The sequence below is a fragment of the Perca fluviatilis genome, chromosome 18, assembly GCF_010015445.1.
Source record: "Perca fluviatilis chromosome 18, GENO_Pfluv_1.0, whole genome shotgun sequence".
NCBI classification, from domain to species: domain Eukaryota; kingdom Metazoa; phylum Chordata; class Actinopteri; order Perciformes; family Percidae; genus Perca; species Perca fluviatilis.
In genome coordinates, this window is record NC_053129.1 from 21,800,318 (window position 1) to 21,938,074 (window position 137,757).

At 40.8% G+C, this 137,757-nt stretch overlaps 4 protein-coding genes and 1 long non-coding RNA gene across 9 annotated transcripts; 3 read left to right on the forward strand and 2 right to left on the reverse strand.

The window, feature by feature from the left end:
* The first annotated feature begins 5,697 nt into the window (after window positions 1–5,697).
* Window positions 5,698–9,357, forward strand: LOC120547079 (cartilage intermediate layer protein 1-like). The gene is made up of 9 exons (XM_039782484.1): window positions 5,698–5,825; window positions 6,103–6,256; window positions 6,509–6,548; window positions 6,675–6,708; window positions 6,827–6,880; window positions 7,010–7,181; window positions 7,505–7,611; window positions 8,643–8,814; window positions 9,259–9,357. The coding sequence occupies exons 3-9, from the start codon at window positions 6,537–6,539 to the stop codon at window positions 9,320–9,322; spliced, it is 615 nt and encodes a 204-aa protein (XP_039638418.1). The 5' UTR covers window positions 5,698–5,825; window positions 6,103–6,256; window positions 6,509–6,536; the 3' UTR covers window positions 9,323–9,357.
* Window positions 9,358–18,049: 8,692 nt separating this feature from the next.
* On the reverse strand, window positions 18,050–26,648 carry LOC120546418. Its single transcript, XM_039781343.1, has 10 exons — window positions 26,262–26,648; window positions 23,157–23,330; window positions 22,881–22,996; window positions 22,494–22,763; window positions 21,398–22,367; window positions 19,370–19,580; window positions 19,215–19,286; window positions 19,058–19,108; window positions 18,854–18,904; window positions 18,050–18,753 (listed from the first exon to the last, which is right to left on the reverse strand). The coding sequence occupies exons 1-10, from the start codon at window positions 26,646–26,648 to the stop codon at window positions 18,329–18,331; spliced, it is 2,727 nt and encodes a 908-aa protein (XP_039637277.1). The 3' UTR covers window positions 18,050–18,328.
* Window positions 26,649–32,630: 5,982 nt separating this feature from the next.
* On the forward strand, window positions 32,631–33,465 carry LOC120547080. The gene is made up of 4 exons (XR_005637027.1): window positions 32,631–32,758; window positions 33,000–33,064; window positions 33,162–33,256; window positions 33,354–33,465. It is a non-coding gene; the product is annotated as an uncharacterized LOC120547080 (long non-coding RNA).
* A 695-nt stretch (window positions 33,466–34,160) lies between these two features.
* LOC120547078 (cartilage intermediate layer protein 2-like) lies at window positions 34,161–43,239 on the forward strand. Of its 3 annotated transcripts, none has more exons than XM_039782481.1 (8): window positions 34,161–34,171; window positions 39,725–39,735; window positions 40,013–40,166; window positions 40,414–40,453; window positions 40,905–41,076; window positions 41,402–41,508; window positions 42,520–42,691; window positions 43,078–43,239. In XM_039782481.1, the coding sequence occupies exons 2-8, from the start codon at window positions 39,728–39,730 to the stop codon at window positions 43,169–43,171; spliced, it is 747 nt and encodes a 248-aa protein (XP_039638415.1). In that variant the 5' UTR covers window positions 34,161–34,171; window positions 39,725–39,727; the 3' UTR covers window positions 43,172–43,239. The 3 variants fall into 3 exon arrangements, with proteins under 3 accessions (XP_039638415.1, XP_039638414.1, XP_039638416.1); XM_039782482.1 differs by lacking the exons at window positions 34,161–34,171; window positions 39,725–39,735 and adding exons at window positions 40,569–40,602; window positions 40,722–40,775 and having other exon boundaries at window positions 40,036–40,166; XM_039782480.1 differs by lacking the exon at window positions 34,161–34,171 and having other exon boundaries at window positions 39,626–39,735.
* A 4,906-nt stretch (window positions 43,240–48,145) lies between these two features.
* LOC120546935 (pleckstrin homology domain-containing family G member 1) lies at window positions 48,146–120,976 on the reverse strand. 3 transcript variants are annotated; one of them, XM_039782200.1, is made up of 17 exons: window positions 120,854–120,976; window positions 70,656–71,227; window positions 64,990–65,090; window positions 63,671–63,740; window positions 58,681–58,727; window positions 56,877–57,027; window positions 56,353–56,484; window positions 55,459–55,641; window positions 55,246–55,341; window positions 54,777–54,863; window positions 54,355–54,388; window positions 54,118–54,210; window positions 53,951–54,012; window positions 53,652–53,837; window positions 53,420–53,539; window positions 51,474–53,319; window positions 48,146–51,132 (listed from the first exon to the last, which is right to left on the reverse strand). In XM_039782200.1, exons 1-17 carry the CDS (start codon window positions 120,933–120,935, stop codon window positions 50,129–50,131), a joined length of 4,866 nt encoding a protein of 1,621 aa, XP_039638134.1. In that variant the 5' UTR covers window positions 120,936–120,976; the 3' UTR covers window positions 48,146–50,128. The 3 variants fall into 3 exon arrangements, with proteins under 3 accessions (XP_039638134.1, XP_039638136.1, XP_039638135.1); XM_039782202.1 differs by lacking the exon at window positions 120,854–120,976 and adding an exon at window positions 92,825–93,162; XM_039782201.1 differs by lacking the exon at window positions 120,854–120,976 and adding an exon at window positions 83,591–83,953 and having other exon boundaries at window positions 50,129–51,132.
* Window positions 120,977–137,757: the final 16,781 nt, after the last annotated feature.

Below are 137,757 nucleotides of genomic sequence, written 5' to 3' on the forward strand. Positions count from 1 at the left end.
TTCTAATGTTTAAATGTACCAATGCATTCCTGTGAGGTGATTTATGTCATTATCACATTGGTAATAATGTTCTAATGCACATGTGTCAAACTCGAGGCCCGAGTACCAAATCCAGCCCCTCGCTGGTTTTGATCCGGCCCACATTTCCATTTAGATTCACAATAAATTTAGGCCCACCTAGTTTTTGTCGCTTTTTCCAAAGTCTTTGGTGCTTCTTTTTTTATATATATATATATATATATACATACATACATACATACATATATACATACACTTTTTGTGCATTTTTATTTTTTTACATTTCTGATGCCTTTTCCAGCGGTTTATGCTTTTTTTCCAATGCTTTAGGCACTTTGTTTTAACGTTTTTGATGCTTTACTAAATGTTTTGCCACTTTTTCGGAAGTTTTTTGGCACTTTTACGATGTTTTTGGCACTATCTCAGACAATTTAAACGCTTTTTTACCCCGGCCTTTTTCCAACTTTCTTGGTGCTTTATTCAATGTATTTTTCGCTGGCTGAGGAACTTTTTTGGGGCATTATGAGGCCCAAATTGCAATAATACAGTCAAAATATTTGACTTTTTCTCTTAAATAAAAGCATATCAATAATCTCTCCATGTCTGGCCCTTGATGTGGTTCTCATTTTCCAGTGTGGCCCTCTGGGAAACTGAGTTTGACACCCCTGTTCTAATGTATCAATGAATTACAACTGCCAAAAGAAAAAGATGTTGAATTTTACTACTTATTTAACTGTACATGTTTGGTTGTATTCATTAAAAGGTTAAAATGGTATTTGCTTTGTTTTTATTGACCAGATGCAAAACATGTTGGTATAGGTCTGGTAAAATCATGTCAAATTTACAGTCTTGTTCACTGTAAATTCACAGCAAATTACTGGCTACTGAGTTGCATTAATTTTACAGTAAAAATTCAAATATACAGGATATTATTGTGATTATATACAGCAAGATAATGTAATTTCACAGCAAAATGCTGCTTTATTACAGTAAATATGTAACGGTTTTACAGTAATTCTACAGCAGCTTACTGCTAAATCACAGTAATGCGTTGGCATAATTACTGTGAAGTCACAGTATACAGCTGTCATTTCACAATTATTTACTGTAAAAATGATACAGTAACTTACTGTGAAAGTCATGCAACTAGTAACCTGTAATTTATTGTAAATTTACAGTCAAATAATTAACAGTGTAGCTTAAGCACATTGTCAACAATTCTACAACACTACACACGTTTTCTTACATTAGACACTTTGTTCAAAAACCAAATCTCCTGTTGTCATTGGGAAAACATTCTGTTCAAAATGCTAAACTCATTTGGCAATTGTAGGCACTTACATACACACCTGAGAACACCAATCGGTCACCAACGCGCGCACACACACACACACACACACACACACACACACACACAACACAAGTTTATGTTTTTTTTCCCAATAGTAATTTATCCAGTAATTGTTTTTTTTTCATTTTAACTTTTTTTAGTTGCTAAATTTGATGATTTGTGATTTTATTTTTCTTGTTTTTTTGTAAAAACTCATTTGATTACTGCAGAAATTCTACTTTTGAGTTTTACAGAAGACTGAGTCTGAGAAAATGACAATAAGAATAGAAACACAAAGACTGCAGTGTTTTATATAAAGCCCATTAGTGTGTTGCTGGTTATATGAAAGAGTAATTCAAATGGTGCTTGTGTGTATGATTTTGTTGCAAGAATTTCATTTTGTCAAGTTTTGATTTTGGCATATATGTGAGTTGTTAATCCCCAACTGCTTTGTCTGATTGGCTTGTGTGTAGAGTTTTGACATAATGAGCCAAATTCTGCAAAAAGTGTGTAAGCAATAGGTAAAAACTGTAACTAGCTACTGCAAAGTCTCCGAAAAGTCATTGTCTTCCAGGCCAAATTAAGTCTTTCTGTCGCAGGCGACGGCGCTGACCTCAGAAGATGTATTAAAAATGAAGCTGTGTTGTCTTTCTGCACCTGCTATTCCCACACAAAGTTACAAAATTGTTAAATTTCAAGCACTTTCACCTGTTCTGATTAAGTTCTAAGAAATAAGCACCAATAATGATCAAAAATCTTGTTTCTATTTTTTACCTTTTTTATAATGGAATTTCCTTGTTTTAAATGTGTTAAGTATTAAGGCTGTGTAACAAAAATATGAACACCACACAAGGGTTAAGGCTTACAAACAGGATTTTGTTTCGATGTTCTACCTCTGTTAGGAGCAAATCGATCTCACGATCACTGAATCGTGTTTTTCCCCCATTTTTCCGTTTCATGATTGGTCATCAAGGGCTTCTTTACAAGGCTGCTATATTCATTGATTGATTAACATGGACCTTATTGGGACAAATATGGACGACTTTGGGAGGAGCGTGAGGCTCGTGCACGACCGCATAAAGCCTGGTTCAGACGGCAGGATAATTAGGCCGATTTTAGCCCCGATTCACCCCTCCCGACAATCTTAAGGATGCTCCAATTATCGTAAAATAATCTTATCAGGTATTCCTGCCATGTGTGGTGTGTTAAGACTGCTCTCGTCTGCTCGGAAGGACGTCAGGACCGCTCCGATCTCAAATCGGGGATATCCATCATGTTGGATTTTTTGGGCCCGATTTCTCCTCGTGTGTGGTGTCCCCCGGGGACAAACGAGCACGCAGCCTGTGGACTGTGGCATACAATAAAGTCGATGGGCATAACTACATCCACAACTGCAGTCCACCAGAGTACATGGAAACGAATATATGAACGTGTATTTCAGCGGTAATTAATCTGTGTACTACATAACGACATTTCTATGAGAAAAAACAACAACTCACCTCCATATCATGATGTAGCTGAGTACAGTCCATGCTCGCGTTGTCTCCACGTCTTTGACAATCGCCTTTTCTTTTGATAACGTTTTTTTTCGGTTAAAAACAAACTACAAACTATCGCCACTGCATCCGCCATGATTGTTTACTCTGAAGTCGCGTTTGATCTCGAGGGATTTTGCAAGATTTCCCGTCTGACCTGGGAATGCTCGGCAGTCAAATCGGTTCGTGTGTGATGTGTTGATTTTGCCGTGTGCTGCGCACCACACACTGTACGACCAAAACTGTTGGACCCATGATTTCTTATCGCCGTGTGTGGGGTCTCTCAGGATTGGAAAATCGGCCGACAATTTTAAAATCCTCCCGTGTGAACCAGGCTTAAGGTAACGCACGTCCGTATTACTAACGAGAAGAGTGCGTAGTGTGCAGCGCCACGCAAGGTGTTTTAAATTGGAATTTTGTTTTGCGCGCCGCAAAAATTTTGACTTTGGGGGCGACGAAATCTTTCAGAATAGAATCTATACGCACAGTTTTATAAATGAGGCCCCAGGGGTCCGTTTCAGAAAGCAGGTTTAGTGAAAACTTTCAGTTTGCCAACCCTGAGATGAGGGAAAGTCTGGGGTTTTCCGTTTCAGAAAGGGAGGCTGATCAAACCTGAGAGAGAGATTGATAACTCCAGCCCATTTCAGAGTCAGTTACTATGGTAACTGAGCCTGTGAACCTCACCTGGTCGGGAGCAGGTTTTCTTTAATAAACCGTCTTCTCCCTCTGACAGCGCTCTTTCATTTCCTCATTCATTCAGTCTGTATCAGGCACATTTTAGCGCAGTTTGTTATCTGCATGAATAAAAAAAACAGTGTTGGTTTCATAATTGCAGAGATAGCATGACAGCTGCCTTTAACTGCAAGAGGCAGCCACATTTCTGTCTGGATTATGGCATTTTCTGCAGCAGCTGTGCAGTTTCAGCTGTCATCCGTCCACCGCTCCAGTTCTAAATGTTCATTAACATCATAAGTTTCAGCTAAACAGTCTTAAGCCCTTATATCCATCCATCCATCCATGAGAATGTGGTCCTCCACAACATGTTTAAGCCGTATTGGGGATATGATTTATTGAAGAAGAAGCTGAAATGCTGCAAACAGAGAATTTTGAAACAGGATATGTTTTTAAACATATTGTTTACCACATGCATCTTTTTATGCATCCCCTTGTATTTGCATGCAATACAGTTATTGGGAGGTAAATTGATCTTTGATCTTTGAGTAGTATTTCTTTTTAAAGCTGCACTTATCAATATCCTTATATAAACAGTGGCTCAAATTACCACATTTAGTGCAAAAGGAGTCACTGTGATAATCCACCAGTGAGTTATCACCTGACTGCGGTTTCCCTCAGCTTTAAGTAGCTTTTTAGCATATTTTAGCTTCATTGATTTGGTTTTGCAGCTAGCAACTTTTAGTTCATTCTCACACGCCCTCAAGTTGCCCCATTACATACTCTGGCTAATCTACAGACCTTTCTTTAAACCTTTCATTGAAACTTCTAAATACCAAAGAAGTTGAAAACTATATGTTGCCCGCCCGACTGAAAAATCCAACACTGTGACAAAGTTTATACAAGTTTGTATAAGATGCGATTTGATGCAAGACTTTGTTATTTCAAAGTGAGTGGCAGCTGACAGAGTAAGCAGAGTGTAACATAACATTAGGCACTAATGCAGAGATACATTGCACAAATAAAAAAAACATAAATTCAAACTATGTCTACTGTGTATCGTGTACCTACATACACGCATTCCCTTTAATTTGCATGTGTCTGTTTGAAAAAACGTATCTAAAGGTATAAAATGAAGACTGGGGGAGATGCACACCTTATATCCAAATATGAGAAAGTCTGACCGGAGTAGTCAACGAAGTAGGAGGCAGACTCGAGAAACTGTGTCCATTTCATCCCCAATGTGGTTTATTGACGATGTAACCAAGAGCAATGTACAAAAATCAAAAGAACTAAATAAACTAAATAACTTGGCCTTAATTCAACTCATAACAACGGAAAATTAGATAAACTTAGGCAAAACAAAAAGTGACACCCTCAAACACCCTCAAGCCATCTTAACCCCAGAGTTGCTCGAGGCCAACTGCTTAAATAGGCCTTCTCATCATCTACAGGTAAGTATGAAATCCTTTCCCCACCAACGTGAGTAAACATTCTCGCATTCTAATCACAAGTGTAGAAACACATTTATCTTTGTCTCTTTAGGACTTAACCATTTTGAAAAAAAAAAAAAAAAAAAAAAAAAAAAATAAAAAAACATACTTTCTTCGTGCGTTCATTGGACATCAGAAAAACATTTTTTCCAGTGAAAACGTCACCATTCACGTCACTTCCTGTGGGAATCAGAGGTGGGAAACTCGGGCTAGATTTTGCTAACAGAGTTTCCCAGTTGGTGACGCGTTGTTGACAACTGCCATTTGATGTAGGCGACTTTGGTTCACGGAAAATATTTCAATGACAATAAACTGTTTATTGTGGACAAACGCCTCTGCCAAGAAACATACATATACATAACATGTTTCAAATTATTCATAAATAGGCCTATGTATAAATTGTATAGGCCTATGTATTCGTTGTCCTGCAGATAACACAAACAAACACCTTTCCATGTGCTGTTTGTATGATCGCATAAGAAAAACAGCAGAAAATCTTTTGTTATTGTGGCCTCCGTGTTTTCACACACCTGATGCTCTAGGCTACGCCCAACAGTTGGTGGCAGCAATGCAACAAGTTGTTATGCCAAACGGCAATATAACAGAAGAAGAAGAACACGCATCCCGACCATGTGAAAGCTGGCAGTTGGAAAAACAACGTAATCATGGGGGCGGTCCCTGTTATTCCCAGGTGGCACCGATGACATCACATCCAGTATAAATAGATGAAGTGAATCAGCATTTCCTCCTTTCCTTTTGTCTGGAGCACATGGTGTGGTAAGTAAACAGAATAACTAACAGACATTTACCAATACACTAACTTAACACTTCTGTTGTGTTTTGTTTTAACCCAATAATGAATCTAAATTGTAACTGAATATAATGCTAAACACAAACAAATCTGGTATAGTCAATGTCCGTAAGAAGTGGTATGACCTCAGCCGCTCCATCACACCAAACATAGTTTTTCAACCATTTTGAATGTGAGAAATATTGTCTTAAATATTTGGTTTAGTTTTTTGAATGAGGCATTGTTTCCTTTGGATGGTTCCAGTTTCAGTGTTGTGACTGTGACCGCCTGTGTCAGTAAGTCATTATCTTCAAGAACTGTATTTAGAGGGACAGGAGACGGGCTCAATCCGCCACACAGAAGTTCACACAAACATTCAACTGAGAAGTCCCGTGGGTGTCTCTCTATTTTTGCAGAGGTAACCCAATTTCTCATCTGAGCTTAATATTTTGAATGTCATTTCAGGGATATTTATTTAACAATGTATGTTATTATAAACTGTAATTTTGGTAAATGTAATTTCTTTTTTTTTTTATAAAGATGTATTTGAAATTGAGATGTGTTAAATATTATACATGCACTTCAATGCATGTTTAGATCACTTGATGCAACTCTTGAACTTTCTTTGATCATGCACACATGTATTCCTAAATGCAACCATCTCCTACAGGTTTAAAGATCCCTCTTTATCTGCAATCATGATCCAATTGGTAATGTATCACTTTGTGTTTATATTTTTTTTTCTCTGTGGATATACATGTTCTTTATAAGCACTGTGCCATAGTCTGCCATAGTCTGTGATTGTAACCTATTTTATTTTCTTTTGTCCTTAATAGCTGAGCGTAGCCATTGTTGCAGGATTGTTCTTTGGTAGGTTCAACTCCATAACTGCAATCCAGTGTCACGATCACATTTACAATTTTGACTCTATAATGACAAATGTACTCAGTCACAATAGTCAAAAGCTTTTCTGATTACCTTTTACCAGAAAGCAACCAGCAGACAGCCAGAGTGTCTGACTTAGTTTTACTCCCTAAACCAGGTTAGAAATTCTTTTCACTGGCAATTCTCACATTTACTGACAAGTACAGACTTAACCAGTCAGTGGTTCACTTTGTATAGAAAAGTTGTCTTGTTGCTAATTTATCTCAACTTAAATGCCTTTGTCCAGGATGCTGGACACGCTGGTTTGACAGAGATGACCCCTCTGGAAGTGGAGACTGGGAAACCCTCTCTGATCTTCGCAATGAGTACCCAGGAAAGATCTGCTCTAAACCATTAGCTATTGAGGCGAGAACTCTATCTGGACTCACTGTGGCTGCAGCAGGTGATGTGATTTATCTGTAAGTACTGAAAGAGTATGAATAATTTGAATGTGTTTCATGCGAAGATTCATATTGTATTCTGATTGTTTTGCATTGATATTGCTACTACGTGTTTGAGTACCTGTTGAGTTCAAGCATATTTTCATTGCTAACATGCTCACAATGACAGTGCTATCAGTGCCCATCCTCTAGGCACCAGGAGTGTCCATTAATGGTAATCCAGCCAATCATTATGAAGATAATAAAGTCTGGACCAAATGACCAACAGAAAGATTGACAGACTTGACATTTTCTTTCTTAGATCCATGCCACTAGCATGCTACGTTTCTTTTTTTTTCCAGAAGGGACACCACTAAAGGATTTGTCTGCAGGAACCAGGACCAACCCAAGCCTAAGATGTGTAAGGATTATCGTGTTCGTTTCAGCTGCCCTCGCTCTTTCTGTAAAGGTACGGTCTGAACACATTCATGTGCGGTGTTAAGCTTGATTTAGGGTTCGGCGTTCAACTGAAGCCGTAGGTCCGCGCACATTGGTGTGCTAGCTACGCATACTCTACCCGGTATCCTGGTGTGCGCGCTCCCCCTTAAAATGTAACGGTGCGTTGTGGCACCGCAGACAGCAACCACTGAATTGTCCACTTGGCTGTGGCTTGGTAGCGTCGCATTTTCCTCTACTTGTATTCGGGTTCTCCCTCTCCATGAAAGTCATGAAAGGAAGAGGGTTAACTTTTCCTGAGTCAGTACATCCTCCAAAGCTAATCTCTCACACTCAGCTTTGCTATTCTCAGGTCCCATGACATGGTGCTCTTTGGATGCTTTTATATAGACTTTAGTGGTCCCCCTAATACTGTATCTGAAGTCTCTTTCCTGAAATTCAGTCTTGGTGCAGAATTACAGCCACTAGAGCCATTCCCACAATGAGCTTTCCTTAGTGTGCCATTTCTGTGTCTGTAGCTATTGAGGAGGGGGGCGGCAAGGTGAAGGGTGGGGGTGTGGCCTTGGCCAACTGCCACTTTGGTTGTTTGAAAGCCATGCTCTCACTCTCTCTCTCTCATGGGTGAGAAAGGGGAGGTAACCTTGCTCCTTATGAGCCAATAAGGAGCAAGATTCCAGATCGGCCCATCTGAGCTTTAATTTTCTCAAAGGCAGAGCAGGATACCCAGGGCTCGGTTTACACCTATTGCCATTTATAGCCACTGGGGGACCATAGGCAGGCTGGGAACGCAGATTAATGTTAAAAGACCTCAAAGTGAAATTTTCATGCTATGGGACCTTTTTTAAAAAGGGCAGTAGAACAACACAGACATACTAGCACACGTAGAAATCCTCACAACGGCAAGGCCACTTGAGAAGGCTACATCGTAGGCTATGCGTACTTCCCCTTCTCTTACATTATTTATGTGCCCACGTATTTATTTAGAATGGTGTTTTGGCTCTGCAGTTTCCCTCCAGCAGATCTCTCTTTTATTGTTCCTTGCAGTGTGCTGGACCCAGTGGTATAACCGCGACGCTCCCAGTGGAACAGGGGACTGGGAGAGTTTGACTAACCTGAGGACAGAAAACCCGGGACAAATCTGTGACAGCCCAATGTCCATTGAGGCTGTTACCTCTGACACATTGACCCCAGCCCTCTCCACAGGGCAGACCTTTATGTAAGTAGCTTTATAGGAAAATAATTTTGAAACGTTAAATATACTATCTGCTACACACTACAACATTAGATCAATACTTCTCAACCTCTTTCCCAATGATTCCAAATCATTAAAATGTAGCGGAGCTTTACTTTATTCTTGGGCTATCCGCTTTTAATGGTCCGAGTAAGAAAAAGGAATAACCCAATTTCTTGGTATTCGTAGTTTCTATTCATTGGATATCTGCATCATTTGAAAAGGTACAACTGACATCAAAAACAAAAACAAATGGGGGGAGAATTGGGTTTAATTGTTACTTTAATAAACTAGAGCATGTTTTTAACAGTTAACCAATAATTTATGGTTTTCCCAGTGTACCCGGTTAAGTTCTTGTTTGCTTTCAATGGTCTCCTTGCTCTAAATATCATCATACTGATCAATTAACTGTTTGCAATCCTTTTTCAGTTACAATCAAAATGAGGGATTGGTTTGCCACAATACACGACCAGGAATCTGGCTTGTGACTTGACTACAAAGTTCGGTTTGGGTGCCCATGCTAAGTCCTGACTCCACAGCAAACACTGCGGATAAGGAGACTCATTTAATAAAATTTCTCAATTTTCTCAGATTTTTGTTGCTTTTTACTTCTTGCGCTTGGTCTGATAGAAGAATCATAATAGGCCATTTTCACAGAAGAAATTTTAATGTAGGAAAGAAGTGTAACATTAACGGTGGCTCTGTTCTATTTTAAAGTATCCCAGTGAGCCAGCATGTGTGATGCCAGGACCCTGAAGACTATGCATTTAAATGGAACTCCGCCATAGGTTATTGTATTACTTTTACCATATTGTAAGTGTCTTTACTGATAAAAGGCTGATTATGTGCTTTATCAGTCCTTACTTTCCAGTGATATGTGAAATCTTATCTAGTAATGTAAAAAATGAATTAATATGGTAATATGCTTGCATGGAGTTATGATTATGTGTGAGCGCGCAGACGTATGTTTTCAACAGATGCTGGGAACTGATTTCATTTAGTGTCAAATCACAACAGGATAAGCATATCAGGCAGGATTAGCCTCACAATTTAACTTTTTTGGTTTTCGGTTTTCCGTAATTAGTTAATATAAGTTTGGGACCTCTGGAGATTTCCACCCATAGTTTACTGCTTGTTCCGCTGCCCCTAGGTTGGGTGGTTCCAGTTTGCATGACTCTTTACCTGTGTCAATATCTTCTAGAACTGTATTTAAGGAGAGAGATGTTTACATAAGCCACACAGATTAAAAACAACTAAGAAGTCCTGCAGGCAAGTCTTGTTTTTGTAGAGAGGTAACATGATGTCTCTTCTGAACTTAATGTTTTTAATTTCATAGATATTTAACAGTCTATAAAGTGCTATTTCTGTGAATTTGTTTAACCCTCTGAGGTCTAAACCATTTTTTTCCCGTCTTTGGTTTGCCGTGGCCGGTCATACCCTCAACCCTGTGATGCACAAAGTAATATACGGTTATTTCAGGAGAACCTGGCCTCTCAGGATATGTATGCGCGCAGGGATGCCACATGAATGTTTACATTGTTATAGGACTACACAGACAAAAGAAAAGACTAAATGGAAATTGTCACAGAAATGTATTGAAATCCTTTTGGGCTTATGAAGTGTTCTAGGTGTTCTCTGACTAAATGCCACATTCAGCTGGAAAACCTGTTAGTGTCTGTGTTGTCGATGCCTCGAGAGAGGAAAACGTCATTGACAGCTTACAGTTTTACACACAAATACTGGTACTTGAGACACAATTACCACAACATGTAACTCATGCACCAACCCCCTGAACCAATTCTGCTAAACTACAAGCACAATTCCTGTTTACACTCAAATTGCAGTTCTAAAACAGTTTTTTTCAAAACACTACGCACAATTCTCTGCATTTGGCACAATTTTCATGAAGAAAATCTATTGTTTTCACAAGGAACACACTGCCATTCAAATATGCACACTGATTCATCACATGGGCATACACCTGTCACACAGTTTTACAATGAGCAATCAGAGCTTTAGCATAAAAGGGCAACAGGTGAGCTGCTCTTCTGTTTTGGAGAATTTTTTGGGGGGGGAGAAAAAAAGAGAGAAAAAAAAAAAAAAAAAACTTTTAAGGAAAGAGGAGATCTAGCAGTTGATGCTTTTCATGGCTGGATTCGCTATGCTAGGCGATATTTCCCCCGCTGCTTGGCCAGGGAAAACCATAGACTGTTAATATTAATGGACAGAGCATGTGTGACATCACCCATTGGTTTGTGGAGAGCTGATATGAGTCGTCGAGTTTGCGTTTATGGGCGCAGCCATCGTGGTTGCGGATGTGACGTTTTTAGATGAGAAGGAGGAGTGAGGGAGGAGCCGTAGACAGTTGAGCGGTATCTAACTATTATTTTTTTTTTTCTTTTGAGTTAGCAACGCTGCTTACACCCTTCGTTACGTTACACACGTTCACTGGCAATCTGGATGCAACTTCTGCTGAAAGCCTGCATACATAATTCAAGGTAAGATTTAGCTTTGCTAGGTTTTAAATATATCTTTGTCCCATAGTTATATTACATATAAGAGGAGTCACATTGTAAAGTAAATGTATCTGATGTTACCATGTAAATTGTCTGTACCATTAGCTAGCCACTTATGGTAAAACATGCTAATGTTAATTTTCTGCAAATTGAAGTTTAGCTACGTTTTCCTAATTTAAACGTAGTGTCAGCGAAATGCAAAACGGTGATTGTCAATGCTTATCATTATCTAACGCTAACTATTAGCAAATGTTTAACCAAGTTTCTTAGAACGTTTGGTTAACTGTAATAACCATAAAGCACCGATAAAGTCTTGCTACTGTTAGCAAGTATCATCAGTCTATGGTTGGCGCAATTAGCCTTTACATGCTTTTAAGAGCTAACGTTAGTAGAAATAAGATCTTTTAACTGAGTTAAAGTTACACTAAAGAACAATACACTGTTGTTAATTCATCTGTATTCTCCTAGATAATTAATGAAGTACAGTTACATGCTAGTGTGCATATATATTTAACTATGAGGGGCTCAAATGGAAATTGATGACTCTTTTTTTCTTTCTTTCAGAAATAGGAGGTGGAGAGCCACGATGGCATGTGCACCCAACCCAATGCCTCAGAATGAAGTAATAGTTACTTTTCTTTTTCCACTGTGCATTACAGACAACCAACAGACTGTCACACTATGCTCACTGTAATTGTAAAGGCAGCTTTTATTTCTTTACCCAAGTGCTTTAAGCTTTATGTTAAGCTATATTTTTATATTGTGGTTTGTAATGTCAACCATTTCTACTGTAATTAACAATGTGGCACTAGTGATTCAACTACCTCTTTTTATTATGCAGACTTCACTTGTGACAGTGAATTTTGCCTTTACAGCAGTGATTTATGTGTGGAATTTACACTGGATTGTAAAAGGTGAACTACATTATTTAATTCATCACTTTAAACATAATGTTAAAAATATTGCCAGTGTTGTTTGTGGTTTATGTAGTTTTTGAAGTTAATGCCCATTTCAATGTGAAATAAAGGTCTTTCTAAAGCTACATTTGTTGTTTTTCTGAAGTAACTATAGGAACATACAGTATTGTCATACAAGACATTGGTAATTTGATAGAATTTGTAATTGATTAAAAGTGTCTATTTGGGCTTTAATCAACATAAATGATTTCTTAAATGTTACCATACTTACTTGAATGTTGACAAAGGATCAGCAAAATGTAGTTTGTGCTTTTCTTGTGTGTCTTTATGTACTTGTCAATTTTAATCACCATGAAAACACTTCACCAAAATCCTTTTAGATTAATTTATAGGAATATATTTGAAATAACGTGAGTTAATTGAAAATGCACTAGGGTCTGTTTAATCTGTGTAGGGTTATTGTAAATCCATTATAACAAAAGTATGATCACAAATTGCAAAGAAAAAATAAACAACTTATTCAATGTAATAATTAAATCAATGTACCTTATATTTACTGCACTGACATTTTTTAAGTATGAAAACTAAAAACCATACAAGGACATGCAATGTCAATATCTAATTCTAACAGTTTAATCCTATACATAAAATATCTCAATTATATGCCTAATACATATTTCTAAAGTGCTAACTTTTAGGTTTGAATGGTGAACAGAACCCAAATGCAGACAGAACGCAGAGCCAGGAGTGTGAATTAACAGGTTTTATTTAAAGTATCCAGTCCAGGTTTCTGAAGGGGGAAAAGCACGTCAAAGTTTCCAGGATGGAGAACGGGTCGGTGCTTTCTGGGAAGGAGCGGGTCCGTCAGAGGAAGATAGTAGGCCGGCTAGTGGTGGGGTCCAGTGGTGGTGGCTGTCTGCTCCGGTGGATTCCATACTCCAGGAGTCAGGTTCCAACGGTAGCTGGGGCACAAGAGAAAGGATAAGGACAGGCAAATGTTTGTAATAGACAAACATGTAGTTAAGGCATGGTAGATCACAATGAATTATATTAATATATGCGCTTGTACATGAATCTATGCTTCAGTTGAGGACATGCAGTATTAAGTAAACATAATCCTACATGTCAAATTTATCTTAGACAATGTGTATTGTACGCAACACTTTTTTAATGATATGTACATTTTGGTAATAAACAGCACTTGTAAATATAGATTGTAACATGTATGTGACTCATCTTAAAACAGACTAATGTGCTGACAGAAGGTCTTCAAATAGATTAGCAGACACAGTAAGTGGAAGAAAGACATCAGTGTAACAGCATCAACAACAGTGGTTAATAACTACTGCAACAGCATGCTTGTTAGGTACATTAAGAGTCTGAAATAATGTATTTAGAATTTTTTGAGAAATGAACTTACATAGTGACGCTCCAATATTGAAACTGGTACTTTATACAATACATTTGGCAGCAGAACTGAAGATTTTTCAAGATAGAACACTAATGTAACTTACATTATATATATATATATATATATATATATATATATATATATATATATATATATATATATATATGATCCGCATCACCAATGTTATAAAGAAAACTGCCGTTTGCAAAAAACGTAATGCGACGCAAAGAATCTGGATGTTATGTATGTGGGAAATGAAAATACATCTAGTCGGGACTCAATATCATCTCCCGACGTAAACTCTCTGTGAAGTAATACAGCTTTTTCATCAACAGGATCGTCGACAAAAGGACATGACATGTTTGAGAAAAACAAGTTTTATAATCTGCCTAACATAAACCAATACGTTTTTTTATTCATGCAGATAACAAACTGCATTAAAATGCGCCTGATACAGACTGAATGAATGAATGAATGAATGAGGAAATGAGTGAGAAGAAACCTGAGAGTTTGTCTCAGTCTCCTCCCTCTGACAGGGAGGAGACTGAGACAAACTCGAGGTTTCCTGAAGAAAACCTGCTCCCGACCAGCTTAGGTTCACAGACTCAGTTACCATAGTAACTGATTATGAGGTTAAGATACCTCTCTTTCTGAAATGGAAAACCAAGAGTTTCCCTCATCTCAGGGTTAACAAACTCAGAGTTTTCACTAAACCTGCTCTCTGAAACGGACCTCTGAGAGTATAAGGCATGCTTTCAGAAAATGTGTGTAAACAATCGAGAAAAACTGTAAAAGGCTTTTTAGAACAAAAACGCCACTTTAAAAAAATCTAACACCCAGCAGTGTAATTTTCTTAGCCTCCCCTTTCGAATGCAACATTCAAATTACTAGAAGTGGATTTTGAGGGGAATAGCTCCATAGAGTCCCATTCATTCTGCACTGGCCTGTGAGCGCCCCCTATATGGAACTCTGGTGGAACTGCAACCAGATCAGAAGCCAGAAGTAACGAGAGAGTGGAACTTCTTCCCTTGTTAGAAATTCTTTGGTATGGTTTTGTTTTTTATATACAGAACGATGACTAAATAGCCGTTCAGATGGATTTATCGCTTACAGTTTTTGCCCATTGCATACACACTAAAAACTAATGCTTAGACCAAAGCTTTAATACCTAAACTTCTTGTAGCATACCTCAAACACAGTGTAACCATAGCTTAAGCACATTGTCAACAATTCTACAACACTACACACGTTTTCTTACATTAGACACTTTGTTCAAAAACCAAATCTCCTGTTGTCATTGGGAAAACATTCTGTTCAAAATGCTAAACTCATTTGGCAATTGTAGGCACTTACATACACACCTGAAAACACTTGCACAGAAAACAGAACACCAATCGGTCTGAGCTTTAGCACTACAAATAAGCCTCAGGTAAGCCATTTTGAGAACTTTGAAGCATGGAGGACAAAGAGAGAGAGGAGTCGGACGTGGAAGAGACATCGCCTGTGATGTTGACGAGGTCTTGTGGCCAGATCTGAACAGAAAGCGGGATCCATAAGCCCCCCACCCAGCCCCCCACCACACACACACGCACACGCACGCCACACACACACACACACACACACACACACACACACACACACACACACACACACACACACACACAACACAAGTTTATGTTTTTTTTCCCAATAGTAATTTATCCAGTAATTGTTTTTTTTTTCATTTTAACTTTTTTTAGTTGCTAAATTTGATGATTTGTGATTTTATTTTTCTTGTTTTTTTGTAAAAACTCATTTGATTACTGCAGAAATTCTACTTTTGAGTTTTACAGAAGACTGAGTCTGAGAAAATGACAATAAGAATAGAAACACAAAGACTGCAGTGTTTTATATAAAGCCCATTAGTGTGTTGCTGGTTATATGAAAGAGTAATTCAAATGGTGCTTGTGTGTATGATTTTGTTGCAAGAATTTCATTTTGTCAAGTTTTGATTTTGGCATATATGTGAGTTGTTAATCCCCAACTGCTTTGTCTGATTGGCTTGTGTGTAGAGTTTTGACATAATGAGCCAAATTCTGCAAAAAGTGTGTAAGCAATAGGTAAAAACTGTAACTAGCTACTGCAAAGTCTCCGAAAAGTCATTGTCTTCCAGGCCAAATTAAGTCTTTCTGTCGCAGGCGACGGCGCTGACCTCAGAAGATGTATTAAAAATGAAGCTGTGTTGTCTTTCTGCACCTGCTATTCCCACACAAAGTTACAAAATTGTTAAATTTCAAGCACTTTCACCTGTTCTGATTAAGTTCTAAGAAATAAGCACCAATAATGATCAAAAGTCTTGTTTCTATTTTTTACCTTTTTTTATAATGGAATTTCCTTGTTTTAAATGTGTTAAGTATTAAGGCTGTGTAAACAAAAATATGAACACCACACAAGGGTTAAGGCTTCCAAACAGGATTTTGTTTCGATGTTCTACCTCTGTTAGGAGCAAATTGATCTCACGATCACTGAATCGTGTTTTTTCCGTTTCATGATTGGTCATCAAGGGCTTCTTTACAAGGCTGCTATATTCATTGATTGATTAACATGGACCTTATTGGGACAAATATGGGACGACCTTGGGAGGAGCGTGAGGCTCGTGCACGACCGCATAAAGCCTGGTTCAGACGGCAGGATAATTAGGCCGATTTTAGCCCCGATTCACCCCTCCCGACAATCTTAAGCACTGCATGAAAAGTGGGATTTTCGTCAGTATGCGGCACTGTAGATTGTCGTGGAACTTCAGGTTTACGGCTGTACACGGCAATTTACAGGCAACACCGAAAACTGCCGTAAATTGTCGGAAATTGACGTGGGCCTTGCTTGGCAGTTGTCCCCCCATGACCCCCCCTCCCTCTAATTCTAGGGGAGGCTTTCACATGTAAATGAAAATGCTGTGAGCTATACAAATGCAAATCAGGGTAGCAGCAGGGGGAGTTTTACCCCAGGTGACATTTTTCTAAAAGGTATTAACTTAATTTTAAGAAAATCTATTAAAATAGATCAGACTCAGTATAGCCTAATTGTAGACTCTTCAATTTTAGCTTGAATTGATTTATTTAATGAAAGTATGCTAGATTAATTACTTTGTATGTCATTAGCAATGACCAATGTTATGTAAAAGATACACAAAATAATTTATTTCAACAATTAGTTTTACAGGCTTTGCCACAAAGGTAAAATGTACAACCACTGTACATAGTGACATGACTACAGTCTTTGGTCTTGCTCATCCAACATTGTCTGGTGGAATGGAGACAGAGGCTCCACTGGACAGTTTTCTAAGAGAAGTCTTTCTGCTGACACCAAAACACTGTGCTTCACATAAAGCATATCAGCTTTGTCATTGCATGACAAGGTCCCAACCATTTCTCTTCTTAAAATACTGGCAAATTCAGCACCATATTCACATGTCTATGGCATATGAAGCTGTTGGCTTTGCTGAAATTGCCTCATAATCTAGACTTCAATTGTCCTATGGTTATTAAGCTTTCCCAGTAATCTATTTAAACTCACTGTAATTCACCTCCACACCAGTGTGTGCGCTGTTCGCGCCCTGCTGGTTAATCTGCTCCTCTTTGTTTCTCTATCACTCTGCCCCGCCCGCGAAATTACGAATCCCACTATGGCCACGCCAAGACCCGCCCTATGCCTACCTCTGATTGGCTTAGCTAAATGAGGACGACGCACGCTGCCATTCCGCGTATCACGCTGCCGCTCCGCGTGCCATTCCGCTGCTGCTGCTTGGCAGTCATCCTCTGTGCAAATTTGAATCACTAAAGTAGGAATATGAAACGAAATTTAAACTACATGCTGTTTATGGCTGCCGTACGTAGGAGAACTTACGAAATGAGGCTGAGTTGCTGTTACAAAAAACAAAACTGCCAAACCTGGGGTTTTGTCGCTCTGGGATGCGACAACCTGCGATGCCTGCTTATCAGTCCATTCATCATTAAAGCTGGGCTTTTGGCTTTTCCACGTCAACTTTTCCCTTCAGCCTCTTTGACAGTGACATGTTTACCTGACAACAGCCTTTCTTTCTACAAGCATTTTCCACCAATCAGGATGCTGCATACTACAATATTGTTTCCATAATCCCAGACTTTAACCATTACTCTTCAGTGAACTGCCTCCTAGTCTGAGATATTTTTCTACTTAAAGAGCCAGTTATCATTATGGAGTTTCCATGTTTTTTTTAGCAGTTTGCTCACACTAATACATACAAAAATTAATTTAAAAAAAACATAAATTCAGCAAGAAAGTGAACATTTCACACAAGAATAGGCATATTAGGTATAAATTCATTTTATTTTCTTTATTTGAAAGTACGGCCCCCCGAGTGTTTGCTTAGAAAAATTCTGGCCCTTGGAAAAATGTAGTTGATGACCCCTGTACTACACACTTGTAGCTGAACTCACATCAAATGTAAATACAAATACTAAATACAAAAAAAATAATCATATAGCCTACAAGTATTTGTATTAGTTCAGGTTTTGTAAAAATTAACAATAGAACCATGAACTGATTGAACTGAAACAAAACAAACTGATTGAGGTGGAATTTATCAATAACTGATTAAGAGAACTGTTATGGACTTTAGGTAGGGTGCGTGTGTGCACCTAGTGGGTTTTCCCCAGGGAGGTGTTCTCCTGCACACAATGGGACAGGCTGTGTGGCACAGCTTTTGCTCTTCTGCACTTTGTGTAAGGGTGGTCTTTCCTGGAGCTCTTTGGAGGTCTGCCAGCTCCCAGAGCTCTTCTTCCCCCCAAAGCTGCCTTTCGGCGTGACACCGCCGTTGGTTGCACACCAATCTTAGTGGTCGTTTGCAGAAATCCCCTTGGTGTGGCACGGATCCTAGTAGGCACACAGCTGGTCTTTCCATAGGAGAACAAAGATGACTGGACAGCACTGTCCGTTTTCATTTTTTCAAAATTGTCCACAAATGACTGAAGAGGTGCCTTGAATGTTGTGTCCTCTACTAGTTTTCTTTTGAGGATCCCCAAAATGCCATCCAGCTCCCTCTCCAAAGACTCTGTCCCTGTGCCTGGATAGATTTAACAGCAACTGAATTGATTATTCTGTCTAGTGTTGGTGGCAAGTGAAACAATTGGATCAATCTGAAAAGTTGTGATAAGTTTACTTACTGGGCCCAGCTGATGTGTCGACAGCCTCCTCTTCACTGGACCGGTGGTCATCTGTGATAAAGAAAATAAGCAAGTTTTTCACTGTGATTGTCTTTAGGCATTCTACCGCTATACTTTGGTCTTATGGAACACAGTTTTATCATGGCCTGGACATTTTTTTTGTGGTTTATGCACCAATTTATTTTCCTTTAAAGCCAGTTTCACCTGAGATGATCTTCGGTGCTGGAGCAAGAGATTCTCCATCCATGCACTCTTCTTTTTGGGGAAAAAAAAACATAACATTATCCATCCACTACTTGGTGAAGTTTCAATATTCTCAGTCTGAAAGAACATCGTAGTGGTGGAGGGACTTTTTACTCACCCAACACTGACTTTGGCTCCACAGGCTGTTCATAAATCAAGCTTTCAAACCAGTCATCTGGAGTGGTCCCTCCTGTGTGAACACACACACACACACACACACACACCAAACTGTAGTCCACATCCCATCATGAAGAACAACCACAAGTCACTTACCTGAAGCAATTTCATAGAAGAGCTTCCTGAGATGAGGTGTGCTTGTTAGTGGGAGTGTCTCACTCACACCAAATGTTTGCACCACTGCACTCTGGTGCTTGCAAGGTGCGCCAGTCTTGCCAACAGGGCAGGTGCAGCAGCTCAGTCCTGTATTGACGTGGTACCAACCACCAGTTGATGCACTGGGCACCGTAAAATTGACTTCATCGTCCTATATTTTAATGGTAAGGACGACAAGAAATATATATTAAAATAACAATATTTAAACTGTATATAAACTGTATGATGTACATATGCAGACATACATATAGGAGCCATTAGGTTTGTTTATGGTTTATAATTTTCACCAATTACATAACGTAGGATGTCATGGGGCCGGGGGTTGGTCTCACAATAATCAGTCTATTTATACACCTGGACACTTGCATGGTGGAGGCTAGAGAGGGGGTGAGCTTGGGTTTTTGCATTTTCTGTTGACCGCAAGTTTCTCCACATCTACTTTTTGCAGTATTTTTCAGGCAACTGGATTTTTTTTTTTTTTTTTTTTTTTAAACTTTCAAATGAACAATAAATCCTTAAAAGCCTATCTCAAAGTGGATCTGAATTATTCAAACGGCGCGTCATACAGGTGATTGGGCCTCATTCACCGATATCTTCCTAAGTTTTCTCTTAAATATGTTCTTAAGAAAGTTTCTAAGAAAAGTCTACGTCAGATTCCCAATTCCCAAGTTCCAAATTAGCATATGAAAACGCCCCGCAAATTCCCATATAAGGACATTACGCTTCCTGTGCACCTCCTGGGAAGCGGGAGACTGCTTAGAGATGGTTGTCGGAGTCACGGTGGAGAAAGAACTGAATCTCAAGTAAAAGTACAAATAATAAGAGACATATTTACTTTAGTAAAAGTAGAAGGTGTCCACTACCAAACTTCTTTTAAAAGAAGTTCCTATCCTAACCTGCATAAAACGGAAATATGTTGTTAGAATCAGAATGCGGTTGGTTTTATTCATGAATGTATTTTAAGACCGTTTTATTTTCTTTAACCATGCAAATAAGCAAATAAAGTGTGTGAAGCAGCATACATAGGGAGATGTGATTTGAAGAGGTCCAGCCAAATAAAACAGATATGAACGCGTCTTACGCTGCCTGGCGGAGGAGTAAACGACGCTGTGGTGAGAAATAGATAGCAACGATGATTTAAAAACGGGAATAATAAACAACAAACGTTTTCATTTTCACTTTTACCGGGGGCTGTATTACCGAGGGTCAGCAGCGCTGCGCCCGGGCTCTGCAGCACCAGAGCCGGCTTGGATCAGCGGTGCCCCATATATACAGTATCTATGGCAACCAAACTTTACTGGTGAGACAAACGTGTGACGGTCAGGAAGACGTTTTGGCAGGGGGGAAACTGATCAGAAAATGTAACGGAACATTGTAGAAATGTAGTGAAGTAGAAAATATAGATAATTGCTGCAAAATGTAACAAAGTAAAAGTCAAAAGTATACACTATTGAGTACTTAAGTAAAGTACAGATAAATGAAAAATGTACTTAAGTACAGTAACGATGAATTTGTACTTTGTTACATTCCACCACTGCATTTTGGCCCTATAAATAGCGATCAATCACCAAATAACGCAGGATTTAATCAGTTTAATTGCTGATGTAAATTGCAGTGTTAGTGTTTTTTGCATATTATGATTTTTTTTCAACAAATGATTAGAAATACATTACAGTAAAATACTAAACGACTGTAGAATTAAATAAAATGCAGTAAGCAATCATTTGGAGCAAATTGTCATCACTCAAATGTGCGTAAGAGTGCTTTTCAGTGTTCGTAGATTTTGTTCTTAGCTAAGAACAAATCCAAGTTAAGAAAACATTAGTGAATGCCAGAATCTTCGTAAAAAGTGCTTAAGTGGGGTTTAAGAACACATTTCTTCGTAAGAACGGTTGGTGAATGAGGCCCAATGTTCCCCGACTCAGCCTCTCGACGGCTTATGGAAGTTGCAAAGAACAATACACTTACCCGGACAATTTTCTGGCAGTCCACATCATCACACTTGGGGGCTGTAAGGTTTTTCACCCGGTTGTTGGCGAAATCAGTGAGGCGGCGGATGTAGTATGCCTCAAACCGAGTGGCTATAAAGTCCACGAGCTGGGTCAGGATGTATGCCTTCAACCTGTGAAGGACCTTGTCTTTGACAATCTTCATTGCACTTTCAACATAGTTGTTGGTGTTGTTGCCACGGGTTAGCAAATGGACCCGCAAGCATAGTGCCCACTCCTGCCGCCTCCCATACACCTCCAGCAAGTGTTTCATAAAGTTCTTGTGTTTTGATGCCAGGGGATCTGCAGACAGCGTGGCATAGGCTGCAGACAGCTCTTCCGCTGTTCTGGCATACACAAGACCTCTGAATCCATTTAGCAGCTGTGGGCGTTCTTTTTTTATGCCATTATGGCTGTTCCACAGCCATCTCCACATCGCCTGGAGCAGATGAAAGGTGCACAAAAGTATGCTTGCTCCAGGGTAGACAGTGGCAAGTGCCTGTCGCAGAGCTGAACAGTCATCTGTCATGGCTGCCTGTGGACCATGGTCTTCGCGCCCAAAGAAAGCCCCAGGTGGGAGAAGCCGTTTAAGCTGGGAGATCCCAGCTGTTAGAGTGGCTGCACTCTCTGATGTGGTGATCAGCACACCAAGAGGCAGTCCCCCTGCAGCAGAGTGGGTTAGAAAGAGAAAAAGGCGGTGGTTTTGCCTGTCACAATTCCCCGAGGAATCCACAAAGATCATCTCTCCACTCTGTTGTACTCTTGTGTGGACCCGCTGCATTACAGGTGTGCAAATCGCCACAATCTGCTGGCCATCGATGGTTTGTTCTATCTGAGCACAGACACAGCCCTGTTCTTTGTTATACCTGGCAAGGCGGTCTTCGAGGTCTATGACCATCTTTTCTCCAGAAGGGGCACCATATGATTTCTGGAATATTTTGTAGTATAACCTGGTGTAACACATAGATCATTGACACAGTTAGGGATACAGCACAAACAGAAAAAGAAAGTAAGAACGTACCCCAGTAGGTTTTTTGTAGTTTCTCCTATGTGGACACCAGTTTTGATGAGCTAACCTGTAGCAGAACTGGACGTCTGGGGAGATGGCGCGGTCTGCTGCTGCATAGAGGTACTCTTCTCCCTCTTCCTCCTGCAGGTCATATTTGATGGTATCGAGAGCAGATGAGGGAGAATGACCTTTCTCAAAGAGCTCAGTCAGCCTTTCAATGGTGACGGCTGACACATCCCTTTTCCTCAGGGCATCGGCGCAAGCAAGGCGATGGTTGTGCTCATTCCTCAAGTTGACATATAGGAGGTAACCCTCTGCCATGTGTCGATCTGACGATCTGTAAACGGCAGAGGAGTGGAACATTAATGACATTGATGGATACACACATGCAATAAAATGATCGTACAGAGTGGAAATTTAGACACCGTGCACATAGCTTTATTCTGAATTGTACCTTGACCTCCTATCCTCCATGCTTCTTTTGAGGACAAGAAACAGTGTGGCAGGGCAGTTGGTGTTTCTTGAGTATTTGCCAGATGCATAGGTTTTATGCTGGCATCTGAGATCAACCTGAATAGTATATAGAAATTAGTAGACCTGCTTGTGGTACTCTTTTTTTGTTCATGTATATTCATGCTCTATTTCAGACAAAAACACATATTGAAAAACTTCTCATTATACCTCTCCCTGTACACTACCCTTCCACTTCCAAAAGCTATGCTCTACTTACTCTATACACATTGTATCGCCCTGACGCTGGATATGTTCTGGCATTCCTCCATGTTAAAGTGGAAGAATTTTGAAACTCCTCAAGCCATTTCTCCACCTCCTCTTTAGTGGAGAGCTTCACTTTTAAATGGGTGTAATTCCCTCGAAGCACTGGCAGACACAAGTGGTTTTCTTGCTACAGATTTATTTGAAGCTTCTTCTCCAAATCCACCGTGAAAACTAAACACACAGTATAACGACAAAATAAAGACCACATTAGCTTAATACAAACATACAATGACATGCACAGCATGTAAAATAACGTTCACTAAAGTAAAATAAAGACACAAAACAACATACCTCGTTGGCTGCATGCTGTACAAGGGAATAGAGGTTTCCTTTGATCGCTGACATCCGCTATAACAACCTTAAAACTTTTATCTGAGCATTAAATTGTCCGTGCCTCGCTTGCTGTTAGTTTGCCGATTCTCTCACTCACGAGCGTCCCAAGAGGCCTTGCGCGGAGACTTCAAAATAAAAGCACTTTACTCTTACCAAATAAAATCACTAAATAATACTAAATGGAATTTATATAATTCGAAATTATGACATTGGTTGAAAACAAATTATGCATTATAATAATGTAATTGCGACAATTACACTCCCACCAAATCACACAAATCTTAATGTGGATTTCTCTAAACACACAATGATTGTTGCAAGTAAACTTCTAAACACAACTTATTTAATCATTTAACATGGAGTTTCAGGAAAAATATTAAACTTCTTAGTCTGCCTCAAGCAGAGTAACAACCTTCTGTATAGGTCTTTCGAGAAACACTGTTTTGGTTGTGGGTTTCCCCCTTTTGTCGAATGTAGTGTTACTAACTAGCAACCTTAGTTTTCTCACCCTACTATCTGACCCTGGATAGACTTCTGTGACCTTTGCCAACTTCCATTCGTTGCGTGGTGCCAGATCATCTTGTAGAAGAACAATGTCGTTGACCTTCAAGTTTCTTTTGTCCATGTGCCACTTTTGTCTTGGTTGTAAGTTTAATAGATATTCTTTCTTCCATCGGGTCCAAAACTCATTGGCCAAATACTGCACTCGGCGCCACCTCTTTTGAAGATAGAGATCTTCTCCGACAAATTGTCCAGGTGGAGGCAGAATGATGGTTGACTTCATTGTAAGGATGTGGTTCGGGGTTAAAGGTTCAGGTCCAGATGGATCATTCAAATGTACAGCTGTGAGTGGTCTGCTGTTAACAATAGCCATAACCTCGTACAGAAACGTCCTTAGTGAGGTGCTGTCGAGCCTTCGTGATGACTGGTCAAGTATAGCAGTTAGAACACTCCTTACTGTTCTTATTTGTCTCTCCCAGACACCGCCCATGTGACTTGCTGCTGGAGGGTTCATAAGAAATTCACATCCTAGAGCTTTTACTCTTTCTTGATCCATTTCTTTCATGAGTTCTGCAAACTCTCGCCTCGCACCAACAAAATTGGTTCCTTGGTCACATCTTAGTTGACGCACATTTCCTCTTATGGCAATGAATGCCCTTAAAGCATTGATAAATGCGTCAGTTGTCATGTCATCAATCATCTCTATGTGTATGGCCCTTGAACATAGACAGGTAAGTAAGAGACCATATTTTTTGAGATCTTTTCTTCCTTCTTTTACATAGATTGGACCAAAGCAGTCTATGCCTGTGTAGGTGAAGGGTGGAGTTGTCTCCGTTCTGTCTTGTGGTAAGTCACCCATCATTTGCTCTTCAGTACCTCTTCTGTACTTTCTGCACTTGACACATTTGTAGATGTGTGATGAGACTGCACTGCTGCATCCCAGGATCCACCATCCATTTGCCCGCAGTTCATTTATTGTCATTCCACGTCCTTGATGTTGTACTCTTTCGTGAAAGTGCTTAATGAGTAAAACTGATATGTGGCAGTTCTTAGGGAGTATCGCTGGATGCTTCACATGTGGGTGTAACGTGGCGTGACTTAGGCGGCCTCCCACTCTTAGAATACCCTCTTCATCCAAGAATGGACTCAATTTATACAGCTTACTGTCTTTGGTCTTGGTAACTACCCTTTTCGCTTTCAAGCCCTTTATCTCATCTGAGAATGCTTCTTCTTGAACTAGCTTGATGATCGCGAGTTCTGCTTCTTTCCTTTCTTCTAGGCTTGTAGCTTCGTTGGTTCTTTGCTTCACACCTTTGTATTCTTTGACTTGACGTTTCAATCTGGCAACTGCCTTTACTGCTCTTGACCAATCAGAGAATTTCTGTAGGCGATCCAAAAAGGATCTGTCTTCCTTGGCTTTAGTGTTACACACGAGAACCTTACGAAGCTCGGGATCATCCTCCCTGATTTCTCCCACCTTGGGTTCTCTTTCAGGTAGTTTTTTACACCAAAGAAACTTTGGTCCTGTGAACCAGTTTGAGGTCTTAAGTTGCTCTGCCGTTAAACCCCGAGAAGCATGATCTGCCGGATTATCCTCAGAGGCAACATAACTCCATTGCTCAGGCTTTGTACTTGACTTGATTCTCTGTATGCGGTTGGCTACGAAAACTTGAAATCTTCTGGCGTCATTGTTTATGTAGCCCAGAACGACTGTGGAATCTGTCCAAAAGAACTCTTGCAGATCTTGGATTTCTAATTCTCTTTGGAGCATGTCACTAGTACGAACTGCAACAACTGCCGCAGAGAGTTCAAGTCTTGGAATAGTTGTGACCTTGGTTGGTGACACTCTTGACTTTCCCATTACTAGACAGCAATGAACTTCGTCGGACATGTTAATGGCTCGCAGGTAAGTACATTCACCATAGCTGGAGACACTTGCATCCGCAAAGTGGTGAAGTTCGTATCTTTTCACATTGCCGAATCTTGGAGGTAGAAAACATCTTTTGATTTGCATTTCAGCCAGATTGGGTAGGTCTCTGAGCCAGGACTCCCACTTGGGTCTTAGGTTTTCCGGAAGTTCCTCATCCCAGCCGATCTTCTCTCTGCACATTTGCTGGAGTATTTGTTTTCCCAGAAGGACAAAGGGTGCCATGAACCCCAGGGGATCATACACAGAGGCTACAGTAGAGAGCACACCTCTTCTTGTTAGTGGATTGGCTTTTACTTGAACTCTGAACTTGAATGAGTCTGATGTGATGCACCACTCTACTCCTAGAGCTCTCTCCATGTGCAGTGAACTCAAGGCCATGTCTAGATCTTTAATTGTGGCACGTTCTTCTTCTGGGATAGATGCCATCACTTTATCACTGTTGGAAACAAACTTGTGGAGTCTTAGCTTGCCAGTGGAGCAAAGGTCTCTTGATTCTTTGACAAGCTGGATGGCTTCCTTCTCAGTTTGGACACTTGTAAGACCATCATCGATGTAGAAATTTCTTTGAATGAAGCGTATTGAGTCTTCACTAAACTGACCTTGTCCTTGTCCTGCCAGATGTTTCTGGCTGAAGTTGGCACAGCCAGGAGACGAGGCTGCTCCAAATAAGTGGACCTTCATTCTGTAGATTGATGGTGTGGTTTCCAAGTTGCCATTCTCCCACCAAAGGAATCTTAAATAATCCTGATCTTCCCTTCTCACGTGAAACTGGTGGAACATTCTTTCAATGTCGCACATGACTGCAACGGAACCTCTTCTGAAGCGACATAGGACACCCACCAATGTATTTGTCAAGTCAGGACCGGTAAGCAGATGGTCGTTGAGGGATGTTTCTTTAAACTTGGCAGAACAGTCAAATACTACACGTATTTTTCCTGGTTTTCGTGGATGATAGACTCCATGATGTGGAATGTACCAGGCCGGATTGTTGTCGATTTCTTCCTCTGGGACCTTTTCCGCTTCACCACGTGAAATAATATCATCCATGAAGCTTACGTAGTCATTGTAATACTGTTGATCTTTCTTTAGTCTCCTTTCAAGACAGTGCAGTCGATGTATTGCGCATGTCTTGTTGTTAGGTAATTTGGGTCTTTCCTCTTTGAACGGTAATGGCATTTCGTAGTGACCATTCTGTTTCTGTGTGATATTTTCTCTCAACTTTGCCAGGAACTTGAGATCTTCTTGAGACACCGGATCATCTTCTCCAGCTCTTTCAGAGAAGTCTGATTCAAGAACTTTTAAGATGTCTGAGGGAGTGATCTCTTTTACTTTGGTTCGGCTTACGTAGTGTACTTCAGTTTTGAGATTGAGAGAAGGCTCCACACCTGGTGTCACTTGTCTTACTACTATGCGATGACTGATTCCGATGGCATCACCGTAGTCTACACTGGGATTCCCATGGCCAACAATACTCCATCCAAGGTCCGTACGCTGTGCATATGGCTGATGATCTTCACCAAACACAACCTCCTTTGGAAGTAGAGCTTGTGAGCAGTTATACCCAATAAGCAGACCTACCTCACAGTCCTGCAGAGGTGCAAGCTCTTCTTGGAGGTGCTCTAGATGGGACCATGCTTTCGCAGTTTCGTTTGTAGGTATGTGAGATCTGTTGGCTGGAATAAACTCACGCGTGTACACTGGTGGCAAGGAGATCTTTTTACCGGAGTAAAAGCCTCTGACTTGTAGGTTATTTACTCTTTGAGAGCTTACTACTGTGGTTCTTGAGGTCATAGTAGAGAGCTTGAGCTTGACTTGTTCTTTGTTTGCTTCCAAGGCTTCAGCTACTTCACTTACAACAAAGGTTGTGTCACTTTGAGAATCCAACAGAGCATATACAAGGACTTCTTGTTCTGGTTGAGTTAAGGATGAAAGCCAGACCGGAATTACTGCAGCTGTTTGTGCCTTAGCTTCACCAAGTATTACTCTATTGGAAGTAGCAGCTGTGGTTTCTTCATGTTGTGATGATTGAGGTATTTCTCTGTATCTGTCTCGACTTGGATTTAGCTTGGCTTGTGTTGGCTTTTGTTCCTTTTTGTCTCGCTCCTCATGTAGACAGGTAGGATGCCGCTTGTTGCAAATGTTACAGACACTCCTACTGTTGCAGCTCTTTGACTGGTGACCAGACCTGAGACACCCAAAGCATAGTCTTTCAGCTTGAATGAATTTAATTCTGTCTGAAACTGCTTTCTCCATGAACTTCCTGCATTTGTGCAAAGTATGCCCAGTCTTCCTACAGAAAGTGCATGTGATAACACTCTGTTTGCTGGAACTTGTGGTCAGTGTCTTTGCTCCGAAGCTTTGATGTTTTTGGACTTTTGGTTTTTCAGCTTCGCTTTGTTTCAGTGACTGCAATGATGTGACAGGATTGCAGGCAATTTTGGCTTCCCTTGCCAGAAATTTGACAAATTGGCTAAAGGAGGGGAAGTGGTTTCTCTCTTCTTCTACTTCGATAACCTTCCGGTTCCATCTTGCCGTTAGCCAATCAGGTAACTTGGAGAGAATTTTCCTGTTTTCATTACAGTCATTCAAGATTTCCAATGCCTTGATGTGAACCATGGCAGCCTCACAACTGCGGAGAAAATCACAGAACTCTTTGAGCTCAAGGCTGTCCTTAGATCCCATCTTGGGCCATGCTTGGAGCTTGTCTCTGTATGCCTTTGCGATTGTGAATGGGTTTCCGTATCTCTCTTCCAAAATCTCCCATGCAGCAACATAGGCAGACTCAGTTCCGAGTAGGAAATAACCATCAAGTGCTTTCTTAGCTTGTCCACTCACATATCTTCGAAGGTAGTATATCTTTTCCTTATCTTGAAGGTTCTTCTGGTCGATCAGTGTTTCAAAGGAGAGTTTCCAGTCGTTGTATTGCAATGGATCCCCACTGAAAACTGATGGTTCAGGAACTGGAACTCTGTTGGCACTTAAAGCGCCTGCCAGTACCTTAACAAGCTCTGATGTACTTTCATTTGAGGTGGTCATAGCTTGTGGGATGGAGGTCGTATGTAGAGACTGAGGACTTGTGGGAGCTAGCACTTTGTTATCTGCTACCATCTCATTCTCTAGTATGTCTTTCCGCTCTTCTTCTATGACTTTCACTTGATCATATGTCTGCATTCTCGCTCGTGCTGCATTAAGACCTTTTACTGCCTCCAAATGTTGTATTTTCCTCCTTTTTTCTTCCAGAGTCTTCTGTAGAGCTCCAAACTCTTCTTCCAGTTGAGCTTTAATTTTAGATTTGTCTTCCTCTCTCTGTAGTCTTCGTTTCACTTCCTCTGCTTCTCGTTCTAAACGACGCCTTACTGCTGCTGCCTCTTGATCAGCTATTTTCCTTTTAGCTGCTGCTTCTAGGCGCTGTATTTCTAATTGTTCTTTCTCTTGTTCTTGTAACACTTTCAGAACAGCTTGGCTTGCAGCAGCTTCAGCGGCAGCTTCTTGTCGTTTAACCGAAGACCTGCTTGAATGCTCCGAGTTGCTTTTCAAGAGAGAAGTGACAGAATCCGATTTGTATGTACTTGAGTCAAAGAGAGAGCCTGCTTCAGGCCAATCTTGCTTTTCTCCTTCTGGAATCCTTCCATCCAGTCGACATAAGGCTCTGGATACGATGAACTTGGAAATCTCTGCACACAGATCCACTCTTCGACGTGTGTCTTGCTCTGGAGTTGAGACTTCACGTAGTTCATCATAAACACGCTGAACGTCTGCAGAAAGACCTGTGATGCAACTGATGATGTCATTAAGCAGATCATCAGGTAAGGGCTCTGTTGACTGTGATAATGGCTTTTTTGAAGATTTGACTTGGGTTCTCCATTTGTCGTAAATGTAGTTGAACCTTTGTTGAAGTGCTTTTATTTTTTCATCTTGCATTTCTCTACCTTTCTCGGTTAGAGTTCTGACTCTTTGACTTCGTCTTGGCTGCTGTGCTTCCTCTTGCTGGACTTCAGCACCACCAACTTTATCTTCTTCTATGCTATCCCTAACCTGGGTTCTAGGCTCGCTCGACTCTGACATTGTCTAATCAATACTTTAAATTGACCCACTTTTCTAAATAAAAGGTGTGATGAAACTGTTACATTTACCTTTAACATTTACTCAAATGCAATGTCACTTAAATGTTATTACTTAACTGAATACTTAACTTAGCTTAAATGACTCGAAGGTTTTCAAATAACAGTATTTCAATAAGGTTCAAAATGCACTTAGAAAATTGAAAATGTGCACAAAAAAAATAGCTTGACTCACTTTGGGTATTACTTTCAAAATGTGCTCATTATGCATGAGTGTTTATACACTTAAAAACTTAAATATTAAATGGCAAATAACCTCCACTTATTTCCAAAAACACACTTTAAACTTAAATATAGTTTCCCTTTAACTCTGGCACTGTGTGTCTACAAATGGCAAGCTTCAATTTGATTTTTCAATGGCTACAAGTCAAAACATTTACTACACACAGAAGCTATATTCACACTAAAATCTTTTTGGCAAACCTTTACAGAAGCCCTCTTCTTAGATCACTCTTGACTTTTAGTGTCCAAGTTCTTTATGGCTTTGTCTTGAAAACGTTGTTCATTAAGAATGTGTGCGTCTTCTTACTTCTGTCTGTGTGCGTGCATGTTTTCGGCTTCAGTCCTCTGATGACAGCTCTGCGCGCTACCGACTGCTGCAGGTCTTTGAACTTGCCGCACCTTCAATTAATGTCCACTCGCGTTGATGAACAGTCCGAGTTTTCACTGTAATTCCCTCGAAGCACTGGCAGACACAAGCGGTTTTCTTGCTACAGATTTATTTGAAGCTTCTTCTCCAAATCCACCGTGAAAACTAAACACACAGTATAACGACAAAATAAAGACCACATTAGCTTAATACAAACATACAATGACATGCTCAGCATGTAAAATAACGTTCACTAAAGTAAAATAAAGACACAAAACAACATACCTCGTTGGCTGCATGCTGTACAAGGGAATAGAGGTTTCCTTTGATCGCTGACATCCGCTATAACAACCTTAAAACTTTTATCGGAGCATTAAATTGTCCGTGCCTCGCTTGCTGTTAGTTTGCCGATTCTCTCACTCACGAGCGTCCCAAGAGGCCTTGCGCGGAGACTTCAAAATAAAAGCACTTTACTCTTACCAAATAAAATCACTAAATAATACTAAATGGAATTTATATAATTCGAAATTATGACATTGGTTGAAAACAAATTATGCATTATAATAATGTAATTGCGACAATTACAATGGGCTCGAAACTCATCCTCCTTCACACACAGCAGATGTGTGTATCCAGATGGTAAGAGTTTCTGTCATCCAAAATGTCAATGTTAGAAAACTGTTCACTCACAAGGGAGTTTGACCCATTCACGGTTCATGTCACAGAAAAAAAGTGTGCACATGTCGGAGTCAGAAAGCTTTCCATCCCATTGAATTGTGTGTGTGTGTGTGTGTGTGTGTGTGTGTGTGTGTGTGTGTGTGTGTGTGTGTGTGTGTGTGTGTGTGTGTGTGTGAATTGACTGAATTGGTGCATGCACCCAACCTTGGCTCTAGATGATCACAAACATTGAAGGGGTCTATACAGAAAATATGATAATTTGTTTTTAAATCTTAGTCTTAACCATCTATTGCACCTAACCTCAAGCTCCTCCAACTGCTGCACGTTGCCAGTTGTCTGGCAAATATGGCACCATTTAATAGGAGCAGTCATACTGTTCATGGCTAAAAACAAAAAAGAAGATATCGTGAAATGTAAAACCATTAGAAAACAAAGACTGTATAAGCGTCACAGTCCATCAAAACAGTATGGCGGTAAAAAAAAATACACACAACATTCTTATATAGCTACTGTCTATGCATCCAACAAAGACTTTTTATGCCTTACCTATCCAAGTGCAGTTTGCAGACTGGCTCTGTCACTCTCTATGGGACAGGAAGGTACGGGGTAAATTGCAATACACTAATGAAACAACCAAAACTCTAAACTACATATTGATACCTAAACTAGCCTATATATTATTATCAAACGAGTTTTCGTAGAGACATTTCTGTCAGTAACGCAGCTATGCCGCTAGCGGCTAATAAGCTATTGTGGCTGCTAGCGGCTAATACGCTATTGTGGCTAATACAAATGGTGGTGAAAGCTACGGTTGCTGCAAACGATGTTAATATACGTCGCTTAAATTAGCTACGGTGACTATTAGAAATGGTGGTGAAAGCTACGGTTGGTGCAAATGATATGAATATACGTTGTTTAGTTGTTTCATTTTTCTTACCGTTATTAGCATCTCCAGTGTCTCCTTTCTTGAACACATTTCAAACTGCGTGGCGCCGGCGAAACGTCAGCGGCTGTGCTGGAGCGCGGGAGCGCGGCGCGGAGGTACTGGAGGTGACGTGTAAGTTTAAGCCAATCAGAGGTAGGCATAGGGCGGGTCTTGGCGTGGCCATAGTGGGATTCGTAATTTCGCGCCCCGCCCCCTACCCCCGCCCTCACTGCTTCCATTTGAAAAAAAAAGCGGCGGGAGATGAGTCCGAGACATCCGAGAGTTAGGAGTTAGAGCAAAAGCTTCCGAAATATGGGAGTATTTAATATTTCAGGCCAACTGGTAAAAGAGTTGTCTGTACACTCTGTCAAACTTCACTTGGAAACACACAGGAGTTGTTCAAGACGTTTGGAGCGTTTTTTTCTCTCCTCCATATCACCTCCGGGGCTCCAAAGATGCGCTCACAGAAAAGAACAACGTGAGTATATGATTATTAATGAAACGGCGAGCTAGCCTGTACGGTTTATTAACTCTTGATCGTACAGTGACTGTCTTTGGATGTTAAACAGGCTACTTAGACTTAGCAGTAATGTTTTAAACCCCACCAAGTTTAAACGCGAGCAGCACAGAGCTGTGGCTGCTTTCAGCGCCATTCATTACAGAGCTGAGAGGGTGAGTTGTTTTATAAAAGTATATTTTTATTATCTTGTAATTTTCAGAAAGCAGTTCGCCGTCTTCACAACTCTGAGACAAACTGTAGCAGACGCTACGAACCGGAGCAAGGGTAAGATTTAAAGAATAAACTTTCATTGAATGAACTTCATTAATTCTTCTGTATAAGGACATAGATACCGATCTTAACCATACTTTTTTTTTTACAGACCAACCTCGCCTCATAACCAGGTTGTGACCTATATTTGCTCGGAGCTGTCTGCCGGTCCAGATTTACATGACGCTGATAATGACGCCATTGTGTGTAAGTAATTTTTACTTTTTCATCTTTACTTGTTTAATTTTACTGTGACTTATGTTTGTTTTTTTATTCATACCACTCTCATATAATTGTTTTCCAGCTGCCTGTAAGACATGACGAGACAGCACACAGGAGCTTCAGCTAGAAACAACCAGATGTGGCATCACGGGCAGAAGCTGTGAAGAGTTCAGCTCGGAGTCGGTCGAGAAGAAAAGAGGGTAAGATTAGATCCGTTTGGTTAATGTTAATATTTTTCAGGTGTCTTCATAGATGTGTTGTGTCCGTAAGCAGTATATCGCGCAGTACTGACTGTCTTTATTTATTGATTTTACAGCTACTGGAAGCGAGACAGAGTGAGCTGGCTGCGGGTGAGGTGGACATTTGGAAGTGCGCTACATAGACATCCAGGACAACGCACCACAGACGTCTGCTAAATGGACCGAATCAGACCGAATGCTGCCGGTTACCTACAGCTCCGAGCCGGCCGCGGGTTAGATGTGGATGGTGCTGCTTATCGTGAGCGAGGGATATTGGTTGTGTGTGCTGTATGTCTCCGATGCTTTGTACACAGTTTTTTTCTGATTGCGTTTGTGTTTTCAATAAAGCTCTATCTTTGAATAAACAGCACGTTCCTGGCAAATCATTTTAATTAGGATAACCATGAAATGAATATACAACATAGCATGAAATAAATACATAAATATAATACATAAATATATATATATATATATATATATATATATATATATATATACACACATACATACATATACATATAAAATTTTATTATTATAATAATGGCCCAGGTTGACCAATAGCCTAACCCATGACAGACCTGTCAACCAATCACAAGAGATTTTTCTTGTTTAAAAGTAGTGGTTTCATCCAATAGCGAGTGAGAGTTTTAATACGATCTAGGTTGGATTATGGCAGTATTGTGTATGGATCTGCAGCTAAATCTGTACTCTCAGACCTGGATGTTATTCAGGCACGTGCTCTGAGGATTTGTTTGGGGTCGATGAAAACTGCTCCAGTTTGTGCTTTGCAAGTTGAGGCAGGTGAAATGCCGTTGTGGCTCCGTAGGAAACAGCTTATGGCTAATTATTGGATAAATTTAAAAGGCCATGATGAATGGCATCCTACAAAGAGGGTATTGGAGAATTGCTGGGAGAGGGGTAAAGAGCGAAAGGCAAGTTTTGGATGGATAGGTGAGGAAGTAGCAGAGCAGCTGAAAGTCCGGGAAATTGAATTTTGCTCCACTGTTCTGTGGCCTGTGATGCCAGCCTGGATGCTGAGAATGGCTTGTGTAGACCTGGAGGTGCTGAATATCAAGCGCAAGAATAAGACAGTTGACATAGTTCAGGAATATTATGATTATAGAGAGAGAAATTATGGTGGTTATGTACAGGTTTTTACTGATGGATCGAAAGATTTACTGACAGGGGCAACGGGGGCAGCTGTGGTGATTCCCAGTTGTCAGACTGGAGTCAGTAGGAGAACCTCAGACTATTTAAGTGTGCATGCTGTTGAATTGGTAGGTCTTTTGTTAGCTGTACAATGGGTGGAAGAGGTGAAGATGCGCAATGTGCTCATTTGTAGTGACTCAGTGTCAGCGCTGTCGAGTCTCAAATCAGGATCTGCCAGGTATCACCAAGAAATTGTGTATGAAATTTTGTTTACAAATTCAAGGTTTGCTGATCAGGGGGTGAATGTGGTGTTCATGTGGGTTCCTGCTCATGCAGGTATACCAGGTAATGAGCGAGTGGATAAATTGGCAAAGAAAGCGGTTAAGAAGGGTGCTGTGGAACTGAATGTTAAACTATCAAGGGCAGAGGGGAAGAGCATTGTGTGGGAAGAAATTTCCAGACAGTGGCAACAGTATTGGGATGGTGGAGATAAGGGGAGGAAATTGCATAGGATTCAGGCTAAGGTAGGCCAAGGAGGGATGAGTTATAGTGGGTTTAACCGACAAGATCAAGTAATTGTCAGCAGACTGAGAATAGGTCATAGTAGATTAAATGGTACACTTTTTATATTGGGGAAACATCCGACTGGCCAGTGTAATGTATGTGAGGTAATGGAGACAGTGGAGCATGTATTGTTGTCATGCAGGAAATATAAGCCGAAAGGAAGGGGTTATGTTTGCTGGACTACGGAAATTAGGTTTAGGTGAAATCAAGATAACAGATGTCCTTGAAAGTGGCGTTATTATGACTGGAAGGAAATATCTATTTGCGTTTTTGAAAGATACTGGTGTTTTTAGGAAAGTGTAGTGTATTGGTCTGAATAACTAGGTATTGAGTTATAGTCACTAGGAGGCAGTAATGCAACGATTTGGATGCCAACTGCCGTTAAACTCTAAAGAAGAAGAAGAATAGCGAGTGAGGAAATTCCAGCCAGGCCAGACGTTCTCTGGACACGAGAGGAGTCGCTGCTATTCATATTCTAATTAGATCCATTAACACCTCCGCGGGGGCTCTCCACATACGTCATGGTTCGTTTCCGACAATTTGTGGCACAGACGAACGTGACAATAGGCTCGTTCGAGATGAGCCAGATCTGCGCAGAATCGATCACCGGCGATCGGCGCCCAATGCATGCCGGTTAGATTTGTGTCCGACTTGATCCCGACTTGCTCTGACGTCATGCACACGTGAGCAACGATAATCTCACGAGACCAAGGCGGCCGCAGTTCTGAGACGCAGGTAGCGCAGTTGCTTTTCGCCAACTGCAAGAGCCAGGCGGACGCAGGCGGACCCAGGGCATGCTGGGAAACGCCGGCCTCTCAGCTGATCAAACAGCTGATTGGTTCAGAATCGACTCAACATGATGACGTTTTATATAAACTTTTTATTGATTTTCAATCGGAGGGATTTTAACTGTGATTTGTCTGATTTAAAAGCTTATTCTGTACAGAACACATGTTGTGTGGCTGATAGTTGTGTTTAAAAGTCAGAGAGACTAAATCTGTTCAGATTACGGATCATCTACAGTCTGTTGTTTATTAAAATCAGCAACAGATCGCATGTAGAGAATTTTGACAGCTACTTTGTCATAATAAAAACAACTGGAGACTGTGTAGGATATATGGGGTCTGATAACATTTTATTAAATCGGAATCGGACCACCGTGTTTCTGTCACTTCCTGTTCAGCCTGAAGGCTGCTGGAGTCAGCTGGAAAACTGTCCGACTTGAGAGCGGACTTTTGTCACCGCCCCCTGCTGCTGCCGCCTGCTCTCGTCTACTTTACAGGCGAGGCGCAGTTCATCTCGAACGAGCCTGTTCACAGCCTGTAAATTGTCGATAACTGCCGAAAATTAGGGGGATTTCCGGGCGTTTACGGGGACGGAAATCCCACTTTTCATGCAGTGAAGGATGCTCCGATTATCGGGGGTATCCATCATGTTGGATTTTTTGGGCCAGATTTCTCCTCGTGTGTGGTGTCCCCCGGGGACAAACGAGCATGCAGCCTGTGGACTGTGGCATACAATAAAGTCGATGGGCATAACTACATCCACAACTGCAGTCCACCAGAGTACATGGAAACGAATATATGAACGTGTATTTCAGCGGTAATTAATCTGTGTACTACGTAACGACATTTCTATGAGAAAAAACAACAACTCACCTCCATATCATGATGTAGCTGAGTATAGTCCATGCTCGCGTTGTCTCCACGTCTTTGACAATCGCCTTTTCTTTTGATAACGTTTTTTTTCCGTTAAAAACAAACTACAAACTATCGCCACTGCATCCGCCATGATTGTTTACTCTGAAGTCGCGTTTGATCTCGAGGGATTTTGCAAGATTTCCCGTCTGACCTGGGAATGCTCGGCAGTCAAATCGGTTCGTGTGTGATGTGTTGATTTTGCCGTGTGCTGCGCACCACACACTGTACGACCAAAACTGTTAGACCCTAATTCTTTATCGCCGTGTGTGGGGTTTAAAATCCTCCCGTGTGAACCAGGCTTAAGGTAACGCACGTCCGTATTACTAACGAGAAGAGTGCGTACAGGTGTGCGCCGCAAGGTGTTTTAAATTGGAATTTTGTTTTTGCGTACGAAAATTCTGACTTTTTGGCGCACGAAATCTTTCAGAATAGAATCTATACGCACAGTTTTATAAATGAGGCCCCAGGGGTCCGTTTCAGAAAGCAGGTTTAGTGAAAACTTTCAGTTAACTATGGTAACTGAGCCTGTGAACCTCACCTGGTCGGGAGCAGGTTTTCTTTAATAAACCGTCTTCTCCTCTGACAGCGCTCTTTCATTTCCTCATTCATTCAATCTGTATCAGGCACATTTTAGCGCAGTTTGTTATCTGCATGAATAAAAAAAACAGTGTTGGTTTCATAATTGCAGAGATAGCATGACAGCTGCCTTTAACTGCAAGAGGCAGCCACATTTCTGTCTGGATTATGGCATTTTCTGCAGCAGCTGTGCAGTTTCAGCTGTCATCCATCCACCGCTCCAGTTCTAAATGTTCATTATCATCATAAGTTTCAGCAAAACAGTCTTAAGCCCTTATATCCATCCATCCATCCATCCATCCATCCATGAGAATGTGGTCCTCCACAACATGTTTTTGCCGTATTGGGGATATGATTTATTGAAGAAGAAGCTGAAATGCTGCAAACAGAGAATTTTTAAACAGGATATGTTTTTAAACATATTGTGTACCACATGCATCTTTTTATGCATCCCCTTGTATTTGCATGCAATACAGTTATTGGGAGGTAAATTTATCTTTGATCTTTGAGTAGTATTTCTTTTTAAAGCTGCACTTATCAATATCCTTATATAAACAGTGGCTGAAATTACCACATTTAGTGCGAAAGGAGTCACTGTGATAATCCACCAGTGAGTTATCACCTGACTGCGGTTTCCCTCAGCTTTAAGTAGCTTTTTAGCATATTTTAGCTTCATTGATTTGGTTTTGCAGCTAGCAACTTTTAGTTCATTCTCACACGCCCTCAAGTTGCCCCATTACATACTCTGGCTAATCTACAGACCTTTCTTTAAACCTTTCATTGAAACTTCTAAATACCAAAGAAGTTGAAAACTATATGTTGCCCGCCCGACTGAAAAATCCAACACTGTGACAAAGTTTATACAAGTTTGTATAAGATGCGATTTGATGCAAGACTTTGTTATTTCAAAGTGAGTGGCAGCTGACAGAGTAAGCAGAGTGTAACATAACATTAGGCACTAATGCAGAGATACATTACATACACAAATAAAAAAAACATAAATTCAAACTATGTCTATTGTGTATCGTGTACCTACATACACGCATTCCCTTTAATTTGCATGTGTCTGTTTGAAAAATGTATCTAAAGGTATAAAATGAAGACTGGGGGAGATGCACACCTTATATCCAAATATGAGAAAGTCTGACCGGAGTAGTCAACGAAGTAGGAGGCAGACTCGAGAAACTGTGTCCATTTCATCCCCAATGTGGTTTATTGACGATGTAACCAAGAGCAATGTACAAAAATCAAAAGAACTAAATAAACTAAATAACTTGGCCTTAATTCAACTCTTAATTAATTCAAATTAGATAAACTTAGGCAAAACAAAAAGTGACACCCTCAAACACCCTCAAGCCATCTTAACCCCAGAGTTGCTCGAGGCCAACTGCTTAAATAGGCCTTCTCATCATCTACAGGTAAGTATGAAATCCTTTCCCCACCACCGCAAAGTAGTAAACATTCTCGCATTCTAATCACAAGTGTAGAAACACATTTATCTTTGTCTCTTTAGGACTTAACCATTTCATGTAAACAATCAGAAAGCAAAACAAATAAATTACAAAACATACTTTCCGTGCGTTCATGGACATCAGAAAAACATTTTTTCCAGTGAAAACGTCACCATTCACGTCACTTCCTGTGGGAATCAGAGGTGGGAAACTCGGGCTAGATTTTGCTAACAGAGTTTCCCAGTTGGTGACGCGTTGTTGACAACTGACATTTGATGTAGGCGACTTTGGTTCACTGAAAATATTTCAATGACAATAAACTGTTTATTGTGGACAAACGCCTCTGCCAAGAAACATACATATACATAACATGTTTCAAATTATTCATAAATAGGCCTATGTATAAATTGTATAGGCCTATGTATTCGTTGTCCTGCAGATAACACAAACAAACACCTGTCCATGTGCTGTTTGTATGCTCGCATAAGAAAAACAGCAGAAAATCTTTTGTTATTGTGGCCTCCGTGTTTTCACACACCTGATGCTCTAGGCTACGCCCAACAGTTGGTGGCAGCAATGCAACAAGTTGTTATGCCAAACGGCAATATAACAGAAGAAGAAGAACACGCATCCCGACCATGTGAACGCTGGCAGTTGGAAAAACAACGTAATCATGGGGGCGGTCCCTGTTATTCCCAGGTGGCACCGATGACATCACATCCAGTATAAATAGATGAAGTGAATCAGCATTTCCTCCTTTCCTTTTGTCTGGAGCACATGGTGTGGTAAGTAAACAGAATAACTAACAGACATTTACCAATACACTAACTTAACACTACTGTTGTGTTTTGTTTTAACCCAATAATGAATCTAAATTGTAACTGAGTATAATGCTAAACCCAAACAAATCTGGGATAGTCAATGTCCGTAAGAAGTGGTATGACCTCAGCCGCTTCATCACACCAAACATAGTTTTTCAACCATTTTGAATGTGAGAAATATTGTCTTAAATATCTGGTTTAGTTTTTTGAATGGGGCATTGTTTCCTTTGGATGGTTCCAGTTTCAGTGTTGTGACTGTGACCGCCTGTGTCAGTAAGTCATTATCTTCAAGAACTGTATTTAGAGGGACAGGAGACGGGCTCAATCCGCCACACAGAAGTTCACACAACCATTCAACTGAGAAGTCCCGTGGGTGTCTCTCTATTTTTGCAGAGGTAACCTAATTTCTCATCTGAGCTTAATATTTTGTATGTCATTTCAGGGATATTTATTTAACAATATGTTATTATAAACTGTAATTTTGGTAAATGTAATTCTTTTTTTTTATAAAGATGTATTTAAAATTGAGATGTGTTAAATATTATACATGCACTTCAATGCATGTTTAGATCACTTCATGCAACTCTTGAACTTTCTTTGGTAATGCACACATGTATTCCTAAATGCAACCATCTCCTACAGGTTTATAGATCCCTCTTTATCTGCAATCATGATCCAATTGGTAATGTATCACTTTGTGTTTATTTTTATTTTTTCTGTGGATATACATGTTCTTTATAAGCACTGTGCCATAGTCTGTGATTGTAACCTATTTTATTTTCTTTTGTCCGTAATAGCTGAGCGTAGCCATTGTTGCAGGATTGTTCTTTGGTAGGTTCAACTCCATAACTGTAATCCAGTGTCACGATCACATTTACAATTTTGACTCTATAATGACAAATGTACTCAGTCACAATAGTCAAAAGCTTTTCTGATTACCTTTTTACCAGAAAGCAACCAGCAGACAGCCAGAGTGTCTGACTTAGTTTTACTCCCTAAACCAGGTTAGAAATTCTTTTCACTGGCAATTCTCACATTTACTGACAAGTACACACTTAACCAGTCAGTGGTTCACTTTGTATAGAAAAGTTGTCTTGTTGCTAATTTATCTCAACTTAAATGCCTTGGTCCAGGATGCTGGACAGGCTGGTTTGACAGAGATGACCCCTCTGGAACTGGAGACTGGGAAACCCTCTCTGATCTTCGCAATGAGTACCCAGGAAAGATCTGCTCTAAACCATTAGCTATTGAGGCGAGAACTCTATCTGGACTCACTGTGGCTGCAGCAGGTGATGTGATTTATCTGTAAGTACTGAAAGAGTATGAATAATTTGAATGCGTTTCATGCGAAGATTTATATTGTATTCTACGGATTGTTTTGCATTGATATTGCTACTACGTGTTTGAGTACCTGTTGAGTTAAAGCATATTTTCATTGCTCACATGCTCACAATGACAGTGCTATCAGTGCCCATCCTCTAGGCACCAGGAGTGTCCATTAATGGTAATCCAGCCAATCATTATGAAGATAATAAAGTCTGGACCAAATGACCAACAGAAAGATTGACAGACTTGACATTTTCTTTCTTAGATCCATGCCACTAGCATGCTACTGTTTCTTTTTTTCCAGAAGGGACACCACTAAAGGATTTGTCTGCAGGAACCAGGACCAACCCAGGCCTAAGATGTGTAAGGATTATCGTGTTCGTTTCAGCTGCCCTCGCTCTTTCTGTAAAGGTACGGTCTGAACACATTCATGTGCGGTGTTAAGCTTGATTTAGGGTTCTGCATTCAACTCAAGCCATAGGTCCGCACATTGGTATGCGTAGCTACGTACTCTACGCCGTAGCCTGGCGTGCGCCTCCCCTGAAATGTAACAGTGCGTCGTGGCACCGCAGACAGCAACCACTGAATTGTCCACTTGGCTGTGGCTTGGTAGCGTCGCATTTTCCTCTATTTGTATTCGGGTTCTTCCTCTCCATGAAAGTCATGAAATGGAGAGGGTTAACTTTTCCTGAGTCAGTACATCCTCCAAAGCTAATCTCTCACACTCAGCTTTGCTATTCTCAGGTCCCATGACATGGTGCTCTTTGGATGCTTTTATATAGACTTTAGTGGTCCCCCTAATACTGTATCTGAAGTCTCTTTCCTGAAATTCAGTCTTGGTGCAGAATTACAGCCACTAGAGCCAGTCCCACAATGAGCTTTCCTTAGTGTGCCATTTCTGTCTGTAGCTATTGAGGGGGGCGGCAAGGTGGAGGGTGGGGGTGTGGCCTTGGCCAACTGCCACTTTGGTTGTTTGAAAGCCATGCTCTCACTCTCTCATGGGTGAGAAAGGGGAGGTAACCTTGCTCCTTATGAGCTAATAAGGAGCAAGATTTCTGATCGGCCCATCTGAGCTTTAATTTTCTCAAAGGCAGAGCAGGATACCCAGGGCTCGGTTTACACCTATTGCCATTTATAGCCACTGGGGGACCATAGGCAGGCTGGGAATGCAGATTAATGTTAAAAGACCTCAAAGTGAAATTTTCATGCTATGGGACCTTTTTAAAAAGGGCAGTAGAACAACAGACATACTAGCACACGTAGAAATCCTCACAACGGCAAGGCCACTTGAGAAGGCTACATCGTAGGCTATGCGTACTTCCCCTTCTCTTACATTATTTATGTGCCCACATATTTATTCAGAATGGTGTTTTGGCTCTGCAGTTTCCCTCCAGCAGATCTCTCTTTTATTGTTCCTTGCAGTGTGCTGGACCCAGTGGTATAACCGGGACGCTCCCAGTGGAACAGGGGACTGGGAGAGTTTGACTAACCTGAGGACAGAAAACCCGGGACAAATCTGTGACAGCCCAATGTCCATTGAGGCTGTTACCTCTGACACATTGACCCAAGCCGTCTCCACAGGGCAGACCTTTATGTAAGTAGCTTTATAGGAAAATAATTTTGAAACGTTAAATGTACTATCACTACAAACTACAACTACAACATTAGATCAATACTTCTCAACCTCTTTCCCAAAGATTCTAAATCATTAAAATGTAGCAGAGCTTTACTTTATTCTTGGGCTATCCGCTTTTAATGGTCCGAGTAAGAAACAGGTTACAACTGACATCAAAAACAAAATGACAAATGGGGGGGAGAATTGGGTTTAATTGTTTTACTTTAATAAACTAGAGCATGTTTTTATCATGGTTAACCAATAATTTTTTTTTTTTTTCATGTACCCGGTTCTTGTTTGCTTTCAATGGTCTCCTTGCTCTAAATATCATACTGATCCATTAACTGTTTGCAATCCTTTTTCAGTTACAATCAAAATGAGGGATTGGTTTGCCGCAATACAGACCAGGAATCTGGCTTGTGCCTTGACTACAAAGTTCGGTTTGGGTGCCCATGCTAAGTCCTGACTCCACAGCAAACACTGCGAAGGATAAGACTCATTTAATAAAATTTCTCAATTTTCTCAGATTTTTGTTGTCCTTTCTTTATAACTTAGTGTCTGATAGAAGAATCATAATAGGCCATTTTCACAGAAGACATTTTAATGTAGGAAAGAAGTGTAACATTAATGGTGGCTCTGTTCTATTAAAGTATCCCAGTGAGCCAGCATGTGTGATGCCAGGACCCTGAAGACTATGCATTTAAATGGAACTCCGCCATAGGTTATTGTATTACTTTTACCATATTGTAAGTGTCTTTACTGATAAAAGGCTGATTATGTGCTTTATCAGTCTTTACTTTCCAGTGATTTGCAAAATCTCTTCTAGTAATGTAAAAAATGAATTAATATGGTAATATGCTTGCATGGAGTTATGATTGTGTGAGCATGCAGATGTATGTTTTCAACAGATGCTGGGAACTGATTTCATTTAGTGTCAAATCACAACAGGATAAGCGTAACAGGCAGGATTAGCCTCACAATTTACCTTTTTTGGTTTACTTTTCAAAGTAATTATAACATTGTGGGACCTCTGGAGATTTCCACCCATAGTTTACTGCTTGTTCCGCTGCCCCTAGATTGGGTGGTTCCAGTTTGCATGACTATTTACCTGTGTCAGTATGTCAATATCTTTTAGAACTGTATTTAAGTAGAGTGATGTTGACATAAGCCACACAGAGATTCAAACTAAGAAGTCCTGTAGGCAAGTCTTGTTTTTGTAGAGAGGTAACATGTCTCTCCTGAACTTAATGTTTTTAATTTCATAGATATTTAACGGTTTATAAAGTGCTATTTTTGTGAATTTGTTTTAACCCTCTGAGGTCTAAGCCATTTTTTTCCCATCTTTGGGTTGCCTGGTCTCCTTGTATAACCTCAACCCTGTGATGCACAATGAAGTTATATACATAATTTATTGCAGGAGAACCTGGGCTCTCAGGATATGTATGCTACAGGGATGCCACATGAATGTATACATTGTTATAGGACTACACAACAAAAGAAAAGACTAAACCGAAATGAAGTGTCACACAAATATATTGAAATCTTTTGGCTTTTGAAAAGTGTTCTAGGTGTTGGGGAAACAGAAATAAACTCTGTAACTAACAAATATAAAACTATTTAGGTTTTTTTTTTTTCTCTTTTCAGAAAAGTCAATTTGCCTTATCCAAAAATGTTAGCTGTGTAATCTAATTCATTTTCTGCCTGACATTAGAAGGCCAAATCACACTCATTTCAGCCTCCATATATATTCGTAGATGGTGCTACGACCTGCCTACAGACGACTTTAGACTCTGTTGCTCCCCTCAAAAAGAAGATGATGAAGAAAAGGAAACTAGCACCTTGGTATAACTCCCAAACTCGCAAATTAAAACATATCTCGCGAAACCTTGAAAGTAAATGGCGTTCCACCAAACTGGAAGAATCTCGTTTGGATTGGCAAGACTGTCTCAAAACCTATAGGAAGGCCCTCAGAAATGCCAGATCAGACTACTACTCATTAATAGAAGGTAATAAGAACAACCCAAGGTTTCTTTTCAGCACTGTAGCCAGGCTGACAGAGTCACAGCTCTAGTGAGCCATCTATTCCTAAAGCTCTGAGTAGTGACGACTTCATGAACTTCTTTAATGATAAAATTTTAACAATTAGAGATAAAAATCCATCACCTTTTGCCCTCAATTTCCAACGATTCACCTTTAAACGCAGGACCACTAGAAAGAATGATAAGACCTGACATATGCTTAGACTGCTTTTATCCTATAGACCTTAAACAATTAATGTTAAAGGTATCCTCAGCTAAGCCTTCTACCTGTCTCTTGGACCCCATCCCAACGAGGCTACTCAAAGAAGCGTTACCTGTAATCAACACTTCATTACTAGATATGATCAATATGTCTTTATTAACAGGTTATGTACTGCAGTCATTTAAAGTAGCTGTGATGAAACCTCTCCTGAAAAAACCCACCCTCGATCCTGAAGTCTTAGCAAACTATAGACCTATATCTAACCTTCCCTTTCTATCTAAGATCCTTGAGAAAGTAGTTGCTAATCAATTATGTGATTTTCTACATAGCAATAGTTTATTTGAGGACTTCCAATCAGGATTCAGAAAGCATCGTAGCACAGAGACAACACTGGCTCCTTTCGACGCGAAGGAGCAGTGGCTCTACTCCGAGCTCCTCACGGATGACTGAGCTTCTCACCCTATCTCTAAGGGAGACGCCAGTCACCCCCCTGAGGAAACCCATTTCGGCCGCTTGTACCCTGGATCTCATTCTTTCGGTCATGACCCAGCCTTTATGACCATAGGTAAGGGTAGGAACGAAAACTGACCGGTAGATCGAGAGCTTTGCCTTCTGGCTCAGCTCTCTTTTCGTCACAACGGTGCAACAAATTTAATGTAATACCGCATCTGCTGCGCCAATTCTCCGACCAATCTCCCGCTCCATTGTCCCCTCACTCGCGAACAAGACTCCAAGGTATTTGAACTCCTTCACTTGGGGTAAGGACTCATTCCCTACCTGAAGTAGGCACTCCATCGGTTTCCTGCTGAGAACCATGGCCTCAGATTTAGAGGTGCTGATCCTCATCCCAGCCGCTTCACACTCTGCTGTGAACTGATCCAGTGAGTGCTGAAGGTCACAGGCCGATGATGCCATCAGGACCACATCATCTGCAAAGAGCAGCGATGAGATCCCCAGCCCACCGAACTGCTACCCCTCCCCACCCCAGCCTCTCTGCATTGGATCCTGTAAAATCCAGGATTGAATTTAAAATCCTTCTCCTGACCTACAAAGCACTAAATGGTCAAGAACCATCATATCTAGAAGAGCTCATAGTACCTTATTGTCCCACTAGAGCACTGCGCTCCCAGAATGCAGAGTTACTTGTGGTACCTAGAGTCTCTCACAGTAGAATGGGAGCCAGAGCCTTCAGCTACCAGGCTCCACTCCTGTGGAACCAGCTCCCAGTCTGGGTCCGGGGGGCAGACACCGTCACTGCATTTAAGAATAAACTGAAAACCATCCTCTTTGATAAAGCATATAGTTAGGGAGGAGGAGTTGCAGTGTCCGCCTAACCTGGCCCACCTGCTTCTCTTCATAGTCGTCAGATTAATAATATAACAAAAGTAGAGGGAGGCAGGCCAGTACAGCCCGATCCGGCAGGGGTGACTTCTAAGCCCGAACAGGCTCCTCTCCTTAAACTGCCTGTCTCTCTTAGTTATGCTCTTAGTTATGCTGTTATATTTTTAGGCTGCCTGGGGACTTCCTTCCATCCTTTGACTGCTCTCTCCTCTCCTCTCTTTCCTTTGACTGCTCTCTCCTCTCACCTTCCAATTGTGTGCATCTCGTCCCACGGGATGCTTGTAGTAACAAGCATCCCCGGAGTCCTTGTGTTTTGATTTTTTCTCACCCAGCATATTTCCTTGGAGTACGTTGGCACCAAGATCTTGGTTGCAGCTGTCGCCATGGTCCTGCTGCACTCCCTACCAAGCTCTGCGGTGCCCTGCAGTGTCATGCCTCGCCTGCTGAACCCTGCAGCTTCCTGCTACGTCCATCCATGCTCTGCTATGCCGCACTACATCCTGTAACACCCTGCAGCGCCCTGATATGACATGAACTACTATGACTATCATTTGAAGTCACTATTCCATTATCTTTAAAGTGACTATTACTGCCACTTTTCATCACATCCCCAACCGGCACCGACAGACACCGCCTACCAAGAGCCTGGGTCTGTCCGAGGTTTCTTCCTAAAAGGGAGTTTTTCCTCGCCACTGTCGCACTGCTTGCTCTTCGGGAATTATTAGAATTGTTGGGGCTTTGTAAATTATAGAGTGTGGTCTAGACCTACTCTATCTGTAAAGTGTCTCGAGATAACTCTTGTTATGATTTGATACTATAAATAAAATTGAATTGAAAATTCCTGCTTTACACTCAAATTGCAGTTCTAAAACACACATTTTTCAAAACACTACACACAATTCTGTGCATTTGGCACAATTTTCATGAAGAATATCTATTGTTTTCACAAGGAACACACTGCCATTCAAATATGCACACTGACTCATCACATGGGCATACACCTGTCACACAGTTGTATGCAGTGTATGACCGAAATCCACAAACGCGTATACCCCTTCTCCAAGCTATGTGGAGATATAGCAGTTTGATGCTTTTCATGGCTGGATTAGCTATGCTAGGCGATATTTCCCCGCTGCTTGGCCAGGGAAAACATTGCTTGTGATGTGGATGAGGTGCTGTGGCCAGACCGAAACAGAAGAGAGGATGCAGCATAGTTTTTTTTCTATTTTTTTTTACTGTAACTGTATACAGTAAATTCTTCTGTTTTGTATGTAGACCACTGTATGTGCAACTTTGTGTTGGCTGGGATGTACATTGTGTACATTGTTTTTGTGGGAGAAATAAAAATTATTTTTCACCGTGTATTTGTGCGTTCTGAGTATAAAAACAATATTCTCAAATATTTTACAACACTTATGTATGTAGTGTCTGTAGTAAGTGTAACACTGAACCAAAAAAAGGCCTAAGTTATTATGATGAATGGAGAAGTGTTTTCCATTCATCATAGTGTTTTACATTGAGTACATTGTTCAACTGATTCTTATAAATGTCTGTTCATATGATGGTTTGTGTGTGTCATTTAAAAACAAAATACCATTTTGAGAAGAAATAACATTGTTTTGAGTGTAAAGTTTAATTTTGCAGTAGAATTGAGGGATTTTGCCCATTGTGTATGTGTTTTTGGATTTGTGTGTAGAGTTCTGAGAGTATGAGCATGCAAAAATGTAATAACCAATTGGTCACCAAGCATCATGTTGAAAATGATAGGAGTGTGATAAAATCCATATATGCTGCATTCTATAATAAACTGATATATTTATATTTATTCAACGATAATCACAAAAACACAGATGAGTTTAATCTGAATTTAATACCTCCAATACATTGTTTTGCAATGACAACTAGGCAGTTAAAAAAATACATTACACTTAACTTAAACATTAAAGCATTAAAGCATACCTATGGCATACAATAATAACTTTCCTAAAATGTACATCTTTACAAAGTGTTTACAAATAAAATGTAAAAAAAGACAGAAAAGTGCAAAAAAAAGCCAACGAAGACAAACAATCCCCACCAGTGAAACCTAGGACAAAATGTACAATGAAAAAACACATACTTCATATTCCTAACTTGTTTTTTAAGCTGTTTCCTGATATGAACATTAGGTCATGATATTGTGCTTTTAAACTTTTCACGTGTTGTTTTGATTTGGAACTTGTGTTTAAGCAGTGTGTGAGAGAAAACCTACTACTGAAAATATTCACAGTATTTAATTCAAATTTTGTCTGTGTCCCTTAATCTGAATAAAACCATCTTTTAATAAATACTTTATTTTACAATTTGTCTGTGGCTAATGGCGATAAGGATAACAGGGAGGTTTTCAAATAAATAGGACAACTTTAGTGATTTTTTTAAAGACAGTGTATGGTAAATACCAGATTTGCTTCTAGGGGAGAGAAAACAATTGTGTTGTATGAATCTTATTAAAGTGATTAACAACTTTGTTGTGACTTTCTTTCCGTGACTGTGGATGCAATCAGTAGTTGACAGTTGGAAGTGTCCCATAACGTAAACAAAGTAAACAGACTATCATTTGAAATAAAATAAAAAAATACACCAAATACAGTACTGTAGTCTTTTAACTATCTCTCCTTAATGCTCTCCTTCGTGGTCCCTCTTAAAAACAAAGGTTAAAATTAGTAGGATAAAAAAAAAAAAAATCATCCACTTGTTGAGATGCACATTACACTTTACATGATGGATGCCCATAGACCATAACATGTAAAAAAAAACTGATTTACTCACAGATTCAAAATAAATATGAAGCCCTCCGATTTCTTACAGATTATCTAAAATATCAGCATCTTCTCTTAATTTTAAAGCGTGATACCTTTTGTTTGATGACAAAGGTGGCAGGTAGAGTGAAATACAATAACTTCAAAAGAGACTTACAGGTCTAAGTCTAGTTATACTTAAACTATTGGATCTTAGCAGACATGTTTTCTTTACAGCTGCAACCTTTTTGTTACAATTATTGCTAAAAAAAAAACAATCTGTTTGTGTTCAAATTTGTGTAGCAAATCTGAAGATCACAAATTTGAACAGCAAATTTGAAAAAGCTGCTTGTTCAAAGCCGTTTGAGAGTGTAAGCACAATTAAAAACACTAGCCATCACTGTAGTTAACCTCTCCTACACAGGTTAAGATTAATTAGTGCTAAAATGCAGTTAAAATAACCTTAACAGCAAATTTAAAAAAAAGAACTTGGAGAGTCAAGATCCGCCTAAGATCATCAGAATTTTGATGCTTGTACCTCAGTACTGTACAGACAAGATTTTATTTCTTACAATTGGTAATCCTGAACTACAGTAACTGTACAACAGTTTAGTCCTCCAGCAGAACCAATTCATATGACTCCAATTATCTCTACAAGGCTTACAAGTAAAGCAATAAAAGAGTTTGAATTCCTTTGAATATTAAAACCCATTCAGCGACTGAGAACATTGTTGCTTTGACTACTTGCTGACTTTTTACAACCAGATCTATTTGAAACGTACACAAGAAGACAGTTTGAATCTGGAAGTGCTAAAGCCGCTCACATGCAGGCTTTGCTATTAATATTAACCTATCATTGATTTTACACTGAAGCACTGTAAGAGAGAGTTTCACATAAGTTGTTACAAATACGGTCCTGATCTATGTTGAGAGATGTGTTATGTTTGTGGACTATGATGTTGAATGATGGAGGGCATTCAAGGCAAAGCAGCAGTGTCCCTTTTGTTGCTATAAGCTGTATGTTTACATATATTTGGCTTTTATTTGTCATATCGACTCAGGCGAAGCTACTGGAGCTCAGACACTGAAACTTCTCCCTCAGAGACTGGACGATTTTGGGTTGGCTCTGCTGCGGCTCGCTCCACAGGTACTTCTCCAGATGCTCGCATTCCAGAGACCTCAGCGGGTTGCAGGAGTGTGCCGGTGTGCATGGCAGACTCTGGGAGTGGACAAGACCCAGATTCTGATTGGAAAGGACTGCCGTGCTGCCGTTCCGCCGTGCCAACCTGTCTTGCTCCTGTTCACTCTCGTCCTCCGAGCGGATCTCTACATAGTCATCATCATCTTCCCCATCGTCCTTAAAATTAGCCAGGTAGTTCTGGGTGGCGTTGAGTATGCTCAGTGCAGAAGCCCGGTTCAGGACCACCACCTGTTGACCGTCGTGTAAAGTGAGGTCTGAGTGTCCCTGGGTAGAGCGCTCTGGGAGGCTACTCTGCCGACCAGCGCGACCCAGACTGGGGCCGTGGAGTCTGTCAGTGGGTCTGTTACATTTGAGTCCAGACTGATTCTTCTGCTGCTGCTGCTGCTGCTGCTGCTGCTGCAGGCTGCCCAGAGAGCTGAGTGACTGACAGTGACTGGATGGGGAAGACTTTGAGGAGGAGGGCGAAGATGGAGCATTAAAGGAAGGATGTCTGTTAATGGAACTGTACACATGCTCCTCTTTTTCGCTTGGTGCTGACATGCACGAGCTCCATCTCTGGGATGGTGGGGTGGTTGGAGAGGGAGGGGAGGTCTTGAGAGAAGGGATGGAGCAGGCGGAAGTAAGTCTGCACTGCGGGGTAGAAGAAGCCCGGGCATCGCCCAACTCGCTGGATGCGGAGACGAAGCTGGCCAGCTCTCCGTTGCTGTAAGTGGAGTGGAGCCAGTCCTCCTCCAGGGAGGTCTCAGGCATGGACGGAGAAGACGGCAGCCCTGGATGGGCGTGATGTGGGCCAGCAGGACCGGGAGGATCCTTAAACATTACCTGGTCATAGAGCTGGGAGTACTCTGCTATCCTTGCACCTGAAGAGAGAGCACAGAGCATGTAAAGAAGGTGTGAGTAGGTTATGTTTGTATTTTTATAATATAAAATTTGCACAAGCCTAAAATCAACAAATGATGGTGTATGATTGTCTAATTGTAAGATGTGATGTAAAGCTTTATATGACCTTACAAAAGGAAAGGAGGAAATATAGAACACTTTAATCAGATTGGTACTGAGTATTGGCAGATGCCCAGAGTTTCGGTATGGGGAAAGAGGGTCAGGTTTTAGGGTTAGCCAGATTAGTGCATTCTTAGTCGCAACAATCGACAATACTATAGGTAGAAACGATTGTTCCAAGAGCTAAATGTTTTTTGGTTACCTATGGCAGTGCCCCCTTGTTTCTTTTCTTCCAAGATGGCTGCCAGGTCTTTCTGCTTCTTCTCAGCTCTGGTCCGAGTACAAGCGTCTCCAGGGTCCATGCTCCTCATGCGCAACAGCTGGTTGGCTTTCTTGATCTTCTGGCTGTACTGCCGTGCCATCAGGAACACCCGGTTCTTTGATTTTTCCAGTTCAAAGTCCACAGACTCACCCAGCAGGAGAGATGAGGAGGCCAGGGGGGAGTCCAGACCTGCCAACTCCCCTGGAAACAAGCTATGAAGGTCCTTGAGGGGAATATCCTTTTGAGGGGTGCTTCGTTGAGGAAGCTCCACCAGGTCGTCATCCTCTAGGCGGAAGCTGCCGCTGCTGAGGCGAGCCAGTCTGTTACGGATGCTCTTTACTGTGCCTGGGAGGGGCTCTGGGGTGACAGGAAGGGGGCGTGACGTAGGAGCAGGGCTGTGGTTTTCTTCTGCATTGGTGCCTTCACTTTGAAGATCAGGGAGGTTGATGACTGGGATGGTGAATGACGGTGTGGAGGTGACAGTTGGGGGTTTAGACTGATGCGCTGGGGTGCTCTTGGTTGGAGGGCTGGCAGCTTGAGGACTAATTACAACAGAGCTCTTTGTAGGGCTGTTTTTGACTGAGGATGCCCTCTTAGGCGACTCACTGGCACCTACAGGGAAGGCAGCAGGGAGTCGATCAGCTTTCTTCTCATTGATTTTGATGTAGTTTTCCAGATCGTTCCAGATCTCATCGACTTGTTCTGACATCTTATCCCCTTTCTGTGAGCGCTGCGAGAAAGTCTCAGAGGCAGACGATGAGGAATAATCTGGCTCAAAGGAACATGGGACAGGATGAGAGGTGTCTGGTCCCTCATCCTCTCCAAAGTGGAGGCTCTCCTCGGACACAAAGACCCCAAGGCTTTCAGTAAGGTCTTGTTCAGAGGCCGGCAGACTGTCCTTCTTTTGTTGTAGTTGTTTGCATTCATTCCTTCCTTTAAGTTCTGTTGGTGGGGGCTCCCTGAAACAGATGGTGTCATAGATGCTCTCCTCCACTATCTTGAGCTCACATGTCCCAGATGGCCTCTCCTCCTGTGTAGAGGGCCAATTGCTATCCAAGGAACTGTCTGGTTCAATCATAGGCTCTGTGACCACAGCAGCCTCTGGAGCATTTAGTACCCTTGCTGCCTGGCCCTGGGAACCCTGTGCATCTGTAGAATTTTCTACCTGTGACTTCTCTGGGTCTCTTCTGACCAGGCCCATGCTCTTAAGGTCCTCATAGCTGATGTTGTCATACACATTTTCAATATCATCTACTGTCAGCTGCTCGGCTGAGGATGATCCAGATAGTTCATTGCTGGAAGACTCAGTGTGGATCACTTCCAAGTTGCTGTGACTGGCCGGGTCATCATCAGGACTCTGTCGAGCCTCTGTAGCCTTCTCCCCTGCGCTGCTCGCCCTCCGCAGGACTCTACTCCCATCGGGTGGAGGGTCAATCTGCACAGTGGGCACCTGTTCAACGTGCCAGCTGCAGGGTCGAGCTGTCTTGGGCGACGAGGTGGCCTCTGACCTCTCCAAGGGTACCTCTGGTTCTGGTGCGCTCTGCTCTGTTGGGACAAACATCTGGTAGATGTCCTCGTCCTCGTCATCAGGCTGCATGGTTCGCTGGCGGGTGGGGAACATGGCCCTGCGAGCACGGTGGTCTGCCCAGATGTTCCTCACAGAATGGTCACTTTCTGTGACTATTACAGAGGGGATGGGGGTGTCTGGAGGCTCTTCTGTTACTCTAGGTGTCCTGAGAAGCGGTGGGTGGCGACTTCCTTCCCTTACTAGGGTTTCTCTGGCTCTCTGCGGAAAAGGAAAGCAGAAGTTGTTGTTTTACACGTAGTTGGTGCAGTCTAAAAACATCAAGTAGATTCAATTACCAAGGTGTATTTGTGATTAATACCTGTAGGTCAGAAGTGCTCATGTTGAAGGACTTCCATTGTTCTATACTGTCGACAGATGCCTGAGGGTTCAGCCTCTTTCTACTGCCTTTGCCAGGGACTCGCAGCCGCTTTCCGCCTCCCTGAATGCAGAGTTTTCAGCATTAACAACGTGTTTGAAGGACTAGAGATGGAAGTGGAATCATACAAGTGTATATGTAATGAACATCACTCGTTGGGCAGCTTTAAACTCACCAGGCCACTGTCATCTTCATCATCAGCATCTTGCTGATGTGGCTCTTCTTCTCGATCACTGTGGTCATAGTGATCGCCGGGGTCCAGGGACTCCTGTGATTGGTTGATGAGGCTGCGGCTGCGACCGATGGTGCCCAAAGCCAGCTGGGACATTGGCGAGAGCAGGGTGGCACCCAGACTTATTCGCTGGAGAGAAGAACATTTTTTCAATGTTTCAATTTTTTGGGATTAACCAACCTCAGTGGGAGTGTGTGTACTTCTCAACCGAAAACGGTTTATCATCTCTGGCTATCACTTACCTTTTCACCGTCTGTGTTGGCAGCATTCTGCTTGGCATTCTTCAACAATTTGGATAGAGGTTCTGGAAAGTCAAACATTATAAGTCAAAAATTATTGAGTAATTCTTAAAGTTTAGCCTTGCAATGTGTGTAATTGTTAAATACAGTACATTTCTTTAATTTCGTACCTTTCCTGCGTCCTCTACGAGGGGTTGGACCCTCCTTGGTCTGAGAGGAATCCTTCTTGTCTCCATCAGGGCTGTAATGAAACCCGGGATGATCTGGAGAAGTGACAGAAAAGATGTGAAAAACATGATGCTTAAATGCAATAAATATGGCTAAAGCTGTGGCAGAAGAACATAAAATTAAAAAAATATTGTAAAACATGGCTTTGTTAAATTATAAATATATAAATTGGCACTTACGCATTGCATCCATCTCCAAAATTGCTTGCTTAGCCTAGAATTCAAATAAAAAAATGAGGGTGAGTTCAAGGTTGGATAATGGATGAACATAAACTTTGACACTAGGTGGAGCCACATTACAAACAAGTGTGCTCAAGTTTGACACTTAACAAGTAGCGCCTTTATGTAATCACAGTGAACTTTCTCCATGACCTTCACCCCTGCAGAGGAATTGTCAGTTTCCACTTGCACATGGCCAAATGCAGTGAAGAGACAGAAAAGTGATTGTGGTTGAATGAAAATAAATGAGAGGAAGATCATCAGCGCACATAAAAGGGAAGTGAGGAGAAAAAGCAGGGGGAAAGAAAGATAGAGATGAAGGAGTCTGTGTTTACGCCATCAGTGAACAGAGAGGGAGCTGTAAGGAGACAAGCTGCTCTTACCTTGGCAGGGATTTTGGCCGGATGGTTTTCAAGTATGAGTCTCTTGAGGTGTAAGATCCACATGCGCTTGTCAGGCTGTGATTTGGCCTGAGGGCAGAGTGCAAAACATCAGAGAGAAGATAATATCAGACATGCCCTTTAAAAGGCAGCTTAGAGGGTTGGGATAAACCCTTAAACATTTGCAACATGGCTTTCTTACGTCATACAGATTATCTTTCATTTTTTAGTGCTTGTCCAAAACACAGTGGTTGGGTAACAACAATGGCTGCCATTAGCTTCTAAACACTCAACATGTCTGAGCAACTCAGTGAGGTGAGCTTTGACACCTGCACAATAACCTTAACACTTTCTGATTGAACTCTTGCTCAATGCTTGCTGGTAGCTGCACAGTTCAAACAAAAACATGTAATTACGTTCACACTTTTGACTTGAGTGATGATGTGCGCTCTCTTCTGCAATGTTGCTATACCTGGACAGTGTGCTGAAGTTTGGGATTCTTGTAGTGAAAAACACTAAAACTCAGTGGTTCTTTAGGAATAACTTCCACCAGCATCAGGTTACAGCACTGCAGAAAAGACAGGTATGGAAGGAAGACGTGTTAAAAATATAGTTACTGAGCAGAAACGTTTGTATATTTTTGTGTCTCTTTGGGAAATGTCATGCTTCTAGTAGCATAACTGACCAGTATGTGAGCCTTATATGTGAAGGTTTCTTCTCGTTTCTTGGTAATTAGCAGAAGCTTGTCAAACAGGAAGAGAGTTCTTTCGTTTTTGGCCCGCTGCAGACGAAACGTTCCTTCGAGAACCAACTCTCCGTAGCCGATCAGATCAGGGCCCTTCCAGTTGGTCAGCAGGCTCTGGATTTCCTGCACAAAGCATAGAAATACAGAGCTGACCTGCTACCACTCAAAAAATAAAGCTGAGCTGATGTGGTTTAGCAAAACTAAAATGATGGATGGAAAAAATAAATGCAGAAAATAGTGAGCTGGGGTGTTTAAGTGCATGATAAAAAAACAGAAATGCATACAGGTAAGCAAAAAAAAAAAAAAGATAATATAGAGAACAAAACAACAAAAACTGAACATTTCTATCAAGGCAATCCTTTCTCCAGAATAGTGAACACTTCCACACACATTCCTGCATTCTGCATTCATCTGACCCTTCTGGCTCCCGGCTGATAAAAGAAACAAGCTTCCCTTTTATGTGCCCTCCTTATGCAAGGCCATCATTAGCCCAGTGGAAAACACAGCGACTTGCGTAAGACGTGGGGAGGATCAGAGCCTTGGCTGATTCAAAGCTAGACTTCACATAACTGTTCTGCAGAACAATAAAAGAATTGGCTTCTTGAAAAGGCTCGAAGCTACCACGTCCCATTTTAGTTATAGGAATAATGAGAGACGTGAAAAGTGTGCAGGATAAGTCATTGAGGAGACCATAAGCTCAACATTTATTTTTATATAACATGGATTCAGGAGAGGTTCTAAGCAAGTGGGACCTGTTTGTAGACTGACAGTCCCAAAATTGAAATCTTTTGCATCAAGAATCTTTCTCAATTTGTGCTTTTGTGCTTGTCGTACCTGCAACCTAACGGCGTGCTCGTGTTTCCTCTTCATGTCGTTGATGTGCCAGGCCACTCTCTGCATGGTGTCTATGGCTTCCTGCACAACCTCGTAGGTCTCTGTGTCCTTCTCCATGTGGTTGGCTATCTCCTGCATGGACGACACACAAAACACTGGGAGTCAGCACATGCACATACTGTATATGCACATGCACAGGGGTGCACTCATACAGGCCTCTGTGTGTGTTCCTGCACATAAACACACACGTATACATGCACTCTAATACAGGGCATACAAACACAGGAACATACATACTGAGCACCATATGTCTAAACATTTGGTTTCTCCTATGGAGATTATCACTGGGAGATGAGTCAGTGATGCTGTTATTCAACCGTACACATCCATTTGTATTGGTATAGCAAAAGAACATTAGTGTGTCCTATACACTTACAAAGATGTGCCTGTACTTGCATTTCTGTGGGTAAAGATTAATTGTTTGCGTGTAAGTGTGTTTTTGAGCGAGACAGATACAGACGTACGTGCAGCAGTAGGTGGTACTTGAGGATCCTCTGCACTGGCTTGAGCAGGTAGGAGCCCAGGGGCAAGGAGTGCCTCAGAGATTCCTGGCGCTCGCGTATAAACTTGGCCAACGCCTTGTTCCTCATGCACTCTGTTAGCACAGCCACCGACCTGTGGAGACAAAACACAGCGAATAAGATATCAGGGATGAGTAGTAAACCGTAATTTGACAGTGATGATGAGTTGTAATGTATGTCCTGACAGATAATACTGAAGAAAAGGAAAAAACCGAAAGAGATTTCAGCACGGTGTGTGAAGATTGAAGATCTCCGTCCGTATATCTGGCTTTTGCTGAAATTAATATCACATTTTGTTTGTGTTTATGATACAAATATGACAAATGAATGCAAAATAATACATTATCACAGTCCATGTCTATACAGCCTATATTTCAAAGGTAAAATCACATGAGGACTTTAAATTAAAAGATAGGTTCACATTTTTTCACGTCTGCCTTAAAACAATACTCACATTTACTCACAGATATTACATCAGACACACACGCAAAAAAGTTTGCATGCAATTTAGTTTTTATGCCACTGAAGGTCAATACAATAAATGGGGATAGTAAAATATTGTTCAGTCCTATTTTAGCCTCAGATCACAATCTCAAATGACATTTTATTTTTTTATTTTTTTCCCAGACAGCATGAATTGACCTGCATTTACTGGTTACTGAAGCTAGTTTGCTGTGTAACCTACTGGGGAAGAAAGAGCCTTTTTAACAAACGAAAGAAGGCTGTGTGTGTGTGTGTGTGTGTGTGTGTGTGTGTGTGCGGCGTGCGTGCGTGCGTTCGCGACGGTGCGTCGTGCGTGCGTGCGTGCGTGCGTGCACATGTATGTCTGCATGTCTAAATTCCAGTGAAGCTCCACACAGGCCTCATTCATTGTACGAAAGAACCGACCTTAGAGCGCACCATGACCATGATACATCTGCAGTGTGTGTGTGTGTGTGTGTGTGTGTGTTTTGTGTTGTGTCTCCGTGTGTGTGTGTGTGTGTGTGTGTGTGTGTGTGTGTGTGTGTGTGTGTGTGTGTGTTGTGTGTGTGTGTGTGTGTGTGTGACCTTGGTTGGGGTCACCAGCTGTGGTGTGGATGTGGGAGAAGGTCTATCTCAAACAGCTGACAATAGCCCCTTCACACACACACTGTCACACACACTGTCACACACACACAAATCAGCATTCAATTAGTCATCATTAGCTTGTAAATAGTTTCTTCCCCATGTGCCTTTCTTATCATGCAACGTGAAAGAAAAATGGTAGCCAGAGGAGCAGGTGTGTCGGTAGGTGCAGTGTAACTTGGCATGAAGAATAGCCTCACGTTTCACACACAATATACACACTGACACAAAAATCTCCACATTATTCCTCCCATAGGACCCCACTCACACAAAGCTTACTAAAACATTAACAGCGTTAGATATGATAAGGTGACAAGTCTGTCAGTATGAGCTGTACCTCTGTCAATAGGCAGCTAATAAAAGAATGGAAGAAAAAAAAGGAGGGAGGGAGGTAGAGAGACCCTGAGGCATAACTGAAGGTAGACACTTTGACTCCTGCTGAGGTGACTTCTATGGAGCGTGTCAGTTTGTCAGGAAGGGGAAAAGGGTAATGCATTGATCGACATTCACAATGGAGCTACATGAGACGCTGGGAAGACCGTGTGCAGAGGTGAGATCAAGATAGGATGACAAGAAGATGAGTTTTGTACAGAAGGTGGTTGACAAGCAGACACAAACACACACACTTTGGATGCTGTCTTACCGTGGGTAGTTGGTGCAGTACTGAGTATAAATGTGGAATTCTTCACTCTGTAAAAAACACCAAGGACAAATTAATTGATGCATTTAAGTGACAGGACAAAAGACTAACTCAAGAGTCAAGAGAAGATGATGTCATGTAATGTTAAGCTCACAGTCACAATGCTAGCAGGTACAATGTTTATCATGTTCACCATCATAAGTAAGCATTTCTGACAGCATTTTGATGAGATTTTTGGCTCAACATAATTAAAGCATAACACTAATCAAAGGCCTATGAAGCATGTTTGCAATTTTTTGGTCTTGCACTTCAAGTCGAACAACCTGCCTCAGATCTGTAAAGTCAGTATCCTTTTATAAATTGTTAGGAAAAAAAGTATTTTTATCATAAGATAATTTTTTTTTTTTAAACTACTTTATTTGGGTCATTTGTTTGCATGTGTGTATTTATGAGTGTGTGCAAGTCGTATATGTAGTACATGAATGTATGAATTGATCAAATGTGTTTATGGTTTATATTGTCATGTATGTGTATTTTTTTTCTTTAAAAAGAACTTTCTAACTTTGGTTTTGATAAGTGCTATATGAATACATTATAATTATTATCGCTGACCATGCAACAGGTTTTTTCTTACCATTCTAGACTGCCATTGGTTTCCATTAATTTCTTACCCTATGGTAAGAAATTCTATCAGCAGACTCACGACTGATTACATCCCAGTGAACATCAAGTCTACATTTAGTTTTTGTCAGTGTTACACTATTGTTCCCCTGTAAAACAGTTTAATTAATTGGAAAAGTCTTCTCTGTTTCCTCATTTATGCAGACTTGCTGTTCACAAAGCTGTAATACACAACCAAAGCAAGAGTCTGCTAATAAATCATATGAAAATGATTTGAACACAATGGACGCCTGGAACAAGAACATTTGATTTAAATATCTGAAACACAGCAGCACTGTTTGCAAAATGATTGATGATTGATGATGAATGAGTTGTAATCTAAAGTGCCTTTTAATAAATGGACTCAAACATAGAAAACCACTGGTACTGAACGATGCTTTAAAGGTTAAGATTTATCGTTCTTTCTGCCTCACTGGTTCTATTGTATCTGCAATGGACCGGTGCAGTTTTCATGACTGGCCCGGTTATATCATGTTTACAGCTCTACACGCTCGAAGCTCACAGACAAGGCATCCTCTCTCCTCCATAAATTGCTACTAATTGAAAGTCAACCGTGTAGCTTATGATTAGCCTGCGTCCTGGCCTTTTAGTCTCCGTTTATCCCAATGCCCCTGAGTGCTCAGATTATATATCCCCTCATACTTCATCGCCACCCCTTTAATTGAGGCTATTCCCACCTTGCATGCCTCTCTGAACATCAAAGACATCAGAGATAGCATTGCTTATCAGAACTTGAATGAACCTCTTTCTCTCTGCTGCCAGAAATCTTCTCGTTCACCCTTTCTACTGATCTCCATTTAATTTTCCATGTCATCTATTTATCGATCTTCAATGGATATTTCCCTCTCTTTCATAATCTTACATTCCTCCTCCTTTCTGTTCATCTCTGCCTCTCATCGTGCTCTCCTGGAGGCCTGCAAATGAACCTCTTTCTGTTTCATAACGGGAGAGTCTAATTGAACTCTATTTGTGTCCATAAACACTTGGGGGGGTCACAGGATGTTCACGGCCATCAGGAAGCAACATAAACACACAGGGCAGATGACAGAAGTCTGTCCTGGATCAACACACACACACACACACACACACACATGCATGCAGACAAGACTCTCAGAATTTGTTAGCCTGAGGTGCTCCGTGGGAACCGTCCTAAATTGAAGAGCAGAGCTCTCCTCCTCGTCTCCAGGCCTAAACACAACCAGATGTGCCACCATCGATTCTGAAGACACGCACCAACACACACTCTTAATACACACTCTTAATGCGCCTCTTGACCGTGGACTCAAGACCACAAGATACATAAATGCTTCTATGGAGTACAAATTTGTGCAGAGCATGCACGCCTGCACACATGGACTTTGTTATTAAAGTTGACATGTCTGCACACACTCTTTGAAGCCAACCAGGAAACCAGCAGACCCTGAAAAATAGCTCAGATTATATTTCCATTTTAGAAATATATACAAGCTATGCTCAATCATATAATCATTATATCCAAATGCTGCATGTGAGAGTTTTGGCATCTATACATGATGAAAATGATCCCTTTTTAGAGTATCACGATACAAATTATATAGAAAGATTTGTACTTTCTTCAGCGGTGGCTGATAATCACTACTCCGTGAAATAAAAAAAAAGGTTGATTTGTATCAGCACCCACTGATCGTTTTTAATGAGCAAGTCATGAATCAGCAGTTTTTTTATTGATTTGTCGAGATTGGACTGGTCACAGTGAGTCATCAGCTCAGCGCTAAACACAACAGAATTACTAGTGACAAGAAAAAAGAAGCTTAAGATCTTGTTTTTGTGCTCTCTGTGCTTCAGTCAGCATGTAGCAACCCATAAAATGTGTTAAAGGCTTACTCATCACATAGCACAGTTAGGATTTAGTCGAAGGGAGAGGAACATGAGGATAGATAGCCAATTATCTGAGAGAGAGGCGGAGATTTACATCTAGATCTGTCTCTTCTTCAAACAGTGCTGGGTTGTGATTCTTGGCTGCTAAGACTAGAAAAGCATTAGATGTGTGAGTGTGTGTGTGTGTGTGTGTGTGCGCGCATTTCACAGCTGATAGTGAAAGAAATGTTTTTTTGGTTTTTCTGGGTCTTAGCAACTATGACTAACATTCAGTAATACAAAAGAACTCTGGTTACTATTCTGATTACAATCCTTTTACCAGAAGTCAGCCTGTGAAATGATGAAGAAAAGACACACACACACACACACACACACACACACACACACACACACACACACACACACACACAACACACACACACACACACACACACACACAACCTCAATGTAAAGGGGGCGTAATGGTCAGTGGTGACTAAATATTTCCAGGCGTTGGTCTTGGTCTACTTTTTGTGTAACTCTATTAAACCTACTCACTGACAAATCTATAGAAGCCTAAAGACAGCTCTCACCATCAACAACTACTGTTTGTTCATCTCAACTATTTCTTATATGAATTGGAAATGAATATATAAGGAAATCGAATACATTATTTTGGAAATTTATTTCCATTAGCAGCTAATTTATTTCCATTAGCAGCTGCTCTTGAGCTTTAGTTCGTATCAGACGATCTTCCTCAGCAGATGAAGTTGAAGTACAATTGTAGATGTCTAGATAGCCCTTTTTTCTTAGCGTTTAAAAGAATGTCTTGTGCTATGTCCAAGGTCAGAAATGCACTTTAAATCCCAGCTTTTAAGCCAACATGGATGAGAAGCCTTTAAAGTGCTCAGACATCTAAAAACCCACGAGAAACTGGCAAAACGTCATCTGCACAGGCTCCAGAAAGCTTCAAAGCTACTAGAGCTTGTGGTGAGATTATTTTGCAAACTATTTCCAAGGTCAAGAATGAATTTATAATCTCAATGGAAATATGTTTTTGTAAGGTAAAGTAAGGTTGTGTAATAGTGGTTTGGTCGAATATGTATGGGCTATAATACATGTCAGTTTTTGGTTAAATTTGACAAAATCGAATTCACTATTTTTGGGTTAAATCCTGGCCAGCATGTATTAAACCTGTGTACTGTAGCTAAACTGTATTTATGCATAACATTAACAGGTAGAAACACAACAGAGGTGTGTGTGTGTGTGTGTGTGTGTGTGTGTGTGTGTGTGTGTGTGTGTGTGTGTGTGTGTGTGTGTGTGTGTGTGTGTGTGTGTGTGTGTGTGTGTGTGTTGGATAGGACCTGGAGCAGCAAGTCAGAAGCTCTTACGGTAAAAAAAAAAAAATGATACTTTAAGAGTTTTAATGGACATCTACAGTATGAGTACCATACTCCTGAGACAGGGGTTAGCAGAGACTGGAGGCTCCAGGCAGGATGCGATTTGGACTTTAAGAGGTGGAGCCTTGCTTTCAGCCAATTTAACCCCTGGCTTTAAGGATGTTAAACTGTTTTTATAAATGCTGTACTAGCTACAGAATAGAAATCAACTGTAGGTTGTCCGTATTTCAGATTAGGGGATCATCTAAAATAAATTCATCATGCTGTAACATTAATCAGTCGGTAACAAGATGTCATCACGCTGTTTTGTTTATGGATCTCAGTTAATTATGAAGAGTGGTGCTGTGGGCTGCTATAAAACTGGTTTGTCTAAACAACAGCTGCTGTACTGATGCTGACTGAGACTCATTTTTTTGATATATATATATATATATATATATATATATATATATATATTATATATAGTCAGACAGACAGTTGCTCTGTGGTATTGAGTGTAATTGCAGTCGGGTAGGAAGGGAATGTAAAGCGTTTTAGAGGAAGTGCTGGAATGCAGCACATTATCATGGGACATAATCATGCAATCTTTTCTTTTTTAGGGCATGGATGGGTCGAGGAGCAGGAGTGAAATAAAAGCTGACACACACAGACAGAGGGACCAGTGATACTTTGACCAGAGTTGCTGAGTCTACGTTTTCTTCTTGAAGCACTGTTATTATCACCCTCCAGTAAAAAAGGTGATTATGTATTTGGACGGTCTTTAAAATTCCTCGGGAGTTGTCCTTCCTCCATGCCCTCCTGTTGCACTTAAAACTCACATTCCAACCACCAAAATAATGCTACTGGCCTCAATAAACCTAAATGACTTCATGCAGCGTCCTCACCTGAATTTTGTCAACTTATTTCTTGTAAAGGGCATTGCCTGTTTCTCATTTTCTGTCCTGTGTGTGGGTGTGCGTGCATGCGTGCATGCATGTGTGTGTCTGAACCAGCTGTTTGGAAACGTTTTAACGAGCAATGGAGGAGCGCGTATAAGGTGGAGAATAAAACTGACCAGAGGAGGTGACTATCTTTACCTTGGATACAAAGCACTCTGCGATGGCCACAGGGTCAGCGTTGCACTTCTCAAGATGATGTAGAAGATCCCTGAAACAAACACAGAGTTCAAAGAAATCAGTATTTGATATGAAAATGTGCACCCATAATTTCCTACGTTTTTATCACACAAGGATATAAACTACTCTCCCACGATTCATTGTTCCAAACAGTGTTTCTGGAGCAAGAGTCACCCTGGGTACAGAAACTAGGTCTTAGGGCACCTGGCTCCGAACAAAATGACAAAACTTTCATGAATTGAAAACAGGCAGCTCCCGTTTGTAGCTGTGTTATGTGTGTGTAAGTGCACACACTGATGGAGTTATTGTGTCATGGCTGAAGCATGAGGTCATTGTGACCGCTTCAAACTGCTTTTACGCTTCCTTTTACTAGCCAGCTTGTCTGCGCGTGACAGCTGAGAAATGAATAGGTGAAAGAGTGCATTTTTGTGTCTCCAGACCACCATGGCTGATGCTAAACTAGCCATCTCGTCTGAATACACAACACACACACAGAAACACACTGTTAAGAACGGTGCCAGAGGAGACAAATATGCAGACAGGGACTTATTTAAAAACACACACACACAGACGCACAGACGTGCGCGCACACACAGACACGCGCGCACACACACACACACACACACACCAACAACAACAACAACAACGCCCTATCCAGAAATTAACAGATGGCTCAGCCCAGTTTCACTATTTGCAGGACATTGTTTGTTGAGCCTGAGAGAGAGACTAAAGTCTGTCTGTATATTTATATGCAACCAGAGCTGTTTTGAGTCTCCAGTCTTTATTAGCACAGTCAAGATCAAGGTTTTTTACTAAACATGTCTGAGTTTTGAACATTTACTGACTGACTAGCTGAGATTAAGTCCTTTAAATGATGAGGCCTAACAATTAAATATTGAAGCTATGAGGCAATGTAAGTTCTGCCTGTTGATATCTTGTTTTTGTTTATTCAAAACTTGGATGTTTTTTCTTTTAAGTCTTAAATACATTCAAGTCTTTGAGTCAAATGTCGAATACATGTTGTATCGGAGTTATCGTAAGTGCCATATTCAAACTTGTAAATAATGTTCACATCAACTTCCAAGACGTAACTGTCAAAGCACGGTACTTTGACCCCTCACTCGACCAGCGCTGTAATCTGTAAAACTAATGTGAACGCTCGCAAGTCGTAAAAATGTGAATCTTTCCCATCTCTTCGATCCATCTGGTATGAATGCTGCATTAAGTCTGTCTGACACAAGCCCAAGTCTCAAGTCTCCATCTCTGTGAGTGTGTTGTACCTGTTAAAGTGGTAGATGTCCTGGATGTTGCCAAATAGAGAGCCTTTATCCTCAGAGCTCAAGGCCAGCCGAGACTGATTGCTGATACACTCCAAGTAGTCCTGCAGAGAGAAACAGGCAGAACCTATTCGTGTTAGAGCTTTATGGCTGACATTTTGATTGGCACCACCCTTGGCGCGCACACACACACACACACACACACACACACACACACACACACACACACACACACACACACACACACACACACACACACACACACACACACACACACACACACACACACACACACACACACACACACACACACACACAGTTTTGACAGACCACTCACACTGTGACTCCTACAGACTTCACCTCAGTAGCTTTCAAAGCCCATGAATCTCTTGTGCTACTTGACTCTGCACCACTTTGGCATGGTGTGACAAAGACTCTTCCATAATTACGCTCTGCGAGTGGTCTGTATGTTAATGTACAAATACCTACATTTAAGCTGCTTAAGTACCATTTAATAGCAATACAATTAAGACATACTTTATTGATCCTGCAAGGGGAAATTACACTTTCCTTTTATAAAGCATTAGTTGTGTGATTTTAGGTGTTTTTTTGTGATTTCTGTCTAGCAAGGGAATTATTTTCTAATGCTGGCCTAAAGAGAGGCTGAATTGTTAATATCATTCTTCTATGCGACTCTTGCCTGGGAGCTAGACAAATCTGCATGCTTGTGTTTTTATTTGTTCTGGCAGATAATTTGCATTTGTGATTTGGTCTGGCGATGTCAGGCTAATGTGTCTCAGTCCCAGCTACAAAATGTGGAAGATTTGTCATCAATTAATAAATTACACTAAAAGTTACAGTCTTGACGCTTCCATTTGTCAGAGCCTTTATAAATTAATACATTAATCAATTAAAACCTTATTTGTAGGGCACTTTAAAACAACCAGTGTATCAAAGTGCTGTACAATGAATAAATGAAAGACATAAAATATGAAACTCACACAACGCATAAAATACAATACAATTTATGCCGACTCTCTTTTGATAATGACTGCATTGTTGTTTAGTGTAAACAGCTTGATAAGGAAACAACAAAGTTTATCTGGTTTAGTGTAAATTAATTCCTGGGTCAGGTGGAAGCTAAGAGACAGCAGGTTTAACATGTTGGAAAACCGTTAAAAGTCTTTTCAAGAGGAATTTACTGTCTGGCTCTTATCATTAACTCCATCACTGCTGTCAGTGAGCAGTGCTGATTAAACATCAGCCTCAGGTCTCAGAAAGAAAGTGAGAGGTGGGAGAGAAAGACAGATGGACCAGTGGCCAGTAGGCACTGATTATAACTCTCATTTCCAAGTTTCTTCTTATGCACTGATAGTCTTTGTAAGAAGTTCACATCTCCTGCTGCAGGCTGGAAGTCATTTTTGTTGCACTTCATTCCTTCCAGGTGCAATTATTTTGTCATTATTGTGTCACATAAGTCCTTTGCACTCCATACCATGTCGTACCATACCCTGTTTACACGTACATGGTTATTTTGAAAAACTGAGAGACATTTCCCTTCGTTTGTGCCCTTTGTTTACACGCAAACGGAGAATTCGCCTCTGAAAACGATTCTTTCTAAAACCTCCGGCCAGAGTGGAGATTTAGGACAGTCTCCAGTCAATAAATCGGACAACACTGTTGCACAGGAAAGAACACTTGAAACACCAGTGCACACACGTCCACAAAAATGATCTCAACCACCAATGCAGCTGTATTTAAACTTGAAACCAGGAGCAGGTGTGGATATTGGGTTAAGGAGGAGGAAGCATCATGGTGGCAGCAGCACAGTAACAGTTTTCAAACCAGACCACAGTCTGCAACTGGGCAGGACAGACATTACAACACTGAAAAAACTACCAGGCTGCCCTGAACGCACACCCACACTGATCATTTCAGCACACACACACACAACACTTGTGTGTTTTAAGAGACCAAAGAGTAGAGAGAGACTCTCCCTGCTCACTCCCTTTAGACTGTTTGCCTAAATTTCCAGTCTGCCCTGGTGGTTTCGGTTCCTGGTAATGTTTTATGTATTTAGCCATCATTATCATTATTATTATTATAATAGCTGAGCCTGAGCCATTAAATTGTGTTTGGTTAGGCAAACGGAGGGATGCAAAGACAAAATGATCTCAGCTAAAGACTGGAGAGTTAACTCCAACTGTGGAGTGGATGTTTGGGGTTTAAAGGTTATACAAGAGCTTTAGGCCAAGATTTGAGTTACAGAATAAGACTAACTGGCATGTTGGTGGTTGTGTTGTGGGTCACTGCAAAGGGTCATGTTTAGATTTTGTTGACTATCGGCGTTGATGTGTAATGTGATGCTTTATTAGCCACGGGGTCACGGATCTGACCTGGCCTGACCCCTTTCACTCATCACCCTCAGCCAAAGCCTGACTGAGCTCAACAATGGGCAACACACACACACACACACACACACACACACACACACACACACACACACACACACACACACACACACACACACACACACACACACACACACACACACACACACACACACAACACACACACACACACACACACACACACACAAAAACACACGTTCACTACCTATTAAGCATCAGACATAACATGTACAAACTTGATATTTTACACACTCTTTTCCTACAAACCAAACATATCCCTCACTTGGCACCGCATAAGGAAGTCATTCCTCCAGAGAAAGACAACTGCAAACATCCATATCTCATTACTTTCAATGTTTCTGCAAGTGATGTTCCCAGTTTATTTCCAAATTCCTGGTCAACTTCAAATGGCAAATGCGTTCCAGGTCTCAGAGTGGGATAAGGGAAAAAGAGATGAAGAGGAGGAGGAGGGAAGAAAGATCAGAGCTTTGTCTTTGAGGTTGTTTGTGGATGACGGATTTGGCCTCATTACCCACAGTGTTAGAGCCGAGGAGGGGTGATCAAGCAGAACTAACAAACACCCAAACAATGTTCACACACACACAGAAGTGTACGGTGGCCCTGAGAGCTCAACACACTGCAACTCAAGGAAAGACATGCAAATAGATAGACAAAAAAAATAGAAAGAAATCTTCACCAACACACAAACGCTGCAAATTGCACTGAACACGACAGACAGTTACAAAACAACAGATGTTTCCATGGGTCACTGAACATGGCAGGCGTAATATTTTTAGTTCCCCTGGAAACTTCTGTTGTTTTCTAACTAATGTCCATTGTATTCTCTGCGACTTGCAGCATTTGTGTATTTGGTTGGGTTTCCTGTTTTGAAACCATTTTTGTTTTTGGTTGAGTCTTTCAATGTGTTTTCTGTATTTAGTTGTGTTTTCTGTTTTGGCAACATGTTTCTGTATTTGGTGAAGATATTTTCCTTAATTGTTTGTCTTCTGTCTAGTCGTATGTGTTTTCTTAAGTTGCAGTACGCTGAGCTATCAGGGCCCCAGTAAAAACACATTCATTCTTGCACCAACCGACAAACCGCGCGATACTTAACACATGTACTGCGTGTAATCTAAATCCACACATACAGTACAGTTCACACACAGGCAGGCAGAGTATGAGTGTGTGAGGACCATAACACCGCCGCTGACAGATGAATCACAGGTGAGCCCAGGGGAGTCTGGGTAAATATTTGTGTTAAGCCTGTCACACCCTCTTCCATTTTCAGGAAGCAGCATGGGTAAAGGGATTATTGAAACGGGGGTTGCAGGACCAGCTCATAAAGGATGAAGGACGGTGCTGATAATAGATGGGTCAATGCTGTCCAGCAGCTTGAGTCTTTTCCTCAGTATAGGTAAACTGTCATGTTAAAAGCTCTATTCAAACAAGATACAATCAGTGCAATCCATCCCCTGTGCACTCACTGGAACCGTCATTAAAGGGGTGAAGAAAGGCTAAATGCACATACGTTTTCCAAAGTACTGGTGAAGAATTAGCTGTTTTGCCATGTAAGTGTGGTCTTCCGGGACTGGGTGGTCTGCTTCTCTAATGGCAATAGGTGGTCTGCAGAGTAGAGGCAGTAGAGGGTTATTAAGTACAGCTCCTAAGCTCTGTTCAGTGTTGTCCTAACCTACTTTGGGTCTTGTTATCTCAGAGCTAAATCCCTCTCCCTACCTTCCTCTTCTCTCTCCCCCTTTCCCTCACCTCTTAGTCCTGAAGAGGCAGGAAAGGAGGAGGAGAGGCTTGGACATTGATCAGGGGTGACAGGCCAAAATCACAAAAACTAAACCTCACTCCCACTTCTTATCCCGTCTCTTGGGAATATGAGTTTCCTGCTCTCTTTTGACAACAGCCAGACACCTTTTTAACCCCAAACAGACACATGCACACACAAATACACATAATGGCCCTTGACCGACAGCCTGGAGCGGGGGAGGAAACACTGTTAAGAGGGAGAATATGAGAAAAGGATGGAAAAGCTCCAACACATGCAACAATTTCCATACACACGTTTTCGTCATTTTACGCCACAATCAAAAATAAACTGCAGAATGTAAATGCAAAACACACATCACATGTGCGCACCACATTTGAGCACAGAGGATATGAATTTTAAGGTTCACAGAGAACCAAAGAGCTGAACAGAGAAACAAAGAGGGGAAGAGAAAGGAGAGCAACCTTTGATACAAACCACTACACCCATTCCTTAACAAAGCCACTAAAGCACTGACAAGAGGCAATGTGTATCCTTGCAGTTCAAAGCCAACTTTACAAAAGAGTGTATTTATCTGAGTGTGTGCATACAGTATTTTGTGTGTGTGTGTGTGTGTGTGTGTGTGTGTGTGTGTGTGTGTGTGTGTGTGTGTGTGTGTGTGTGTGTGTGTGTGTGTGTGTGTGTGTGTGTGTGTGTGTGTGTGTGTTTAAAAACGTTAGTTTTGAATGTGTGCCTGTGCCTGCAGCACAAAGGCACCGGTGTCATGTAACTCAGCCAAACCCCACCTGCAAGTGCAGGTGACCTTATTGTATTGGTAGTTCCCAGCAGGACAGGAGCTGTGTGTGTCATGTGTGAGGAAAACCACAAAGACATAAAGGATGTGTGTTATCTGTTGATTTAAAGCCCCGTATTGCTCCTGGCGTTCCTCCGCTGCTTGGGTCTAAACTGGGTCATCAGGAAATCATTTTAGTTCAAAGATGGGACCTTCAAAAGATTTAAAACTGCCCAGACCGTCCTACCCATTTCAGTTTCTGCCTTATTATTATTATTATTATTATTATTATTATTATTATTATTATTATTATTATTATACAGTGGTTCCCAAACTGGGCGTCACCAGATAAGTCTCATCAGGGGTTGAGAGATGATTAACAGAAAAACATAAATGAAAAAAAAATAAAAATAAAAAATCACAAAATCAACACTTTTTTTCCTCTTTGAATTATATTGAAAAATGTGTCTCTTTAGGTCTCTGATCATTTAAATCATGCTGATAAAACAAGAAAAACAAAGAAGGAATCTGGATTATTTCTCATAAATTTTAAATCATCATTTTAAATTCACATACACGTCACACTGAACACAAATGTGTTCAAGGCCTCACTCTACATTTGATGTCCTGCCAAATGTAGGATCCTTCTGCGTCAGATTTCTTACACAGCTTGTTTTTATTTGACATATTATTGTGGTTGAGTGTTCCTTACCTCTACAATGCTGTGCAGGTCCTGGACGTAAGTTCTCTCTGTGTCTAGTATCTCCTGCACCACCCGGTCCACATACGACCTGGGTCCCTGCACCGGACCTGTCCGCTCTCCTCCATCTGGGCTCACCTCAGGCTCTGAATGTTCTGTCAGACTCTGTCCACTGCTCTGTCTCCCTTGTCCCCTCCCTGTGTCCACCCCGCCATCATTTTTGTCATCTTCCTCCCGGCATCCCAGCTGCCGGGCCGGAACCAGTTCCAACCGAATTGCCCCGGAGTCCCGGTCTGAGGTCACCAGGTTACAGTGAGGGGCAGGGACGAGGGTGGAGCGGCTGCCCAGCGAGCAATGACTGTCGCGGGAGGAAGCGGAGGAAGACGTGGAGCTGTAGCTGATTGGCCTTTCGGCACTGTCGGGAGAGGAGTCCATGCTGAGGGCGGAGCAGTAGCGCGAGGAGGTGTGGCGGAAAGCCGGGTTGCGGAGGCAGCGGGCCGGTATGTCTACGGAGCTCAGGGCTGCGCCGGAGTCCGGGACTTCAGGAAGAGGAGGTAACGCATCAGGCAGGTAGTTATAATCGTCTAGAGAGGGAAATGAGAGAAGGGAAGAGATTCTCATTATTCAAATTTCTCTTTCAGACCAATAATGGCACACACTAGCTTTCATTTATTTAAATGAAACCACTGGCTTGTGAGAGCTCCAGTGAAAAGGTTCTTCATGGCTCAAGTTGTACTGCAGAGCACTGCCAAGTGCATAAGCCAATATGATGTGCAAATAGCTGAATGCCTTGGTCTAATTTACTGGTTCTTTACAAGCACTGAGATGAGGGAGAAAATGATTGCTTGTGTCCATTGACCTTTCAAAAGTGCTCATTTTGGGCTCTGTATGCATAAACGGCTGTATTCTGTCTTGGTTTTTAATATAGCTTCAAACTGGACTTCCTGGTTTGCATTTCCTCTTCTGTCTGTGCTAACCTGTAGCAACAAGCCCACACCAATGCAGTCCCTTTAGTTGTTGTGCTGTTGTTGGTCTGAATGTCCCCTAAACAATGGCTCTGCCTATTGTATTTTAAATATATGGTTGTCACATTAACCATGATGGCTGTGTATAATTACTGCAAACAAATAAGACCACGGTCTAGACAATTGGTATCTAATAGCTAATACATGCCAACAGAATTGTCCTAGTGTTTCCAAATAAATTGTTGCATATACAATACATGATGTTGCCATCTGTCACAATGGCGTTGGGCCTTTCATATCTACCTTTGGAAGAACCTAAGCTAAAAACTAAACTAAAAAGTTTTAGATTTGTAAAAACTAGAAGAACCACGCCTAGTTCCTATTTTTTATTTTCCTTTCTGCTATAAAGCACAGCACACAACATCAGACATAAATATTAAGTGTAATAAGTTAAAGTAATTCAGGCAAAGTGTAAAATGTAATTTGTTCACAGTAATGATATGACTCCCAAAAAGAATGTCCTAATGATTCACTGATGCTGCAAAGTCACACGCAGAGCCCTTAAAATTCTAATTAAATTCACACATTCAACAGCCACCGACTTGTATTTCCCTCTCTCAAACTTAGTGCTTAAAAGACTCACTGTAAGTAACTTTTTAGCAGTTACAATACCACTTTCATATTCTTACAGTCTCTTTCTGTTTAGCATCCTAATTCCTGACATTCCAGCTGACCACAGTCTGACTGACCACCCGCCATACGCGGACCACTAGCCCTCCCAGATTTGTCCTGAGTTCCACCCAAAGAAACATTTCATAAACAAACAAACACAAGAAACAGAAACATTTGATTTCTAACGCATTTGGTAAATGTGCATGTGTGAGCGTTTTTGCAGCAAGACAGAAAAAACGATTTTAGTGTGAGTTTAATGACAAGATTAGGAGTGTAATACTGAGAACCCTCCACTCTGAGGCAATGAATGAAAGCCCTATTTCTATTGAAGAGAGACAAGCTTGTGTGTTTGTGTAGTGTGTGCAGCTACAGGGGTCTATTTGGCGTCAGGCTGATGCCAAACTGCCCCACAACCTTGTGTAAAGAGATCTGTTAAGACATGATTACTGGCTCCCAAGGCCCCACAGCCAGGCCAGCTGAAGTGAAACCACATATCCAGCATATCAAACAGAAGCCTTCCAAGTTTCCCCTCAACGTTTTCCAAGGACTCGCTTCATAGATAGGCCAGCTTTGACGGTAAGAACAAGGGGCAAATAAAGAGAGTGGACAAGCAAGGGAAGGACGACATGAGACGGCCTCATACCAGCTCAGTGGGAGTTTGACACCAGTCTTTATCACCAAAGCTCGATACACCAGTGACCCGGCAGGACCGGTGTTGTGGCAACATTGAGATCCAATGCCAATAGGACAGTGTCGCTCGCTCTCTGCCAGCAGCAGAGGCTCAGCCTAAACACGTCTCACTTCAAAGCATCGTAGATCATAGACTGGCATACAAAAACATGGAATGTGAAACTGAGAACAAGCTCAAAGAATCCTGCTCTCTCACCTTTCAAATAGGTACCTTGGAGGTCTTTTTGCTATGGTGACACCTCTTTTGAAAGCACTTTAGCAGCAGGCATGCTTGTTAGACTGGTCTGTGATGGAGAGATCACAGGTTTGATTCTGGCAACCACAACTATACTGATACCAAGTTAAGAAATAGAACCTGCATGTTCCTGCTCTAGATATTTATCTAACTTTTAATCCGTTTAACATTTTGGGAAAAAAAAACTGTTAAGAATAGAAGTTGATAACACTGTCACCTCAGAGCTAGTCCCAGGTAGGGTTGGGTATCGTTTGGGTTTTGTCCGATACCGGTGCTAAAAAGATACTTTTTAAACAGTCCCGGTGCGTAAACGGTGCCTGAACCGATATTTTTTTTAAAATCTTTTCAAAAGTATGTATATATTTAATTAAAAAAGAAAAAAGGAGCACAAAACAACAGAACGGCTTGTTTATTGCCAAGGTCATATGGTCAAAATTAAATGATTTATTAAAAATTTAATAACACTAACTTATAACAATAACTTATTTCACCATTAAATTGCTGGTAAACGGCAAAAACAACCACTAGATGGAAAAAGGGTATTTTACAATAACTTTGAATGCACCACAAGGCTGGCGAGGCAAGTTTCAAGTGAACGCACCATCTGTGTTGTTTTTCCGACAACGGCAGCTGCAGACTCCATTTATCTGTTGGAATCCTCTACACTGTAAAAATTATCAGGGTGGTTCTACTTAAAAATTTAAGTTCAATTGCTGCCTTAAAAATGTGAGTAAAGCCAACATTAAGAATAGTGTTGTTTCAACCCACAAAGTTAGATTATAGAATATGTTTAATTAATGATCATTTATTGTTTGAACTTGATACTATGATTTAAAACAACTATCAATACTACATTGTCCACTCAAGGAAACTTGCTTCCTCTTGTCAAGCAAAAATACAATTGTATGCTATTTCAACTCACGAAGGTAAGTTAGAGAAGATGTTTAATTAATAATAATTTATTGTTAGAACTTGATACTGTGAGTTAAAACAACCATCTATCTTACATTGTATATTCAAGGAAACTTGCTTCCTTTTGTTAAACAAACATACAATTTTACATTTAATTTCAACTAACTGTATTCATACCAATTGTCTTTTCAAGTTAGGTGTACTCATGTTTTTAAGGCAGCAATTGAACTTATACTTTCAACTTAAGCAAACTAATGTTTTTACTAAAAGATCACACACTGTAATAAATTTCATGGTAGTTTAACTTGGAAATGAAAGTTTACCTTCAGCCTTGAAAATCGAAGTTCACTCAACTTGAAGACTGCTTTTGTTTCAACTTAGAAATTAAAGTTAATGAGGTTGATGTAACTACAGTGTTCTAGTTTTGTTAAAGTTGTTATTTTAGTTGATTTAACTTTTAATTACTTAGTTTAACTTCATACTTTAAGTTAAAACAAATAAATGACTTTCTTTAATAATGCAAGAAACCTTCCTTGCCTAGTATAACAGACATACTTTTCTGCTTTATTACAACTCACGGTTTAAAGTTACAATAACATAACCACATTTATAGTGGAGATAGTGTGGATGCTTGGGTGCAGCCGTCCCAGGGACCCATGCAAAATAAGGGTCCCTCTAAAGCCTCTGATGTTGCGTCACTTGGGCTAATGAAGTGACACACTGCAGATTAATAGCTGAAGGAAGCCTATTACTGCTCAAAGTCTAATGCTGCAATACTCCAGCTCTTCTTATCAAACATAACAGTCACTTAACTCATGGTTACAAATGTAAACCAGCACAACAATGACAATTACCAGGCAACAAAACACTACATTCAAGCACACGTTTAATAAACGGAATTCAAACAAACAATTCCGAACAAACTGCAAACTTTTCAGCAAATTTTAACACAACTCTATTTACCGCCTTGCATCATGGGAATTGACCAGCCAATGAACCAATTGCACCTGACTGCAGTATGTAGATTGGGGTTGGGCTAAATGTGGGCGGAGCTGTTTGACTTTTGAAAAGTACTTTTCAAGTACATTTCAATATGAGAAGAGTGAAATGCCAAATTCACAATTCACAAGCCTTTGACAGGTACTCCCTCCTCCCACTAGTGCTTTGTTGTTTGCCACAACACTTGTTATATTTTAGTAGAAATTTGCATAGGCTACATCACTTATCTGCGGTGTATAATCAATTTATTCTGTCCATGCTTTAACTATGCTGTGAAGACAGGTTATTTTAAAATCGAAAGGCAACCATTTTTTGTTGCAACACACACACTTTTTTTTCAACTGATAACTTACATACCCAAGTTCAATCAACACATACATATCTGATAAAAAATTTAAATAGTGGACCCAATGAATAAATGCAAGTTTAACTTTCAAAAACTCATAAAGTTGAGTTCAAAATCCAAAACTTGTATAAGCGTGTTCAGTTAAAAATAAGAAATAAGTGGACATAACTAAATGGGTCTGTACTTTTTTACAGTGTACAGTGAAATACAGTCACACTGCATTAGCTGTCAGCATTTCAACCGTTCTCTTAATACATCCATGGTTTAATCCAGCTGCTAGCTAACGGTATGCTAACGTTACCTGCTGCCAAGTGTATTATGCTAACTAGCATCACATGCAGCAATGTTTCGGTTGCCTCTAACGTCCGTTTCCAAGCATCAGAGGGCAGCGCTGGCATTTCAGTGGCATCGAAATGAGGCACCGAAATCCATGTCACTATTCGGTCCGGTAGATACTGGTTGTTAAGGCACCGGTGCCATATTAGCACCGGATGTTGGTACCCAGCTCTAGTCCCAGGTGGTGTTTAGCTTAGCTTAGCATGAAGACTAAAGCAGGGGGCGAAAGCTAGCCTGGTTCTGTTCAAAAGTATGCCTACTAACACCTCTAAAGCTCACTAATGAACATGTTGCATCTCGTTTTTTTTTTGTTTTTTTTAAATCGGTACACAAATGGAAGTGTAGTAACGACAAGCTGTGGTTGTACAGGGAGTTTTGTGCTGTAACTATTTCCAAGGTATTAACTGAGCTTTAGAGGTGCTGGTAGGCGTATTTTTGGGCTTTAGTCAGAGCCAGGCTAGCTGTTTCCTGTGTCTAGACTAAGCTAAGCTTATCACCCAGCCACTGACCTAATCACAGATGTTTGAATAAGCATATTTCCCAAAATGCTGATTAGACTTTAAAAGTATAATATACGTACACTCTCCCTTTAGCACTGTATTTGTCCCCACTAATTCCTTAGGAAAATATTTGGCTTTTTAGCGGCTAAATGCTCTACTTTCTTTACTAGATAGTTGCTCATTTTGTAGTATTGTTTGTCGTAGTAGTATGCAGACCAACTAAAACAAGTAGCCAAATGAGCTAAAATAGGCTTAAAAGGCTGGATAGCAACTGCAAAGTTTACACAATTCCTTGTGGTTTGTCACTACGAGTTGCACCTTTCACATTACAGAGTCATTTGATCCATTGTTAAGTACTGATTGGAAGATTGATTGGTGCAGCTAACTGCTAAGTCTAAAAAAAGTCCAAAAATCCTACAGAGCCCTCCCTCTTCACTGCAACATTATGTAGATGTTTTTAGTAGAGGTAATTCCTGTTTTTTACAGGAATATCAAATTAAGTTAATTCCTGGTTACCTAGTTCCTAAAAAGGAAACTGAAATGTTTTGAAATCCACGTCTGAAAAACATGTTCTGAATCACATCTTTCTCTTATTTTAATTTTGCTCCACTGGCCTGCCAAGAAAAGCAGGAAGGAATTAGAGCATCTAAAAACTGAAGTGGCAACTGTATTTTTCTCAGACAAGTTTGGAACTGATTCACCGTGCGTGTGTCCATCCAAATGTTTGCACTCCAAAGCCTGACCCAATTTTTAACAATTACAGATCAGAAAGGACAAGGAATCTGGTGGGTGAAAACAAAACACACACACACACACACACACACACACACACACACACACACACACACACACACACACACACACACACACACACACACACACACACACACACACACACACACACACACACACACACACACACACACACACACACACACACACACACACACACACACACACACACACACGGCTTTTGGATAAGCAACACACTGCTTTCAAGTTACGTACACAATGCACAAAGGGTTAGATTATATTACATAACCATGACACTAATAGGTAACTGACCATTTTCTTTGCCCTTTGACAAATATATAATATATCTTTCCCTATCACAGTAAGTGATATATGTAAATCTATACTGTGTGTGTATGTTCCACACAAAATGCATTAGGTTTATCACTCCAAAGATAACACTAACTGAGCTAATAACTTAATGGTCCTCACACCAGCTATTGCGGCTAGATATGGGCAGGCAGAGTGTGCACACATGCAACCTGCCCTGCACGCACACACACACACACACACACACACACACACACACACACACACACACACACACACACACACACACACACACACACACACACACACACACACACACACACACACACACACACACACACACACAATACAGAGAAACCATGTTTCCGTTTGCCATGAAACCCAAACACCACAGAGAGAGATTGCTCCATCTTGTGTTTGTCCAGCCCCTCCTTCCCACCTTCCAGCTTCATGTTTGGGGCACACCCTGGCCGTTTCCTGGGTGAACTGGCTCTTGTACACACACAGATCTAGCACCCCCACCCCCACCCCCACCCCCACAAACACACACACACAATGGCTGAGCTTTAGTTATCTCCTGTCCAGATTATGTTTAACCTTATCCTTGTAAATGATCTCTAATTATGCTCCTAAACATGCAGATTGGGACTGTTTCCTGCCAGACAAGAAAGAGAGTAAATCAGAGTGTCTCAACAACCTGACTTCTATCTCTGGCTTTCATTTAACTTGAAAAAGACAAAGAGCTGGGGCGCTTTATCAGTTTAGCCAAAGTTTAATAAATTGAACATCAGGCCTGTCTGGAAGGCAAACCAGACTGAAGACTGAGCAGACAATGTACACAGAGGGTACAAAACACTCTTTAGGTTACAAGTAAACAGTAACACAACTCTTCACATACATTGTTAGATTAAAAAACACCTTTAAATGTATGTGTTTATTTTGATTACCACAAAGTAGGTGAAAAATAGATTTAAAAAAATCTATATTACAAGAATGTGGGTAGAAGATCTTTAAAACTATCTTACGTACAAACTGTTAAATACTCAAATACTCTCATGGACTCTGTTACATATTAAGCATCACATCTGGATTATATAGAGATTCTTGTCTTTACTTTTGATATCAGAAGCATTTTCAGAGCTGACCTCAATTATAGTAAAATGCAGTGATTTTCTTGCCATAGGAAACACAACAGATTTTTGGATGCACAGGAACATAAAAAAGGTTGAGATTGAAATAATATTTGACCAAACGATCTCACCAAAAGGTCAATTGAGTGGCTGTTCTGGAGCTTTTTGACAAATCATACAAACTCCCCAAGCAGAGGAAGGTGCACGGTTGGCATTGAAACATTTATGTTTAAATTTTCATTTAATTTCCTTGATACAACTAAAGACTCCACAATAGCCACTAAATGGACTTTTTAGGTGAGATAAATTGTCAAATGACGGGGGGAAAAAAGCTATTTAAACCAATGTGCTTGTTTTAAAAAAAATTCTAAATTCAAGTTATTACAAAATTCACTTGAGCTGCCCAATAACTATCCTTATTAATGGTAATGAAGATGCAAATATTGCTAACAATGATTTATCAAACACGTATATGTCAAACTGGATCGACTTGACCATCAGAACACTGTTCATGTTCATTCATACCTGCGCATGTATATGACAATGTGCTTAAATGGATAACTTCCCTCCATCGGTGGAGTCAGTCCGACACGCAAGTCCAGCCAGGTTTAATGACTCCTGCTACACTTCGGTTACACTCTTTATGGTCACCTGAAGTGCTCTTTATTCTGGAGTGGTCAGCAAACAGCTGTCAGCCCTCCTTACGGGCCTGATGATCTTCACAAGTAGCTCAAACAGCACTAACAGCTCTGTGAGTGTTTTGTAATAGGCATGTGAAAATGTGGATGTTTAACCCATAAACAAGTTCAAAATATTTCAAAGTATTATGTTGTATGTAGATGGATACAGAACAGCAAAAAAGAAAAAGCCTGTGTTTATTTTAAGTTGCTTGGTATGCCAAATCATTGGGTTTAAAAACAAAGTGACAATGTGTAGTATGCCGGTTTCAGCAACAAAGCCACGCAACTTCCAAGGAGTATCCCTTAGCAATAAAACACAGCAGTAAAAAAAAAAAAAAAAAGACTAACTTTAGAAAATACACACTCTAAAAGCTCTAAAAGTTCACATCAGATTTGGCTGAAGTTTGGAAGGCATTCATGCAAAGCGTAAAGACTGTGTCGTGCGAGAGAGGGAACAGGTGGTGAGTTTTGAAAGGAGGAATGATTACAGTGACAATGAAGGGACAGATACACTGTGGATCAGGCCACGCAGACCGCAGACTTGCATGCTGTTCTACTAATGCTAGGTTGGGTGTCTGCGTTTGGGTGTCAGCATGCAAAGTCCATTCAGTCATGGTTTTTGGGCTGCATTGGGACGGTCCGTGCGGAACGTTGTGGACATAATGTAGATGACAAAATTTATGTCACGCAAATTAAATTAACACTTTCTGGTGTGAGCAGACATTAAGAAAGAGGAGGTTAAAAGAGACATCATCATTTACAACCTGATATCAGCGAGGAGAGACCAGGACAACAGGCCATGTCAGCCAGCTGAAAGAATGTGCCCCCCTTCTCACCCTTCTTTATTTTTCATTAATGTAAGTTAAATCAAACCTGTCTGTCTTGATTCCTGCCATTCTTTTCTTCCTTCTTCCTATTGTACATTCAAACTCAGAATGTGTTTTGGCAGGTCATAAAGTAACGCCAAGTTCACTGTGCCATATGAGCTCCACAGGACATTCCTATGGGCTCAGACCAAGCCTCTCCAAGCATATACTTTACTATATAAAAATACACATTGACCAGCCTGTGTATATGGCTACAGACCACCAGGGCTCATATTTGCATTTGGAGCACATGTGTTCATAACACTCCCTATTCACACTAAAATGACTGAGTCTCATCTAAAGGGACCATGTAAGAGGATATCACTAAGGCCGTTGAGTCTCATTACTTTTGGAGTTACAGGGAGAGTTTACATATTTTAATTAAATTCTAAATGTAGATTCAGGAAAGCCAGCTCCTCAGACTTTTTCTGAAATAGAAAGTTGAATCAAAATAGAAGATCCACTGAAGAATTTAAGACAAAAGGAAAGCAAAGCCAGGGAATGTTAAACTGAAACAGGCAGAATAAGAAATGTTGCCAAGAAATGATTAAGTGTTAAAATATATTTATTCAAAGTGTGTGTAAAGCAGGTAGATTGTACTTTTGTGACAGATTTGCACTCTCTAAAGCCCAATTAGGTAGTAAAAAGGTGCAAGTCTGGTCTCACAGGGACAAGAGGACATTTAATACAACATCCACAGGTGCCCAGTTTAATTTATCTGGAAATGACCCGAATTTGAGGACAAAGACTGAAGCTTTTGTCCCAGAGAGGAGTAAGTTGACCACACACTTTGTGCAGCTCCTGGGTCCTTTAATCAACCTTGTTTGTCCATGTGTGTTCTTGTTTATGCTGCAACAGGCCTACCAGATGGCAGCTGAGTTCAATGCTTATGCAGTCTTATGGCACGACAAGCATACGGATAGATCGTTTTCATGCGAGTACAAAAGTTGAAAGTGAAAGCATCTCATGGAGTTATAGCCCATTAGTTTTTGTCTTTACTTTGGCAACATATTAACACAATTTAAAAAGACAATGTAATGGGAAAACATGGTGGGAAGAGGACATATGTGACTGTGAGAGAGTGAGAAATGAGGAGGAGAGGACCCAAAGGAATGAAAGTAGGAAGATGAGAAGAAAGGCCAGAGGTCAAACACCACCCACTCCCTTGCCTTTTCTCTTTTCTATATCCCACTCGCTCTGTCTCATTTTAAATCCTGCCTTTTGTAGTAAATTCATTCTTAAAGGTTTTTTGTCTATCTCAAACCAATCTACCAAATTCTCTTACCACCTTCAACTTTTAAAATATCTTCAAATGCAAACTACTTAGAGTTTTTGTTCCCTGCAGTCTGAGCAGTGACACAACAGCACAATGAAGCACCTAAGTCCCTACTGTCTGTTTAGTTACGGCCTCACATCTTCCGCCGCGTCCACTTAAAGGTCCGTCTCTGTTTGTGATAGAGACGCAGGCCTGATCTCAACTGACGCTAAGAACCTTAAAGTGTCACTCAGGATTTCACACAACAGCCAAATGACTGGAGCCGGGGGAGGAAGAAGAAGAAGAAGAAGAAGAAGAAGAGAGGGCAGAGATGGGTGGAAAAAGAGAAGAAGAGAGAATAAGCATTCCTTCTTTACCGTGTTGGCACAGAACAAGCTGCACAAGCTCCAACGATCTCAAGACAGTATTTCAAACATCTCAACACACGTCATGGCTGGTAAAGACAGGATTTTAAACTTGAGGTGTGACCTAATAGACTCCTATGGCTTTCATTGCCTCACAAAACATGGTTTAAGCAAACACGCACACAGCTGGGAGGCTAATTAGCAACAAATGGCTTTTTCTAACGATAAAGTAAAACCATTAAAATAAATAAACATCCGCCATGCACGGTTGCATTCACACATTTTACTGTATACACGCAGATTAACACCCCCTTATCTTCAGGTTGTGTTTATGAGATGAGAGTTAAGTCCGAGAGCCTAGTAGAGATTCTTTGTTTGTTATTGACACTGTGGACATCGGCGAAGAATGTGAAGCGTAGTTTGAGCTGACAGCACCGGTGTTTAAACTCTGTGGGAAAAAAATGTCCACCTGCAAACTTACACCCCCTATTTTCAGACACACACTCTCACACCCACCCTCGGGATACCCACGCGACCCTGGCTGCACACACCCTTGGCCTCCCTCGGAGTGTGACACACTAGCCTCATTCTCTGACCCGATTGGATTGCAGCCCAGTGGGAAAAAAAACCTCGCCACTGGACTTTCTGCATTCACTTCAGTTACACTCTGTTAAGTCCTGCAGCTCCTATAGCGATACACACACACTTGGGTGGACACTGAACCATGAGATTGGAAAACTATTGATTTGTTTTCTGTATTAGAAGGATTCCTCCGAAGGGATCTACCCCCCCCAACTCTGCACCCTGCTTTCCCCTCCACCCATCCAGCCTTCACAGGGCTGTGGTTCCTAGCACGTGAGTACTCAGGATGGGGGGCAGATGTCCTTCCAGAGGACTGGGCTAGCAGGGTGGGAGGAGAAGAACGGAGGGGTCCATTGTCTCCAGCACCTCTAAACCAAAGAGTTTGCTCTAAACAGTAATTATACCCCCGTTCTGTTCTGCTCTCCTCTGTACCCATTTGTAGCCACCCCCAACCACTGCCCTTAAGGCTCTAATTTGGGTCACAGGCGGCTGAATGGCATCTCAACACTCGGTCAAACCTACACCCAGCAAGAGGAAACTGACACGTGCTGTCCTTAAGTGCAAAAGAGTTAGAAGTCTATTTTATTCATTTTCTTAAACGTATTCAGGGACCATGTACGAAGTAAATTGGATGCTTTGTGTCACATGTAGCTGAAACGCATCATAAAGTTTTTTTTTTGTTTCCTGCAGTGACTGCATTGAAAATGATATCTGTAACTAACAACAAAGTATATTGTATAACCACTCGGATCGTGAAAGGACAACAGAAAGCTGTGTGCACCATCATCTCCGCATCATTAGGAATTTAACCCGCGATGTCTGCGAGAAAGCAAACACGCTCCATTCAACACCAGGGGTGAGAAAACAACCAGAAGACGTTCATACAACGGTACTGCAGAGAAACAGACGCTGCAGAGGCACAGCACTGTCAGCTGAGGAAAATAAAATCACACACCCACCACACAAAAGAGCCACTAAGACAAACAGCCAAACCATCAATGGCTGGTAAATGGACCTTGTATTTATAAGTTGCTATCTGAAGTTTGACTACTTGAAAAGATCCACTTTTTATACATTTGTTGTGTTGCCACGCATGATATCTTATTCTGATCATCAATAGCTTCCTCATTTCACCAAAGTATCGTGCATCGTGTAACCCTATTCTACATGAATATGGTTTAATACCGTTTGATGAAGCTTGCAGACATGCAACACCTGCGACAGCAAAATCTAGTCCCACCACATCACAGAACCACTTCCCCTCTGGAAAAAAACTTGAGTGTCTATAATTTAAACATGCTGGGAAACATCATTGAGCATATTTGAAGAATAAAAAAAATGCTGCTGCTTACCGGTAGGCATTGTGGCTTGGCTCCAATTCAATAGAAATTAGAGTGAATGAGTTTATGAAAAGAAAAAAAGTGAGGCCCAGGTTTAAAGGAAAACAGATTTCCCCGAGCAGGTCACATATCCAGAGTATTCCAAACAGTTTTCCCAGCAAAATTCTCTTAGATTTCCAAAATCATTGTGGATCCTTTCTCCTGGGAGCAAATGTGCAGTCCGCTCATTCAAAATATACACAGGAGCATGCACTCTCAGGTTTTCTTCTTAACACTCAAACACACTCCTCTGGCTGATGTCCTTTCTTTCTCTCACTTCAGTTTGCCAAGGATCTCCTCTGTCTGAATATCTCTCTCCCTCCCTCTCTCCTGTGGCAACACATCCACCGCCTGCATGTGTGTGTCTAAAAGTGTTCATATGTGTGTTTGCATGCGAGTGTGTGTGTGCGTGTGGTTGTATGTGTCGGAGTGAATGGCCTCTGCTCTCTACTGCTCCCTCCCTGCTGGGTATTCCCCTCCCATTGACTCCTCCTCCCTCTCTCCCACAGCAAATTACAAGGAGCTGGGAGTTCCTCCTCTCCATTTTCCTCTCTTTCTTTCCCTTCTTTTATCCCGCCCACCCCTCAATTTCATTTCAGCCTCTTCTTCTCTCGTTCCAAAATCAAACTTTTAAGCTCGGTCCGTAACGCTTCTAGGGCTGGCAACACCTTTTGTGTGTGTGCGTCTGCTGCATGCTCAGCAGGCATCTGAACTGCACAGCTCCAGAGATCACACACGTATACACACTTTACAAGGAGGAGAGAGAGAGGGGCGGAGGGTGTTACGGCTGATCAATAGGGCCGGGAGCCAGCTCAAACAAAAGCTCCTCATCCACTGCGAGACACTGCACCGCTCATTGTGTCCCACATCAGAGAAAGGCTGGACAGAATGAGCGCACAAAATGTCAAAAGTGGGATTCAAGACATACCTACATGAACATCAGTTGAAATGGATTAATTATACTAACACTTTTGGCTTGTGATGCCTCAAATTTTTTCCAATCGCTTCCTTTGAGGAACAGGAACAGTTTTTCTACAAATCCACCTTTTTCACTTAACAAAACAAACTTTTCAGTGCGTCTGTGTTTAAAGGGACACTACACAGCTTTTACAAATTCATCACAGTCAAGTCATATAATGCTTGCTGTGGCTCTGGGGGAGCTTTCCAACATTTGAAAAATTAACTGAACAGTACAAAATGGACGTGTGAGGCATTTAGGAGCTGGGGACGGTTTAATAAAAGACACTACTGAGTTGTATTGTGGTAATTTTAGGATATTTTTTGGAGTTGTACTAATACTAGGGAGTTAAAGTCAGGATATGTCGACCTCTGCTGCTTCGATTGTGACCATTCCTTAAATTTCAATGTGTCTCTTTTAAGCCCCCGACCTTTATGGAAGTGCAATACTAAATCCCTTTAACATTGCCTTAACACAAGGAGCAAACAATAACTTTACCTAAATAAAAGACAGCCCTTTACTTATGATTTATAACAGGAAATATTTGAGCAAAGACTCAAAATAAGAATCTGACCATGTTTCAATGCCAACTTTCAACACTTGACAGTTTGCTAAATTCTACGGAGCCCTATTTTGTTTGCCTTGTTTTAATTGAATTATTTTTAAAGGCCTGAGGAACTAAAATGATCCAATAATATACAAGAAGAAAAAAGATGAAAGGAAAATTTGTCTAGCAGAAATAAATCCTTTATGTTCTTATCTTAGGACCCCTCGGATTCATCTTTTGACCCCGCATAGGTGTCACGATTCCCCAGGTTCGGAACTTCTGCTCTAAAAAAGGTGTATAATTTGAGAAAGCAGTTATAGTTCAGGACCGCTCATGGGTCCCATAAGGAAGACACACATGAGACAATAGGCCCTCAGTCTCAAGCACTAAAGCAAATGTGTCGACTATTTGTCGTCCCTCTTTTAAAAGACAAGGACTGGTCCCAGCAGCATGGGGTCCTGCTAACACCACCCCCTTCTCCTCACCAATACAATAATAGAGACCCCCTGGACTATCCTCACACATACACACACATAAGGACCAGAGCCCAAGAAGCACAACCCCTCTCTCTAATTGTCTAAGGCTAGGTTGACCCACGAAGCCCCTAAACCTCCACTCCCAATCTAAATACACACACACACACACACACACACACACACACACACACACACACACACACACACACAACAACACACACACACACACACACACACACACACACACACACAACACAACACACACACACAAACACACACAACCTGTTGATGACAGAAACCTACAGCAGCAGTCCGGCTTATCTAATGCCCCCTGTATGCTCGGACCGCCTCCCTGCAGGAGATCGACCAGAGAAACAATATTGTTCCTTTTTTTACTGGATATGACAATCAGTATATGAGCTGCAACACATGTGGACACAGTAAAAAAAGAGGATGAAAGGGGAGACGGTAACTCTGAGGATATTGATAAAATCAAAGATTAGCTCTACTTTATGTTCCGGCTGCAGATTTGATCAGGCAAAAGAAGTCTTACGCATCTTTCCCTTGAAGAAACAAAGATTGCAGCAGCGTGTGGTTCACTAATGATATATTGATATCATCTGAGGATTATCATTTATTAATAGTCCAGTCTGTAAAATGCCTGTCACACCAGAAAGGAATAGTGCAACATTTTGTGAAATAAGCCTATTCACGTTTTTGCAAAGACTTGGATGAGAAGATTGATACCACTCTCATGTCTGTATGCTAAATATGAGGCTAAAGCCAGGAGGTGGTTAGCCTATCTTAGCATAAAGACTAGAAACAGGGGAAACAGCCTGGCTCTGTCCAGTGGTAAAAACATCTGCCAATCAGCACCTCTAAAGCTTACTAGATAACACATTGTACCAAGAAATGTAAAATTAACAATTAGCAAAATACACTACAAAGTGGCATTATGGGAAATGTAGGCTCCAATGTTTTTAGGATATCTCTGCTGCATCAATTTTTCCAACTCTTTTTGAAAAGAAATCTGTCCCTGGTAAGTTCCTAGACTTTATATAGGTGCGTTGCTAAATTGCTGGGGTAGTCCATTAAATGATTCATTGTTTTTTATTTATTTAAATCAACTAATAGTTTTTGCACTACTTGCAGTCAAGTCAATTATTATTATATCGGCTCTGCTCCAATGTCTCTTTAGTATGTCATCCCTATCCACTCAGAGAGCAGATTTCTCTCAAACTTCCTCCATGCACCCAGAGTCAGAATTGATGGTTTTGGAGTTGCCTTGATGCCAAGATGATTGGGAGCCATAGCGCCGTCGTGGTCACTATGACGACAGCGAGGCATTTATCTCCAAGTCAGAGTGGCATGTGGAAAGACAGTGAGAGAGAGCGAGAGAGAGAGCAAGAGAGAGAGAGAGAGAGGGCGGGAGAGGGGGAAGAAAATACTTATTGTCAATAAACCACTCCATTCCTCAAAACGCTCACTGCAAACAGTGAAACAAGTCACAGGGTTCATACTCACTCTATTTAACTTTTACTGGTACAAACACACACACACACACATAATCAACAGCATTGTAAACTCAAACTTAAAAGACCACGGCCTTTTGAAAATGTTTTAGAGTGTGTGTGTAATCAAAAATAAAAACTGTCCCCATTCAGTTAAGCATGTCCTGGAGGGATGAGGGCAGGCAGAGAACTTTTTGGATGATTGCTATTGCAGTGGGCAGTGTGTGTGTGTGTGTGTGTGTGTGTGTGTGTGTGTGTGTGTGTGTGTGTGTGTGTGTGTGTGTGTGTGTGTGTGTGTGTGTGTGTGTGTTTAAGGTCGACACTCTTGCGCAGACAGCCTGACAGCTTCTTCATTTTCTCAGCTGTCCACAATTTAAAGTGTAGTCTGTTTCTCTGGTAACCCATACAGTGCATAGGTGGACTACACTGAGGGAATAGATTCAGACTGAGAGAGACTGTGACTAATGACAGGCGTTTGTGGGTGGAGGGGTCATTCATATACAGTTTCCCCCTCCCTCTGTGACCCTGTCTGTCTTTGTCACTGGTGAGATGGATCATCTACAGACTCTTTGTTCTTGCCGCTTGAGCTCTTCATTTACCCCTTAACACACAGGGGTTTTTTTCCTCCATTTTCCCCATTAATTAACTTTAAGGTTTGAAAATTCATTCATCACTGTCTGAAAGTCCGACATATTCTGCAAGTCCTCCAAATTAAATGGCAAAATCACAGTGTGTTGTGATCTGACGCCCCTATCGGCAGCACAACATCATTTGTCATCATTTGTTTCCTCCCAAATCATTAATAATCACTGTTGAAAAATAAATCAGTTTTATGATGTGACAACACTATGGTTAAGGTTTAGTTTAGGCACAACGACTTTTTCAGGTTTAGGGAGAGATTGTGTCTTGGGTTGAAATAAGCACTTCTTAAAAAGGTCTGGGTTGAAGTGATTACTTCATTAAGGTTAGGGGACCTTCTATGTCATGGTTAGAGTAAAAATCAAATGGTTAAGGTTATGGAAGTATATTTTGCTTTGTTTCACCCCAATTAATCAGTAGCAAATGACGCAACTGTTTTTCACGTTGATTAAAAAATATGCCAATTAAACATTTTGGGAAATATGCTTATTCGCTTTCTGGCAGAGTGTTGCATAAGAAGATTGATACAACCCTCATGTCTGCCATGGGGGCTCACTGTCATGGCTCACTGGAACACTTAAATAGACTAAAGGCGTATTTAAGAATATTTGTAACATCTGTGCTACAAGTCAAATTGTCTGTAAAAAAGAGCATCCAGGCTATTATTTAATAGACATTTGCCCAATATTCATCCTAACATTATAAGTCTTGGTAAATGTTGAGATCTCTCTAGTATTTAAAATTAGTTCTGTGAATTTGAACAACCAACCTCCTTACGCAAATTTGAGGTCTTTTACCGTTCTACCATCGTCGCTCTTAATACTACGTCATCTTAAGGCTCTGACACACCAACCCGACGGCCGACCTTCGGCAGAAAAGGCAGTCGGACTGACTGACTCCCCGAGTTGGCCAAAAAAGTGCCTCGGAACACACCAAAGTGACGCTGACTTGAGCGTACGTTCTGCGCGTGCACAAGACGCAATACATCTCCATAACAGTAGGCGGCGTTAATCTGTATTGTCGCCCAAAAAATGAAAACCGGCAGCTGATTGGACAAACGTGTCACGTGGGTCTGGCTTTTCCCTAATTTCAAAACTGACCTTAAGGTCCCATGACATGGTGCTCTTTGGATGCTTTTATATAGGCCTTAGTGGTCCCCTAATACTGTATCTGAAGTTTCTTTCCCGAAATTCGGGCTTGGTGCAAAATTACAGCCACTAGAGCCAGTCCCACAATGAGCTTTCCTTAGTATGTGCCATTTCTGCGTCTGTAGCTATTGAGGAGGAGAGAGGGGGGGCAAGGTGGAGGGTGGGGGTGTGGCCAACTGCCACTTTGCTCGTTTGAAAGCCAGGATGTCTCTCTGTCATGGGTGGGTCGAATTCTCTGGGCGGGCAAAGCAGAGAAAGGGGAGGAAACCTTGCTCCTTATGACCTCATAAGGAGCAAGATTCCAGATCGGCCCATCTGAGCTTTCATTTTCTCAAAGGCAGAGCAGGATACCCAGGGTTCGGTTTACACCTATCGCCATTTCTAGCCACTGGGGGACCATAAGCAGGCTGGGGGAACGCATATTAATGTTAAAAGACCTCATAAAGTGAAATTTTCATGCCATGGGACCTTTAATGGCAGTTTGTTCGGAATACGATCTCATATTGTACTAAAATAGTTCACCGAAACGTGTTTCTGAAAACATTTTAAGCGAGAAATAGGCCATGCAGTTGCTGAATCGGTCTTCATTTCAGATCGACAAAGGTCAGTTTAAAAGATTTTAGTCAGATTTTGAGAGCCGTTCACCAAGCTCATCCCACTCGTCATTGACTGCCCACTGGCCGATTCAACAAGTCAAATCGGCCCAAATGAATGCCAACAACTCCTCCGACTGATGACGGCACGGAACACACCGAACAGACTTGAGTGTAGTGACCTCGCCAGACTGTCCAACGGCCAATAATCGGGTTGGTGCGTCAGCGCCTTTACTGTACGTACACACCGCCACCGACTTGAGCTGTAAAGAAGCTCTGGCTGCCCTGTCAAGGATGCTTGTCAAAAAGTACGGGGAAGCTGTTGGCCGCTCTGACGTGGCATCATTCTTCAATCATGTTCAACACATGATTGAAGACAATTGATTGAAGACACTAGAAACCTTTTATAAATTACATATATAAAGGACAGAATTTGTATTGTTTGTTGGTCGCAGTAGTGTCTGTTAGCAGTTAGCTCGCTCGTTAGCCGCTGAACCGCAGCAGAATGCAGGCAGAGCGAGCAGCCGCCAGCTGTTGATCCGTGCAGGACTTCACCGTGAGCGGACTGTTTAGAGACCATGTGACGGCAGGTAACGTTTACTGGTCCCTATACGCAAACGTCATATCATAAATGATAGGGGAACCCAGCAACGGTGATTATGAGCTTTTCCTCCATTTTCACGGAACTAATGTTTTGGTAGGAACAATTACCATAAAGTTGACCAAAGTTCAACTTTCTGATTGATGCTCTGGACGCTCAAAACGCCCAAAACGCGACGCCAACAGATTTAACGCTCCTTGCAGCTGAGAGAAGCCAGCTTCCATTGAAAATGAATGACTTCCGGTATCTTGAGAAGCTCAAGTCGGTGGCGGTGTGTGCGTACAGTTACAGCACTGCGGTCCAGCTGCTGCTAAAGGGTGATTTTTGCGTCGACATCCAACGCTGAGAGCCACTGACCACGCTTCAGTATTTGACGAGTTGATAGTGAGAACGGGTTGGTAAAATCTACCGTCCTGACTAACTCTGCAATATCCTGTATTGATTTTCCCTTTCCCATTTTTATGAGGTTTCCAGATTCATGGCCGTTATTCCCTCGGGCCACAGCAGTCTGCTGCCAGTGCCAGGTCAAGTCCAGGAATTTCTGACTATTGCCAGCCAGAAATCCGACTGAGGCACCAGACTGAGCTAATATAAGAGCAGGAATCCCCCACAATTTGACCATAGCAGTGTCCAGGAAAACAAGGAGCGTCTTCGCCATTCCAGCAGACTAAACAACAGAGACACAGAAATAACTACAGCTGCTACGTCAACAACAACAAGGTCAACAGCCGCAGCTAATGATAGAGCAGGGTGGCACCACGACCATAGCAGAACCCAGGAAAAGAATTTACGATGGGGGATAATGTCAGTATTCAAATATGCAGTGAGTTGGTATTCACATTAACAGATGCAGATAAACGACAAAAAAAGGAAATCACCGGGAGGAGAAGAGGAGAAAAACAGGTGGTTTACAGGAACTATAACTTTCATTTCCTAGAAGTGAATATTATTTGGCTGGTGGGATTGCAGATAGATATTTCTTTTCAAATCAACACAAGCAATACATTGTTAATGTTTACTGTTCCTTTTCTTTCTTTTTATTGAGTTTGTGCAGCATACAGTAGATTTGAGTTGAGTGAGACTGAAAAGAAAGTATTGTGCTTAATTTCTTTATAGTCATGTATATTTATGTGTGTGTGTGTGTATGTGTGTGTGTGTATGTGTGTGTGTGTGTGTGTGTGTGTGTGTGTGTGTGTGTGTGTGTGTGTGTGTGTGTGTGTGTGTGTGTGTGTGTGTGTGTGTATATGTGTGTGTGTGTGTGCGACCGCAGAGTTATTGTGTGTTGAGTGAGTATGTGAGCATGTGTGGCGGATGTACGGAGGAAGCTGTGTTTGGCCTCAGATTAAAATGCAGGACGAGGGTCCCGCTCCAGGAAAGGAGGCCAGCAGAGCACGGACATAGGGACTTTTGTCCCATTAGGGAAACACGTGACATATACTAAACTAATACAGTATCCAACTTATACTATATTTACACTTTATATGAGAATACAAAATAATATGTTTCTTGAAGTAGGAATGTGTTTATTATGCACACGTATGGTCTTTTTAAGAGCAAAAGAATAGATTTAAACTTGATTCAGGGGTATATTTGAAATAAACTGTATATCCATATATAGAGGACGTTTATCCCTGCCTTTATGAAGACTATATCATCAGGTTATCATCAAGAATATCTAAACCAGTTTTATGATTAGAAATACTGGAACATTATCCAAATGCAACTATCTGATTTGTGGCGCACAAGTAATACCTTAGACTAAAAATATGTGTGTAAAGTCTCATCTAACATACAGTAAAAACAGCATACAGGACCAGAAACCAGGGCCACAGTAAAAAAGATGACCAACCATCATCTAAAAACCATAAATCTTAATCATTAAGATTTATTGCATGAGTCACATAACAACGAATGAGTTCATCCCATTTGGTCTGTAGAATCTGTGTCCCTCAGAAGCTGGGTGCTCCAGTTAGAGCTCCCAGAATGAGGACACACCACAAAGGAGAACATAAGTGCACGCGCGCGCACGCACACACACGCACACACACACACACACACACACACACACACACACACACACACACACACACACACACACACACACACACACACACACACACACACACACACACACACACACACGGGTAAGAATGCATCAAATGTTCATTATCAAACTTTCCCTAGGAAGATAGGGCACATCTGTTAAAGCTATGATACTTCTGAGATTTAAGATACTCTATTTTTTAGACTTTGTTTTTCTGTTTTTGTCTTAAAACTGCACAGCAAAGATTGTTTAATTAGGTTACCAGTGTCACATTCAAATTGGATTTATAGGTCTTCAAAAGGTACGACATAACAAACACACCTCCAAAAGCCATGTTGATCATCCTCTCAGATACACAAATGTAAAAAGCATCATCATTATTATGCCCACCACTGACTCCCAAGCTTAAATCCAGACAGGTAGGATAAGTGCTGCAGTCTGACACGGCTCCTAATCAGACAAGTGGGCAAAGGTGCCAATAGGGTCATGCCAAATTGAGACTTTGGAGTCGACCTCTACAATTATGATTAAATAAATATCTGTTCTGTTGAGAAAAGAAAAAACTCTGCACTGTGTCGCCTGAGCATATTGTAAGAGCAGAACCATTGACAGTAAATTAAACAAAAAAACTGAGGGCACACTCTGTGTCATGGCAGTTTGCAGCACCACATAAAGACAATGACAACTCACCTCAGAGAGACCATTCCCACGATTAGCCTTTCCTCAGCTGCTGATATGCCAGTATCCTGTCACAGGTTAGATCCATGTTCAGGCATTCGAAAAGTTTCACACCACACATACAGTCTTGGAAACGCAGACTGGCTTTAGAGAGGTAGGTAGGGCTCGTGTCAAGGCGGCCCTGTCCGTGGTCCACCCCTCTATGAGGTCAGTTTGGAGAGAAAGAGAGAGACACTGAGAGGAAAGAGGCAGAGAGAGAGGGGAACAGATGGAAGCAAAACGCAACTGAACTAACTGCTCACTGGGAGGGGAGGGGGAGAGAGAGGGAGAGAAGAGCTTGCACATCCAAGCAGCCCACTTCCTGACCAATTACTGCTGCAAGACTAGTCTCTCTCCCTCTTTCCAACTGGACCCTCGCTCTCTCTCCTCTCTCACTTAGCGGTGTGGGATCGCCACAAGAACTGGAGAGCAGCCAGCATTGCAGTCGACACAAGTGACAGAAACCGAAGCGAGAGCGAGCCGTCGCTAAAATTGTGAAAAGGGAGAGGAGAGTCAAACGATCAAGAATTAATGTGAGCTAATAGTGATAAACGGGAGAGGGGGTGTGGGTGGGTGAGACAGAAAGCTGATGCAGAATAGGAAACAAAAAAGGAGGGCAGCGTAAGGACAAGCCGTCTCATCTAACCTCAAAAACACTACATGTGGGTCACATTACATGCAGCATTAGTTTAGAGCCTCTTTTTCAGCCACTTTTTGTACTTCACTCCCCAGTGTCACTTTCAATATCAGAGCTTCTTGAATAAAAGAGGTTGGGTAAGGGTAAAGGGTTAGACTACCCATAAAGACAGCCAGCGAGCAGAGATCACAGGGCTCAGAGCTCAAAGTGCAACCTGCTGTGAGCTGGTCTGTATGAGCACACACAGAAAATATCCAAGCCAATAGTCATTGTGTATGTGAGTAATTTTGGCATTGTTCTGCATCCTAACGGAGGAAAGTCCCCTTTCTCTGAGCCAGTGGCTGTTGTTCCTGCCTCCTGGTAGCAAGGCTTCCTGGGATTGATAAAGTAGCTCCTGTCCCCGTCAGCACACAAACTTTCTCACTTCCATGTTTTCACCGGCCTTACGTTTTTCCAGGGAAAACAAAACTGCACGTGGTGGCTTTGCAATCACAGGTGGTGGCAAACATTGCCCTTTGATAAGAAACCAACTGAGATACACTTAACCCTAAAAATAAATGACCTAAATCTTCTTAAAAACATACATAGTGACTTTTAGCATTTAACTTAAGGAACTTTTTTAACCCTGCTGTCTCTGACCTACTGTAGCAGTGACCAGTGACCATACAAACAGGGCTCATGTGGGTCAGCGAAATGCTGCTATTGTCCTAACCTGGATAAACCCACAAACACAGTGCCGAACCTTTGTAACCAAACACCACACCTTGCACTCTAAAACACACAGAGACAATGACGGACGATAGAACAGTGTCTAAGGAATAACATGCTGATAGCCTGCTGCCAACTGCTCCTTCTTATCAATGCTTTAATTATGCTCCGAGGACAAGACCAGTGGGGTTTACTCTAAGTGTCAGGTAGCATGTCAAACACAGAAAATTTGACTTTAATGGTTTCCTGTGATTGTTTGAGATATCTAAAGCTGATGCAATACGGTTATGACAACACATTATGGCTGAGGTATTCCTTAATGTCTTGTTTATTCTGTGACAGAGTAATCTACGTATATACAGTAAGGCTATAAACAATAGTTGAACTGCATTTTGCAGAGCTCTGGATATATGACCGCTATTTGAGGCAAATTTAAGACCAGTTTGACACTTCAGTTAGTTTCCCATTTTTCTGATAAAGATCTGCTCTGGCATTAAAAATAATATTTCAAATAGGTCAAGTTGCATTTTGTAAGTTGTAATGACTCTTGGGAGCCATTTTCACTATTTTCTGACCAAATTATTAATCAACTAATTGGGAAAATAATTGCAAATTGATCGCTAATGATTTTGTTGGTTGCAGCCTTACAAAATCCAGCCTGCACTGATGTCATAGGCTACATTCAACTGTGTGATCATTAGGAGGAAACGGGTCATATCCTAATCCAAATAAACGGGACTTGCCTCTCCACAAAAGCCTGAAATTTAGAATTAAATTAGCTGTATTTAATAGAAAAAGGAAATCGGTCAACATATTTTTGTCTGAAGCGACTGGACGGATGTTTTCTCCAACAGGAAAAACAGAATAAAAGTGGAAATGTGAATTAGATAGCAGCTCAGGAGCTCCCCAACTAACAGCAGAAAGAACCCCCCCCCCCTGTCCTTCCCCACCAACATTTCCTGCCCGTCTTTAGCTGCTTGTTTACTGATGAAGGAATGAAACAGGATGTGACATCATCAGGCAGGTGAATCATACTCATGTGATGGCTTTGTCATTACAGCGTTACCAAACATTACGCTTTTATCTAACTGTGTGAATGTGATCAGGGTGTTCCTGCAAAAGAGAGGTTGCCTCTCAGTGACCCTTCCCTGAATAAATAAAGGTTAAATAAAAAAAATAAAAAATCTCCTCCACCCAGGGATTTCCTGGTGGCATCGAATTGACAGCACCCGGAATTTTTTATAAGTGTGACTTATTTCTTGTTTGTTTATTCTCTTAACGTGATCTTTGTTTCTCTGATGTCATTAGGGTTCTACTCATACGGCTAATCAATCACTCATTACATATGACTCACTGAAAAAGTACTTTATTAATAATTACTGAACAGCAAAGGATGAATTGGTGACATTACTTATTTTCATTAGTCTGCCTTTAAGTAACTCCAAAGCCCTCTACACCCACATGTTTAAATCAATTCTTTTGAGCATACAAAGAGTTTCAGCACTGTAGTGAGATACCTAGCTGTAGAAGAGTTTTCCTCCACCTTTACCTGCCTCACCCGCATTGTTAGATCAGAAGGAAAAGGGAAAAATGAACACATTAGACCTCAACCACACTCTTCCAAAAAACACATGTCAAACCATGATATTGCTTTGCTACATACTACCACCCACAAGCTAACGATCAGCTGAGGTGTAATGTGATGGGGTAGATGTCACCTCAAATCACATTTGGGTAAATTTATGTAACCACCCCTGAATTCAAGATAAGTTATCACAAATATTTAATGTTTTACAGAGGAAATGGGAACATTTTAATAATAAATAACCTTTAAAGGACAATTCCGGCGCAAAACGAACGTAGGGGTTATTAACTGATGTGTACCTACTCTGTCGCTCTCTGGGTTTGAGTGTCCCCATGCCCCAAATACTAGCATTGTAAGCTAACCAGCGGTCCGCGGTAGCCTCGTCAAAGCTCCAAACTCATTCGATTAGCATGAAAACATGTCCCAGAGAGCGACAGAGTAGGTACACATCAGTCATTAACCCCTAGGTTCGTTTTGTGCCGGAATTGTCCTTTAAGTCTTTTTTTGACAGATTTTTCATATACTAAGAACAACGGAACAATTGACACAGGGACACATTTGTAGAAATTTAGATAAACCCTCCATCAAACTCCTGGAAAGAAAGCAAACAAGTTGACCCCAAATTGTCAAAGTAACAAAAGTGTTACTGAGCTCTTACTGCCCTACTAAGGCAAAAGACCTTAACTCACCAGTATGAAACTGAGAAAAACGACTTTAAAGTTATCTTAATGTCCTGACACTTGAGTCATATGTATAATATTGTAATGTTTACATTTTGTAGTGTATGCCTGTATAAATCTACCAAAAAATGTTGAACTCAAATTTGACCTTTGACCCTTTTTTGTAAATTACTGTATTCTGCCTTAATCTTAATCTCTTAATACATCCATGCCTTAGCATTGCCCACAAAATGACAATCGGCCATACCAAGGCAAAATACCTTAACTTCTATTTTATAGCATGTTATGATAACAATGATAACTTTTACTTAAAATGTAAGCAATATTAACCCTATTGGACTCACTATGATAAAAATGGCTTCACATTTATCAACATCCTATGAAAATTATATATCAATAAGTTTTTTTCTGTATTTCATACTAAAACTGGTACCACACAGGCAGTCACATGATTGATTCACACACTCTCTCTGACAGATGGCAGAATTAAGCATGAGAGTGTTTTGAGGTTTTAATGCATATAAATCATGTTCTTCTGTTTGGATATGAGGCACTAATTTAGACTCCTTGCAAGAATGAAGATGTGAACATAAAGATGCCGTCATTCACGTGCATATTAAGTAGCCACCTTGGTTTGTTTTGGTCTTATAATACATCCATAAATGCTCCAGCAGAGAGGATGGTTAGTTTAGCCAGCAGTTAAGTTTACAAGAATTTGTCCAAATTTCAAGATTTGTGGCAAACTAAGATAAACAGTTAGACTACAAACCGACAGCTTTTATTTTAGATCGTTTGTCAAAATTCACTATTTAGAGCAGAGTAGAGTTGTGTTTGTGTAAATGGCGCAGTGGACGAGAGTGGACTGCCCAGACAGATCAGATTGAAAAATATCGCTTCCTACATGTGTATGCCTGTAGACAGGTGAGGGGGTATTGATACGTATTGATTTACTTTTAGGTTTTATTGTAGCCTACTTACAGTAACGAGCGTAGCGGTATCTTTCCCAGTCAGGTACATGTGTGTCGTCCTCTGCTCTGTGTGTGTGTGTGTGTGTGTGTGTGTGTGTGTGTGTGTGTGTGTGTGTGTGTGTGTGTGTGTGTGTGTGTGTGTGTGTGTGTGTGTGTGTGTGTGTGCAGCGCGGGCATCGCATTTACAGAGTACCTTAACTCAATTTGAGCATTCTGAAGGGCCATGAAACAAAGACAAAGAACCGTAGATACCGTTACGGTATTCTGCCTTGGCTTCTCTACGGCTTTTGAAGTTACGGCAAAGACAACACACAATTTTCTCCCCAAAACAATAAAATTGACTCAAGATATTTGTCCACATGATAAAGCAGATCTTTAATGTTCCAAAAATTACTAATTTGACCAAAATTTAGTCTTTTCGCTTTGCACGGCAGAGTAACTACAATGTTATTACTTAAATTTAAAATTGTAATCCCTTATATTTCTTGTTCCTGAGAAAAGTAATCATATTACTGTAATATGTTAGAAAGTAATGCCTCACTGCCTAACACCGGAGGCCCCAAGCATTATTTGTGCCAAACATCTAGCAGGGGGGAAAGAAATGTAACAATAACTGCAATCTTAAAACATGGACCAGATTCAGTATATTGAAGGTGGGAGGCACTGACTTTTGACAGTGTTGCAGTGTAGCCTTGACTTCAGCATTAAAGTGATTTATTGAACGAGTCATCACTCGCAGCTCTGAAATACAAACACACTTAGATTAAAATAATATTTCTTGGTGTGGTTTTAAAAGTGTAACTGATACACCTCCACTGCTATAAATACGAATGGGTCATCTTAGTTAAGTGCATGTGTTTGGCATTAAGATTAAAAGCTTTACATTATAGTTAGAAACAGAGAGGAGGCCACAACTCAACCACTGGGCTGCTGTTGTCAGAAGTAGGAGCCAAAACACATTATTGCTCAGACTAAGATAAAACGGGGGGCTGGTGTGTGTGTGTGTGTGTGTGTGTGTGTGTGTGTGTGTGTGTGTGTGTGTGTGTGTGTGTGTGTGTGTGTGTGTGTGTGTGTGTGTGTGCGTGTGCGTGTGCGTGTGTATAAATGCCTGCATGTCTGCTTATGTGGGTTTGAGTGGGATAAAGAGCCAGGAGTGCGTGTTGGCAGGTTCCCTTTGACCTGTGGAGGCTTTATTTTCTCTCATATTCATATTGGGCTAATGCGCTGCCTTTCCCATGCCAGTGAAAACCCTGGAAGCCGAGACCTCTCCGGCCCTCTCCTCTCTTTAGGGAACCTAAGATGTCACTGCACACAAAAGGAGCTGTGAAAGCCGTCCAACTCAAGCAGGGGCTATTATTTACAGTACCAAAAGAAAATCGCTCTTCTCCCAAACAGTAACCCCCCGCCCCCTCCCGAGCATCAGGCGTCTGTCTCCTTGTAATGCTTCCACTATTTTGCCCTTTTCCAATCTCTGTCTTTCATTTGTCTAAATTTTTCTCCATAGCTTCAGTTTCCTCCATTTGTGTCTCTTTCTGTTTTTAACTCTCTCGCCCCACCATAATAAAGTAAACAGTGGGTTTTGTAACCAGTAAGCTCAAAATTAGGAGTAAGCCCTAAACCGTGGCTTTGCCGATCTTCATTGAGCCATTCAAAACAGGCAGCAAATCCACACTGATCATATAAATCCCTCTGAGAGGAAAAACTCCATTTTGTGAACTTCAAATATAAATAAATTAAAGCTTTACACAGCAGCCTCACATTTCTTCCTTCGGGGAAATTGATATTTGCACACAAAAACATAGACTTAAAACTAGACGCATCACAAATCTGGCTAAAGACAGGGGGAGATTAGGCCCAAACTTCAAAAGTAATTCATTCATTCATTCAGTTTTCATACAGTTACAATGTAGGTGCATGCATTAAATGTGGGGTACCCAGTATAACCTAAAAGAAAATGTTGCCCTGCTTTTTACTGACACTCTTTGAAGTTTGTTATGAATACATCTCATTAATGAATCAAAATTACAAGGAAATTTGTGTTGAAAAATGACAATTGATAACATACGTTTGAGCCCAGGCATTACCATCCATCCATATTCATTAAATGAAGTCTGGCCTACACATGAAGAGAAACTGTTGAGGTATATTCATTTTAGATATTAACAGGTTTTTAATAGTTGCTTAGCAACATGATCCATGGCCAGTGCTTTTTTAAATAATCTGCAGCCTCTCAACTACAAGCTACTGTATAAACAGGAGTCCAAACTGTGGTCCAGCTGACAAAGAAAGTATGCGGTCACACGTCACTGTAATAACAGCTGGACACCAAGACTAGAAATATGTCTACAGTCCATCTAAATAAAGTTGTTAAAGGGAATTGGAACTGGAAAAAGTTCCCTGTGTTTACAGAAAATACAGATGTTAGTGACAGGTCTTAACTCGACCCAGATGGGACCAAGAGGAAGATGGGCCCCATAAACACTTCAACACCCAGACAGCACTTTCTACACCCTGGAGAAAACAAAGCAGATAGTATGCATCCACAGTATCTGGCCAAAATTGCTGAAAATGAAATGAGATGAATTAGAGATAATAGAGTATTATACCTGTGGTCATTTGGAAACTTTTGGAGAACTACATTCCTATATTTGGGGTTTTCTGCATTTTAGGCACAAAGCAACATTTGACACAGTTTTACTGCACAAGTGCAGAAGCGGTTTTCAAAAATATTTGCAAGGACCCAAAAAAGTATTTATCAATTTATTTATAACAGGTCAAAATCAGCAGCTAAAACTGATACAAACAACTGTTCTCTATGTGCTTTTGAAATTGTGCTGGATCTTAAGCTGAAGCTGATCTGCATAATTACTCAACAGATGAAAAGTCACACAGGCCCAAGTCTCACAATTATAAATAAAGCCTGAGATACGGACATCTTTTTCATTCCACTGTAACTCTACCTCTCTTTATCTACCTCCAACTCTTTCTGTTGTTATCTGTCTTTAGGTTTGCTGCAGTGTTCGCCACCTGTATTATGTTTCAGCTGAAGTGTGCTGCTGATATAGGCCATCAGCGCCTTTAGTGACAACACCCAGCCGCCCCGAGCCCAGCCCTCCAACACACACACACACACACACACACCTGCAACAGAACTCAAGATCTAAGATAGAGAGAGAGAGAGAGAGAGAGAGAGAGAGAGAAAAAAAAAAAAAAAAAAAAAAAAAAAAAAAAAAAAAAAAAAAAAAAAAAAAGAAATGGCTTGAAATGAAAACCATCGCATCAAGTCTGCAATATTTGATATCAAAATGACTCAATTCAAATAGATTACAACTTACAATACTTACATTACTTAGCAACTTAAACACACAGCTTAATACACAGTATTTAAAACTATAAAGCTTATCAATTAATCTATATCTATATATATATATATATATATATATATATATATATATATATATATATATATATATATATATATTATGGATTATTCTTGATATTAGGGTTTCAACTGATGGTTATTTCTAATTGTTTTACAGTTGGAGACAGTTTTTCATATGGAGAAAATCAAATATCACAAGATTTATATTGATATATTGCCCAGCCCTAATTAAGTCTATACAATGTCAGAAAAAAGTATAAAGAAAAGTGACTAAGCAAGAAAACAAGGGTCGTATGAACATGTGTGAGATGACGCTGGTGAGAATGTATGGCCCTGGTCTATATGTGGCCTGGATACATGAGAGCCAAGGAGAAAGCTGGATGAAGAGGGAGGAGGGTTCTTTATTTTAAGCATTGTTCCCCTGCGCACTTATCACCAGGATGTGATTTAGAGACAAGTTTCTAGAGGAGCTTCACTGCTCATAAAGACCTGTCGTGAGGCTTATGAAGTGCTGTACAGTTGTTGTTTTTTACATTGCATTGCTGACGGATACAGAAAATCTGAAAGTGCAGATTATCTGATATTCTCAACTGAGATTAACTCTCAACTAAATATCTTTGTAAATTTAAGAGACGCCAGTTGCAAAAACAAAGCCATATACATTTTTTTTGCAGTGCTGGGAATTTACAACTGTTTGATAGTTTACCAAATTGCACCTGTGGACTGCTCAATACAGTGCAACTTCCTAAAGTACAATTCATTCACATAAAACAGGATCACACACATACACAGCACAAGAACTCCACTCATGCAGACTTAAGAGGCTATTTATACACCATTTCCTTTTATTTACCCAGCTCATTGTTCAGACCACATCTGCTGAGGGCCAAGGGCACAATGGCCATTCCATATAGCTGACCACACACACACACACTTTGGCCCTGCAGCACAAATACTAAGGCAGCACTCAGACACAAGCCAGCATTCAGAAATATCCACTGCTTTTGTTCTTAGTCCAAGAGACGAACTCCAAAAGCTGATGCCACCTGTTACACAGCCTGACATTCTTACACACACACACACACACACACACACACACACACACACACACACACACACACACAGAGAGTATGTTAGTCCTATTGGCACAGTTGGACATTTGGCTAAGTGCTGGAGACGACAGCTCATTACAGCCTGTCTGTTTCTTGTCAGCGTTAATACAACAGGAAACCAGTTAGGGGCTTTAAAAAGCCACTGGACAGCTCATAACCTCCGTGGCCCAGAGGCTGTCGGCTCACAGCTGAAGAGCCAGCACAGCACATCAGACCACATGTCACATACACATAAAACCAACAAGTCTGTTCGCTGCATAACTCTTGTAGGATCGACTGAGCTCCTAATAAAAACACACACAGACATGCAATGACCTTCAATTCCCGTAATTCTAAAAACTTTTCTGTCACTTTCAGCCATTTACTGTTTGTTATTTCCTATGAGGACGGGAGCTGCCCAAAATGGTCCCTGCGGGGTAAACAGATCAGATCATTATCTTCCCAACTCTCCACCAGCAGGCCTCAGGGGTACAGTGGTGGGGCAGACTAGGGGTACAGGAAACCACTATGGGTTTTATTCTCAAACCACTTACTCAACCACACCGCCACAAATTAGTTCCAGGTACACAGTAACATGTAATAAAAGCCTGCAATTTTAGGTACAGTAGGTTACACCCTCGAAACGTTATTAAACTGCAAGCAAATTTGACTTTACTTATAGGCCTATTTCTAAAATTGTTGAGATAAAAGTTAGTCTAAAAAGTGGAATAGAGCTTCAATGTCAGAAAAAGACACAAAACCCTTCAAAATAAATTTGCAGAATAAGCAAATACAATCTCAGCAAATGTTGGAAATATGCAGGAAATATAACAATAACAAATGAGCAATGAAGTATCAGAGGAGATAATAATCCATACAGCAGTGTACATAACATTTCCTCAGCAAACACACTTTCACACAAACACACACCGGGGTTCTTCCTATCGCCCTTAGGACCATATTAATGCTGATTGGTGGTTTGAGGATAAACCCACATCCTTCGTGTTTTCATCAGGGTGCTGTACTATGTAGCTGGTACTGTATGGAGCTAAATCAGGGCCAAATGTTTTGTTAATTTGAAAAAAATATATATAGTTGAAAAACTAAAGCTTGAAATGGAAAATTTAAGTTTTAGTCAAAACTTGGAAAAAATAAAACCATGTATTCAAACTAAAAATAAGTGTACCAATTTTTCTTTCAGTTTGAATAAAATTTAGATTCAATTCTGGAATTATTTTGAATAAATTATAAATTTTCATTTTTCAATTTTTATATTTCTTTTCAGTTTCACATTTCATGTTTTCAGATTCAAAACTTATTTTTTAGGCTTCAAATCTTTTTTTCGGTTTCAAATCTTTTTTTGGTTTCCGATCTGTTTTTCACTTTCAGATCATTTTTTTGGTTTCAGACTTTTGGCCCTGATTTTGTGTAGGGGCGTGGCTTCAACTCAGAGGGCGTGGCATTATGAGTGACAGCCTAACAAAGAAGGCAGAAGACTCCTCTGTCATGTTGCCTTCAGGAAATGGTGTTACTGTGAGAACTATGACTGAATGCTTTCTATCCACTATATATATATATATAATATATATATATATATATATATATATATATAATATATATATATATATATATATATATATAAAAAAATATATATAATATAATATATATATATATATATATATATATATAATATATATATATATATATATATATATATATATACTTTTTACTTAACAAACTGATACCAGTGACAAAGTTCCATTTAAAAAAATTGTTGGACAACACATGGTACCAATTACACTATAAGAGCAATAAACTGTGCCAGATTGTGCAGTTCAGCAGGAACAATGACTTCTCCCACTTCCATGTATGACTTATAGCACCACAGTATTCACTGGCACCAGCCCACAGGTAAGACATGTGAAAGATATTAGCATTTTTGAATAGATACTTGGCATTATTTCCACAGTGGCATTTTTGTGTGATTAACACATAAAGGGAAAATAGGTGGACAGCTGGACAAAGCTGGCATTCAAGCATCGCTAGCACTAAAGTTAGCATCAACTAACGTTAGCTTCACACTAGCTGGGGTTTTTACACTAATTTCAGTGTCCAGCTGAAAGCGGGTTTTTTACTTAACGTAGTAGTGGTCTTTGTGAACCTCTGTTTGTCAGGAATGACCATAACTCGACAGTGGCTGCAGTGAAGAAGGTCTCTTTTACAGAGTAGACAAATATGACTTTACATTAATGCTCTGGCCTGATAAAGTACGTTTTACACACATAACATTACATGTAACAGCATGACAGTTATGCCTTACAAAATATGCCAAGTGGACAAAATCTGAAGGCTTCTACCACAGCCTAACTGTATCAGAATACACTAACTTGTCTTTTTGTATTTGTAGGTCTACTGTCTGTTTTCTGGACCGTGTTTGTCCGTAATAAAAGCTTTGATTAACAAAGCAGACCAGGATGTTGTTTAAACTAACCATGAAAAGGTAACACTATTAATTTAGCAATGTTAGTTATCTTATAATGTTTTACATTTATAAGGCTCTGTACGGCTGCAGGCAGCCACTGTCGAGTTATGGTCATTCTGACAAACAGAGGTTAACAAAGACCACTACACGTTAAAGTAAAAAACTTGAGCTGGACACTGAAATTAGTGTAAAAATATCAGCTAGTGTGAAGCTAACGTTAGTTAATGCTAACTTTAGTGCTAGTGATCCTTCATTTCCAGCTGTCCACCTATTTTCCCTTTATGTGTTAATGACAAAAAAATGCCACTGCGGGGATAATGTCCCAAAGTATCTATTCAAAAAGGCTAATACCTTTCACATGTCCTACCTGTACGTAAGCAGGTTGCCTTGGCGGAGCAGACGCTACGCTGACTGCCGAGTGAATACTGTGGTGCTACATTCAAAGTCGTACATGGAAGTGGGAGAAGTCATTGTTCCTGCTGAACTGCACAATCTGGCACAGTTTATTGCTCTTATAGTGTAATTGGTACCATGTGTTGTCCAAAACAATTTTTTAAATGGAACTTTGTCACTGGCATCAGTTTGTTAAGTAAAAAGCACATGTATATAGTGGATAGAAAGCATTCAGTCATAGTTCTCACAGTAACACCATTGCCTGAAGGCAACATGACAGAGGAGTCTTCTGCCTTCTTTGTTAGGCTGTCACTCATAATGCCACGCCTCTCTGAGTTGAAGCCACGCCCCCTACACAAAATCAGGGCCAAAAGTCTGAAACCAAAAAAAAATGATCTGAAAGTGAAAAACAGATCTGAAACCGAAAAAAAAGATTTGAAACCGAAAAAAAAAGATTTGAAGCCGTAAAAAAAATAAGTTTTGAATCTGAAAACATAAAATGTGGAACTTAAAAGAAATATAAAAGTGAAAAATGAAAATTTATAATTTATTCAAAATAATTCCAGAATTGAATCTAAATTTTATTCAAACTGAAAGAAAAATTGGTACACTTATTTTTAGTTTGAATACATGGTTTTATTTTTTCCAAGTTTTGACCAAAACTTAAATTTTCAATTTCAAGCTTTAGGTTTTCAACTATATATATTTTTTTCAAATTAACAAAACATTTGGCCCTGATTTAGCTCCATAGTACTGCAGAATAGAGGCTGCTCCTGATTTTTCCTCTCTCTACATATTTTCACCTCTGGACAGGAAACGGCCGTTTGTCAACACCACAAATAAATGGTGTTTGTTTCCTGTCTTTGACTGGGGATTTTTCGGTCCATTTGGCAGCAGCGTGACAGATCTTGGAGCAGACATGTGATACATGTTTTTCTTAGCCAAGCAAACCAAAAAAAAAAAAAAAACATAGGCTAGAGCTGATATTTAAACCAATGGCTGCGATTTAAGCTTATGAGATTTTTTTCCCCATTAACACAGGAACAAATTGTTCTGAGTAAAGAACAGGTGTGAAAAACACAAACTTAACATTAAAACTTTTTGGCCCAGTAAAACAAATCAACCTGCACTTTTAACACAACCTCAGCACAGAAATGGGTTTTCAATTCAGTTTCAAATCTGAAACAGGTGTTAAAAGTGGGTGTGGGTGGGGAGAGCCAAAACTAACAGCATAAAAACATCATGAAGCTCATTCAGAAAGCAAATGCCTAAACATCTCTTCTAATCCTCTGCTTATCTGGGCACCCACATTGCTATAGCCAAGCATTCAGAAGGGGTCAGACCCCTGCCTCACTCCAGACGGGGGTTTCCCTGCCATACGCTGCACAGCAATAAAACAAAGCCATCATACTGGGGCCGGTGGGGGATGTTGGGGGAGCATGCATGGGTGCAGGGTGGGGTGGAGGGAGGGCAGAAAGTGAGAGGAACAGCTGCTGAGTGGGAGAGTTGAATGAGGGGGAGGACACGCGAGAAAAAGAAAGCCGGAGGAAGGAGGGGGGAAGTTCTCTCTTTTCTCTTTCAGTGAAATAAATTACTTTTATGTTTGCGGCATGTTCAGGCTATGTTACCGTTAGGGTAAGAACCCCCTCTGGTCTCTTTAGGAATACACAAATTGACAAGTGCACAATGACACAGTTTATAGCGATACTGTTCGCTCCACAACATTGGCTCAGTTTGTCCCAAAAAGCTTTACCACACAGACCTGTTGGCATACACTCAAACACAAACATTCACAGTCTAAATGTCTTACTTTTACAGATTCTCCTGTCCCTCCGTCTCTACGGAATTCTCCTTATTAGAACCAGTGTTTCACTCCATGGCTGAACTTGAAGAGTGCTGACAGACCTGCTAAACACAGCGATGGAGATGACAACTAGGAGCTACTGTTAAGTCAAGAGCTGGAGGCTGGCCAGGTGTGTGTATTCGTGTGTGTGGGTGACAAGGTGCGGTCAGACTTTCCAGGTTTCATTTCTGTAGCTAATTATTACCTTATTATGCTTTTTTTTATGTTTCCCGTCTTTTAGTGTATTATATAGTTTTTTGTGTATGTAATAGATGTATAAAGTAAAAAAAAAAAAAAAAACACATTCTAAATGGAGCTCTCTCTCTCACAAAACCCACACTTTTCCCTCAACTGCCTGAAACGCCTCGCCCACATTAGTTTGAAATTCCTTAATTAGTGATGTCACTGATTGAGAAAGCCAGCCCAGTTTTTCATATGCGCTGCCCATAGGTGCTGCCTGAGCAAGCACAGCCCGCCCAGTGGCTTGTTTGAATTTGGATGTAGAATCACAACAGAGTTGGCCAGCTGACCAATCAGAGCAGACTGGGCTTTTTGGGAAGGCGGGCCAAGAGCTCAGACAGAGTGTTTCAGGCAAAAGAGCTGCAGCAATGGGCAGTATGAGACACAAAACCGTGTTAACCTATTCTAGTAGACCCTAAGAGTACAAATATGATGCTGTAAAGAAGTATAATAGGGGCTCTTTAAAAAGGTACCCCGTACCCCGTGGAGTTTTTAACCACTAGTGGTGCTACGGAGCAAGGTTTTGATAAGGGACTCCGGTTATGTTTGTATTTTAAGCTCTTCTGGAAAATGCATGAGCAATACAACAATACATATTGTTGCAGATTATTTCCGTGTAATACAACAGTTGTTGGCGGTAATGAACCTAGAAAAATGAAGAGCTCATTTTGGTCTCCACCAACTCCTGAGGGAAATATCTGGCTCTTTAGCTGCTAAATGCTCCACTATGTTCACCAGCTAGTCGCTAACTGTGTCCGTCGGTTGTTTGTTGCTTGGTAAGTAGTAGTCTACAATGGGTTTTTAAGAGCTTTTTAGCTGAAAACAGCTGCCTGCTGCATATCAATAAATTAAACTTCTCTTTGTATTATCATAAAAATTGCTTCAAAAACTTCCAAAAGGGCACTACTAGCAACACACTGGTTGTCAACGTCTATATAGGCATTTTTATTTATTCACCTTTGTTTCAATCTATTCATAAAGCTCTTGCAAATCAATAAGAAAAGCTGTGTTGTCCTTTACCCATCATGGCAGCTAACACATTGGTGCTCGAGGCTAATTCTCAGGAACGTGTTACCTCATGATACCACGTGATAAAAACAACATATCCTCATTCCATTGCCCCAATTACCTTTGACAATCTGTTGCTAGTTACCTGACTGTTTCTAAGAAACAAAGCAATGATGTACAAGTATGCAAGCTAGGGGGTACACAGCAAGGCACACTTCATACACCCTTCCTGTATGGACAGTTGGTCTGAGTGGCGTTGGTACAGCCTTTGGCGACATCCAAATACAGCTGCTCACTCATCTCAGCCTGTTGCTATAACATCAGTCAGCAAAGGAAGAGAGTGGAAACAGAATTGCAACTAGAGGACCAAAACAAAATTTATTTGGGATATTTTCCGTTACATAAGGCAAGATGGTTAGTCTCTATTTTAATACTGAAGCTAAAAAAGTTTGTATGTTGCAATTCGCCAACATGCTTACCACAGCTTTTTATTGTTGTTAGCATTTAAAAGGCTGCCTGACTCTCATCTGCTCTCACTCATCTTCTCTTGCCCTATGCCTCTTTCACTTGGCAGCGCCTTTCACATATACATTAAAATGAATGGAGGCCATAAATAGTGCAGTGTAGTTGGGGGACTGTAGACATAACAAAATCAGGGAGGAAAGAAGCCAGCCACATAAACTGGGCCTAGGGGAGTACACTGGGAGGAGGGAGAGCGGCGGCCAACAATGGCACACAGTCACATTCTGGTTCAACCTCGTTATTTAGCAGTCCTAAGTGGAACACCACTCGGTGCAAGAATTCAATTCTGGTATTCAAATTAATGAAAAGGTGCAGTGAATATGAAAAACTCTCTCCCAAATGAACTGCATCATGAGTAGCATAAACAACAGATGGGTGACTGGGAACTGGAATTAGTGTGGCATCTTACAGCTGGAACACCGGGCGCGTAAGTGTCACGTAGCGTAGATATGTTCTTGATTGTGCGCCTGGCAATTCATAACGGTCACAAAGTAATCCATCTCCTGTGTGTGTGTGTGTGTGTGTGTGTGTGTGTGTGTGTGTGTGTGTGTGTGTGTGTGTGTGTGTGTGTGTGTGTGTGACACTCTCCCTGTCCATCCGTTGGTCTCTCTCCGTGTGCCTGACCGCGTCTCACTGTGTGAAATCAAGACAGCCAAAATCACCATGAACCTAGGTGTTTTATTTTTAAATGTGTTTTATTTTTGTAAAGTATCCGGCTGCACTGTGGTCTTCCAGTATGTGACATTACCTGCCTGGCTTGACACATACGTTTGCATCTCACGGAAGAAATAGAGGAGACCCAAAACTATCGCTGCAGCAGGCAGGCCGACGTGGACGCTATGCGCCCGCTATGAACAGACAGATTTGATAACATGGTCGCCAAAATAAAAATAGCTGCGCTACGCTGCTATACGTGATGTTTATGCGCCTGGTGTGTTTTGGCTGTTATGTATTAGCACCAAACACTGGCAGTGTTATGAGTCACTAAATGAAACAAAAAGTATAATATCCCGACTAAATTCCCATGTCACTCCCCTAGCTTCATCTTCAGTCATCAGACTTTATCTGTCTTATTTAAACTTGATGACATCTCAGGTTTGAGGTTAGTTACAGTACCAGTGACTAGCCTCTCTTTGCCAGACCCTCCTCCAAAGTGCGCTGGAGGAGAGTCTGTCTACTCCACATAGCATTCCGGGATGGGAGGAAAACGTGCTCTGGTTTATTGGCATTTTTTTAAACCAATCACAATCGTCTTGTGCGGTGCTAAGCACCGGAGAAAAGCCACGATGCCGCTGCAAATAGGCTCGGAAGGAACTTGTTTTGGTGGAACGTGTACGTTTAAAAGTTGTTTTAGTCATGCAACAGAAAACTCAGATTGGACAGATAGTCTAGCTAGTTGTCTGGATTTACCTTGCAGAGATGTGAGAAAAGGTTAACCATAGTCCTCATAAATCGACCGGAGTTTAAATGGCAACACAAAGGAAGCCCAAGCCAACTTTTGCTCCGTTGCCGCCGGAAAATCCGCCGGATAGCACTCATTTAGGCCGGATATCCGGCGGATTTTCCAGCGAACACGGAGCAATCCCGGAAGTGGAACGTCGAGGATATAGGTTAACCAGTGACTGACCTGCCTGAGAAGAGAAGAACACAGGGGGGATTTCATAGATTTCGTAATTAAAGAAATAATCACAGAATGGAAAAGAGAAAAGATTTTGAAAAGAAAGAAACCTAACCTCTTCGTCTGTATCAGAAGATTCCCACTGCCAATGTAGGGCTGAGGGGACATGTAAATAAAACTAAAGGAATTTATTTTCCACCGCAAAATTCAACTACACATAGTTTCCCATTTTATTAAGCTGATAAACTTAGCAAGGAATCTGCCTGACTGGCATAAAAATGCCACTGGTTGTCATGGGACATTCTCTGGCTTTAGTGAGCTGGTGACCCCTGACCCATCCCGGCTCTCTTCTTCTTCCTCTTCTTCTCTTTTTTCCCCCAGCAGGAAAAATTTGATGCATCGTTACAGGACTGTTTCACTGAGCAACGTGATTAAGTGAGTAAAAATAGCTTGGTAAATTGACTTTAAGCTGCTCTATTGCACAAGAAGAACAGCTATTAAATTAAAATGACAAACTTTTTTATAAATGTTGGTGGTGGAATAAAATAAGTCAGTGAATACGGTAAGGCTGCAGTGAGGTAGATGGTCATCCATTGTATTCAAGACTGGAAGCGAACAAACTATGCACCCTCCACCACACATTACATTCAAGCTAGCCAATAGTCTGTTTACTTAACGTTTAACCAAGCACCACATTGTGTTTGTATCTGTAATCTTGGAGGCAAAGGACATACAAATAGGGATCCCAGAAACTACAACAACAATAAACTTCTTTACAAGACTTAACTTCTTGGCCCATCATTTTGTCTTCACGAAAGATCTTCCAGGCAAATATCACCCTCATTTGCAAATAGAAAAAAATTCTCTCTTGAGCAGTCCTTTTGTTTCACGTCGCTGGGCCTTTCCACGTCGCCTTCCATCCCACAATTCTTTGAGAGCAGATTCACTCGCATCCCACAGAAAATAAAAAAAGAGAAAACTTTGCATTGCTTGCGTCCTTCATATAAGTCAAATTGTACTAAAATCATCACAGCATTAAGATATGAAATATGTTTCATGTTGTTTTTATAGGCATTGTATCTATGTTATGTTCTGTAATGAGTGTTGTTGATTAGAAGGGAAGAACTGTAATGTCCATGATTATAGGGATGAATACATTTTACCTTGGACAGACAGACAGACAGACAGACCGCAAAGTACCAGTAGCCACGTGATAAGCAGGTGTTTACATGCCCATTATACAGAATTAACTCTCCACTGTACAGCGAGTGCACACCGGAGCTCTGACAGCAGTTGGGACACAATCAGCAAAAAACACAGAGCACCACATTCAGCCCTTCATAATGTTTACAGACTCTTAGTGGGCAGTGATAGCGTCTACAGCCACAGTACAATATGGACTCCCATATATAGCCACTACTATTACGCATGCTGCGTTAAGAGCAGGGGTATTTCAGTCTCACCCTGCCCCTGATCTCTGACCTTTTAGCCTTTAGTTTACACGGCCACAACCTGCAGGGAGCAGTGTGAGGCAAGTGCATGGGCAAACACATCTCAAGGAGGGTGAACTGACACCATGCAAAGAGTTGCTTTGGTTCTTTGCATCACCCTGTTTTTGTTTTCATTTTTCAGATTCCCCAACATGTGCTTTCAGTATAACAACTGTGTGTTAAAAGAATGCTCCACACATTTAGAATCATTGCAGCAGAAACAGAGATATTCCTCACATTCTTCTTTTTCGTGAAAACCTGGCGCCTGCATTACCCACAATGCAACTTCGATCGCTGACAATTCCGGCTAAAGTTTTCTGATGTTTTATACTTGTGGCGGCTACTGGCTAATCAGCATAAAATTGGTAGACTTCCCCCGTAAGGGCAGAATACTTAAGTAATGACAGGTGTTGAGATGATAAAACATTTAAAATAATAAAACATTGAATATGCAAGAAAACAGGCAAATACAATGCAACTATAGAGGAATTACATTACAAGCTTTGTACATTCTGACACTGTATTACATGCTTGAGTGGTTAGCAGTATCTTCCCTATGGGCATTGTAATTTATACAACTATAAATCTTTGCAGAGTGGCACTTAAACAAATCTAAACAACTACTATCTTGGTAATCTTTCTGTTAAGAACAGCTCTTGTTCAACCAGGTGGGTATGAAAAGCTATTCTGAAAGCATTCATTAAAATATTTTCTATGGTTACCATTTTAAATGTTAAAGTCAGTGTGCCAAACTTTCCCTGTCCTCGTCACAAACCTTGTAATTACGTGAAACATGTTTTTACAGCAGATCTCTAAAGTACTTTAAGTGGTGGTTAGTAGTATAGAAAAAGCTTGAGAACACACATGCACTTAAATCCCAGCCTATAGGTGTGTCTGCTGGAATGTTTTTCCCTGCTAAACAAATATCGACAGCATGTTATCAGATGCGCAGGATAAGTCGTAACATACACACAAATATGCCTATGCCCACACACGATTCATTTCACATCTAAAGGGGATGCATGATGTGTGTATGTAATCAGCAGGTTTCATATGTGCTCCTTTGACAGCTCAAGTCGACACACACACACACACACACACACACACACACACCTGGGATGAGCCGAGTCATTTATGCACTGAGGCAAAAAATGACATTTTAAATGCTACCATCTTTAAGCACCATCAGCTGCAGGAAGCTTTCTAAATTTAAACTATTTGAAGGGAAACCTTTTATATGTTGTTTTCAATATATAAACATGGCTGTTCACTCCAACAGAAAGTACAGGGCAATACTAAAAACATTTTAAACTTAGAGAAGAAATTGTTTTAAAAATCCCAATGTCAACACAAACATCAAATGGGTTGAAACAAGGTACAAAAACATGGTACACGATGCAAAACCTGACTTTAAAAAAGAAAATCGCAAAACAGATTAAGTCTGCTAAAATTGTGGGGAAAGTAGTTGCTTAGTAGTCGCCTCTGTTTTGTGGGACTAATGGTGGCCAGAAAGCAGAAGGCATTAGGAGTATAGGATGACGAACTTTTTAAAATTTGTAGTTCACATTTATGTGCAAGTTCATTAGATGTGTGTGTGTGTGTGTGTGTGTGTGTGTGTGTGTGTGTGTGTGTGTGTGTGTGTGTGTGTGTGTGTGTGTGTGTGTGTGTGTGCGCGCGCATGTGAGTCAGTACAGATCAGGCCAAGGTTCCCTATGTGGGTTATCTGTATTTAGCCCCAAGGTAAGGAGGTTGGGTTAGTTTTGCATCTAGATCAGGTCTTGGCAGAGGACAGTCTCCTTTTTTCACTTTGAGAGAATTGTTCATCCTCTAATCTCATAACTGCAGTGAACTATAATGCTGTATGTAGTTAAAACACTTCAAATAAAAACTTAGAAGCCTGAAGCAATGTAGGCAATCCAGTCTTCAAGATCTGGACAAAAAAAATTGGGTTTTGAAAAGGAAGTTCCTCCAACAGCCTGTCTCACAGTAACACAACAGTCCAAAAATATCTCTGTGCATCACGAAGCAGGTCTCTGCATGTCTGTCTGCTGCTCCAGTCTGGGCCACGGAAATATGGGTTGGACCTGGAGACACATGAGCAACCGCAAACGTGCATGCACGCACACACACCTTAGTATATGACAGGAAACACATGGCGATATCCACACACACACACACACACACACACACACACACACACACACACACACACACACACACACACACACACACACACACACACACACACACACACACACACTCTATCAGGAAGCACAGTCACAGCAGCTCATCCATCTAGGCAACATTTTTAAAACACACACATGTAAGATCAGAAGCTACCAAAAATGTGTGTTTCATAAAATCTTTTCAGTAAAATGTATTTGCACCTTGTCACAGATTAATGAATTTAACCAGAAATGATGCTGAAACACTGCGGACCTCGTCTATACATTTCTGCCTATGATCCCAGGCTGCACCTTGTATGGCCGCCACACAGCTTTGCATGTGAAAGGGCTTGCTTTGCATGTCGGTGCAGATCGGCGGTATGGTTTGCATCTCCACTCACGACAGGTAGTGAGAAAATGACAGGTGTTTCAGTCTCTGATAGAGGCGGGCAGTACGTGTCTTAATGCTGACATTTCTACCGGGACAAGTTCTATGAAAAGCTTTTAATAGAAGGGTTGTGCTAAGGCTTCTGACACACTATTCACTAAAAGGTTAGCAACACTCTTATAGAGCAAACTTTTACACCTCCCACAATGCAGGGATTTTGTAAAAGAGTGTGCATCCTGTGTCTGTCTATGAAGAAGCTAAATTTAAAGCTGGATGACCTGCTTGTTAGCACAGCTCGCTTCCTTTTCCTGTACGACGAGCAGGAAAGGGTCATTTAGCTGTGCAGCTGAAACCAGGGTTGTCTGATTGAGACAAAACAAGGTGGTGATAGATGTGCAATAATGTGGCGGCTTCCCAGGACTGCATTTTATTCCTGCTCGTCTCACTAGTATTACAGCATTGTCGATACCCCTACAAACAGGACTTTGAATTGACACCCGGCAACCCGGGTTAAAATTGACTTTGGCAGGTAACATTGTAAAGTTACTAGCCAATTTGGCCGGTGATGAAGAAGCAAATAACAATAACAATGCGTCTGTTTGAATTGGCAGGCTGCAGTAATGATACGACAAGTGTTGCCAGATCTCTCTCTTTTCCCCCAAGAAATATGGACGATTTTGTGTATGTTTGTCTTAGAAACATAATCTTTATCTGGCAACACTGCTTGTATTACTAATCCTACATTTCCCATGAACACTGTGTCGTGACGTGTCATACAACTGTTGGCTATGTGTCTAGAGTGAGTGGTATCGATTACGAGCTACAGAGAAGGAAAACGGATCGGCGAGAAACAAACCAGAGGAGCTGAAATTAAAAGTTAGACAAACAAACATGTGGCTAGTGGAAAATCTGATTGGCTGGTAACTTTTAAAAACATACTAGCCTTGTTAGCTGGTGATCAAAAAAGTTAATTTAAAGCCCTGCTTACAAACTCTCATACATCATTCTGAGTTCTATGTAAAGTGTTGAAGGTAAAACAACAGAAAAATATGTCTGTTTCAACTAATGTTTTTCTCTGCCATCTTCCTCTTGCTCCCTCTCTTCCCATCCTCCTTTGCTCCCCCTCTCTTGTCCACTCCTTCACGCCTCAGCTCCTAGATGTGACCTCCCAGCAGGGAGGACTGCCAGCAGCAGGTGAAAGATCATGACCCCCCACACAAAGACTCACTGCCCTCCTCCTGCGGAGCAGAGAGAGCTCAGCTCCAGCCTCAAGCAGGGATAAGAAAATCAGGGGGATATCACATCATAGTTTATCAGGGAGGGTTTCAAAACACTAAGGGTACATCCCATGACTCTTATTTGATAGCTCCTTGACTCCTCAGTCCTCGGCTGAACCGGACGTTGTTCTGTCCCTCCTCGGTGAAGGCCGTCTCAAAGCTCTTATTTCTGCCCCGAGGACCAAGAAGCGAGCATCGAGCAGTGATCATCAAGGAGCTATAGGCGAGGATACACAACTCAGCCTTCCGGGAAGCCGTGCAGCTGAAGGAGTTGCTAACTCTGCCCAAACGGCTGGCAACTTCATGTGACGCTTTAGAGGAAAGGACGTCTCATCCTTCTAAAAACACATTTGCTTGTTGCCTCTCTCCTCCCGTGAATTCTTCACATCTCTCCCTTGCCTCCTTGTTGGGAGGGACTAAGAAGCGAGGAAGGGAGGCAAGTGGAGGACTCGAGGAGGCAATTTAAGCAAAATGAGATGCAGCTTAACAATAGGTAGCTCTTTGTGGAAAATAAGAGATTCAGCAAATCCCATCATCAAACTGCCTTCATTTTGCTACTACAATTAAGGCGGCCATGAACTGAAACTGAAGAGCTGATATGGAAACAATAGAGAAAATAAGTAATTTCCGGTTTGTCTCTTAAAATAAACCATTCATAATTTTCTTGGGAACTCTCCTTTCAATCTATTGTTATTGTAGTATCAGTCTCACAAAACGTACTGTAAATGCTCTAGTCATCCAATATGCTCCAGATATGTATCGTGCCACATCTGAAAGCACAGTTGGGTCTCTTCCGCATGCAGCGTGTTTGACCTCTGCATGCTATCTGGAACTGCTTTATGCAGAACAGATCAAAGTGTTGGATCACACTGGACATCAGGATGACAGGTATATATTCATTGATCACAGGCATATGTATATACATACACACACATACACGCTTAACTGTTTTTCATACAAACCATCGCCATCAAACACAGTGCGGTACACTTGCGCACACACCACCTGGACCTCAATATAAATAGGGCAGGTTGTGGAGTGATTTAATATCATCTTAAAGAGAGAGTAACGTGATACAGCGTGGGACCAAATACATCCTGTGGAGCCATCCGTCTGAAAGACCTCCAGTTAAAACATCAATCAGAAGACAGAGAAAGAAAGCTACCTGACAGCTGCAGCTCATCATAAATACGGTTTTGTTTCCATGTGACAAAAAAATGAGTACAGTAGGCGGTTTGAGGCAGTGGTACACAAGGACATGTGTCACCTCTGAGTTTCCACAGAAATTATATCTTAATTATATGTACACAATTACATATATTTGCATACATTTGACTGACTCTTTTGTATTTCTAAACACACACACAAACACACACTCACACACACACACACACACACAGGGTCTACAGCCATGCAACTCTGTGATACTTTACTTTGAGATAAATGCTAACGCCAGCATGCTAACATGCTCACAATGACAATTAGGCAATATGGTTCCTAAATGACCGGTATCTACCTGACCAAATGACAACGCAGATTTCTGTGCCTCATTTCGGTGCACTGCCTTCTGGTGCTTTGAAACGGACGTTACGGGCAACAGAAGCATCACTGCACGTGATGCTAGTTAACATTACACTTGGCAGCAGGTAACGTTAGCCTACCGTTAGCTAGAAGCTGACTTAAACACGTTTAAAATGCTGAAAGCGAAATGGTCTAACACAGCTTTATTTTAATTGTAAGAATCCCATCATCGGGACGCGCAACAGTCTGCAGCTAAAGACACAGTGTAGACTAGCTGCATTTTACGAGACACCATGGCAACTGCCGGAGTTGTAGAATAAACAAAACCGATGGGACTTAAACACCCACACAGTCAGTCAATAAGTCTAGACAGACCCACACAGTCCTGGGAAGAGGTTCAATCAGCCAGATTAACTGAAAACTACCGTGTGGGTTTTTAGGGCCTTTAATGGTGCATTCAGTTGCACCTCATACACTCATGGTGCATTCAAGTGAAACTCGAGAAACTCAAGCTGTTGTTGTGAAGTACCCTTCTGCATTCAAGTGGTTCTTCTTTTTGTTGTTTGACAGGAATTGACTGATGGTGAAATAAGTTATTAAGTTATTACATTTTAAATAAATTATTTAAAGTTGACAAAATGGCCTTAACAATAAACTAACCATTCTTTAATGTCACCAACTGTCGTTTTGTGCTTTTTTATTTTTTTTAAGTATCGGTTCAGGCACCAGCACCATTTTTAAAAGTATCACTTTGACACTAGTATCGCAAAAAAAAAAAAATAAGACACCCACCCTTATGCTAATATGCAGAGGTTTAGCAGGTATAATGTTTACCATGTTCACTATCTTAGTTTAGTGTATCAGCATGCTAACATTTTCTAAATAGAACTAAACACAAAGTACAGCTAAATGTGAATGTAATTAGTTTGGCAGGTATGTGGTCATAAAGCAAAGTATTTGACAAATTAAAATATTGTCCCAATGATGATGCTAGATTGAAGGTCAATGAATCAGTTATTACAGTTCATCTTAAACAGGAAAGAAGAACCTATAGCCACATGGTCTATTAACCCAGAGCCACAACGTCATTAGAAGACAAGCGGAAGACTGTAATTCACCACAACCAAACTACTGACAGGACATTAAAGGAGAGTCTGGTCTGTACTGGGTTTAACATTACAGGGTGGCACACCGGGGGGTGAAGGAGCTAAGGTCGTCCAATCTCAGATTACATTCTCACGAGAATTTAGAAGTGGGAAGAACACCTGCCATCCTTCTCTAACTGAAGGGAAGGAAACTAATTTATTTCTAATCCTGGATGAAGCAGAGTAAGCACACACTGTTTCGCCTAATATTTAAAGATTACCTATTTTTCATAGCAATATTAATATGACACAGCACACAATGATGATCCCTGGAAATAAGGTATATAATCTTAAGGAATACTTTTGCAGACATTTGCATGGGAAAGCTGTTTATTTACTTTCTTGTCAAGAGATGAATGTGAACATTGATATCACATAAGGCCAGCAGCCAGTTAGCTTATCTTAGCATACAGACTGGAAACAAGGGGTAACACAATCCTCCTTTCAGCACCAGTAATTTCCTGGAGTTTCAGCTCATCTCCTGGCAGCTGGATCAAGGCTAGCGGTTTCACCGTGTATTAAACCTGTTTGAGTCGTGATTCACTCAGCTCTTTCACCGAGTCTTTAAATTGACTCATGAATCGTACGTTTCTAGTATCATTAACTCGGATCAGTTGAGTCCTACTACAATGCAATCTAAAATGATAACAGCGCCACACACAAACCTCTTGCAACATTAGCTACTACTAGTCCTAGCCATCTTAGCTGCCAAAAGCTTTATAACTTACAATCGGTGTTGAGGAGTAACAGAATACATGTACCGGCGTTACGTATTCAGAATACAAATATGAGTAACTGTATTCCGTTACAGTTACAATTTAAATAGTTGGTATTTAGAATACAGTTACATTGTTGAAATCAATGGATTACATGACGATACTTTTCTGTTTCACAAGTTTATTCACTCTCTGAATAAATTAAGGCAACTCCAGAAGCCCCAATATGAAAACGAAAATATTTGCTATTTGCGTGATCAGTCACAATGGAGTCGGAACCGGCACAACAGAGCCAGGGCAGGAATCCGTTTTTATCTTGGAAATTCAAACAGCATTTCACATTAAAGAAAGAGCAGGGAGAACAAAATATAACTGTGCAGTGCAACCTCTGCTTGCCAGCAACCAACCTCCTTTCAGCATCCAAATTACTCCACCTCCAACCTGAAGAAGTATCTAAAAGTAAGTTATTTTTTTAATTAGCCAAGGGTAGTCGTCTGCTGTAGTTTTACTAGTCATCTTGCATTTTATAGTTGACGTGCAACTTTACATTCTCCTACGTGCTGATTTACTAGCTCCAGAGCCGTTGAAAGACTGACTAGCCCCGTTTGACATGCTAGCTAACATTAGCTAAAATTAGCTCGTGGTAGCTTAGACTGCGGTTAGATTTTTGTAGTATACAGTTCGGGACTACAAATACAACAATCTATCTGCTTGTTTAGGTACACATTCAGCCAGTTGGAATAGGGGAACACACCAGAATAGGCTTGTTTAGTAAGCTGTATGTGATGGCCGCATTCCTACACTTATAAAATGCAATTCAATGTGGAAGTAATCCAAGTATTCAGAATACGTTACTCAGATTGAGTAATGTAACGGAATACGTTACAAATTACATTTGTGGGCATGTATTCTGTAACGGAATACGTTTTGAAAGTATCCTTCCCAACACTGCTTACAATTTCGTAGGCAACGACAACTCTACAAGTCAACTCAAGCGACTGAGTGAGCAGAGATAGTCCGAGACAGGTTATAGGAACTTCCCGACCCGCAGACTCAGAGCCGGAAACATTGCAAGCTCGCATACCATGGGACTAACTCGAGAACTCGTGAGCCGTCGACGACCCACGAGTTGTAGAGAACTCATGAGTCATTGACAACTCACGAGCTCCCACGCGAGTCAGTCAATCCTACGAATCAGCCGGCTATGAGTGGATCTGTAGCAGTAGGTTTGTGTGTATTATTTAGTTTTGGTGTGTACATGTAGTATGTTTAAATGCAATTAAGTCGTGCAGACAGTCCGAAACACTGCAAGCCAGCAATACTGACTCAAGGGACTCAAGTGACTTGCACAACCCGGATCAGTTTAGTGAGTGACTCAGAATAACCTGAATCCTTAAAAGGAATCGAGTTTGCCAGGCCTACCGTGTATCCAGTTATTATGCTAAGCTAATATAACTGACTGCTGGCTGTAGCTTAATATACTACATGAGAGTGGAGTCAATCTTCTCATCTGAACTCTCGGCAAGAAAGTGAATATGTCAAACTATCAGACTATTAGCCTACTTTAATTCAGTATGAAACAGCAGGAGCGGCTGTCAAGGTGGCAAAAGGGTCTTGTCAATTAGGGACGGAAAACTTCAAAATGTGGTTTTATGGTGTTCAGCATTAATCATCACTTGTGAAGTGTGAAAATTACTTTTGAATGCCAAACATAACTGTTCAGTTCTACCTCCTTCCTCCATCTGCTGTTGTTGCATAACATCCTGAAGTCTGTCCAAGTGAAGAAAAAAAAAGCATGATTTGAAAATGTCAATCATGACATACTGTCTGTGTCCAGAGAACAACATCAATCTTCGGAATAACGCCATGTTCCTTCTGTCCACCACACTCACCCCTACACATGCCATTTCATAACAAAGAGTGCATTTCACTGCCCCATGGTCTTCATTACGTCTCGCTCTTATGCAACCTGTTCCACCATCAATCTCTCTGTTTTCATATCAGCATCCATCTGTCAGCAGCTGTCGCCGTACCTGAGCAGAACAACAGCATGGTACAACAACAAAACGCGTGTTTCTACTAAGCTAGTGGGCCAACTCGTACACACAGAAAAGGGACTGGACATTAGACAATTTTCACTCACTCTTTTTCTTCGATGTCTTTGCAGAGGGCACATGATCAAATCTTCGGCTCCCTGCGGCTACTGGAGACAAGTCGTTCTTCATTAAAAGCGTCTAAAAGTTTTCCTTTTCGCTTCACCAAACTGTTCTCATGTTGACCCACTTTGCACGTTTGCCAGCTGTTAACCCGTCAATCACATTGCACAGGTCCATGTTACGTTGCGTCATCATTACACTGATGTGAGTGGGGATAGGTGGGGAGTCTGCAATTGACTTTGAGATACTTCTAGGGGTCCAAAGTTGCCCTCAGAGGCGCAGTAATTTCTAATAACAATACAAGTTTTAGGTCAATTACAAACGCTATTTTTTCAACCCAAATCAAAAATCAATCTTTATTTAGCATCAGGTTGGGAGGCTACAATTCAAAGTGCTTTAAGTAAACTAACAATAGGGTTACCACACAGTGAAAATACTCCTGCGTTTCAAATTGAATAAAAGTAATGCCAGCAAAGGTTCTCACAATTTAAAATGGCCTCTTTTAGAGTGTTTAATTATGGAGCCTTCAATGTCCCAAAGATAATGTCATCAAAGATATAAATTATAATCTTGCACACAAGATAATAATTTTCTGCTACAAAATAAAAATATATATAACGGGGACCTTAGGGACTATCCCAGGGATAGTATATATGATCATGTTAAATAAGTTGATCATGTGTTTTGTTTGTAAAATCAAAGCAACTGAAGCTGTAAAATAAATGAAGTAGAGTAAAAAGTACAATATTTTCTTCTAAGATGTAGTAAAGTACATGTAGAAGTAAAGTAGCATAACATGGAAATCCTCACGTAAAGTACCTCCAAATTGTTGGCTAATGAAGTGCTTGAGTAAATGTACTTACCTTCCACCACTGCAAACAACTATAATCAGAAAAGACACACAAGATTAAAAACATAATAAAAATCCTAGGTTGGTTAATAAAGTTACTGCACTTACGTAGAGTGTGTCTATTGATATGGGGTGGAGACATGGCAGTTTTCTGGCATTATCTTTTAATTAAGTTAAAGGTTTTAATTAATTAGTCCCTGAAGGTCCTCAGTTCTTTTCTGTTTATCTCTTCATATAAGCTCAATGAATAATTTAGACTAGTGACTAACAACCCAATTACATTGCTAGGTGTGAGCTTTCTGTACTTATATCATTATCCTCCCTTTGTTTCTAGATAGTTTCCTTGGTTTTATATTACTGATCTCTTCTCATTGCACTGGATGAAGCAATGATTTAGAAAGATTCAGATCAAATCATTTGGCAGAAATGGGTATCATTATTTAGAGATTGGATAAACTGGACTGAAGATCACTCATCTGAATCCTTGCTTTAAATGTAACACCTTGGACAACAGTTTTTTGTCACACAGGCATACAGTACCAATTCAATTTCAATAAAATTTATTTATAGTATCAAATCATAACAACAGTTATCTTGAGACACTTAATAATAGTAATTGATTCCAGAAACCTCCAGCATGCAAACAGAAAGTAAAGGAAACCCAAAACCAAACTCAGTCCTTTTGTTTTTATTGATAGCCTATCGTTAGGGCACAAAAACACAGTGTAGGGGCAAGACGTGTCTGTAATTACTGAATGGAAACTGGATTATTGTGAGGAACCCATGGGGATGGAAAACAGTCCTGTACCTATTCCTTGAGTCCTATCCCTGCCCCTCCTTCCTATTGTCTTCACACTTCACTGTAATCTTGTTTTATTGTAATGAAGGGGGTGTTCAGCTTGTGTTTTCATCTTATTCATTCATATCACTTTGTCTGGACAGTATTGATAATACAATTGACACAGTTTCTTCACATTGTAACTTGCCGGTCTCATGCTTTCTGCAGACTGGTGAGTAATACCTTTGGCACTGGTGAGGTTGCGGACTAAATGATTGTCCCACAGAGGATAGGCTTGGCCCCACAGACGTTTCATACAATATCATCTTTCTCACAGCAAGATGACTTCATTGTCAACTGAAACTGCTGTAATCCTGAAAGTGGTGAGGATTTCCCCTCAGGTAGCAGCTGAAAAGACAAACAATGCTAAAGCTGTCCGTTAATGTTGCTGTCCTCTCAACATGTCAGTGTCTAATCTTCCAGTGAAAGTAATTATATTCGGCTGATAGCTGTTGTTCTCCATACGTGTGTAGGCGTGCCTGGCCATTTTCAGTTAAATGGAAGTCCTATAGTCCAAAAAGTTTTGAGTTCAAGTAAAAATGTTGCAGTCATGAACCTCTAGCCTGAAAACAATTACCATCATACTGCTGGTTGTTATCAGATTTTAAAAAAGTATATCAATTTGGTTCAGTTGCTGTTTTGCTAACATGATAATGCCATTGATTTGATTAATCATTTGATGGTGAATTCCATCTTGCATCCGGCATTTTCTGTCATTTAGGTATAGCTGTGGTTTTCCAAAATAAAGGAGATTCTGATGAAATAGGTTTCACTTAGTTGTAACTTTACAATGTCAAAGTGCCTTGTTGTATCATGTACAGTAACACTCTGCATCATCAGGAAATGATGTGTTGTTGAAAACAATCATTTATCTCAGATGACTTGGGCTGTGAGACACACAAAATGACTTCCTCACAACAAGATAGATATTTCCTGTGTTTAACGATGTTTATGCACGTCTGATAACGTACAAGTTGTTGTCATTTCCTGCCATAGTCGTCTATTTGTTCCCACCATATTTTTACAGTTTATAAATGTATTTCTGAAGAATATTGTTTACAGCCATTTCTGCTAAAAAAGTGGATATTAATGTTTCTTTTCTGTTGTTAACCATTATGTATTTTGTCATATTTGTTATCTACTCCTCAAATGCTAATACTAGCATTATATGTAGGTACTGTTTTTACAGTTGTTTTTGTAAATGTTGATTTGTTCATTTAGTTTGTCTATCTGTGTAGGCTACTGCTAACCATTTTAGCTGTCCAAAGTTTTGCCATTTCAACATTCTAAGTAGGCAAACTGTTAATTTACTGTTGGGTTAACTTTGTGTTTTTTTACTCTTTACTCTTTTTGTGAATTCAGTTTCCTTGTTACTGTACAAATTTATTTTTAAAATTAGGACTACCTATATTCCAACTAGTTATTGTTTACTGTATGGTACCAAATCTTGTCCTAAACTTTTATTTGAAGTGTTCTTAGGTCACTGAATAGCTAGACACGTCGCAGAAGAAAATCAGTTTCCTATCCAAGTTGTATAACATGAAGTAAGATGATAGCATCATATAAACTGGTATGCAAATTGGCCAGGTGGGCAATGAAGTAGCAGGTTAGCAAAAGATAACACAGAAGAAAACATTTGGAACAGCAGTCTTATCATTACTAACACAGAGATGTGCAAGTATTACTGTAAAGCTTCAACTCCTAGAGCACATCCTATTGAGATCTTATTAATGTTATTTATGTTTTATTGAAGACAAGGATGCAGAAACACATTATATCTTAATTAAAGATCGAAATATCTGCCGTTCATACCCATCATCAATTACAGCTGGGTTTTTTTTGGAAAGAGACAGATGTGAGGCCATTGCCTTAGAGTTCCAATCCTTATATTGGTGTGTGACTCAGCTGACTTGTGTAAAAGCCTATGGATGGCGACTAGGTTAAGGGCGAGCTTATCTGAGGCAGACTGAGGAGGAGCTATAGCTGTTGAATTGAGACACGCTATAGATAAATAATGTCTGGTGTTTATGGTGTCAGAGGGCATTATGACAGATGAGAAGCCAAAAATAGGAATAGAGATTTTGCTCTCCTACAAACAAAGGCTGTAACTGAAAGAAAGATGAGGGCAGCCATAATAAAGAAAACTGTGCATGCTAGATATGATTAGATGACACACAATGTTGGCTTTGAAAAACTCTTTAACACAGCCTTGCAGGCACAACAATACTGAAAAAAATGCATTGCAGGTTCAAACACTGTGGTTAGCTCATGCCCCCATGTCTTTAACCTCAATACATCCGTTTGGATTAGCACTCACTTGCACACATTTTTGACACAGATTCTGTACAGTTTGGCATCTGTTTTACATTTTCCCAGACAGTTTTTCCAGGGCTGTATACGACGCATATCTTTGTTTTGCCTCTCATACATGCACACAAAAGTACACTGTACACCTACACTCATTAGAAAGCTTATCGCCTCCAACGGCTGTGAAATACTGGGAACCCCGGTCTGCTGCTTTTAGTTCAATGCAAAGACTGGGTGAGAGAGAGAGAGAGAGAGAGAGAGAGAGAGAAAAAAAAAAAAAACCAAAAAAAATAAAATCTTTGTGATATCAGACCCTGAGACAGACAGAGCTGTCGAGAGTTTGCCAGGATTAATGGACATTAGCACATGAAGTCGTGAAGAAACCAGGAAACGGCACAGGAAATGCCTCAGAGGGTGTGTAATGCTATCTCTGATTGCTGCCCATGTGGCTCCCGCATTATGTATGCTGATGCGGTGGGAAAATAGTGGGGGCTTTTGTATGTTTAGCACACGATTGAGATGCTAAATATACTGAGATATTTTAGAAAAAGTGATTGGGTTGTTGCTGTTATAATTCACTAAGACACCAGGGCGCTTAGACAGCTCACCTGGTAGAGAGTGCAACCATTGTACAGAGGGTCAGTCCTCACCGCAGCGGCTGCAGGTTCAATTCCGACCTGTGGCCCTTTGCTGCGTGTCATTCCCACTCTCTCTCCCCTTTCATGTCTAAGCTGTCCTATCGAATAAAGGCCTAAAATGGCAAAAACTAATTCTTGAAAAACAAGACACCATGTATTCTAGTGATTTTTTATGAGTGTATACCCTATTCTATACATTCAGTTTTAGCAATGTATGTTTTACAATACAGTAGTTGCCTTCAGTTGAAATATAATTTTAAACAGAAGAAATTATCATTATGTAAGAATGTGTAACTGTTTACATTTTGGTCTCAAATTATAGAATTTTAGTTGAATGAAAAACAAAAGAAAGAGCATACATACAGCTTCATATTTATTAATTTTTTCAACACAAAATTATACATCTTTGTACAGTGCTTTTGCTTTTGGCTTGTCCCCACCAAACATCTTGTTCAAAGACTTGTTCTTTAGTCTAAATAAGAACCTCAGAGATAGTAGCATTACATTTGAATTCAGACAAGAATAAACTCATTATATACATTCTGTGTTATTATTATTGTATTATTTGTTTGCGTTATTTGTACAGTATACTTGCAAATGACGAAATCCATGTTACAGAAAGTTCAATATCTCACAGGTGCCTGAGCCCAGTCTCACCCCCTATGTGTGTATTTCACACTCAGTGAGTCAGAGACAGTGAGTTGCTATCTAATCAGCACAGGAAGAAACTACCATGGGTCTGTCATCAATGTCACCAGACTCATACAAAATCCTCAGGAAACACAGGTTCACTCTCTGTTATTCTACTGAGCTTACTGATTGACAATGAAACTTTAATTTTTGGCTCAGCAGTTGTGAAATTATCTGAATAATAAAGGTGAACATCCAAGCAGCTGGTTGGCAGGTGCCAGCATGAGTATTATGGTATCAGGAGGAAATCTGATGTTTAGGACATGTTTTATAAATCCACTTTGTACAGGTTATCCTACTTTGTGGGCCAGTAATGCCCGCATGTGCGTTAGCCAACAATGACACAAGATTGGATGATAAATTTAACATCCCTGTGAAGAAATATGACATGAGGTGTTGTGTAAAATAGATCAGTGTAAGAGTAGCACAGACACACCTGGTGTCACACAATCCATTAGTGTTTAACCTTAAATAGATACTATTTCTGTGCATCATGTCTGGTGTCCTGACCCTTTTCTTCTATTTTTAACATTTTCTTTGTTACATCACTACCTGGTGTCAAGTTGTACAGATATGATGATGTCATCTGGGTGAAGTACCTGGCTACACTGAAAGGATGATCCCCTCAACTTGTTCATACAAATAACTCGAGAATCTGTTGCTCAAATGTCACTTAAATGATTGAAATGAATTATCAAAAGTTAAAAATGCTTTAACTAAAATGATGATGCATGATGAGTACTTATATCAGGCTTGTTTTAGCTGTAGATATATTACAGAAACAGTGGAGAAACCCAAAACCAAGACAAATTTTGTCTCAAATTTCATCACACCTTCTGACCTTATTAAAAACCTAATATGTAAATAACAGTAATGAAGTGGTAACCCTTTCATTTGCAACAAACTGGGCTTTCACATTTCATGAAGGTGACAAAATACGGAAACAAACTGAACATTAGAGTTAACATGTCTCTCCTTTTTCCTTGTGGATCACTGTACAGCAACCCCACACCCTGACCTCTGATCTCACATTATACCTTTTAAGACCTGGTATTGACATTTCTAAACCAGGTGCCACTTTACCACCGTCTCTTGTGACTGATACATTTACATGTTCACTTTAAAGAGTAAGTTAGACGTCAAGTCCCACTGTGCCTCATCTCCTCTGTAGTCAGCCCCATACAACCTGCACCTCAGTTTCCCAGAAACCTGATCCACTGCTACAAACCTTGACTTAAATCCTCTCCTGTCATCTCTTGCGTTACATATCATATTTGAGTCCCATCCACCCACCTAACCTTAACCGCAGGAAGACGAGTGGCGGGTGGGGGGTCTGTTGGAAGTTGTCATCTGTTTTCTTCATCAGTGGAAGTCTAGGTCATCAAACCACAAGAGCCTCTGGCTCACCTCAGCCAAACTTTGGTTTCGTCTGACTGCCACAAAGGGAGCAGTGTTTAAAGCTTTAAACAAGGGACATTATTATCACGGTGCGAAAGTGAGAATTTGTGTGAAATCTTTCAATCTGAAGACTTGGTGACAGAGCAATGTTTTTTTTATTTGCCTACAGCAGTATGCAATTTTATATGTATCACTTGGTGAGTCCACGCAGTTAGAAGAAAATACAACACCATAACACAACTGAGCAAAGACATGATTTAAGCAGGCCTTAAAGGGTTCACCATGAGCACACAGATGAAAGGCAGAAATCTCAGAAATGGACTTCCGGACAAACTATTTACATGGATAAAGACCAAAAAGGGTTTTTGCAGTTTGGCCTTTAAGGTGTACAGTAGAGTGCGGATCGGGCCAAATTTTTCTGTCCGAGCCCGGCCTGCGTCCGACAGAGCAGTAACCGAACCCGGCCCGAGCCCGACAGGCGTTAAGATATTTATGTCCGAGCCGAACCCGAGCCCGACACAGTTAAAATCTCTTTTTTTTCTCATGCTAATGACACATACGTTTGTTTGTGTGGAAAGCCCGCTTTTATTAAGCAACTGTAGGAAGGAATTCGGAAATGTCAACAGATGAGCACATCAGTGCACATGGGGCAACAAGTGCACGTTAACACAGGCGCGCACCCACATAATAAGCTTTTGTAAATTTAAAATGTTCAATGACTTATCGCGCTGATGTGAAAGAGCGCGACCTGAACCCGAACATCATTTCTAAATATCTGTCCGAACCCGGCCCGTCCCGACGGGTCCCGACGGGCTCGGTTCGGGTATCCATTCTCTAGTGTAGACCATGGACAGTGAGGTTTCTTCAAAGGGAAACAAAGTTTGGGAAATACACAAATTCACTTTCTTGCTGAGAGTTGGACGAGAAGATCGAGAAGACTCTTCAATCGCTGTACACTAAATATGAAGCTACAGCTAACAGGACATTAACTTAGATTAGCATTAGGACGGACATAAAATGAGGGGAAACACCTATCTTGGCTGGGAGCAGTGACTTTCTGAGTTTTGTCACCATTATGTTGGCAGAGCTAGCTGTTTACCCCTGCTTTCAGTCTAAGCTAACTGGCTAGTGGCCAGCTTTGGCATACAGAGAATGAGCTACCGAGAATGCGAAGAAACATATTTCCCAAAATGACTAGATAGGGCCTACTGTATTTCTTTAATACATTAGAGGTCTGACAGCCTGATGGATGCTCAGAGCAGCTGTGTTTTAAAGGATTTAGTTTGCCCATGTTCCAAGACACAACACCATTTGGAAAGTTGATGTTTAGTCTCAGTAAACCAGATGCATGGTCAATTTCAAAAGGTGTCCGTCTTCTTAAGTGTATTGCCAAACTGACAAAAAGATCATTTGAACCAGACTGGATTAGCTTGAAGGCTCCCGAGATAAAAGTTCTTGCTAGAATATTCTAAAAGGTGCTGGGATGTCACCAGTAGGCTCGACTCCATCTCCCTCCCTACTTTATAGATAGCAGACAGATGGAACTAGGCTGTCGCTTTGCTAAAGTTAGCAATGCAATTAGTTCACACACTAATTAGCTGTGAGAGGAGCAGAGGCATACCAGATTTCCCCGGTGTCTAAAACCCGTTTCCCAGCCCTGAATAAGAGTAAATGAGGTCCTGGAAGCAGCAGCAGGAAATATAAAGAAAAACATAGCAGCTCCTGTGATATATAAAGGTTTATCTAACAGTTGATGTAAGTGTGGTTTAGTTATGGAGCATGGGAATGGAAATTTGTATTATTCTGTGTGGTATGACAAGGAAAAATATTTCACATTGCATAATCAGTGTTTACTAGAATGACTTTCTCCGTTTTATAGAACATTGGTTCCCAACCACAAGAGGTTGGAACTTCTTTCTAACACACATAGATTTTAATCATTTCCAAACTCGTTGTCGTCAGCCTCAACCAACGCTGACTCAAGTGACATCACTTGAGACAAATTATCAGACTTTTATAGCAGACAGATTTTTGTCACATATGAAGTTATACTCATCAAGACCTGTAAACAAATTATGATGTGTGAAAATTAGCGGAGTTCCTTTTTAAGGGATCACAAGCCAAAAATGTTGGGAACCGCTATTATAGAAGAGCAAACGGTTCATAGTTTTAATATACTAATTTATATATTATACATCCACAGTAGCCTGGGTAAACCCTGACGACCTTCCGGCAAATTTGAGATTTGCTCTGCAGGTCAGTCTGGCGAAGAGCCCATTCAAACCCATTTCCAATGTCCTCAAAATTGAGGCACCAATCATAAACGCTGAGGCGGCCTTAACACCAATCACAACCGTTGAGGCGGGCTTTACACGACGAGGATAGCGCAGCGACGGCGAGCAGCTTTTTGTTTACATTCAACATGACGGCTACCGAAGCCGTGCTTCAACATGCCCAGGGCTCGGTAGGTTAGTCTGACATATGCCGATTTTATACCGGTCAATGCTATAATTAACTGACAACAAGAATATTAATTACCTAAGTTCTGCAACGATTTACGCACACGGACAGAGACACAGTCTCTTTTCCCTTACTCTCAACTTCTCCGCGTGTGTGGCGTGGTACCCGCTTCACCGGTGTGAAGCGTGTGTCCGCCTATTCTTGCACATGTTAGGAGCCTCGTGAATTAACCTACAACATATTAGCTGTTTGGAAATTCTTCAGCGTGTGTACAGAAGATAACAAGTTAGCAATATGCAACACCTGCAAGGAGACAGTAGGGCGTGGAGGGACCACACCAAGAACCAGAATCACATTTTTTTTGTTGGATATTGGATGTGAAAAGCGTCACCCGGATCGTTGGTCTGATTAGTTGAAGGACTATCCAATGAGCCCAGAGGCATTTGAGTGGCATCCGTTGGTGACGCCCCTCTGGAAATGAACTGTCAATGAACCTTTTCCAGACCCACTCTCAGTTACAGCTGAGAAGGGTCTGGTGTTAACCAGGCTAAATCCACAGTATACTGGGTATTGCAATCAGGGGAGCTGGAATATTATTTGTCTTACAGTAAATTTCTCTCATACTAACATCTTTACTCAACTCTGCTTAGATAAAATGTGGTTTTGCTTTAGGTCTAGCGATTCCTGAGAAGGCCACATTTCCACTCGCTTGTATTTGTTGATACTGCTCGCCAAGCATAGCACTTCATAGGAAAGACAAAATACCGTCTGATGAGACGAGATGTTGCTTCAATCCGTGTACAATGAACACGTGTGTGAGTGTGTGCGGAGGTGAAACTGCAAACCCTAAGAATGTTGAATAGATACAAAAACAATTAAAGCTCTGTTAAGGGAGTACAGCGCTGGCAGGCATTGCACATCAGGTGCAACTGAGACCTAACAATGGAGTGTTCTGGACTGGTGAGCAGGTCAATGTCATGTGTATTGCTTATCATGAACAGGGGCCAAATGCTTCACTTGACTGACACTCTGGACACATTAGACATTCATAATGGACACGAGTCATGAGAAGGTCAACTTGATGCATTCCACCTTAAGTTACATTCTTGTAATTTGAAAAGGATACTCCTGCTTATCTTCCAAGGTCTTTACTCGGGATCACTACTGTTTGCACAGTGTTTTTTTTCTGGCCTCATCCACTGATCAGGTGAGACAGTTTTATAAGCTTAACTTATGTTGAAGTATCCAACCCATATTGTACAACCGATACTGTAACAGGAAGAAATGAGTCATTGTTTCTTTCAACAGGTGCCAATAGGAACATAAATCCCACATGTTCAACAATCTGGGCCTGTTCTTCCAGACAAATCTGGGGGAAAATATTTTAACTTCCCCTCTGAATCGGGTTTCTGACCAATAAGCAGTGTAAATGTAACATTGTTGTTTGTCTGACAGTGGTGAAGAAATTCTATGGAAGCAGGGGAGGTGTCGTTGGAACATTAGCTATTCATGCACTTGTACTCCCCTAGAGGGACGAGTTCAGGAATCCCACCCATTTACGAGAAAAAGGCAACGTCTCAAGGAAACTGATCCAGATCTGAGGGCTCTGGGTGGAGCGCTGCTTAGCTGTTTTTCTTTGACGGCTTGCTTTTCTACAATGCTTTTCAACATTATCTATAAAGGAATTAACTCTTTGTTTCTGGCCGTAAAACCAAAATAATGAGATGAAAGATGCTTCAATGAAATGTGTTGGTTGATAATTATGTGTGGGGTCATCACTACAAGATTCCCTTTTAACTTTACACATAATAGTGTGATGTAAACAGTTTGATTGTTGCAGCTTTAATTTTTTTAATGCATTATATGAAGCACGTTGAATTTCTTTTTTGTGATTAAGGCAATAGACTTCTCTCAACTTGTCCCAAAACCACCAATTTTTCTCAAAGGGCTTTATGTCTACAGAGGTCACTTCCAAATGGCTTTCCTATATATATATTTTCAAGCTTTTACATGTCTTAAGCCTTTACCTTTAACAGCCTCAACCACTTTACATCTATAAATGCATACTTTATTACCCAGTCTCCAGTCAACAAACCCAACTTACCCCCTTTACCACACGCTGATCCCCTTGTTTCTACCCATAAACCTCCCAGCAGAGAGATTCCATGTTTAACTCCATGTCACAAGTATCGACAACAATGCCCCCACAGCACCAGATGGAGAGCCATAAATCACAGCCTCATGCACACCCAGGAGAGTCCATAAATAGTGTAACAGTTCTGAGGGTAAAGACATTGTGGCGAGCCCCTGGTCCCCTAAGGGTCCAGAGGGACGAGGCTGCATGTGAGCCACAGGCCCATAACTCTCCCGTTCTTTCAGTGACAGAGAGCCTTAATGCTCTCATTTACTTGTGAGTAAATCATAGAGGGGAAACACATGCCATGCACTTTCTCTTCAGCTATGGCCAGTGATGATGGTGGGTTGTCTGGAAGTGTTCTGCAGAGACAAACCAGATGTCTGGGTGGAGATTGTGTGAGACAAATAAAAGCAGAGATAGCAGAAGACAGGGACAGGGAGGTTGGGACAAGCTATTTTTCAAGTTATTCATAGGATAGTTTTTACCAATACCAGACGACTGAGTTTTTGCCCACAGTAGGATGGAATAGGTGCCTGAAAGTGCTAAGGTTTATTATTACTGACCTGATAATATCTTTGCTACCTTGATTTGACACACCTGAGCCACCTGATGCTTTCAGGAAACAAAACAACCTCGAGGAATTCCCCCTTTAGTCATTAAGTTTTATTTCAGACCAGACTAAATACACTTTTTATATGTTTTCTTGTCAATTCTCCTCCAACACTTTCTTGGTAATCAATGCACTGTAAAACCAATCAGTTACAGCCAACATGAACCACATACAGATGGTAGACCACGAGAATTGATACATTTAATCACTTCACTATTGTAAAAAGTGGTTCAGCATAGTCGGAGGGGGTCAGGCGGTTGTTAGAAGTGTGTTTCTGTTAAACCCCCATGATTGAATCTATTTTCTGAGGCACCTATGACACTCATCTGGACCACAACAATGCCCTCTTTCTCCTCTCTGCCTCACGCTTGGCTGGCTTCCCTGAATACGACCCAGGGCGAAATAATCCATACCCCTGAACCCCCACACAGCACTCACATATACATAGAAACACACACGAATACACGTTGGCACTTAAATGGTCACACGTGTTGGGGGGCTCATTTAAACGTAAGTCTCACTTCTTGTAAAATTTACAAGCACACACCTCAGACTCTGAGGATAAGCACACACCTCACATTCACACAGCAAATGAAACAGACTGACAACACTCAGGCGTTGATCTACAAGAGCGCAAATCAGAAAACTCGAAATTACAACACTGCCCTCATGTGGAGACATTGAAGAAATACAAATGCTTTGCTTCATGTATTGTCTTCCTCACAATTAGTTTAAAAAAGTACCATAACAGTGTCCACTCTTGACATGGAGACATACAAACTGAAGACATGAAAACATAAAAAACAATCTAACTTGTCATGTGGCAACATGTCCACCGTATTAAACTGTAAACAGACACTGCAGTGTTCATCTAACTGGAAGCTGTTGCTGGAAACAATTATGTATTGCAGTCTGAAAAAAATAAAAAAGTATATTTACATCTGTGTGATTTTTAACCTAATCCACAATTGTATTCCATATAAGTATTTACAATACATTTTTCTTCGAAAGATGTTTATGTATTAAAACAGTATTTCAACCTATTGCCAATTCATTCACAATTATCATTTGCCACAATTTCTGATAATAAAACGGACCAATTAAAAAAAAAGACATGCATGTGTGTTTGTATTACGTTGTATATGTTTAGATTAATTAATTCATTGATTTATTCCTACATTCCTACTTTATTTAAACAGGGTGGTTCAATAAGAGTTGTCCACTCTCTTTTGCACAGGCGCCCTGTTAAACAGGACAATAAAGGCAAAACTCCCACAAACATTAAACTTATAAGACTGCAAATGAAGGATAAGAATACAAATGAGAGAGGGTAAAAAAGGGCATTAAAGCACACGTTAAATGCAATCTTTCAAATGTAAAAAAGTTAATTTCACATGTAATGTAGGCTATTAAGGACATCTAGCTGAAGTTAATTTGCAGCCTTGGTCCCTGGTTAGGCATAGTATTGGGCATATGTGTTTGATGTCTGAGAAGTACATTGCTAAACCTCTACAGCAATGACTGGTCAGCTGCAGAATAATAACAGCTGGCAGAGAAAGAACACCGTTAATTTCACTATCAGTGAGAAAGGTGTAATCACATGTGTTCAGGTTGTAAAAGTATATGTACACACTAGTGCATTAGTGTGTTTAAAGTCCAATTGCCCTAAAGGCATTTGTGTCTTCATCTGTGAACATTTAATAGTGACAATGTAGTTTGTAAAATAATTCTGCAAACTCAAGAAACATATATAGGTTAAAATAGTAATACACATTATTGATTGGATTAATAGTTCATCATAGAAAGTCTGAAGATGCCTTTGCAGGAATTATACAGTTGCCGCCTATCACACCACTCGCACGACTGAAGCGTCTGTGTGAATTGCTGATATGCACCATTTAGTGTTCTGTCTAAAATAGAAACATCAAGACCATCGTCATAGTGAGTGAATATATACGCTGTGAGGTGGGCAGAGCCGCTGTGTTCTGGACACACACTATCTGATCTTCAGCCTGTATGTTGAAACATCCTGGCTGCTAACAGTAAACAACCACAGGAACAAGTAAGACTTTCTTTTCTTATTTTATGCTTATAGGCAATTATATCTGCTAAAAAATGTGTTTTGTTCAATAGTTAGGTCTACAACATTACTAAATCCAAATATTTCCTTTTAATTTGCTGATTGTGTGTCTATGGCTGATGCCTTTTTACTGAATAACTAGCCTATTGTTTGCTTCTTTCTATTATTCTCATTTTTTGTTTTATGTGTCAGTTTCACCGAGCTAAAGTTTTGATATGGAAGAGATCAGAGATTCCTCGCCATATTTCTTGGTATTGAAGGTATTGTTTGTCCCTGTGACATATATATATATATATATATATATATATATATATATATATATATATATATATATGTCACAATAGCTATATATATAGCTATTGTTTGTCCCTGTGACATATATATATATATATATAAAACAAATGTAAACTTCTCCGTTACGTCTCTGCATTGATCTAAGGTGCAACAAAACTACTATATTCTTGTACTTGTCCTGTATTTTAACACTTTGCTTTACTGTGTGCTCATGTTTATATATTTTGTCTTAATTAATTGAATTTTGGTTTTATGGTTAATGATGCAAAACTTATTCCCAAATGAATAATTCCGTAAAGCCCATTCTGATACAGCTAGTGTTTACACTGCTATATTTACCTCTCAGAAAGAGTGCACTCTTCCCCTGACACCGGCCCCCCGTGCAGCAAGTTGGTTTGCTTTGATAAGAGATTGAAGGTGGTGAGGTCACCATTTCGACTCCTTATCTTTACAGCCATTTAAAGGGCTGGTACCCATCCTGGCTCTTTAACTTGTGTTTAAACACGTGGACTTTTGTCATCACTTTCTCATTGACTGAAGAAAAACAGTTAGAATATGCTGTTTGACATGTGAGAGAATATAAGTTGTTACTTTCTATCAAATGTAAATTTTTCTTTTTTTTTCTTTATTCTTAATGGAGCACCCTTAAACAAATAAAGCCATTAGAGGGCGTCATCTCACAATCTTCTTTCTAAAACTTGAAAACTGAGAATCCACAGAAATGATTTGTAACCATTGTCTGTGTTTGATTAAGTGGACCATTTAAATTACCTTAAAACTACATGTGTAAGGTATTGACAGAAGATAGCAGAAAGAAAGCTCCACATGTGTGTGGCTATAGCTTGGTTGTCAAATATTTTGAATGAGTTTTAAATATGTATACATGGCAGCACTGTGGAAAAGTCATCTTTGATAGATCTGTTTAAATGCTGTTGTGCATCAGCTTTGTGTCCTCAGAGTAGTCAAAGTATGTCTTAAACCAACTGATGATACCACCAACTGTAAATACTCAACACATTCACAAGAGTTTGGCCCAAACACACAGTGAGAAGTTCAATAATAGAGCAATACCTGAGGTAAAAAGGGAGATGGAAAGACAGAGGGGTTAGAGAGAATAGAAAATGGAGATTATATTGCATGTATGAGTGTGTGCATGTGAGCGTCAAGGCCACCCGCAGATAAATTCACAAGGATGTGGGTTAATCTGTCTAGTCAGACAGCCATGGCAGTGAATAGGCTCGGAGGAGGAAGAACCACGTAATCTGATGTCCCGCCTGCCGCTCACTCGAGCCAGCAATGGTCTGGACTGGGGAGGGTGTTGCTCTGGACAGCTTCCCTAAATGGATTACAGGACAGCATAAGTCAGTGGAAGGCCACCTGAACACACATACACATGGACCAGCACACACACGCACACGTGCACACACACGCACACACACACACACACACACACTGTACGTGCAGGTGCACAGGGATTAGTCAGAAGTGCATTTTTCACCCCCTGCAAGGAGCTTAATGTCATTACCCTGCTGAGAGAGACAAGAGGTGTTGGAGCAGCTTCGCATCTTTGACATTTCTCTGCCTTTCTCTCAATATTTTAGTTCTTTCTACCCTTTGACCTTTTACGGTCATTGGCTACCTGCTAAATGATTCCCCTTTCTTCCAGATATCTGTTCCATTGAAGTCTGACTTGAGTATCAGGTGCCTGAGAGTTGCTACAACTGGAAGATGGCGTCAAAGGCAGACCTGGAGTCTGAGGCCCAGGCTATAGACAACACCCAGGTCGGGACCCTGGACACATCCGGGTTCGAGGTAACCGCCGACCGGCTGGAGCAGCTGATGAAGAGCATGGAGGTGCTGTTGTCGGACGTGGAGAAGCTGCGGAGCCACTGCAGCCACCAGGCCACAGAGCTGATTCGTGCGGCGGTGGACCTGAGGCAGCAGCAAGAAGAGCTAAAGGAGGGTTACTCTGACTTGTCCAGAGAGATGCAGGGGATCATAGATACAGTGGACGACCTGTTCAACACCAAGAGTGCCTTCGAAGTCACAGAGAAGCAAGCAGAGAAACTGGACCGGCAGCTCTGAAGGACAGAAAGTGACTGAAGGTTTCTTGTTGAGGAGAAAACCAAAACTGTGAGGGGTGTGGATCTGGATGTGGAGGTGGGGTGAGATGCTGAGATTTGCTTTAATAGGATTCTTGAATGGCATTATATAACAATTTTTGCTGTGCAAATTGTACTTTTTAGGTCTATATCTTACAAAAATATTTACTGAGTTTGTAAAATGTGTGATTCTGTATCACTATAATTACAATGCATAAAACCTAAGATAAAGAATAAATTTGAATCAACACGAGATCTGTGCTGCGTGTCAACAAATGATTTACTATGACTTCTGCTGTCATAAATGGGGTTTTTTTTCTGGCCACCCATCCACACATGCATGCACGCATGCATGCACACGCGTGTGCACACACACGCACACACCTCCCACCACCAATGTATACTTTGTTGACAGTCTAAAGTATATATGTTATCGTCAGCCTGGTTGGCTCCTCCAGCTTCTTCTTTGTTGAATTTATGGCACAGG

Coding starts and splice junctions, on each gene's coding strand:
- LOC120547079 (XM_039782484.1), top strand. Junction 6,881..7,009: donor AGTTTTACTCCCTAAACCAG/GTTAGAAATTCT, acceptor GCCTTTGTCCAG/GATGCTGGACACGCTGGTTT. Junction 8,815..9,258: donor TCCACAGGGCAGACCTTTAT/GTAAGTAGCTTT, acceptor ATCCTTTTTCAG/TTACAATCAAAATGAGGGAT.
- LOC120546418 (XM_039781343.1), bottom strand. CDS start 26,648: ATGAAGGTCCACTTATTTGGAGCAGCCTCGTCTCCTGGCTGTGCCAAC. Junction 23,331..26,261: donor CATTCAAGTTCAGAGTTCAA/GTAAAAGCCAAT, acceptor ATAAATCTGTAG/CAAGAAAACCACTTGTGTCT. Junction 19,287..19,369: donor CTTCTATGAAATTGCTTCAG/GTAAGTGACTTG, acceptor GTGTTCACACAG/GAGGGACCACTCCAGATGAC.
- LOC120547078 (XM_039782481.1), top strand. Junction 40,167..40,413: donor GTCTCTCTATTTTTGCAGAG/GTAACCTAATTT, acceptor CATCTCCTACAG/GTTTATAGATCCCTCTTTAT. Junction 40,454..40,904: donor CTGCAATCATGATCCAATTG/GTAATGTATCAC, acceptor GCCTTGGTCCAG/GATGCTGGACAGGCTGGTTT.
- LOC120546935 (XM_039782200.1), bottom strand. CDS start 120,935: ATGAAGAACGACTTGTCTCCAGTAGCCGCAGGGAGCCGAAGATTTGAT. Junction 71,228..120,853: donor AAAGACATCGAAGAAAAAGA/GTGAGTGAAAAT, acceptor TTCCCTCTCTAG/ACGATTATAACTACCTGCCT. Junction 55,642..56,352: donor AGCACGCCGTTAGGTTGCAG/GTACGACAAGCA, acceptor TGCTTTGTGCAG/GAAATCCAGAGCCTGCTGAC.